Source organism: Arachis ipaensis, chromosome B6 (genome assembly GCF_059453495.1).
Source record: "Arachis ipaensis isolate K30076 ecotype BB chromosome B6, ASM5945349v1, whole genome shotgun sequence".
Lineage (NCBI taxonomy): Eukaryota > Viridiplantae > Streptophyta > Magnoliopsida > Fabales > Fabaceae > Arachis > Arachis ipaensis.
In genome coordinates this window covers 113,899,934-114,044,112 of record NC_142441.1, presented here as the reverse complement: position 1 = coordinate 114,044,112, position 144,179 = coordinate 113,899,934, and the positions used below count along the sequence as shown (strand labels likewise).

The following is a 144,179-nucleotide window of genomic DNA, read 5'->3' as shown; positions in this document are numbered from 1 at the left end:
ATAATTTAATTATTTATCAAGTAATATAAAATAATTTTTAATTATTTTTTATTTTTATATTATAGTTTAAAATATTATTTTAATATATTTTTTAATATTTAAAAAAAATTGTATAATAATTAATCCTAATAAATAAAAAATACTTATATTTTTCGCATTTATCTATTTTATATTTTTTAAAACAAAAAACTTCTATATTTATATAATAAAATATGTAGTAATTTTCTTAATATATATTTATATATAAATAATATCTATTAATTTTTTTAGGTTTAATTACTCTGTTAGTCCCTATAGTTTCACCAAATTTTTAATTAGGTCCCTATACTTTTTTTCTTTTCAATTGGGTCCATATACTGCTTTTAATTTTGTAATTACGTCCTTTTCATGTTAAAAATATTAAAATTAACATAATATTTTTACCAAAATACATGCGGTCAAAGATTTAATTAAGTTTTTAATTATAAATACCTTCAATTTGCAAAGAAATATTCAGTTAACGCTATTATTTTTTACACTAGGAAGGACTTAATTACAAAATTAAAGCAGTGTAGGGACCCAATCGAAAGGAAAAAAAGTATAAGGACCTAATTAAAAATTTGGTGAAACTATAGGGACCAACAGAATAATTAAACCATTTTTTTATATATATTAAATAATTATAATAATATAATAACATTGAAATTAAATAACATATTAAATTTGTTACATTAAAACTAAAATTATATATTTTATTCTTGGATTTAATAAAATATATTTTTAATAAATTATATATAATGAAAAATATTTTGTGAAAGATATTTGTGTACCAATTTTTTTTACACAAATACACACTAAGAAAATAAAAAAATATTTGAAAAAAAAAACTAAAAAATAATTTTATTATAAATATATAATTATAAATATTATATATATGAAATTATAATGTTAAATTTAAAAAATAATTTTAAATTATTATCTATTTAATATTACAACAAAATAAATATGAATAAAAAAGACTAGAGGAGAGAGTTATGATGTGACATATATATTAGAGTCTAAAAAAAAAGAATATATATCAATCTTATATTAGTCATTATTACACACACATATGATTCATATACATAGTTGATACATATTATTTATTTAATTTTTTTCTAAAATTATAAAATAAATTTTTATGTATTATATATAATATTTTAAATAAATTATATTTAAACAAATATTTGTTGAAAAATTATATTATATAATAATATTTTTAACAAAAATAGTTAGTTAAGTATTGAATATAATAATTTAATTATTTATTAAGTAATATAACATAAAATTTAATTATTTTATATTTTTATGTTGCGGTTTAAAATATCATTTTAATATAATTTTTTGATATTATAAAATTTTTTTTACATAATAATTAATTTTAATGAATAAAAAAGATTTATATTTTTTGTATTATATATAATATTTTAAATAAATTATATTTTTATAATATTTTAATGGAAATTTATATTATATAATATTATCTTTAACAAAAATAGTTAATTAATAAATTTTGAATATAATAATCTAATTATTTGTCAAGTAATATAAATAAAATTTTAATTATTTTATATTTTTATGGTATAGTTTAAAATATTATTTTAATATAACTTTTTAATATTATAAATTTTTTTATAATAATTAATCTTAATGAATAAAAAATACTCATATATTTTGTATTTATATATTTTATATTCAATTATTTAAAAATAAAAGATTCTGTTGCCATTTAAAATATTGTCATTTAAAGCATTTAGCTATGTACTAAGATATTCTATATTTATTAGAGTCCATCGATACTCTTCATTTATATTCACTTTTGATTTCGATCTAATATAATTTAATGGTCTATATAAATATAGCATATGTAATAAGCACATAATTATTGTGCTTATTTTAGACATATAGTATGTAAAATTGAGTTTTTTGAAAATTTTGTTGTAGAATAAATAAGAAAGATAATATAAATATAAATAGAAGACTCTAATATTGATATTTACCAATATAATTATCTCACTATAATAATAAAAGTAATTAATATATTTAGGGGTAAGTACGATTTTGGTCCCTTAAGTTTAGTGCCAGAATCGAATTCGTCCCTCTTGTTATTTTGCCATTAAAATCGTCCTTAATGTTTTTTTTCGTATTAAAATCGTCATTTTTAATAAAATTTTTTATTTTATTCCTAAACTACCCCTATTCCTATTTTAATAATAATAATTATAAAATTAAAAAAAAAACGAAAACACAGTGTTGGGGGGGAAGAAAACGCGTTGGGGGAGGGGAGGGAAGGGGAGGGGAAAGGAAGAGGGGGGAGGGGGAGGGGGAAGGGGGGGAGGGGGACGGCGCCGGGAAGCCTCCGTTGTCACCGCCATGACCTCGTCGTCGCCGTGACCTCTGTTTCTGTTTCTGTTTCTCTTGAATTTCTGTTTCTGTTTCTGTTTGGGGGTGGGGGAGAGGGGAGGCGGAAAGGGGAAAGGGGAGACGGGGAGGGGGAGGGGACGCGTGGGGGTGGGGGTGGGGGGGAGGGGACAGTGGGGGTGGGGGGAAGGGGACAATGGAGACGGGGAGGGGGAGGGTACGCGTAGGGGTGGGGGTGGGGGGGAGGGGGAAGGGGACAGTGGAGACGGGGAGGGGGAGGGGACGCGTGGGAGTGGGGGTGGGGGGAAGGGGACAGTGGAGACGGGGAGGGGGAGGGGACGCGTGGGGGTGGGGGGAAAGGGGAATGGGAGGCAGGGAGGGGGAAGGGACAGTGGGGGTGGGGAGAAGGGGGAAGGGGACAGTGGAGACGGGGAGGGGGAAGGGACAATGGGGGTGGGGGGAAGGGGAATGGGAGGCGGGGAAGGGACAGTGGGGGTGGGGGGAAGGGGGAATGGGAGGCGGGGAGGGGGAGGGGGAAGGGGAAAGGGGAGACGGGGAAGGGGAGGGGGAGGGGACAGTGGGGGTGGGGGGAAGGGGGAAGGGGAGGGGACGGTGGGGGGAAGGGAGAAGGGGACGGTGGGGGTGGGGAGAAGGGGGAAGGGTAGAATTGTCATTAAAAAAAATTTTAATTACAAAGGACGAAGTTAAATACAAATGCAACATTAAGGACGATTTTAATTGCAAAATAACAAGAGGGACGAATTCGATTCTGGCACTAAACTTAAGGGACCAAAATCGTACTTACCCCATATATTTACTAGTATTATATATGTAGTAACGTATACTCAAAAGAGAGAAGAAAGAGAGTTTGTACGAGAGAGAAGAGTGTTTCTGTTTCTATTGCTTGTGTATATTTCTTTTGCCTCGTACATGCTTTTATAGGCATACAAAACTTGTTTTTCAAATCTCATTAATTCTCTTCAACATAAAAACTTGTTCCTCTCAACATAGGAAAATTGAATGCTCATTAATGGACATCCATTCTTATCCATCCTCGTCATAACATAAATAAATTAATTATTTTTATTATTATAGTGAGATAATTATATTGATAAATATCAATATTAGAGTCTTCTAATTATATTTATATTATCTTCCTTATTTATTCTACAACACGTTATCAGCACGAGACTCTGATCAAATTTTTAGGAAGACTCAGGTAACAAATTTTCATTATGTCAAAACTTTCTCATCTTGAATTTAATGCTCTTAATATATCTGGAAACAATTATTTATCATGGATACTAGATACTAAAATCCGTCTTGATTCAATGGATCTTGAAGATACTATTAAGGCTGAAAATAATACATCCGCGAAGGATAAAGCCAAAGCCATAATTTTCCTTCGTCGTCATCTTGACATATGATTGAAAAATGAATATCTCACATTAAAAGATCCTGTAGATCTGTGGAAAGACCTTGAAGAAAGGTACAATCATGTGATACTTCCTCAAGCCCGATATGTTAGCGAAAACTTTCTCGACCTTCCATGCCTCGAATGTGCTCCTGCAGCAGCAGTATCGAGAAAAAAGATTTAAAAATATTCTGAGCTAATTTCTTGCCTTCTTATTGCTGAGCGCAACAATGAGTTACTCTTAAAAAATTATGAAGCGCACCCAGCTGGTGCCGCCCCATTTCCTGAAGCAAATGCGGCAAATCATAACCCCAGAAGAGGTAAATGGCAAGGCTTTGGTAACAAGAAAAATTTTGGAAGGAAAATGAATTATGTTCACGAGAAAGGATCTCACCAAAAGTGGGAAAAAGAAAGAAATAATGGGCAAAATAAATCAATTGAGGATAAATGTTTTCGTTGTGGTAGAAATTAAAGGGCCATTGGTTGCGTACCTATCGTACCCCAAGGCACCTAGCCGATCTTTATCAAGTATCTTTGAAAAAGGATGACAAAGGAAAGGAAACAAATCTTGTTTCAAATGATGCTGAAAATTTCACCACTCATTATGATGTATCTGATTTCTTTGAGGATCTTGAAGGAAATATTGGCCATTTGATCAACGATGGAATAGTTTAATATGTGTGTTTGTTAAGTATTCATGTGAATAATTTTATTGTGCATGTACTTTTACTCATTTTATTATTATTATTGTTTGTCTTTGAAGAAAAATGACAAGGACATATTGTGAAAATATTTGCCTTGTGGATAGTGTAATATATATTTTATTATTTTTACCTATCTTGTGCCAAAAAAGAATATGTTAATACTATTATTGTTTCGGACAATGTGATAGAAGGCTCCGAAAGAGCTATAATTTTGTTTTTTGGAGGAACAAAATTTATAATAAATAATACACTATTATCTACCAAGTCTCTAAGAAACTTGTTAAGCTTTAAAGATATTCGCCGAAATGAATATCATATTGAGACTATGAATGAGGAAAATCATGAGTCCTTATGTATCACAACTCATTATTCAAATAAAAAAGTTATATTAGAAAAGTTGCCCTCACTTTCATCTGGGTTATATTATACCAAAATTAGTGCAATTGAATCACATGCCATTATAAACCTGAAGTTTACTAGCCCACATAAATTCATAACTTGGCACGACCAATTGGATCATCCGGGAACAACCATGATGAGGAGAATTATTGAAAACTCCCAAGGATATTCAATAAAGAACCAGAAGATTCTTAAAACTAGTGAATTTTATTGTGCTGCATGTTTTCAGGAGAAAGTTAATTTTAAGACTGATGACAAGTCATCTTAGCCTAGTTTCACTAGTCTTTTTCTTTTGTTTTCAAATGAATTATGCACTTTCTTGAGCTACAAGCAAGCCAATTGGGTAGATTTTTATGTTTCCTTTGATTTAATCAACCATGTATGAATTAATGCAATTTCATGAGGTTTTATGCTATAATTGTCACATATTATGAAAGAATGAATATCTCATGATTTTGAGCATAGCTTTGATGTGTTTGGTTGATTAATGATAGGTGAAGAAAGCTTGGAGAAAGGTTGAAGCAAGAAGGAATGGCTAGGAGGAAGAGAGGACAAAAAGTTTGAGCAAAAGTTTGCCTCAAACTTTAGCTCAAACTTTTGGATTAATTGAAAACGAACCAGAGAGCAAAAAGTTGGAGCAAAAGTTTGCCTCAAACTTTTGGGCAAAAAGCTGGAGCAAAAGTTTGCCTCAAACTTTTTGGCAAACTTTTGGCATCACAAATCAACACCCTAGAGAGCAAAAGTTTGCGCCAACGTTTGCCTCAAACTTTTTGGCAAACGTTGGCGCATGAACAACACACCCTGGAGAGCAAAAGTTTGCGCCAACGTTTGCCTCTAACTTTTTGGCAAACGTTGGCGCCATGAGTGTGCAAGGGGAGGCCAACGTTTGAGCAAAAGTTTGACCCCAAACTTTTGCCCAAACGTTGGTATCAGCAAAAGAGGGTGGCTGATGTGAAAAGTTTGAGTAAAAGTTTGCCTCAAACTTTTACTCAAACTTTTACTCAAGCTTTCATGATTCCAAACCCGGTTCAATTCGGTTCTTCTCCAAACTCCAAGAGCAATCAACCAAGGCCTCTATCAACCCAATTCCATCAAGAGCAAAGGCCCAATTGAAGGCTTGAAGACCATTTGAAGAAAGTGTATAAATAGCATAGGATTTAAGTTTTTCAGAGTTTTTTTTTCTGGAAGTTTTTCAGAGAGCTTTCCTTTTAGTTTTCATAGAGAGTTTTCGGAGAGCTTTTGGTGTTGAGTGAATTTTAATTTCTAAGTCTCGGGGAAGGAGAATTGAATTCCCTTCCTCTTAGTTTTCTTGCTTTCAATTTCAATTACAATTGTCTTGGATCTTGGGTTGGAGAATTGAAGGAAATCTGTTTCAATCTCACCTTGGGATCTTGTTTAATTCTCTGCTTAATTGAATTTCAGTTTCGGTTAATTGCTTCTTCATCTACTTTCTTTGCAATTTACATTTCCTTTGCAATTGTTCTTGTTGGATCTAGGAAGGCATTGAGATCTAGACTTGGTTATCTAGTCTCTTGGGTCCTGAGATCTGAATTCCAATTTTACATCCCCTGTTTAATGCTTTTCAATCTCATTTACATTTCTGTTTTTAGATCCGATTCAATCCAAGTTATCTTCTACTTCTCTGTTCGTTGCAATTTACTTTTCCTTGTTTAAATTCTGCAAATCCAATTCCCAATTCCCTTTACAATTCAAGCCATTTACATTTCTTGCAATTTAAGATTCTGCAATTTACATTTCTTGCGTTCTAAGTTTCTGCCATTTAATTTCTTGTTCTTTAAGATTCAGCACTTTAAATTTCAGTTCTCTTTACTTTCATGCAATTTACCCACTCGCTTTACTTTCTCTGCAATTTAAATTCTGCAAATCACAAATCTCTCAACCAAATCTTGATTCGCTTGACTAAATCAACCACTAAGCTAAAATTGCTCAATCCTTCAATCCCTGTGGGATCGACCTCACTCCCGTGAGTTATTATTACTTGATGCGACCCGGTGCACTTGCCGGTTAGTTTTGTGTGTTTGGCATTCGTTTTCCAAAAATACACATCAAGTTTTTGGCGCCGTTTCCGGAGATTGATTAGATTGACAATGATTAAGTGAAGTGGAGATCTAGATCAAGCACTTTTTCTTTTCTATTTCTTTAACTTTTGACTAACACGCTAACTGTTTGAATTTTTGCCTAAGCTAACTAATATTTCACTTCAGCCATGGATTGAAGTGTTATTGCTTTTCTGGTATTGTGTGATTCTTGTGTTTTGCTTGTATGTCAGATACAAGAAGAGAGATCCCTACCTTTCATGAAACTGATGAAAGAATCCTCCGAAGGCTAAGAAGAGAAGCAAGAGAAAAAAATGTTGCTGGAGAGGAAGAATCAGATGAAGAATATCATGAATTGGAGGAACACTCAACAAATCCAACAAATCCACCAGTGAGAATGGCCAACAACAATGGTCAACCCCAGAGGAGAGTCTTGTCTTCATATACATTTGCTAATCCAAGGCATTATGGGAGTAGCATCCTTACCCCAAATGTCGATGCAAATAATTTTGAATTGAAACCCCAACTCATCACCTTGGTGCAGAACAACTGTTCTTATGGAGGAGGCCCTTTGGAAGATCCAAACCAGCACCTATCCACCTTCCTGAGGATATGTAACACAGTGAAGACCAATGGTGTACATCCTGATAGTTACAAATTGTTGTTGTTTCCATTTTCCCTGAGGGACAAAGCTACTCAATGGTTGGAGTCATTTCCAAGAGAAAGCATCAACAATTGGGAGGATCTAGTGAGCAAGTTCTTAGCAAAGTTTTATCCTCCTCAAAGGATCATCAGGCTCAAAACAGAGGTTCAAACATTTACTCAAATGGATGGAGAGTCATTGTATGAAGCATGGGAGAGATACAAAGCTTTGCTCAGGAAGTGTCCACCAGAGATGTTTAATGAATGGGATAAACTCCAAAATTTCTATGAAAGACTGACAATGAAAGCTCAAGAGGCACTTGACTATTCAGCAGGAGGCTCAATGCAACTCATGAAGACAGCTGAAGAAGCTCAGAACCTCATTGACATGGTGGCTAACAACCAATATTTCTTTGGTCATCAGAGACAACGCCAACCATCACTAAGGAAAGGAGTGTTAGAAATGGAAGGGGTGGACACCATCCTAGCTCAAAACAAGATAATGCAGCAGTAGATTCAAGAACAATTTGAGCAGATGGCTAAAAAGATTGATAGTTTACAAGTTGCAGCAGTGAATACAAGCTAACCATCAACCACATGGGGACAAAATGAAGAAAACCAAGAAAATCAGCAGTAGGAACAACCTCAATATGTGCACAACCAAGGCTCAGGCCAAAATGAGGTTTATGGTGACACCTACAATCCATCCTGGAAGAACCATCCAAATCTCAAATGGGGAGATAACCACACCCACAGCCAGCAACCGTGGCAGAAAAACTCAAACCAAAACAACTCAAGAAACACAACTTACTCAAACCACGACCAGCAAAACGTTAATAATAATCAATACAAGAAACCACAAAATACATATCAACAACCCCACCACAATCCACAAACTCATCAAAATAGCATTTCCGCACCAACATCTAACCCCCAAAACTACCACACTACCCCTACAAATAACTTCCAGCAACCACATTCCACCCCCATCATACCACCAATAGACCATCATGAAAGTAGAATTTCAAGTCTTGAGGCAGCCATACAAGCAATTGCTCAGTCCACTCAAAGCTTGGTCAAAGTGCAAGAGTGAAATGAAGCTACCATGAAGAGCCTTGAACGACAAGTGGGACAATTGGCCAAACAAGCTGAACGGCCAACCAATGTTCTCCCAAGTGATACAATTTCCAATCCAAAGGACAAAGGAAAAGCTACAAAGTGGGAGGAGTACAAAGCAATCATAGTAGGAAGTGAAAAGACTAGGGAGAAGGAAGCCATCAATCAAGAAGAACACAACAAAGAAGTTCCACAAGAAGAGACAGAAGAGAGAAGTGAAGAGGAGAGAAAGACCAAGAATGCAAAAAGCTCAAAGAAAGATGAGGACATCCTTGAAACACAGCTACAAGAGAAGAAGGAAGGGGTGAAGCCAGATGTCCCCAAACTTCCGTACCCTCAGAGGTTCAAAAAAGAAAACGAGGATAAGTAATACTCAAAATTCCTGGATATATTCAAGACTCTCAGCATCAATATTCCTTTCTTAGAAGCACTTGAACAGATGCCATTATATGCCAAATTTATGAAAGAAGTACTCACAAAGAAAAGATCCCTGAAGGAAGGACAGATTGTTGAGATGACAAAAGAATGTAGTGCTATCCTCCAAAGAGAGTTACCAGAGAAGAAAGATGATCCTGGGAGTTTTTATATACCTTGCACCATAGGAAACATAACAATTGAGAAGTCATTTTGTGACCTCAGTGCAGGTATAAACTTGATGCCTTTGTCTCTAATGAGGAAACTTCAAATTTCTGAGCTGAAGTCCACACGAATACTCCTTCAAATGGCTGACAAATCCATCCAGCAAGCAGTTGGAGTTGTAGAGAATGTACTGGTAAAAGTGGGGAAATTCCTTCTCCCAGCTGATTTTGTCATCCTGGATATGGAGGAGGACCCTAACACTCCCATCATTCTGGGGAGGCCTTTCCTAGCTACGGGCAGAGCATTGATAGATGTTGAAAAGGGGAATTGTTGCTGAGAGTGCATGATGAGCACCTAGCATTCCATGTTTTTAAAACCCCACATAAGCCCACTCAAGAAGAAGAGTGTACGGAGGATAAGGCCAGAGATCAAAGTTTGAAGGAGGTAGTCAATGAGTTAGCTCCAAAACTTCCAAATCCATGCTTGAAAGCAGTAGAGATGGTGCAACAAACCAAAGAAATCAAGGAGGAACTAGATCCAAAACCTCCAGATGAGAAATTCAACATCTCAGAAAAGGAATCACCAAGGCAGGGAGTATCTTTTGAGAAAGAAAAGAAGAAGAGGCCAAGAGGGTGGAGAAACAAGAAGATCCCTACTGAAGGCTTTTCACCAGGGGATAAAGTAGTGTTAAACACCCAACCAATGAAGGTGTCCCCACAATCATCTGAATACTACACTGTGAACCGGGTCCTTTCACTTGAACACCTAGAGATCATCAAAAAGAAGACCGGAAGGAAGTTCACAGTAAGAGGAGAAAAGCTGAGGCACTATGATTTTCAACCCCCATGATCTAAGAGGATCGATGTCAAGCTAATGACAATAAAAGAGCGCTTGTTGGGAGGCAACCCAACCTGAGGTAGTTTTCTTTTCATAGCTTTTTCAATAAAAATGTTGAATAATTGATATGTATTGCAAGGAGCTAAGTTTGGTGTTGCACACCAAAAACAACTTAAGGGAGAATGGAGGATTCTAAGTTTGGTGTTCCACCAAAACCTCATTCAAAAGCACATTCTAACTTCCTGCACATTGCTAGTCCAAGCAATCAAACAGATTATTCAACCACTTAACTGCTTTTGAGTCATAACTTCATAACCTTTAGCAAGGATACAAGATTCTGCCTAGAGTTAACCTGCTGTATCCAGAGAAGTGGCAAGAAATTAAATTTGGTGTTCCCACACCAAATTAAATCCACAAGCCACACTCAATTCATGCATACTAACTGGTCATCTAAGGGCTTGAGAAGCAAGCAACTTTTGAGAATTGTGCAGGGAATTCACCACCATTTGAAGACACTATGCATCATAACTCAAAAGGGCACAACAGAAGGAAGGACAAAGGAACTGCAAACCAATAGGTTGTATTTACACTTAACTCTTGCTGTTGAAAAAATGTTTTGACTTGTGTTTTGTTAAAGTGTTCATCTAATACAAGTAGAATCACTCTTAAAATAAGTAAGCTAGTCTATGTGTGTGCTTGTGTGTTTACTTTCACTGAACAAAAAGCATGCTTTGTCCCCTGCATTTTCAATTCAATAAAAGAAATGTTTGAATGTGAAGTGAGATAGTTCTCTGTTAGACAGAAGTACAATAAAAGTAAGTGGTGGTATGTATGTGTGATTGTATGATAGCTCACTTTTAGTGAATAAGAGAACTAGGATGTCTCCCTCTAAGTAGAAAGTGGCCTACTGTCTATGAATCTCAATCAAATAAAAATCCTTGGTTAGAAAGAAAAACAAAAAGAAAGAAAAAAGGGGAGAAAAAGAAATAGCCAAAGAGTGGCAGAACAAAAGAAAACAAAAAGAAACAAAGCTGGACACCAATAGCTTGAACCTTAGAATATATGCATGTGGTGTCTTTGTATTAGGATCTGCTTGGACCACTAAGCTCTTTGGAGTGCATCAACACTCGGTGACTTGGGTTAACTAACCCGCGATCATCAGCTGAAAGTCCACTATCAAGAGCAACCTAACTACAAGGCATTTAGTAGCCCAAAGAGGTGCTGAGCATCAATGTTTTAAGAAGGAATGTGAGCCAAGTGTCTATAGTGAATAATGTGTCAAGTATAAAGAAAAGAAAATGAACTTGCTACACATGACACTCAAATAAAGCTTATGAACAAAATAATAGCCAAGGATAAAGGAATAATGAGAGGTCATAGCAGTATGTTACTTGAAGCTTGAAGGAGACTTTCTAGGCTTAAGAGTCAATAAGAAGTGAGTGTTTACATATCCACATAAAACCCCATGAACTACCAATAACACTCTACTAGCATGAACATCCTCTTCCATTTCATTCTTTCTTCTCAATAAATCTTTTCTTGCTTGGGGACAAGCAAGCTTTAAGTTTGGTGTTGTGATGACAAGTCATCTTAGCCTAGTTTCACTAGTCTTTTTCTTTTGTTTTCAAATGAATTATGTACTTTCTTGAGCTACAAGCAAGCCAATTGGGTAGATTTTCATGTTTCCTTTGATTTAATCAACCATGTATGAATTAATGCAATTTCATGAGGTTTTATGCTATAATTGTCACATATTATGAAAGAATGAATATCTCATGATTTTGAGCATAGCTTTGATGTGTTTGGTTGATTAATGATAGGTGAAGAAAGCTTGGAGAAAGGTTGAAGCAAGAAGGAATGGCTAGGAGGAAGAGAGGACAAAAAGTTTGAGCAAAAGTTTGCCTCAAACTTTAGCTCAAACTTTTGGATTAGTTGAAAACGAACCAGGGAGCAAAAAGCTGGAGCAAAAGTTTGCCTCAAACTTTTGGGCAAACTTTTGGGCAAAAAGCTGGAGCAAAAGTTTGCCTCAAACTTTTTGGCAAACTTTTGGCATCACAAATCAACACCCTAGAGAGCAAAAGTTTGCGCCAACGTTTGCCTCAAACTTTTTGGCAAACGTTGGCGCATGAACAACACACCCTGGAGAGCAAAAGTTTGCGCCAACGTTTGCCTCTAACTTTTTGGCAAACGTTGGCGCCATGAGTGTGCAAGGGGAGGCCAACGTTTGAGCAAAAGTTTGACCCCAAACTTTTGCCCAAACGTTGGTATCAGCAAAAGAGGGTGGCTGATGTGAAAAGTTTGAGTAAAAGTTTGCCTCAAACTTTTACTCAAACTTTTACTCAAGCTTTCATGATTCCAAACCCGGTTCAATTCGGTTCTTGTCCAAACTCCATGAGCAATCAACCAAGGCCTCTATCAACCCAATTCCATCAAGAGCAAAGGCCCAATTGAAGGCTTGAAGACCATTTGAAGAAAGTGTATAAATAGCATAGGATTTAAGTTTTTCAGAGTTTTTTTTTCTGGAAGTTTTTCAGAGAGCTTTCCTTTTAGTTTTCATAGAGAGTTTTCGGAGAGCTTTTGGTGTTGAGTGAATTTTAATTTCTAAGTCTCGGGGAAGGAGAATTGAATTCCCTTCCTCTTAGTTTTCTTGCTTTCAATTTCAATTACAATTGTCTTGGATCTTGGGTTGGAGAATTGAAGGAAATCTGTTTCAATCTCACCTTGGGATCTTGTTTAATTCTCTGCTTAATTGAATTTCAGTTTCGGTTAATTGCTTCTTCATCTACTTTCTTTGCAATTTACATTTCCTTTGCAATTGTTCTTGTTGGATCTAGGAAGGCATTGAGATCTAGACTTGGTTATCTAGTCTCTTGGGTCCTGAGATCTGAATTCCAATTTTACATCCCCTGTTTAATGCTTTTCAATCTCATTTACATTTCTGTTTTTAGATCCGATTCAATCCAAGTTATCTTCTACTTCTCTGTTCGTTGCAATTTACTTTTCCTTGTTTAAATTCTGCAAATCCAATTCCCAATTCCCTTTACAATTCAAGCCATTTACATTTCTTGCAATTTAAGATTCTGCAATTTACATTTCTTGCGTTCTAAGTTTCTGCCATTTAATTTCTTGTTCTTTAAGATTCAGCACTTTAAATTTCAGTTCTCTTTACTTTCATGCAATTTACCCACTCGCTTTACTTTCTCTGCAATTTAAATTCTGCAAATCACAAATCTCTCAACCAAATCTTGATTCACTTGACTAAATCAACCACTAAGCTAAAATTGCTTAATCCTTCAATCCCTGTGGGATCGACCTCACTCCCGTGAGTTATTATTACTTGATGCGACCCGGTGCACTTGCCGGTTAGTTTTGTGTGTTTGGCATTCGTTTTCCAAAAATACACATCAAGTTTTTGGCGCCGTTTCCGGGGATTGATTAGATTGACAATGATTAAGTGAAGTGGAGATCTAGATCAAGCACTTTTTCTTTTCTATTTCTTTAACTTTTGACTAACACGCTAACTGTTTGAATTTTTGCCTAAGCTAACTAATATTTCACTTCAGCCATGGATTGAAGTGTTATTGCTTTTCTGGTATTGTGTGATTCTTGTGTTTTGCTTGTATGTCAGATACAAGAAGAGAGATCCCTACCTTTCATGAAACTGATGAAAGAATCCTCCGAAGGCTAAGAAGAGAAGCAAGAGAAAAAAATGTTGCTGGAGAGGAAGAATCAGATGAAGAATATCATGAATTGGAGGAACACTCAACAAATCCAACAAATCCACCAGTGAGAATGGCCAACAACAATGGTCAACCCCAGAGGAGAGTCTTGTCTTCATATACATTTGCTAATCCAAGGCATTATGGGAGTAGCATCCTTACCCCAAATGTCGATGCAAATAATTTTGAATTGAAACCCCAACTCATCACCTTGGTGCAGAACAACTGTTCTTATGGAGGAGGCCCCTTGGAAGATCCAAACCAGCACCTATCCACCTTCCTGAGGATATGTAACACAGTGAAGACCAATGGTGTACATCCTGATAGTTACAAATTGTTGTTGTTTCCATTTTCCCTGAGGGACAAAGCTACTCAATGGTTGGAGTCATTTCCAAGAGAAAGCATCAACAATTGGGAGGATCTAGTGAGCAAGTTCTTAGCAAAGTTTTATCCTCCTCAAAGGATCATCAGGCTCAAAACAGAGGTTCAAACATTTACTCAAATGGATGGAGAGTCATTGTATGAAGCATGGGAGAGATACAAAGCTTTACTCAGGAAGTGTCCACCAGAGATGTTTAATGAATGGGATAAACTCCAAAATTTCTATGAAAGACTGACAATGAAAGCTCAAGAGGCACTTGACTATTCAGCAGGAGGCTCAATGCAACTCATGAAGACAGCTGAAGAAGCTCAGAACCTCATTGACATGGTGGCTAACAACCAATATTTCTTTGGTCATCAGAGACAACGCCAACCATCACTAAGGAAAGGAGTGTTAGAAATGGAAGGGGTGGACACCATCCTAGCTCAAAACAAGATAATGCAGCAGCAGATTCAAGAACAATTTGAGCAGATGGCTAAAAAGATTGATAGTTTACAAGTTGCAGCAGTGAATACAAGCTAACCATCAACCACATGGGGACAAAATGAAGAAAACCAAGAAAATCAGCAGTAGGAACAACCTCAATATGTGCACAACCAAGGCTCAGGCCAAAATGAGGTTTATGGTGACACCTACAATCCATCCTGGAAGAACCATCCAAATCTCAGATAGGGAGATAACCACACCCACAGCCAGCAACCGTGGCAGAAAAACTCAAACCAAAACAACTCAAGAAACACAACTTACTCAAACCACGACCAGCAAAACGTTAATAATAATCAATACAAGAAACCACAAAATACATATCAACAACCCCACCACAATCCACAAACTCATCAAAATAGCATTTCCGCACCAACATCTAACCCCCAAAACTACCACACTACCCCTACAAATAACTTCCAGCAACCACATTCCACCCCCATCATACCACCAATAGACCATCATGAAAGTAGAATTTCAAGTCTTGAGGCAGCCATACAAGCAATTGCTCAGTCCACTCAAAGCTTGGTCAAAGTGCAAGAGTGAAATGAAGCTACCATGAAGAGCCTTGAACGACAAGTGGGACAATTGGCCAAACAAGCTGAACGGCCAACCAATGTTCTCCCAAGTGATACAATTTCCAATCCAAAGGACAAAGTAAAAGCTACAAAGTGGGAGGAGTACAAAGCAATCATAGTAGGAAGTGAAAAGACTAGGGAGAAGGAAGCCATCAATCAAGAAGAACACAACAAAGAAGTTCCACAAGAAGAGACAGAAGAGAGAAGTGAAGAGGAGAGAAAGACCAAGAATGCAAAAAGCTCAAAGAAAGATGAGGACATCCTTGAAACACAGCTACAAGAGAAGAAGGAAGGGGTGAAGCCAGATGTCCCCAAACTTCCGTACCCTCAGAGGTTCAAAAAAGAAAACGAGGATAAGTAATACTCAAAATTCCTGGATATATTCAAGACTCTCAGCATCAATATTCCTTTCTTAGAAGCACTTGAACAGATGCCATTATATGCCAAATTTATGAAAGAAGTACTCACAAAGAAAAGATCCCTGAAGGAAGGACAGATTGTTGAGATGACAAAAGAATGTAGTGCTATCCTCCAAAGAGAGTTACCAGAGAAGAAAGATGATCCTGGGAGTTTTTACATACCTTGCACCATAGGAAACATAACAATTGAGAAGTCATTTTGTGACCTCGGTGCAGGTATAAACTTGATGCCTTTGTCTCTAATGAGGAAACTTCAAATTTCTGAGCTGAAGTCCACACAAATACTCCTTCAAATGGCTGACAAATCCATCCAGTAAGCAGTTGGAGTTGTAGAGAATGTACTGGTAAAAGTGGGGAAATTCCTTCTCCCAGCTGATTTTGTCATCCTGGATATGGAGGAGGACCCTAACACTCCCATCATTCTGGGGAGGCCTTTCCTGGCTACGGGCAGAGCATTGATAGATGTTGAAAAGGGGAATTGTTGCTGAGAGTGCATGATGAGCACCTAGCATTCCATGTTTTTAAAACCCCACATAAGCCCACTCAAGAAGAAGAGTGTACGGAGGATAAGGCCAGAGATCAAAGTTTGAAGGAGGTAGTCAATGAGTTAGCTCCAAAACTTCCAAATCCATGCTTGAAAGCAGTAGAGATGGTGCAACAAACCAAAGAAATCAAGGAGGAACTAGATCCAAAACCTCCAGATGAGAAATTCAACATCTCAGAAAAGGAATCACCAAGGCAGGGAGTATCTTTTGAGAAAGAAAAGAAGAAGAGGCCAAGAGGGTGGAGAAACAAGAAGATCCCTACTGAAGGCTTTTCACCAGGGGATAAAGTAGTGTTAAACACCCAACCAATGAAGGTGTCCCCACAATCATCTGAATACTACACTGTGAACCGGGTCCTTTCACTTGAACACCTAGAGATCATCAAAAAGAAGACCGGAAGGAAGTTCACAGTAAGAGGAGAAAAGCTGAGGCACTATGATTTTCAACCCCCATGATCTAAGAGGATCGATGTCATGCTAATGACAATAAAAGAGCGCTTGTTGGGAGGCAACCCAACCTGAGGTAGTTTTCTTTTCATAGCTTTTTCAATAAAAATGTTGAATAATTGATATGTATTGCAAGGAGCTAAGTTTGGTGTTGCACACCAAAAACAACTTAAGGGAGAATGGAGGATTCTAAGTTTGGTGTTCCACCAAAACCTCATTCAAAAGCACATTCTAACTTCCTGCACATTGCTAGTCCAAGCAATCAAACAGATTATTCAACCACTTAACTGCTTTTGAGTCTTAACTTCATAACCTTTAGCAAGGATACAAGATTCTGCCTAGAGTTAACCTGCTGTATCCAGAGAAGTGGCAAGAAATTAAATTTGGTGTTCCCACACCAAATTAAATCCACAAGCCACACTCAATTCATGCATACTAACTGGTCATCTAAGGGCTTGAGAAGCAAGCAACTTTTGAGAATTGTGCAGGGAATTCACCACCATTTGAAGACACTATGCATCATAACTCAAAAGGGCACAACAGAAGGAAGGACAAAGGAACTGCAAACCAATAGGTTGTATTTACACTTAACTCTTGCTGTTGAAAAAATGTTTTGACTTGTGTTTTGTTAAAGTGTTCATCTAATACAAGTAGAATCACTCTTAAAATAAGTAAGCTAGTCTATGTGTGTGCTTGTGTGTTTACTTTCACTGAACAAAAAGCATGCTTTGTCCCCTGCATTTTCAATTCAATAAAAGAAATGTTTGAATGTGAAGTGAGATAGTTCTCTGTTAGACAGAAGTACAATAAAAGTAAGTGGTGGTATGTATGTGTGATTGTATGATAGCTCACTTTTAGTGAATAAGAGAACTAGGATGTCTCCCTCTGAGTAGAAAGTGGCCTACTGTCTATGAATCTCAATCAAATAAAAATCCTTGGTTAGAAAGAAAAACAAAAAGAAAGAAAAAAGGGAAGAAAAAGAAATAGCCAAAGAGTGGCAGAACAAAAGAAAACAAAAAGAAACAAAGCTGGACACCAATAGCTTGAACCTTAGAATATATGCATGTGGTGTCTTTGTATTAGGATCTGCTTGGACCACTAAGCTCTTTGGAGTGCATCAACACTCGGTGACTTGGGTTAACTAACCCGCGATCATCAGCTGAAAGTCCACTATCAAGAGCAACCTAACTACAAGGCATTTAGTAGCCCAAAGAGGTGCTGAGCATCAATGTTTTAAGAAGGAATGTGAGCCAAGTGTCTATAGTGAATAATGTGTCAAGTATAAAGAAAAGAAAATGAACTTGCTACACATGACACTCAAATAAAGCTTATGAACAAAATAATAGCCAAGGATAAAGGAATAATGAGAGGTCATAGCAGTATGTTACTTGAAGCTTGAAGGAGACTTTCTAGGCTTAAGAGTCAATAAGAAGTGAGTGTTTACATATCCACATAAAACCCCATGAACTACCAATAACACTCTACTAGCATGAACATCCTCTTCCATTTCATTCTTTCTTCTCAATAAATCTTTTCTTGCTTGGGGACAAGCAAGCTTTAAGTTTGGTGTTGTGATGACAAGTCATCTTAGCCTAGTTTCACTAGTCTTTTTCTTTTGTTTTCAAATGAATTATGTACTTTCTTGAGCTACAAGCAAGCCAATTGGGTAGATTTTCATGTTTCCTTTGATTTAATCAACCATGTATGAATTAATGCAATTTCATGAGGTTTTATGCTATAATTGTCACATATTATGAAAGAATGAATATCTCATGATTTTGAGCATAGCTTTGATGTGTTTGGTTGATTAATGATAGGTGAAGAAAGCTTGGAGAAAGGTTGAAGCAAGAAGGAATGGCTAGGAGGAAGAGAGGACAAAAAGTTTGAGCAAAAGTTTGCCTCAAACTTTAGCTCAAACTTTTGGATTAGTTGAAAACGAACCAGGGAGCAAAAAGCTGGAGCAAAAGTTTGCCTCAAACTTTTGGGCAAACTTTTGGGCAAAAAGCTGGAGCAAAAGTTTGCCTCAAACTTTTTGGCAAACTTTTGGCATCACAAATCAACACCCTAGAGAGCAAAAGTTTGCGCCAACGTTTGCCTCAAACTTTTTGGCAAACGTTGGCGCATGAACAACACACCCTGGAGAGCAAAAGTTTGCGCCAACGTTTGCCTCTAACTTTTTGGCAAACGTTGGCGCCATGAGTGTGCAAGGGGAGGCCAACGTTTGAGCAAAAGTTTGACCCCAAACTTTTGCCCAAACGTTGGTATCAGCAAAAGAGGGTGGCTGATGTGAAAAGTTTGAGTAAAAGTTTGCCTCAAACTTTTACTCAAACTTTTACTCAAGCTTTCATGATTCCAAACCCGGTTCAATTCGGTTCTTGTCCAAACTCCATGAGCAATCAACCAAGGCCTCTATCAACCCAATTCCATCAAGAGCAAAGGCCCAATTGAAGGCTTGAAGACCATTTGAAGAAAGTGTATAAATAGCATAGGATTTAAGTTTTTCAGAGTTTTTTTTTCTGGAAGTTTTTCAGAGAGCTTTCCTTTTAGTTTTCATAGAGAGTTTTCGGAGAGCTTTTGGTGTTGAGTGAATTTTAATTTCTAAGTCTCGGGGAAGGAGAATTGAATTCCCTTCCTCTTAGTTTTCTTGCTTTCAATTTCAATTACAATTGTCTTGGATCTTGGGTTGGAGAATTGAAGGAAATCTGTTTCAATCTCACCTTGGGATCTTGTTTAATTCTCTGCTTAATTGAATTTCAGTTTCGGTTAATTGCTTCTTCATCTACTTTCTTTGCAATTTACATTTCCTTTGCAATTGTTCTTGTTGGATCTAGGAAGGCATTGAGATCTAGACTTGGTTATCTAGTCTCTTGGGTCCTGAGATCTGAATTCCAATTTTACATCCCCTGTTTAATGCTTTTCAATCTCATTTACATTTCTGTTTTTAGATCCGATTCAATCCAAGTTATCTTCTACTTCTCTGTTCGTTGCAATTTACTTTTCCTTGTTTAAATTCTGCAAATCCAATTCCCAATTCCCTTTACAATTCAAGCCATTTACATTTCTTGCAATTTAAGATTCTGCAATTAACATTTCTTGCATTCTAAGTTTCTGCCATTTAATTTCTTGTTCTTTAAGATTCAGCACTTTAAATTTCAGTTCTCTTTACTTTCATGCAATTTACCCACTCCCTTTACTTTCTCTGCAATTTAAATTCTGCAAATCACAAATCTCTCAACCAAATCTTGATTCGCTTGACTAAATCAACCACTAAGCTAAAATTGCTCAATCCTTCAATCCCTGTGGGATCGACCTCACTCCCATGAGTTATTATTACTTGATGCGACCCGGTGCACTTGCCGGTTAGTTTTGTGTGTTTGGCATTCGTTTTCCAAAAATACACATCAAGTTTTTGGCGCCGTTTCTGGGGATTGATTAGATTGACAATGATTAAGTGAAGTGGAGATCTAGATCAAGCACTTTTTCTTTTCTATTTCTTTAACTTTTGACTGACACGCTAACTGTTTGAATTTTTGCCTAAGCTAACTAATATTTCACTTCAGCCATGGATTGAAGTGTTATTGCTTTTCTGGTATTGTGTGATTCTTGTGTTTTGCTTGTATGTCAGATACAAGAAGAGAGATCCCTACCTTTCATGAAACTGACGAAAGAATCCTCCGAAGGCTAAGAAGAGAAGCAAGAGAAAAAAATATTGCTGGAGAGGAAGAATCAGATGAAGAATATCATGAATTGGAGGAACACTCAACAAATCCAACAAATCCACCAGTGAGAATGGCCAACAACAATGGTCAACCCCAGAGGAGAGTCTTGGCTTCATATACATTTGCTAATCCAAGGCATTATGGGAGTAGCATCCTTACCCCAAATGTCGATGCAAATAATTTTGAATTGAAACCCCAACTCATCACCTTGGTGCAGAACAACTGTTCTTATGGAGGAGGCCCCTTGGAAGATCCAAACCAGCACCTATCCACCTTCCTGAGGATATGTAACACAGTGAAGACCAATGGTGTACATCCTGATAGTTACAAATTGTTGTTGTTTTCATTTTCCCTGAGGGACAAAGCTACTCAATGGTTGGAGTCATTTCCAAGAGAAAGCATCAACAATTGGGAGGATCTAGTGAGCAAGTTCTTAGCAAAGTTTTATCCTCGTCAAAGGATCATCAGGCTCAAAACAGAGGTTAAAACATTTACTCAAATGGATGGAGAGTCATTGTATGAAGCATGGGAGGGATACAAAGCTTTACTCAGGAAGTGTCCACCAGAGATGTTTAATGAATGGGATAAACTCCAAAATTTCTATGAAGGACTGACAATGAAAGCTCAAGAGGCACTTGACTATTCAGCAGGAGGCTCAATGTAACTCATGAAGACAGCTGAAGAAGCTCAGAACCTCATTGACATGGTGGCTAACAACCAATATTTCTTTGGTCATCAGAGACAACGCCAACCATCACTAAGGAAAGGAGTGTTAGAAATGGAAGGGGTGGACACCATCCTAGCTCAAAACAAGATAATGCAGCAGCAGATTCAAGAACAATTTGAGCAGATGGCTAAAAAGATTGATAGTTTACAAGTTGCAGCAGTGAATACAAGCCAACCATCAACCACATGGGGACAAAATGAAGAAAACCAAGAAAATCAGCAGTAGGAACAACCTCAATATGTGCACAACCAAGGCTCAGGCCAAAATGAGGTTTATGGTGACACCTACAATCCATCCTGGAAGAACCATCCAAATCTCAGATGGGGAGATAACCACACCCACAGCCAGCAACCGTGGCAGAAAAACTCAAACCAAAACAACTCAAGAAACACAACTTACTCAAACCACGACCAGCAAAACGCTAATAATAATCAATACAAGAAACCACAAAATACATATCAACAACCCCACCATAATCCACAAACTCATCAAAATAGCATTTCCGCACCAACATCTAACCCCCAAAACTACCACACTACCCCTACAAATAACTTCCAGCAACCACATTCCACCCCCATCATACCACTAATAGACCATCATGAAAGTAGAATTTCAAGTCTTGAGGCAGCCATACAAGCAATTGCTCAGTCCACTCAAAGCTTGGTCAAAGTGCAAGAGAGAAATGAAGCTACCATGAAGAGCCTTGAACGACAAGTGGGACAATTGGCCAAACAAGCTGAACGGCCAACCAATGTTCTCCCAAGTGATACAATTTCCAATCCAAAGGACAAAGGAAAAGCTACAAAGTGGGAGGAGTACAAAGCAATCATAGTAGGAAGTGAAAAGACTAGGGAGAAGGAAGCCATCAATCAAGAAGAACACAACAAAGAAGTTCCACAAGAAGAGACAGAAGAGAGAAGTGAAGAGGAGAGAAAGACCAAGAATGCAAAAAGTTCAAAGAAAGATGAGGACATCCTTGAAACACAGCTACAAGAGAAGAAGGAAGAGGTGAAGCCAGATGTCCCCAAACTTCCGTACCCTCAGAGGTTCAAAAAAGAAAACGAGGATAAGCAATACTCAAAATTCCTGGATATATTCAAGACTCTCAGCATCAATATTCCTTTCTTAGAAGCACTTGAACAGATGCCATTATATGCCAAATTTATGAAAGAAGTACTCACAAAGAAAAGATCCCTGAAGGAAGGACAGATTGTTGAGATGACAAAAGAATGTAGTGCTATCCTCCAAAGAGAGTTACCAGAGAAGAAAGATGATCCTGGGAGTTTTTACATACCTTGCACCATAGGAAACATAACAATTGAGAAGTCATTTTGTGACCTCGGTGCAGGTATAAACTTGATGCCTTTGTCTCTAATGAGGAAACTTCAAATTTCTGAGCTGAAGTCCACACGAATACTCCTTCAAATGGCTGACAAATCCATCCAGCAAGCAGTTGGAGTTGTAGAGAATGTACTGGTAAAAGTGGGGAAATTCCTTCTCCCAGCTGATTTTGTCATCCTGGATATGGAGGAGGACCCTAACACTCCCATCATTCTGGGGAGGCCTTTCCTGGCTACGGGCAGAGCATTGATAGATGTTGAAAAGGGGAATTGTTGCTGAGAGTGCATGATGAGCACCTAGCATTCCATGTTTTTAAAACCCCACATAAGCCCACTCAAGAAGAAGAGTGTACGGAGGATAAGGCCAGAGATCAAAGTTTGAAGGAGGTAGTCAATGAGTTAGCTCCAAAACTTCCAAATCCATGCTTGAAAGCAGTAGAGATGGTGCAACAAACCAAAGAAATCAAGGAGGAACTAGATCCAAAACCTCCAGATGAGAAATTCAACATCTCAGAAAAGGAATCACCAAGGCAGGGAGTATCTTTTGAGAAAGAAAAGAAGAAGAGGCCAAGAGGGTGGAGAAACAAGAAGATCCCTACTGAAGGCTTTTCACCAGGGGATAAAGTAGTGTTAAACACCCAACCAATGAAGGTGTCCCCACAATCATCTGAATACTACACTGTGAACCGGGTCCTTTCACTTGAACACCTAGAGATCATCAAAAAGGAGACCGGAAGGAAGTTCACAGTAAGAGGAGAAAAGCTGAGGCACTATGATTTTCAACCCCCATGATCTAAGAGGATCGATGTCAAGCTAATGACAATAAAAGAGCGCTTGTTGGGAGGCAACCCAACCTGAGGTAGTTTTCTTTTCATAGCTTTTTCAATAAAAATGTTGAATAATTGATATGTATTGCAAGGAGCTAAGTTTGGTGTTGCACACCAAAAATAACTTAAGGGAGAATGGAGGATTCTAAGTTTGGTGTTCCACCAAAACCTCATTCAAAAGCACATTCTAACTTCCTGCACATTGCTAGTCCAAGCAATCAAACAGATTATTCAACCACTTAACTGCTTTTGAGTCTTAACTTCATAACCTTTAGCAAGGATACAAGATTCTGCCTAGAGTTAACCTGCTGTATCCAGAGAAGTGGCAAGAAATTAAATTTGGTGTTCCCACACCAAATTAAATCCACAAGCCACACTCAATTCATGCATACTAACTGGTCATCTAAGGGCTTGAGAAGCAAGCAACTTTTGAGAATTGTGCAGGGAATTCACCACCATTTGAAGACACTATGCATCATAACTCAAAAGGGCACAACAGAAGGAAGGACAAAGGAACTGCAAACCAATAGGTTGTATTTACACTTAACTCTTGCTGTTGAAAAAATGTTTTGACTTGTGTTTTGTTAAAGTGTTCATCTAATACAAGTAGAATCACTCTTAAAATAAGTAAGCTAGTCTATGTGTGTGCTTGTGTGTTTACTTTCACTGAACAAAAAGCATGCTTTGTCCCCTGCATTTTCAATTCAATAAAAGAAATGTTTGAATGTGAAGTGAGATAGTTCTCTGTTAGACAGAAGTACAATAAAAGTAAGTGGTGGTATGTATGTGTGATTGTATGATAGCTCACTTTTAGTGAATAAGAGAACTAGGATGTCTCCCTCTAAGTAGAAAGTGGCCTACTGTCTATGAATCTCAATCAAATAAAAATCCTTGGTTAGAAAGAAAAACAAAAAGAAAGAAAAAAGGGGAGAAAAAGAAATAGCCAAAGAGTGGCAGAACAAAAGAAAACAAAAAGAAACAAAGCTGGACACCAATAGCTTGAACCTTAGAATATATGCATGTGGTGTCTTTGTATTAGGATCTGCTTGGACCACTAAGCTCTTTGGAGTGCATCAACACTCGGTGACTTGGGTTAACTAACCCGGGATCATCAGCTGAAAGTCCACTATCAAGAGCAACCTAACTACAAGGCATTTAGTAGCCCAAAGAGGTGCTGAGCATCAATGTTTTAAGAAGGAATGTGAGCCAAGTGTCTATAGTGAATAATGTGTCAAGTATAAAGAAAAGAAAATGAACTTGCTACACATGACACTCAAATAAATCTTATGAACAAAATAATAGCCAAGGATAAAGGAATAATGAGAGGTCATAGCAGTATGTTACTTGAAGCTTAAAGGAGACTTTCTAGGCTTAAGAGTCAATAAGAAGTGAGTGTTTACATATCCACATAAAACCCCATGAACTACCAATAATACTCTACTAGCATGAACATCCTCTTCCATTTCATTCTTTCTTCTCAATAAATCTTTTCTTGCTTGGGGACAAGCAAGCTTTAAGTTTGGTGTTGTGATGACAAGTCATCTTAGCCTAGTTTCACTAGTCTTTTTCTTTTGTTTTCAAATGAATTATGCACTTTCTTGAGCTACAAGCAAGCCAATTGGGTAGATTTTCATGTTTCCTTTGATTTAATCAACCATGTATGAATTAATGCAATTTCATGAGGTTTTATGCTATAATTGTCACATATTATGAAAGAATGAATATCTCATGATTTTGAGCATAGCTTTGATGTGTTTGGTTGATTAATGATAGGTGAAGAAAGCTTGGAGAAAGGTTGAAGCAAGAAGGAATGGCTAGGAGGAAGAGAGGACAAAAAGTTTGAGCAAAAGTTTGCCTCAAACTTTAGCTCAAACTTTTGGATTAATTGAAAACGAACCAGGGAGCAAAAAGCTGGAGCAAAAGTTTGCCTCAAACTTTTTGGCAAACTTTTGGCATCACAAATCAACACCCTGGAGAGCAAAAGTTTGCGCCAACGTTTGCCTCAAACTTTTTGGCAACTTTTTGGCAAATGTTGGCGCATGAACAACACACCCTGGAGAGCAAAAGTTTGCGCCAACGTTTGCCTCTAACTTTTTGGCAAACGTTGGCGCCATGAGTGTGCAAGGGGAGGCCAACGTTTGAGCAAAAGTTTGACCCCAAACTTTTGCCCAAACGTTGGTATCAGCAAAAGAGGGTGGCTGATGTGAAAAGTTTGAGTAAAAGTTTGTCTCAAACTTTTACTCAAACTTTTACTCAAGCTTTCATGATTCCAAACCCGGTTCAATTCGGTTCTTCTCCAAACTCCAAGAGCAATCAACCAAGGCCTCTATCAACCCAATTCCATCAAGAGCAAAGGCCCAATTGAAGGCTTGAAGACCATTTGAAGAAAGTGTATAAATAGCATAGGATTTAAGTTTTTCAGAGTTTTTTTTTTTGTGGAAGTTTTTCAGAGAGCTTTCCTTTTAGTTTTCATAAAGAGTTTTCGGAGAGCTTTTGGTGTTGAGTGAATTTTAATTTCTAAGTCTCGGGGAAGGAGAATTGAATTCCCTTCCTCTTAGTTTTCTTGCTTTCAATTTCAATTACAATTGTCTTGGATCTTGGGTTGGAGAATTGAAGGAAATCTGTTTCAATCTAACCTTGGGATCTTGTTTAATTCTCTGCTTAATTGAATTTCAGTTTCGGTTAATTGCTTCTTCATCTACTTTCTTTGCAATTTACATTTCCTTTGCAATTGTTCTTGTTGGATCTAGGAAGGCATTGAGATCTAGACTTGGTTATCTAGTCTCTTGGGTCCTGAGATCTGAATTCCAATTTTACATCCCCTGTTTAATGCTTTTCAATCTCATTTACATTTCTGTTTTTAGATCCGATTCAATCCAAGTTATCTTCTACTTCTCTGTTCGTTGCAATTTACTTTTCCTTGTTTAAATTCTGCAAATCCAATTCCCAATTCCCTTTACAATTCAAGCCATTTACATTTCTTGCAATTTAAGATTCTGCAATTTACATTTCTTGCATTCTAAGTTTCTGCCATTTAATTTCTTGTTCTTTAAGATTCAGCACTTTAAATTTCAGTTCTCTTTACTTTCATGCAATTTACCCACTCCCTTTACTTTCTCTGCAATTTAAATTCTGCAAATCACAAATCTCTCAACCAAATCTTGATTCGCTTGACTAAATCAACCACTAAGCTAAAATTGCTCAATCCTTCAATCCCTGTGGGATCGACCTCACTCCCGTGAGTTATTATTACTTGATGCGACCCGGTGCACTTGCCGGTTAGTTTTGTGTGTTTGGCATTCGTTTTCCAAAAATACACATCAAAGACCATCACCAGTAAAGATTAGATTTGAGTCTCTGAATTCCTAGAAAGGATTCAAGGTGATATATGTGGACCTATTCATCCACCATGTGGATCTTTTAGATATTTTATGGTCCTGATAGACGCATCTTCGAGATGGTCACATGTGTGCTTATTGTCTTCTCGCAACCTGGCGTTTGCGAGATTACTGGCTCAAATTATTTGGTTAAAAGCACAATAATACGCAAAGTCCACAATAATGGTAACACATGCAACTAATAATACGCACATGTCATGATCATGTTAATGAAATATCAAATAATTATCTGTCATCATCTGTCTCAATATGAAATTGGGATCATAACAAATAATAATAGTAAACTTCAATATTCTCGACTTTTACTAATATTAGCAAAGTCCATATTTTCTTTTAGTTTGAACCAAACGACTTTAATTTCATTTTGCCTTTACAACAACTTACAGCCCTGTCATGTGATTATCATAATGTAAAATCAAAACATAATCATTTAGAAATTGGAAGAATTATTTGGCCCATATGAAATCTTTATCCTAATACAACTAACTGTCTTTAATAATAAAATGTATGTATTGGAATACGAAAGATTTCTAGAGTGAAGACTAAAATGATGGAAAGAATAATGACCAAGCGACTAAATTGGTACGTATATGATGAAGAAAAGACTTTGAAATTAATTTAGCTGAGAAATGATACAATAAATCAAATAAAAAATTAAATAAATTTCTTTTACATATAAAAACTTGAGTCAAACAAAAAACTTCTTAATAATAATTTCTAAATTTAATTAATTAAAATTCAATATCAACATAATTTTTTCTTTTGCATATTTTTTATTTAAAAATAATTTTTATTTTATTTAAGTACTAGAATAAAATTCCTTTCTAAAGAAATATATAATTATCAACTAAAATAACTAAATTTGTATAAAATTTATAAAATTGACCTGAAAAATTCTGATAATTTTAATTTACTTATTATTAGTTTACTTACTATTAGTTTAATGAATAAGAGTTATTGAGTAGAGAAGCTTTCTGTAGTATTTATGAAAATAGTTTATTAAAAAGATTTAAAAATTGAATTATATTGAATAAGAGCTTAATTGAAAAAGACTGTTAGTATTATTTAAATATAAATATTAACACAATATCATGTATACTATGAAAAAATGGTTCAATAATAACAATAATAAAATAAATTAGAAGTTATTTGACAATAATACTAACGATCATGCCAGTAAAAGAGAATAAAAGATACATACTTATAAGAATAAATTACCATTTTTACCTACGAAAGTTGAAGACGCTGACATATCTATCCATAGAAAAAGAAAATTACCATTTGTACCCATGAAATATGGGTTTCGCACAACAAAATTATTCAAACACTAAAAAATTATCTATAATCCCTAAATTACCCTTATATTCACCACCACCCCCTTCACATAGCCAGCTTTCTAATCCTAACTCTTTTCACCCAACCACCACCCTCTTTTCCTCAAAAACTCACACACGGAGACATTACATACACACCCCCACCCGAGAAAGAAGAAGAGGAGGGGGAAGGAGACCGCACTGGCACATGGAAACTCGCCGCTGCTATCGCAGCATCATCGTCGCCATTGTTGAGGAAACCCGAAGAGGAGATACAAGACAGAACCAAGGAAAAGAGAGTTGTCGCCACCGTTGCACCTTGTTGCTATCGGCTCTGTCGCGTCTGTCGCGCCATTGATTGAGTCTATCACTGTCGTTGTCGCTGGTCTAAAAGGAACAGAGCGTGCAAGAGATCGGAGAAGGAGGAGAGGGCGACGACGCCGGTGGGTGTCACTGCCACCCTCGTCGTCGACGCTGTTCGGTGAGGGAGGAAAAACCATTTTTTCTCTTTGCTTTTTCTATTGTTGTTGTTGTTATTGTTGTTGTTATTGTTGTTGTTGTTGTTGTTGCTTTATGTGAAGAAGATGATGATGGAGATATAGTGGTGGTGGTGGTGATGGTAGTGATGAAGGAAATGAGGTGGTGGTACCATTAAACTCAGAGTTTGGCTCAGGTAAGGACGAGACAGGAAAGGAGAGAAGGAGGGGTGAATGATGCGGATGATGATAAGGGTAATTTGGGAATTTTATGTGATTTTTTAGTGTTTGGATAATTTTATTATATGGAACTCATATTTTATGGATACAAATGGTAATTTCTTTTTTATATGGGTAGATGTGTTAGCGTATTCAACTTTTGTGGATAGAAATGGTAGTTTACTCTACTTATAAAATAAAGAGAAAAGAGAAAAGGGCAAGCAATAATAATTTAATCAACCATTTAAAACGATATCAATATCACTTCATACTTGCACTAGTCATGATTTTCTTTTGAAAAATCATTTCTATGCATGGTATAACATGTCAAAATTATCATGCTAGCAAATAATTTGCTAAAAATCATCATTTTTTCTGGGCACGAGGATTTTAGATTGTATTAATTATTATCACAACATAAGGACTTATATAACTAAGGTGTTCAATTTGACTCAATGTAACTACATCTTTTGTTATTTAGAGAAAAAAAGAAAATTTTTTTTCACGAATCTGTTATCATAATTTATTTTTTGAAAAAGAAAAATTAGAAAATAAGTGAATACAAAATACCAACTTCTTGACATATTTAACACTGAAAAAAAAAAAAGAAACAACGGAATAGGTAGTCATATTTTTCTGAATACATATTTTTTTAAAAAAGTATTTTTACTAAAAAATTAATTTTTTTAAAAAGTCAATAATATTTTACTTTAAAAAAAAGAAACAAAAATTGTTTTAATGCATAAAAATTCCTTTTAAAAAGTGTATTTAAATAAAAATAATTTTTATTTATTAAAAAAATTCTTCTTAAAAAAATATTTTTTTCAAAAATCAATCTATACTAATCCTAAGTCCTCTTATGAATGAAGGAAAATAAATAATGAGGCATTGAGTGAAAAACTAGAAATTCCTTGACATTCCTTCTTTTCATAGTGATTTTATTCCTTCTTTTCATAGAAGTTCCTTGACGTTCCTTAACATTCTTTTTTTCAATAGTCATAACACTTTTTAAGATAAAAAAAAATTGACGAATTTGAAGGCATGTATACTATACCATAAGTTGTAAGAGGCTGATCATATACGCAATCGCTTAGGGGAATGAATGAATTAATATATGTAAATAAAGTTCTTATAATAAATTCTACTAAAAAAAAAATTTCTGACCATAAAACTAAAAGGATAGTCTTATATTTAATAAACCTTAAGTCCTTAACACAGGCATTCCAAGTCTCCACCATAACAATAATCATATGGTATGGTGACTGGTGAGCACACACATAACTAACTAATCATGCTTTTATCCGAAAGATAAGATTTATGAGGTGAAAAATGAAAGAATATATATATATATATATATATATATATATATATATATATATATATATATATATATATATATATATATATATATATATATATATATATATCCGAAAGATAAGATGTATGAGGTGGAAAATGGAAGAATATATATATATATATATATATAAAGGATAAGATTTTATGTATACTGACCACGAATGCTAAGATACTAGGTGGTGCATCATATTTTGTTACTTTTACTGATGATTATTTTTGAAAAATGTGGGCTTTTGTTCTGAAATCTAAAGACCAGGTGTTTGGTATCTTCAAACACTTTCATGCAAGTGTTGAAAGAGAAACAGGAAGAAAATTGAAATGTAATCGAGCAGATAATAGTGGTGAATACAAGGGTCCGTTTGAAGAGTATTGTAAAGGACATGGGATCAAACTTGAGAAGACGGTTCCTATGACTCCTCAATATAATGGAGTTGCAGAAAGAATGAATCGCACTATCAATGATAGAGTCAGATGTATGCTCTCTCATACAAAGTTGCCTAAATCCTTTTGGGGTTAAGCGATGAGGACTGCAGTAGATCTGATCAACCTTTCTCTTTCAGTTCCACTAAATGGTGATGTTCCAGAGAAAGTTTGGAGAGGGAAAGATGTCTTCTATAGTCACTTGCGAGTGTTCGATTGCAGGGCTTTTGTTCACATTCCAAGAGATGAAAGGTCCAAACTTGATGGAAAGTCAAAGCAGTGTATCTTCATGGGTTATGGTCATGAAGACTTTGGTTACAGACTATGGGATCCGGTGAGCAAGAAGATAATTAGAAGCCGAGATGTGATTTTTCTTGAAGACCAAACTATTGAAGATCTTAAAAAGACAGATAAGCCAACAATAACTGTTAGACGTTCTGCTGATGATGAACCTGGTCCTTCCATTAGACCTCCTATTGATAGGGGAGATGTACAAGTTGATAATGATGGTGATAATTTGCATGATGAACTTACACCTCAACCTGAGGTTCCAGATGCTGAAGTTCTACCTGAACCACCAATTGAGTCTGAATTGAGAAGATCTACTAGAGAGCGTCATCCTTCTCAGAAATACTCTCCTCATAAGTATGTGATGAACACTGAGACTGGGGAGCCAGAGAGCTACCAGGAAGCTATGTCTGATGAGCATAAAGAATATTGGTTGAAGGCCATGCAAGAGGAAATGAAATCCTTGTATGAGAATCATACATTTGAATTGGTGAAGTTGCTGAAGGGTAAGAGAGCATTCAAGAATAAATGGGTGATCAAACTGAAAGCGAATGAAAATGTCTCACGACCAAGGTACAAAGCTCGATTAGTTGTGAAGCATTTTGAGTAAAAGAAATGTATTGATTTTGAGGAGATTTTCTCTCCAGTTGTAAAGATGTCCTCTATTCGAGTTATGCTTGGATTGGCGGCTAGCTTGAATTTAGAGGTTGAGCAGCTAGATGTGAAGACTGCATTCTTTCACGGTGACATAGATAAAGAAATTTATATGGAGCAACCAGAGGATTTCGAGGTTAAAGGAAAGGAGCATCTTGTATGCAAGTTGAAGAAGAGCTTATATGCGCTGAAGCAAGTGCCAAGGTAGTGGTACACGAAGTTTGATTCCTTCATGGAAGGTCATGGGTATAATAAGACTTCTTCTGATCATTATGTGTATGTTAAGAAATTCTCTTATGGTGATTTTATAATTCTCTTACTTTATGTTGATGCTATGTTGATTGTTGGTCATGACACTAAGAAGATTGAAAGTCTCAAGAAAGACTTGAACAGATCCTTTGCTATGAAGGATTTGGGACCTGTAAAGAAAATCCTTGGTATGAGTATCACTCGTGACAGGAAGAATGGAAAACTGTGGTTGTCGTAGCAGAAGTACATTGAGAAGGTTTTAGAGAGGTTTAGCATGAGTAATTCTAAACCTGTTAGTACTCCACTTGCTAGTCATTTCAAGCTGAGTTCACAGCAATGTCCTACAAGTGAGAAAGAGAAAGCAGAAATGAAGAAGATTCCATATGCATCTGCAGTTGGCAGTTTGATGTATGCTATGTTTTGCACCAGACCGGATATTGCTTATGCCGTTGGAGTTGTTAGTCGGTTTCTCTCTAATCCTGGCAAGGAATACTGGCAAGCAGTGAAGTGGATTCTCAGATACCTTAATAGTACTTCCAGAGTTTGTTTATGCTTTGGAAGTGGCCAACCTGTATTGGATAGTTACACAGATACGGATATGGCTGAGGATCTTAATTCAAGAAAGTCTACTTCTAGTTATATAATGACTTTTGCAGGGGGAGCTGTGTCGTGGCAATCTCGACTTCAGAAATGTGTTGCTTTGTCTACTACAGAGGCAGAATATATTGTTGTTGTTGAAGCTTCTAAGAAACTCTTGTGGATGAAACAATTTCTACAAGAGTTAGGCATCAATCAAGAGAAGTTTATGTTATTTTGTGACAGTCAGAGTACTATCCATCTCAGCAAGAATCTGACATTTCATTCTAGATCGAAGCACATAGAGGTAAGGTATCATTGGATACGTCAAGCGCTTGAGATGAAGTCATATGCACTTGAGAAGATCTATACTGATGATAATGGTTCAGATATGATGACTAAGAGTTTACCTGCAGTGAAATTTGATTTCTGCAAAGAGAAAACGGACTTGGTGGAGCAACCTATCCCCACTTGAGTTGGTGAAGGGGAGATTTGTTGGTGAGTCCCCAACTAAGTGGAACCCACATATTAAAAACAAAAAATAAATAAAGAAACAAAGTGGCATATAGCCACGGAATGAAGAGAGAGATAATAAGGCTCTCTTCTTAGAAAAAAAAAAAAAGAAAAGAAACAGTAAGGGGAGAGAAGGGGTTCGGCGCAGAAGAAAAGAAGGAAATTGGGGGAAAAGAGCAATGCTATTTTGATCCGATTGAACTAGTAAACTTATTCCGTTTCTTATGAAATTTTAGTATGTTATTCTTGATGTAGAGATGAACATTAGGATATAACTTGCTAGTTGTATTGCCTTCTTTTTTGTCTGAGTTGAGATACCCACTTTGTGGAGGGTTTATGTTAACTCCATCAGTTTTGATGATGTATTTTGTTGATTGTTGAGATGCCCTAGTGTCACTAGGAAGACTGTTTGTGTACCCATTATTCTGATAGTGAAAAATTTTACTGGACTAGGTCCCGTGGATTTTTGTCCCTTTTTTTGGAGGTTTTCCCACGTTAAAATTCTGGCGTCTGATTATTTAGTTTCCGTTATTATATTTGCTGCTTGGAGTATCTTTAGTATTGTCTATTTAATCGCACAGGTTGTGAAAAAATTATTTTTGGTGCTTTCGCTGTTAGATAGGTTCTTGTTTGAACTTTTGTTGAGATTTTTCCAACATGTTTTAATTAGGAAACTATTATTTTCAAAATATTTGTTAACAGGTAAAAAAAATAAATGTAAAAAAGAAAATAAAAAGAAAATTGGGTCAGCTAGCTTTGAAATAGCATTGAACTTTGCAGTCCCGTAACTTGAGGTAGTATCTCAAACTTATTACTTGATATTCGGATCTAAAGTAATTGTTTGCCACAGTTATCTACTGGTAATAATGTTCCAATGAAGCAAACTTTGTCTTAATAAATTCAAAGCCAAAATTGAAAAAACAAAGAAACCAGTAGTTGAATTGGATATAGAATTGAATTTGAGAAGAAAGAACAATATAATGGCTTTTCCTAATAAGGGTTCTTATTACTATTGCAGTGTTCTCTGCCTCTACATTATTATCATAGTGGCTAATTCTCTTGCTTTTCAATGTTCTGCTGCTGCTGCTTCTTCTTCTAATAATAATGATCAGATTTCAACTTTAGTTGTGAATGCTTCTATTGCATCTAGAAGGAGAATGCCAGATACTTTATTTGGAATATTTTTTGAGGTGGGAAAAGGATTATACTGTCGCTGCTTATTCTTCAATTTTTCACATCTTTGAAAATTATAATTTGATTATTATTTTTATACTAACAATATGTACAATATTAATACAGGGGACATTATTTGTACTTTAAAAAGAAGACACATTCATATTCATATTCACATCTTAAAGGAAGATAGAAAAAAAATTCCATGCGATTATGAGAATTCAATGAGAGGGAAAAAAACTTGAACTCTATATTTCTCAAATAATGCTCATTTGCAGAGGAATTAGAAATTATTTAATTGATCTTAAGCAGTGATTCTAACTTTAATTAATTAGTGTTAATCAAATTTCAATTTCTTTTGCAGGAGATCAATCATGCTGGAGCTGGAGGATTGTGGGCTGAGCTTGTGAGTAATAGAGGTCACTAGTTTAATTTCCATGTTCTCTACCTGCATAGATTTCATAGATATGATTGTTATGGAAAATTAAACTAATAAATAGAGGTTTTGTTAGTGCATAGATTAGTTTCATTCTGATTGCTTAAACCAAAAATAAAAATTAACAACTTTATTGAATATTTTACACATTTCTTATTTACTAATTCCTTAGAATGTAGTATTTTAATTAATAAAACTCCTTAAAATAAAAAATATCCATGTTGAGTTAGTTTTGATGATTTAAAATTGTTATTGAAGAAAATTATCAGTGGGAGAGTTTATTTCATCACTCAAAAAGTGAGATAATTCAACACTGTTTAATTTTTCTTCTAATTGCAGTATTATTTTTTTTTTTTTTTCTATATATAACATAAGCATACTTGGGTTAATTAGATTGCATTTTATGATTTTTGTTGCAGGTTTTGAAGCTGGGGGCACCCAAGTTCCATCAAATATTAAACCTTGGACTATAGTTGGAGAAGAATCATCTATTTTAGTGCAAACAGAACTCAATTCTTGCTTTGAACGCAATAAGGTTGCATTGAGAATGGATGTGTTATGTGATGATATTAATTGCCCTTCCGGCGGTGTTGGTATCTCTAATCCCGGTTACTGGGGCATGGTGAGATTATTTAATTAATAAGTAGTATTTGGTTTAATAATAATAATAATAATAATAATAATAATAATAATAATAATAATAAAATATGAATAATGATAATACATTAAAGGTTATATTAAAATTAACAAGTCATGGATTCAATTTTTGGATTAACAAAATATTTTTTGTAAATTATATATATTTAAGATATTTTGGAAAAATCATATTGCCTTACATATATTATCATCATCAATTATTCTTCATCATCAAATTTGTGACTTTTGACTTTTGAGACAGCAATTGAACAGTTTTTTTTCTTTCAACATAATTCAATAATATATGAGTAAAAGGTAGCATGTCTGGTCGATGAAATTAAATTATTCAATCAGAATTTATTAAATGTTTGTGTTTGTATATATGCAGTTGAGTTTTCCTCCTTCCACTATTAATGAGTTAAGATTTTGCTTCAGTCGACAATATAACAAAATATTAATAATTATTTCAGAACATCGAGCAAGGGAAGAAGTACAAAGTTGTGTTCTATGTCCGTTCAGCAGGACCAATAGATATGACAGTATCATTCAAAAATGCACAAGGTGGAGGAATATTGGCTTCTACTAATATCCAGTGAGCACTTTTTGATTAATTTTTTTTAGAAAAAAAGACAAATAGATAGTTAACTTTATGATTCGTGGACATTTAAATAATTAAGGATTTAAAAATATATTTAAATTTTTTATCTTTTCAAAATCTAGACATATTGATCTTTCATGTTCATTTGAGTCTGTCAAACCCAACAAAAAAAATCAAACGTGACTACGTTGTACTGATGGATGCTAGAATTTTTAAAATTTGACAAATTAGACTTAGGGATGATGTATGTATCCAAATTTTAAAGAGGTTAGATACTTAAATGTATTTTTAAAATTTTTAAAACTTAAATGTCAACGGACCAAAAAGTGAGAGATAAATTTATCCTTTTTTTTATTATTCTACAACCAAAAAGTCATAGATATATTGAAATGTTAGGGACAACTTTGAGACTTACTCCAAACGTTGGGGACAAAATCGATATTTTACTCAATAAACAATTATATGATATTATTGGTGGATATATTTATTTATTGAATATTATTATAATTTTTTAATGTTTTATTTTTGCTGTGTTTAATCAAGAACTATAATAGTTTTTTAATATTTTTATTTAAAATATTTTAATAATCAAATAATATTGATAATAACGATGATAATAATAATGATTTGATTTTAATTTACTTTTAATATCAATAATTAGATTAATATGCCTACATACTTCATAATAATAGTAAACAAAAATAAAAAAAAAAATTATTTGTGAAGTTGTGTAATTAAATAAAAGGATATTTAAAAAAATAATTAAATGAAATAAGTGTAACAATAAGTTTGCGGGGCGTGACAATAGGCTCTGTATAGTGTATACTATTATTTTCATCATCATCCCTATAATTAATCATCTGTGATATTGGTGCAGAGAAACTGCATCAGAAGTCTCAAACTGGAAAAGGATAGGGACTACATTGGAGGCGAATGGATCAAGTGCTAATTCAACCATTCAATTAACAACCACCAAGAAAGGCGTCATATGGTTGGACCAAGTTTCTGCCATGCCCCTTGACACGTTTAATGTATGTCATCATCATCATCATCATAATAATAACCACCAAACAAACTAACTAATTACTTAATTATTGTCCATGCTCAAGAAAAATTATGATTTTCTATTCTATTAATTATCTCATTGGTAATATTAGCGAAATTATTTTGAACATATTTACTAACGAAATAAATAACAAAACTTATTACATGTATCTCATTGTTCATGAGATACGTTTATAATATTTTAAAATGTTTCTCGTTAGTAATGTAAAAAGATATGTTTAAAATGATGCTCTTGCTAAGAGTATAGTCTACTGAAGATAGAATAACATACTGTATAAATCAGACTACTCAACGAATCAGTAACTAGTACCCACCTCGAGCGAAGATGTGTAGATCGTAGGAGAGCTCCCTTAATATGTCTGACCAAATTAGATCTCTCTCGTGAAGTTGAAACACAACCTCAAGAGTCCTAAACATGTCTCATGCCTCCTCAAAAGAAGCTCTGATCATTGCATCAATAATCAACTCATGGACTGTGTATTGCCCAATAGCTGGGTGGATTGTTGTGTCCTGAGTACTCCAGTCGAGGGCCCTGGCATGGATATCCCTACATAGGGAATCGAACTTCGCCTCCTCCTCGGCTGCACCTCTAGCTTGATTCTCCTCTTCCTCATCCTCTCTCGTCTCCCACCCCCTCTACTTTATGTCTCCTCCTCATCCCCTCCTCTCCCGCTCCTACCATCATGTCATGAAGCGAGGTGGTGCATCCGACGGCAACTACAAGTCATCTCTAGGCTGAGTAGTTGTGTGTCGCACGTTGTCTAGTAGACGCGCGCAAGTCGAGGATCGTCCAATACATCATCATGTGAAGAATTGGACCCTACAGGCTCTAACTCACTAGCTGAAGTGATCTTGGATGGGCTTGGGATCTGGCTTGTGATGTGTTATGACCATGCACTGCTCTATTCTGCAGACTCTTCACCTATTATATCACACCGTCAATCTATTGGGACACCACATGTCGTCACCCCTCGTAGCTAGTGGTAATAAAAAAATCTTTACACATTGATGGGATCATGTGGAATCGGTTGGTATGATCCCAACTGCCTCTTTACCCTGTCTCGACATAGTTGAAGCAAACTATATGACAACATAGACCTCTATGTGTGGACCAATTGGGGTACAACGCTTGTATCTTAGGTTGAGCATATGGTGTCCACCACTAGAACTGAAATTAATATCTCAAAATAGTCAACAAAAAAAATTAACTATATAAACCAAAAATATATTAACTTAAATATTTGCACATTGTCAATTTTTACTTGGTCAAGCCCATGGTATCCAACTTGTGGTGCCACCTCAATAGTCGTCCCTCCCTGTGATCTCGGCTATATTGTGCTAGACTTGACAACTGGTTACCAATTAACATCATTTGTAAGTTTCTATCATCAAATAATCAATGATATTTAAATTTTAACTTTTAAATTATAAAATTATATCTCACATCCAAGGAAAAAACAGAGACATCTCTATGGTTAGGTCCACAATAATCAAAGAACCTATGGTATATCCGACTAATCAGCAGTGGGATGCAGTCGATAATGTCCGTAGTGTCCCGGTGGAGTGTACTACATAGCAACCTATAGGTCCACACTAGGACCACCAACCCCATGACAACTACCTCCAATTGTCGAAATCTTCTAGCATTGACAACCACCGAATATGGTCAAGATTATTCGACCATCACCATGTAGCACCGTGCATATTGACGCAGTATTGGGGATCAACATTCAGCATCAACAATAATATGTTGTATCCTCTCCCTAAACCATGTAAGCTTGATGGAAAATACCTCCTTCTTAGCGTGTGGTTCCATGGGCGGTCTATCTTCAATTCCAAGTAGGACGATGGTGCCAGGTCTGGAAATCTCTCATGCACCCACCTACTGAATTATCATTTGTATGCGATCTGAGATGAAAAACCATGTCCTGGAGTGTGATAATATACTCACCCCATGGTACTATGATAGGTGGAATGTGTGAATCTCTGAGCATCGCCTCTCAACAAAAATTGATAGCATATTATCGAAAGAGTCCCTAATGAGCTAGTACTACGTGACCAAACCATGCCTCAAGACAAAACCTTAGGAGGAGCCATAGTGTGGTTCATTCATTTGAGAAGTAGCACCTACCTTAGGTCTATGTACGAAACTACGGATATATAACTTCAAATGAGTAATTTGTACCTATATCAAAATTTTCACAAATCAAATTAAAAACAAAACATTATTTAATTCTTAAATATGATTCCATTAAGAAAAAGTACGAGGAGTCAATAGAATATTTGTACAATATGTACAATGGAGAATTAGTCATTATTAGAGATATAACCATTAGTGTTATCTTTTGTCATTAGCTAAAGCTTTTAGGATGAGTTGTATCATAACATGATATTAGAGTTCTGGATCCAAAAGGTGTACGTACACATTGTACAAATAGTCCATTAACTTTCTAGCAGGACTCTTCCATTAAACATAGAACTACTCCTAACAATAATTGATACCTAGGAATAAATATAATTCTATTAGATGTGCTTAACTAACCCTAACAATAATAAATTATACAAATAAAATTTTCTAACTAACGCTAACTCAAAAAAAAAATTGCCTAAATTGTTCGTCGCTAACCCTAACAAGCATGCTATACTAAGGAGCTTTAACATTAAAATAAAACAAAAACAAAAAAATAAAATTACCTCTACGAACTTCAACGTTTAGTGCCCTTCAATGTGCTAGACTGCTAGGTGTTATTTAGCCTATTAATATCTGAAGAGCAAGCCATTAAACTCCTAAGAAAGCTTCAAAACTCAGAGAACTCTATTAAATTAAAAAAACTCCAAAAAGCACAACTGGGCAAAATCATCCCTTTCATCTAACGTTTAGGCAAAATCATTAGCACTGCTAAGTGCTAACAAGATAAGTAATAAAATAAAAAAAAAAAATATAACTTTAAATACGTAAAAAGTCGCAACAAGTGGTGAGCCCGAAAATTTTATTAGTGAGCAGGGCAAAAATGAATATACGTACATATAATATAACATTTAGCATAATTACATTATAATAAATGCTTACAGTCGTTACAGAAAATAATAATAAAAGTTAAACTTCATAAAAATGTTTATAATAGTCATAAAAAAATTTTATTGTAACCAAATTTGATTTACATGTGAAATTAATTTTTTTATAACTATGATAAATATTTTTATAAAGTTTAAAAATTGTTAATATAAATATTTTGTATAATTATTGTAACCATTTTTATAAAGTTTAAAATTTTTATTAGGGTAAAACACAAAAATAAACTAAACACAAACCAATATTACATGATAGTCCTAAAAACAATAACGTTCCATGCATGTCTAAATTGATCGATGAATCTATATAAATCGAATTAAGTCAAGTCGATTTATCCTTACTCTATGTAAATCGAATTTAATCAATTTGATATACTCCTCCCCAATGTAAATCGAATTTAATCACTTCGATTTAGGCTTTCACTATATAATTTGTACTTAATCAATTCAATTTAGCTTAGAACAATGTAAATCGAACTTAATTAATTCGATTTACTAATGTAGGGCGTTGCATGGTGTAAATCGAGTCAACTACGTTCGATTTACTGCATGTGATAGAACATAATAAATCGAAACCCCTTGAATCGATATATATATATATATATATATATATATATATATATATATATATATATATATATATTTTGACAAATGACATAAATCAAGTTAAATTAATTTGATTTAATATGATATTCACGTATATAAATAGGAGCTAAACGTAAAATTCTCATCATAATGGGACTCACAATGGCTAGTGATGATAGATTTTTAGTTCTTGTACTCTATAGAGGGTCGATTAAGAAAAAAAAAATGCGAGAGGAGATAAAATTTACTGATAAATATCCGTTGAGTGTTTTTATCAAACCTATTACGAGTTTCGTTGAGTTTCAGAATATTATAATCCAAAAATTAGGACTGCATGGTATCAAACAGGTGGAGAAGTTATTCTATAGAATTTCGATTTCGATTGTACGTGATGGTGTGAAGTACGATTCCTTTATCATAGGCAGTGACAAAGATTTGCAAGTTCTGTTCCACTATCGTCATCGGTTTCCCGAGGTGAGGCTCCCTGAGCTATTGACCAAACTTAGAGACGTGGTCTGTAGTTCTGGAGGATCGAACTGGAATCCTCAATCTTTCGCAATGCTAGCCGCCTCTAGTACAATGCCTCTTAGTGCCTCATCATTTGTGCTTATGATTGCACCTAAGGCAGTTTTGGTTGCATCTCTGTCCTTCGCAGCTGATCTGAACCGGGATTGTGACGGACAAATAGGTGATAATCGACCCTTCGGTGAGCTTGCTATTGCGATGGCTGGTACTCCGATCCTGTTATGATCCTAGTTTTTAGGGAGGGTGTGTGGAGCACCAGATGGTGTGGAGGATGTACTGCAAGATGAAGATGATGTGGAGCCCGCCACGATCGTTGATGATAGTGATAATGACTTAGTGAGGAGTATTCTAGTTGGGAGTGGTGGAGCATCTAGTTCAGGAACTCAGCATTACCCCGCACTTTTTAGCTTTGGACTTGAGGGCCATGATACAGCAGAGTTACTGGGAGTAGCTTTTGGATTTAAGGCCAAAGATACACAAGATACAGGAAGTCTAGGTGAATTCCAAGTTGGTCAGCAGTTTTAGGATAAGGAAAAGGTCGTCTTAAGCATCAAGACTTATAGCATCCGCCGTGGGGTTGAGTACAAGGTGTTGGAATCCGATCATTGCAAGTACCATGGAAAGTGTAAGAATTTTGACAAGTACAGCAAAATACACCAGAGAAAAAAAAGGTAGAGAGAGAAGTATAGAGAGTGAGACAAACACAGAACGAAAGAGAATAGTGGCATGCACAGAAATAAAATAGAAGTAAGAAGAGAGAGAGAGAGAGAGAGAGAGAGAGAAAGGTGGCAACCACAGTGGTGTTAGAACGAAAGAGAATAGTGGCATGCACAGAAATAAAATAGAAGTAAGAAAGAGAGAGAGAGAGAGGTGGCAACCTCAGTGGTGTTAAGAGGTAGAGGTGGAGGCTGGAGGTGATGTATTTTGGTGGAAAGAGAGAGAATGGAATAAGATACCAAGTGAGGGAGAAAGATTGTGCCTAGAGAATTTAGGACCTACTTTTATTGTCAATTTTTTTGTTAGAAAATTCTGACTTTAATTCAAATATCACTAATTAAAATGTATCGTTTAGGTTATTGTAAAAAAAATCTAACAGTGATTGATATACTAAATTTTTCTTCGTAAAATCAACATTTGATTCTTTGACAACCACACTCATGCCAAATTAAATACTAATTAGCATCATATTTTGCAACAAATATATAGTTGGAATATTAAATCCGACGATAATATTTTAAAATTTTATATTTAGTTTATTTTTATCGATAAAACCTTCATGACTTTTTATAAATTCCTGTTAGTGTATTGAAATTTATTTTTCTTGTAGTTGAGCTTAAGCTTAGTGGTACAGTTAGGTCTCTTGTCAAAAATAAATAGTTAAATAACAAGAAAAAATTACTTAAATTTAGCTAGGTAATTACATTTTAAAATTTAAAATGAAAGTAAATTCAAAATACTTTTAATAATGGGTCAAATATTTAAAATTAATGAGACACCTATTATTATTATTATTATTATTATTATTATTATTATTATTATTATTATTATTATTATTATTATTATTATTATTATTATTATACCCATATATTAATAAATAGATTACAAAATCTAGCCCCTAACCTCCTATAATTAAGTGCATGCATAAACATTGGTTATGTAGTATGATTTTTTATTCTTTCCATGAATGTTAATAAGTCTTCAAACTTGGATATTGTCAAAGGGACATGGTTTTCGAAAAGACTTGGTCAACATGCTGATAGAGTTGAAACCAGCTTTTATTAGATTTCCAGGTATATAAGTTATTGTAATATTTTTTTACAGAATCTATGATTTAGTTTAATTCAAATAAATAATGATGGTGTTGATTGTTGTTGTTGTTGCAAGAGGTGGTTGCTTCGTAGAAGGACAAAGACTAAGTAATGCATTTAGGTGGAAAGAGAGTGTTGGGCCATGGGAGCAGAGACCAGGCCACTTTGGCGATGTTTGGAATTATTGGACTGATGATGCTTTTGGTTATTTTGAGGCTCTTCAAGTAAGTTTATTTGGTTTAGTTTAGTTAATTTTATAGAGCTGTTTGGTGTTGAAATTAGAGAAACACTATATGTAATTATGTACTCTTTTTTATATATAATTTTAGTATTAAAAGTGATTGATAGAAAGTAAAAGAAGATAAAAAATATATACAACAAAAATATACAGAAAATTGTATAAATATATATATTTTTTTAATTGACTATGACAACTATTTTTTCTTTTGTAGCTAGCAGAGGACATTGGTGCAAAACCAATATGGGTCTTTAACAATGGTAATTTTTCAAATCCAAGTTTCATCTTTCTTTAAGTGAGTAGCAATTATGGTTGAATTAATTATTGAGAAATTCTTAGATATTTTCAGTGTACAATAGTACTTTACAGAATAAAATAAATCATAAATAATACAGAACAAAAGTGTTAGTGCACACAAAAAATTATCTTAATTATTATTGCTTGTGTGTATTCTTTTGGAAGGTATTAGCCATACTGATGAAGTTGATACAAGCGCTATCAAGCCTTTTGTGCAAGTACGTTAGTTTTTTTGTCTTTATTCCACTTTGTCTTCGAATCTAATCAAATGATAATAACGTTGGTGATACTTATTATCGCCTAAGCACACAAAAAGAGTTCTAGAAGAAAAGTTTACTAGGGGAATGTTTCATGATAAGTAACATTAATTGCCAACACCCCCCCTCCCCCTTTTAATTTTGTTGACTTCATTTGGTTCTCAGTACGATATTCTTAAATTTGATGACCTTAAATTTTGAATTTTTATTTTAGAGAATAAAGTATAATTTTTTATTTTTAAATAAATTTTTTTATATTTTTTTAATTTTATTTATAAAATAAATAGTAAAAGATCATACTTTATACTTTAAAATAATATTTAAAATTTAGAAGATCTAAATCTAATATTTTTAGAGATGATAAATAGACTGAAATTCACTAATTTGGTCTGCATAACTCGCAAAAAAAAAAAAATAGAGCAGGTTAAAAATTTGAGACCGCCGTGATAAAATCGGCTTAACTTTTACCGTCTAACCTATGGATTTTGGCGGGAGCAAGACGAACTTACCTAGTAGACCCACCATTTTATAATTTTATTTCAAAAAATTTGATTAATTATTATGTTTATTAGATATTTAGAATTATAAAAAATTTTGTGTTTGTAAATTTAAAAATTATAATTTTTTGTCTTTAAAAATTATAAATTTATTAAAATATTTATGAAATTTATATTTTTTTAAATATTTAATGTTTAAAAAAAATAAAAACAAAAATTAGCATACTTAGTCCACCAATCCACCATTAAGCGGAACGGAATAGAAATTTGAGACCGCCTCACTAAGCGGGCAAGTTAGCCCGCTAAATAACAAATTTTTGGTGAAGCGAAATGGACTAACCCGTTTGTCATCCTTAAATATTTTCCAAATTAAAGTATCTATTGTTGTTAGTTATAATTTTAAGATCATGAAATAAACTCAACCCAATAAATTAGTACATTACTAGGAGAATTTTGTGGCTTAAGTACCACATAAAAGTAACAACAAACACCTTTTTATTTGTGCAAAAACTAACTTCGTTCTTCTATAAAACGTTGTTATAGACTTAAAAGAAAATTAAATTTTCATATATTAGTGACATTTTTTCCCTATTATAGGATACCGTAGATGGTATTGAGTTTGCGAGAGGAGCAGCCACTTCGCAATGGGGTTCCGTTAGAGTTGCTATGGGGCACCCTAAGCCTTTTGACCTAAAATATGTCGCTATTGGAAATGAAAATTGTGGAAAGCAACACTACCAAGGCATGCATTATTTCTTTCTCCCTAATTTTTCGTGTCCTTTTTTAAATTTATCATCTGTACCACGAGTTATTATTATTTTATATATGGTTGTGTGACTTGTGCATTGCTTTAATTTTAATTGGATGAATGGTCATTATCATGTATACTTATTTTTTAGTTAGAAATAACATTTTAATTTGGAGTTTTTTTTTTAATCATAACAATTGCCTACTGAAACCCTTAACCAACATCAAAATAGTAAAAAGAATTAACTAAATGAAAAAAAATTAAAAGAATAACAAATTTCTACAGATATTTTTATCTTTTATCATTTGAAAATAGTTTTAAGTTTATGATCTCTTTAAAGATAGGATATATATATCCCTCCATTTACATAAGTCCCTCAAATTTAGGATTGGCAATTTATACCCTATCCACGGATATTCAATTCGATCCAACCCGTTCGGATAGGGAAGGCTACCCGACCCAGTGTGGATAAGGTAAGGTAAGATCCGGATATTTCTGCGGGTAGGGTAGGGTAGGGTAGGGTTTAGAATTTTAGGGTGCGGGTAGGGTTAGGGTTAAGAAATTCTTAACCCGCGGGTAGGGTAGGGTAGAGTTTTAATAAAATTTTTAACCCGCGGGTAGGATTACCCTACCCTACCCATTGCCAGCCCTACTCAAACCCAATGAAAAAATCTGACGTAACTTCTATTGTGATGACCAGATCGTTACAGATGTACATGTCGAAAATTTTTAAAATAGGACAAATTAGTTCATCTTCTTCAAAATAATAAGACACATAAATCTTTCTTTTCCTTTTTCTATCTCCACTCACACCACTATTTTCATTTTTCTTCTACCTTTTTCACCCTTCTTGTTCTTCTTCAAATAATAATAATAAACATTCTTACTAAATCAAAACAAATCAAAACAATGATTATAATTCATTTATCATGAATAATCTCTTGAATCCTGAACGATTCATGACACAACAATATCAAATTCAACTAACACAAAACACATTCATTAATTTCAAGAACTAATTAATTAGCTGAAAATTTGTTCAAAGTTCTCTAACAACAATGCTCTCCACAAAATTTGTTTCTAATTTAAAACAAGCTACAACAACATATCACAAAATTAGCAAATCAAACCAGAATCTTCCGACTATCAAACAACACCAAATTCAACTAACACAAAATACATTCATTAATTCCAAGAACTAATTAATTAGAAAAAAAGAAGAGTTTCTTGAAAAAGACGAAGAGCGAGAAGAGACATTATGCCATCCTAATTTCTAAATCAAAGATTCAAAATTTTTTATAAAGGAAGAAAAGGAGAAGATGAGCATATCAATGCTGAAAGAAGAGAAGCAACGGAGCATATCAACGCAGAAGTCGCTATTGGGACTCGCCATTGCTAGAGATGCCGCTGCTGCTGAGAGATAAAAAAAGTGATGCAACAGACAGCGAGCTTGAGAGGCTGAGAGAATGGATCTAAGAGACTGAGTGAGTGAGTGAGTGAGTGAGTGAGTGAGTGAGTGAGTGAGTGAGTGAGTGAGAGAGAGAGAGAGAGAGAGAGAGAGAGAGAGAGAGAGAAAGGAGGCGACAGTGCGAGCTTGAGAGCCTGAAAGAAGGGAGGCGACAAACGCGAGCTTGAGAGGCTGATCTCAGCAGCGATGGTCACGGGCGTCGTTGCTGGCTTGCAACCTTGAAAGTGAGAGAGAAAGATAGCGGCGAAAGTGCCGAGCGGGAGAGAAAGGGAGACACTTGAGGAAGTGATGATGATAGGTAGTGAGACTCTGAGAGAAAGGGAAGGCAGCTGAGAGAGAGAGAGAGAGAGAGAGAGAGAGAGAGAGAGAGAGAGAGAGAGAGAGAGAGAGAGAGAGAGAGGAAGATCTAGGCATAAAAAGACAGGGAGAAGTTTTGAACCTCTGCATCAAAACAACGTCATTTTGAAGAAGAGGAACTAATTTTTCATGTTTTAAAAACTCTCCCTCCACGTGTGCCTCCGTGAACCTTTGCATCAAAGCGACGTCATTTTGAAGAAGAGGGACTAATTTGTCTTGTTTTGAAAACTCTCTCTCCACATATGCATTAGTACAATGCATAGTTATCAAATCCGGACCAGACCGGTCGGTCCGATCGAAAAACAAGTGAATCAGATTATAAGATAGTCCGAATTACTCTTATAATCATTCCTGCAATTGACACGTAGAAAATTGGTTTGACTCGTCTTAAACCAGTCAACTCGGTTCGAACCGGACATATTTGACACGGCGGGTCAATGTTTCGCCCGCGCACCTCCATGATGCACAAGTGGTGGCATGGATCATGGTAATAGACACCCCCTTTTAAATTAAATAGTTAATTCAAAAAGTAGCACAAGTCTAGCTCGAGTTTGAGACCTGTGAGACAAAGGGTGTCAATCTTCGACTAGGCCAACATGTCTATTAATACTGTTTGGGTTAATAATTATATATATTATAAAAGCAACCCCTATACACTTATTAAGTTATATTAAAGACTAATATATATATATATATATATATATTACCGGGTCAAATGGTTTGAGCAGTGATTCACCGGTTGAACCATTAACCCAATAATCTAGTAACTTAACCGAGTCGATTGCCGGTTCGGTTCTGATAACTATGATACAATGGAAGCCACATCAGACTTCTTTGTTGGGTTTGACAGACCCATATGTACGGAGGAATATATATGTCCAACTTTAAAGAAGTCATGGACTTAAAAGTATTTTCAAATGGTGAGGGACAAAAATGTTTGTGGGACAAAAGGTCAGGAATCTATTTGTTCTTTTCTAAAATAAACACATACACAGAAAGAAAGAGAAAAAGATTTGTACTCAATGTAAATTTTGTTGACTTAAGACTTCATAGTTAAAAACTTTGTATGCGTAATAAATTTCAACAATCCATCTTTTTCCACAAACAGCTGTTGTAGTTTCTTATAATTAGATCTCACTATTATCACAACAAGTAAGTATTGTGTTTCTTTTAGAACTGTATTGATGCACTCTGATAAGTTGGTTGTCATATGACTACATACCTACTACCACTATCACAATGTTGCAATCAAATCTCCTTGTTGAATCAGTTTGCCTACTCCACTATTTAAGATGATAAATCTCTCAAGGCAATCATGTATTAATCATACTCATCCTTTCTTAGATTATAAATTACATTTATAAGTATCGCTTTACCTCTGTAATTTTGAATCATGGCATGAAATTGGATGTCATGTGGCAGATGCAATAAGCATGGTGAGTATTGGAAGAAACACTATTATCAATGATAAGAATATCTCATAGTGCTTGGGATCTGTTGGAGATAATTAGGATGTCCTCCTGTGGTGTGACGTGTTGCTTTAAATTTGTCAAGTTAAAGGTCACATTTCTATTAATTCGAACCCAATAACTGCTCTTATCTTAGGCTACAATGATTAGGAAAATACTACCATATGTTCTGTACAAATGTATGTTGTCAACTAAAACAAAGGACTTGTAGTGTTTGAAAGCTTCAAAACATAGTGAAAAGGCCCAAAACATTTGATCTTATAAATCTGACAAGAATCGCAATCCACTAAATCTCTATTGCAACACAGGATGACTGTGAAATCATGTACAGTCTTAAGGAGATAATGCTGCCATGCTTTCAAGAGTTTAGGCATCTTGTTATACGATTCTTCCCAATCATTATATATTTGGGTGATTGTCTTTTGGTTTTTGATCCAATTTTTTCTGTACAAAATTTGAAACGATACTTCTATTGCACTGCACTTTACAAAACTATATCAAAATAGATGGATTAGCTTATATAATGGGCATAATAACATCAATAGACACGTAACAGCCTAGTCTACTAGCTTGTGGATATTGTCCCATTGATACTTCGGGCTTTGAAATTTAGTTCTTGATGGAAGAACAAAAACTACTCAACCCATCAAGACGCGTCCACAAGGAAGAAGTCTCCATGTCCTTATGAGGCATGTTTTATTCCCCTTTCAAATCAATGTGGACTTCACATTCCAACCTCTAATATGGCCCAATGTCCTCATTGCCGTATTGATCTGGGTACCAGCTTTAATATCATCCGTAATAGTCTAGTCCACTTACTTGTAGATATTGTTTAATGTAGTGTCCTGAGCCTCACAACTTTTTTTCTTGTGTTTTTTATGGAGGAACAAAAATCACTCAACCCATTAAAATGCATTCATAAGAGATAGGTCTCCACATTTTTATAAGGCATGTTTTGTTCTTGTGAAGTCCCACATCAGTTGAAGAGGAGAACAAAATATACCTTATAAGGATGCGCAAACATCTCCATTGTGGATGCATTTTGATGTCTTGAGTGATTTTCGTCTCTCCATCAAGAACAAAATCGTAACACATAGAGTGCCAAAGTGGACAATATCGGCAAATTGGTGATCTAGGCTGTTATAGATGGTATTAGAAGCAATGCTCGACTCAATGTACCAATGAGAATATTGGGTCCCATTAAGGGATGAAATGTGAAGTCCCACATTGGTTAGAGAGAGGATTAAGACATGTGTGTCTAGACTCGATCGAACCTGACCCTAAATAATGACCAAGTCAATTTTTGATACCCTTACCTGATCTTAAACCTAATGAAATCACACCAAATTAGCTCCAAAGTATACGGGTCTGAGCTCGATCTTCGGACCGGTCTAGGTCATGTACATCCCTATATGCCTTATAAAGATGGGGAGATTTTTCTTTCGTGGACGCATTTATATGTGTTAAATAATTTTCGTTCCTCCATCAAAAATAAAACTATGAGGCATGGAGTGTCAAAGTAAATAATAACCACAAGCAGCTAAACTAAATTGGTACAAAACAAAATAAATTAAGACATATCTAATTTATACCGTAAATAATATACGGTTCAATATTTTAACACGTATGCCACTTGCAAACGAAATACGTGTTAAAACAACATTATTTATCTAGTTTACAATATAAATGAAATATGTGTATACCTATTTTGTTTTCACTAAAAAAAGACATGTCACTCATGGAGCAAAAATATAAATTCTTCCATGCTTAAATATATTAGTAATTATTATATTTATTTTATTTATTTAAAAAATATATCATTAAATAATAATAATAATTAAATTGTTATATTTTTTATATTCTTAAAAATTATAATATATGTATAAATTGTTGTATGACATATTTAATTAATTTTAAATTTTATAAAATATTCTTAGATCGATCCACATAGTGAAATGTTAGAATCTAACGGTTGAATTGATAAAATTTATATGGCATAAAACATTATTTTAAAAGTGTTATATTTTTTAAAAATGTTGGGGTTAACATTTTCAATGGAAGAAAAAAGCTGAGTTAGCTAATATTAATTCAAATGTAGATAAATATAAGAAGAAAAAAAAATCACCTAATATTTATATTTTTTAATCCACTTCTTCAATTTTATACACAATTAACACGGAGTCACCAAAAAAAATACACAATTAACACGGGACAATATAAATTAAGAGTTATGTTACGTGAATATTAAAATTAGTTACTAAAATTAATTATCAGTATAAAATATATATTAAAATATAAAAATATATTAAAAATAAATTAAATTATACATATATTTATATATAAATACATTGGTGGTTAATTTTAGTGGTTAATTTTAGTATACAAATAGTGTTTTTGATAAATTAATATTTTCCTTATTACTTATATAGTTATATTATTTTAACATTGTATGCCTGAACAAAACAACAATTTTGTTTATCATCAGGGAATTACCTTGCGTTCTACAATGCAATAAAACATGCTTATCCAGATATTAAGATTGTTTCAAATTGTGATGCTTCCTCCAAGCCGTTAGATCACCCCGCTGATTTGTACGAGTATCATGTAATTAATAATTTCCCTTCTCCCGATTCACATTCAATTAATTTCCTTTGAAAAATAATATTTTGTTTTGAACTTTTTAATTTTCTTACCAGACTTATCCTCATGACGCTCGAAGTATGTTTAATAACGCTCAGGTGTTTGATAAGACACCACGTAATGGTCCAAAGGTTTGCTTATCTTCACTGAATTATATCCACAATAATTAATGCTCATTTATACTAATAATTATGTAGACATAATGCATTTACACTCCGTTTATTTATAAAGACAGAATATTAAAATAGAAATATAAAAACATAAAATTATTTTTGACAGAAAAAATATAAATAAAAATAATATATTTAAAAATATTAAATTAGTATATTTTGTATTCATTTTGATAGAAAGAATACAAAAATACTAATAAGAGACATAATTTATTTTTTATTTTTTTATTTTTATTTTTATTAATTTTTTATAATTATATTTTTTGTCTCAAATTTTTTGAATGAAAAAAAATGAGAATAAATTAAATTTTTATAATTTGTTATAGTTTTATATAATTATTTAATTATATTAATTTTTTAGATTATTATTCACATAAAAAATATAAAAATTAATTATTTTTATTAAAAAAAGTATAAAGATAAAGAAATTAATTTTTAATTAGTTAATATTAGTCAATTTTTTATTTAAAAATTGTTTATTTTTTTAAAATTTAAAATTTATGATTTAAAATTTAATAATTTATAATTTAGTGTCTAGAATTTAAGATAAACGAAATAATTTAAAAATAAATAAATAATGTTGATTGAAAAATATTGATTTCTTAGTATTATTCTTTTTACTAATATGACAATATCAAGTATCTAATTAGATATACATTTTTTTTTACTTTATCAGAATATTAAAATTAATTTTTTATGTATACTTGAATTAATTTTAATCCCTTGGATCTATGGATAATATGTTAAAGGCTTTTGTGAGTGAGTATGCTCTAATTGGAGAGGAACAAGCCAAGCTTGGGACCCTTTTAGGAGCTGTATCTGAAGCTGGATTTCTTATTGGATTAGAAAGAAACAGGTAAACTGTAGCTTTCTATGAACCATTTCAAGATACATCAACATTATTGCTCGAATTTTTAAAATGGAATATATGATACAATTGAGAAAGCTATGCACTACTTTTGGTTAATAAGCTCCACATGATGGTTCAATTTATATGTATTTATCTAAACTAGTAATTATAATTAATTTTTTATCACTGACTATCTGATGTTAGTCACTACTCTTTTTTGTTAGTGACGTTCATGCAACTTTTGGGGGGTGTTAAGAAATGGAAATGTTCCAATATTATACACTATTTAACATTGAATATTGGTTACAAAAATAATAACCAATACAAAATATCCGTGTCACTTTTTAAATAAATTCTTGGATTTGAGCTTTCATAATAGATAACAAAAATTCTAACTAGCTAGCTTTAAAAAGTTAGTCACATCAAAATATGAATGTCTTTAATTTAAGCAAAATTGTGTCCCATAAAAAAGTAATAGTGAATTTTTTTAGAAAAATAAAATAGTTTATTACAAAAGTAGGTTCAATAAAAATACACAGCAAAATGGTGAAATATAATTAGTCACATCAAAAAGAGCTTTGAGCTTTCATAAAACATAGTAGATAACAAAAATTCTAACTAGCTTTAAAAAGTTAGTCACATCAAAATACGAATGGCTTTAATTTAAGCAAAATTGTGTCCCATAAAAAAGTAATTGTGAATTTTTTTAGAAAAATAGTCTATTACAAAAATAGGTTCGAGAAAAATACACAGCAAAATGGTGAAATATAAAACACTATTATCAAGTCATATAAAAAAGTTCACAAATAAATAAAATATATTATCCTAAAAAAATACTATAGGATAAAAAAGAAGATCATAACATTTTCCCATTTTTGATGCAGTGATCACGTGGCGATGGCTTCGTATGCTCCTCTTTTTGTAAATGCAAATGACAGGAAGTAATGTCCTTCAACTTTTTTCATTTCCCATAACGGCATACATATATATAAACTTACAAAGCCATGTTCTTTTCTTTAAGATATTGAGAATCATATGATAGAATATATATATATAATTTTGAATTAATATGGCCACACAATGTTGTGAGTAGGTGGAACCCAGATGCAATTGTTTTTAATGCGAATAAGGTTTATGGAACACCAAGCTATTGGGTGCAGTACATGTTTAGAGAGTCAAGTAACGGTGCAACATTTCTTGAATCACAGCTTCAAACAACAGATCCTACTTCACTTGCTGCATCTGCAATTCTCTGCCAAAATCCTCAAAATAACAAAACTTCCCTAAAGATAAAGGTATTTGTAGTTGACTTTGTATAATTCCTTGCAGCCTTTTGGTGCATGACCTAGTAAAAAAAGAAAAAGGAAAATTGGATGCCAACATTTTTCAATTAAAATTTTTCTCGCATCTCAAAATAAAATAATGCATGCTTAGAATTTTTTATTTAAATAAAATAAAAAAATCAATATTATCAGATTTTTCTAAACAAAATTTTAAAACATAAATTTTTTAAATCTATTAATATATAAATTATTACAATGTGTATTAAATAATATATTAAATATCATATTTTAGAACGATTTATGCATAGAATTCTTTTAAAAAATACATGTAAATCGTTTCAGGGCACTGAGATTCTCAAGTTGTATGTAACTTGTCTTAAAGTAGGATGGATTACACCTTTTTCACCTAAACGGCTAAACCACTAAAATAACACACAGCACCCTAACACTATTTATGTACAAAAATATAAGATACATATATAGGCTGTGACTGAAAAAGATATATTATGCATATAATAACGTAAATATTATAACAACAATTAATTCTTGAATAAAAATGTAATATGATCTATATTAGTAAATTAATGATAGTACAATAAAATTTGTCCAGGTTGCAAACATGAGAAGTGACCAAGTGAATCTCAAGATTTCTGTTGAGGGATATGCTACATCAAATCTTACTGAGTCAACAATTACTGTACTATCATCTATCAATGCATTGGATGAGAATACTTTCTCAGACCCAAAAAAGGTTCATGTGATGATCTTTCATTTTTCCCATCAAATTCTTACATGTACTTACTTAATTAGCCATATAAATCTTCAGAAAAAATGTAGATATTTTAGTCCTCAATGAATTTTAATCACTAAATTATTAGTCTTTCACTTTCTATTTTATTAAATTTATTAATCTTCACGTCAAATTTTTATAAAAAGTTAGACAAATTAATTTTTATCATTTTAACAAAGTCATATCAATTTTTAAAAAATTATAAATTTCTAAGAATAGTTTTTTTTATATATATAAACAAATAATCTAATGTAAGAATTAGTTTGTCTAACGAAATAAAAATTTAAAAATTAATTTAATAATTAAAATTTATTAAAAAATAAAATATCCAATTAAAAGTTTTTTAGATATTGACTTAAAATATTATTCAATATATAATTACTTAAGTTTGTTTATTTTACAGGTAGTACCAAAACGAAGTCCATTTCAGAGAGCTGGTAAGGAGATGAATTTCATAATCCCTCCAATTTCATTGACCGTATTTGACTTGTTATGACAATCAATTATTTGAGGATTACAAAATAATGCATCATCGTCAAGGCAGCATCATACTTTAATTTTATTAGATGGTTAGATGGTAGAGAAATAAATTAGAGCACCTAAGATTAAAAAAATATAGAAGAAAACAATGAAGAGGGGATCTACCGTTCAGAATTAGTGAACAGATCTTAATTAGTATGATTTTATAATACAAATTCATTTGTAGCCAATTATTGTAGATTTAGATGAGGCTCATATAAGAACTCCTTAATGTAGATTTAGATTGAATATATATTACATATCATTCTTCTTGTTCCCCCTTTTTATTTTGTTTTATTTTATTTTTATACGTAGTTGGATAACCTTGTTCCATATTTAAAATATTGTGAAACAACTAAAATTATTCCATTGAAATACTATAAAAATGAAAAAAGGAAATTGAACATGAACTTACTCCCTTTAGTGATTCATCGAGGAAAAAAAAAAGTCTTACCGTCGTCCATTAAGTAAAATAATTGTACTGTGTATAAATGTAAAATAATGATAGTGAACTAATTTTTTAAATTATTTTATTTATTTTAAATTTTAAATGTTAAATTATAAATTTTTAATTTTAAATTTTAAATTATCATAAATTTTTAAAAGATTAATTAATATTAATTAATTAAAAGCTTATATATATATATAGTAAACTAGAGTTTTATGTTACGTTTTTTATTTAAATAAATAAAATAAATATAATATTATATATCGACATGCTAATTCAAACTTCTCTCGTGAACAAATTAAACGACACTAAAATAATATAGGTTATTTTTAAGGATTATTATGTGTCAAAAAAATTAAAATTTGTTAAAAAAAATAAATTTTGACACTATTTTAACTATGAAAATATGTTAATAAAAGTTTTATTAAAAATAATATTTTTAACATATAAGTAATTGTAAAAAAAAGTTTAAATTTTATTTTGATAAATATTGGCCATAAAAAATAATTTGTTAGAAAAATTTGAGAATATATTTTTTGTGATACTTATTAACCGTCAAAATACTATTTATTTTTACACTTATTGACAATAAAAAAATTCTCAACAAAAAATTTTTAACAAAGAATGAGATGAGATCTTGAAACTGAAGAATAAACTGAAATTTTAAAGATGAAGAATGAGTAGTATGATCCTAAACTGAGAACAGTGTGATGCCAAAATTGACGGAGCTCAACGAAAAAAATGAATAATAGAGTATGTTCGTTGTAAACAAATAAGTGTCAAAATTGAGGAATAATTTTCTACAATCAAATTATAAATAAAAAATTAAAACATAAAAAATTTGACATTTGTAATATTTATCAAAAATATATATTAATTTTTACATTAACTATGGTTGTTAAAAAAATCATGTTAAAATAGCTCTCTTTTCTTGTAATGTAAGATGCATATTTAAATTTTTATACGTATCTTATTAATAGTATAAACGAAATATATATATTATCTAAATGTGTTTATATGAATTTTTTTTATATTGTATTATTAGATATAAAATCTTTTATGATGAATCAAACTATATGTTAAATACTTCTATGATTATTTACAAAACGACATCCGTAACGTTTTATATTTTTACAACTAAAATAATAATTTTTAATACAACGTTTTGTCTTTTAATAATTAAAATAATATTTTTTATTATAAAACATCAATAACATTTGTTCTTTTATAATTAAAAATATTTTTTTATATTACAAAATATTAACACCACAACTATATAAAACATTAAAATAATTAAATATTTTTGTATTTTATATTAAAATTATTCATATATAAAACTTTTAGTCTGTCCACATCCATATATAACTATTATATTTATTTATAAAAAAAATCCGACTTTTATTGAAGTGAGTCTTACCCACCAGGCCACCACGCACTCACCTACTCTCTCTCAAAGTCTAATACTTGGTCTGATATGTTCATCTCCTATTTGGATTCTTGAATTAGTTAAGAATTTGATAATGTTATGTTGTTATGTTTTAGCTTGAGCACCAAAGCCTCCTTAGCTAGTTAGCTAGCGGTAGTGATGGCAATACCACTCGAATTTGTGGATATTTATCCTACTCTTATTCGTTCGGAGCAGATAATTTTTTGTCTCGCATCGGGGTGGGATTTTAGTGGATTAGGTTCTTGAGAGGGGCGGGACGGAGTCGGATTTAGGTAATATCCGTCTTTACTCGCCCCGCTATAGATAATATATATAATTTTAATATATAATATGTTAATATATGTAAAATAATTAGTAAATGATTAATAATATTGTATCATATTTAAATTTTTACATTAATTTATATTATGTATGTGATGATAGTTATATAAATTTAAAAATTTAATTTTATTGATTTTAATAATTATAGGGACGGATAGGAGCGGGGCGAGTACCTGCAGGGACGAGTTAGAGTTCAACTTTTTACTACTCACAGATAGAAGTGGAGCGGATTCTATACAGGTTATTGTACAGCGAAGCAAAGTCGAATAGACCAAAAACCCGCCCCGTTGCCACCCTAGCTAGTGATATCACATATGTGGGTTATATTATTAACTACTATAAGGTGATAAGGTGACAGATGTTCGAATCATATTTCGATATCAGTATTTTGTAAATAAATGTAATTATATTATGAAAATAAAAAATGTTTTATAAACGCAAAAAAATTAATTACTATATATTTATATATAGTATTTCATAATTTTAATAAAGTAATTAATTATCTATTTAATCTGTCATAACATAATAATTAAATATTTTACAATAATAAAATCAATTGTTTTTATAAATATCTATAATTATATGATAATTTATTAGTAGGTGATTAATTTTTGTGTATATATAAAAGTATAAAACTATAAAAAATAAGTATGCTGGTTATTATATACTTTTATGTTGTTAGTATTTTTTGCAACCGATTATTATTATTATTATTATTATTATTATTATTATTATTATTATTATTATTATTATTATTATTATTATTATTATTATTTCAAATAATAATCGAGTTAATGCTAAAGAAAAATAATGATTTTGTGAAAAACAACTACATCAACAAAGTAAGTGTACCCAAAAGAAACTCCAATAACAATATAATATTTTACCAGATTCTTTTAATAACATAATTAGACTAGCTAGTAGTTTTAGCTAGATACTAATAATAGTAATAAAAAAACTGCATAGTATTAAGATAAGGACATAAAGTAACAAAATTGAAGGCCGGAATTGAAAGCCTGAATTAATGAATGAATGGTGTTACAAAGGTCAAAGGAACGAGTTGAGAGGAGTCCGTGAATACTAGAATATAATTGTGAATTTGTGACAGCAAAAATGTCAACAAGAGTAGCTACTTGGTGTAACAACAACAACAGCACCGGTACCACGGTTTTGATCCATTTCAAGTTTCAACCAATCACAAATTCCAGACCCTATCATATATGCGCACACAAGACCAACCATCAACAACCCCCCATGCCCCATCATTCAACTTGAATGTTTTCTTTCTAACCACCTATTTTGTATTATTAATAAATTACTTAATAATTATGCAATAATATTATATATGCTATATTTAGTTTTAATAAATTGGTAGTATATGTACTTTTTATAGAATAATCTAATCAATAGTTTTTTTTATATAATTACGGAAATTTATACCTATATATGATAATAGGTAATTCCACATATTAAATATACCAATAATGTATGAAAATTGACTTGTTATGGATAGATTTTGAGGTCATTGTACAGACAGTATAATCATGTAAGCATTTTTTTTAAACATTTTTTTTTTTTTGTAATGTAGACCCAAGAGTTTGTTTTCCGGCAATAGTTACAGTAATACTAATATTATACATAAATTGTTTAATTAATCGATTGGTAATATACCCATAAATCTATTTATAAAGTTTTTAACTATTAAATATGGTTTAAATATTTTTATATATTAACATAATAATAACACACAATGAGAGACTTGTATAAAATAAAACATTGAGAATGTATATATAGTTGTATACATGTTAAACTTAAGGGAACACTCAAATAAATATGCTTATTTTATTTTTTATTAAAGATATTTTTGTGTTCTATTTTAATTAGTTTATGTATAATTTATTTGATATTCTTCGTTATATATTATTAAATTTTTTAAAAGATTTTCTTTTCAAAAACAATAAAAAATATTTAGATTAGACTAAAACTAAACAGATATTAGATTAATTATTAGATTTTTTCTGAAATTATTTATATAAAAAATATGTCACACTCATTAATCAATATATATATATATATATATATATATATAAAACAATTACTATATTATTATTATATTATAGATTAAAATTCACTAATTTAAATTTGTTTTTATTTTTAATATAAGCATTAGAAATAAATAAAATTTTTATAATGAGATGTAGTATAACAAAATATTAATTAATTTTTAAAAAAATTCAAAAAAATAGTTTTTTTTTTCTAATAACGTGTTATCAAAAAATTAACATTATAAAAAAATTAACATTATAAAAGCTAATTTCAATCAATACGATATAATAGGTTATTAAATATACTTAATACAAAACACATTGAATATAAATTTTTGTTGATACAATCCACACCAATCAGATTGAATTTGATATCCGTACTTTTTATGTTTGGATCGTATATCAAATATATTTGTAAAATAAAAAATATTAAAAATTTTATTTTTAAATATATTTACTTCTAAGAACACTTTTATGTTTATTTTTTTCAAAAAGTTTTAACTTTTAGAATTTTTTTTGAAATTTTTTAAATTTTTTTAAAATTAATTAATATTATATATATTTTGTTACACAACATCACATCTAGTTATAAAAATTTTATTTATTTTTAATACTTATATTAAAAATGAAAACAAATTTAAATTAGTGAATTTTAATCTATAATGTAATAATAATATAGTAATTGTTTTATATATCGCACGAATAAATTTTTTTTTTATTTGTTGCTTTTTGATGGGTGTGACAATTTTAGAAAAAAAAATTAATAGTTAATCTATTATCTTTTTAGTTTTAGTCCAATTTAAATATTTTTTTATTATTTTTGAAAAGAAAATTTTTTAAAAAATTTAATAATATGTGATAAAAAATACCAAATAAATTATACAATAATCAATTAAAATATAACACAAAAATATCTTTAATAAAAGATAAAATAAACATCTTTATTTGAGTGATTTTCTAAAATAAGTCATGGGGAGATACATATATAATTTTCTTTTTTTTTTTTTTTACTTTTCAGAAGACACAAATCTAAAAAATTTTATAAATTAATTTAAAAGAAAATATTATTGACGTTTTATAAAATTTTTTAGATTTGTGTCTTCTGAAAAGTAAAAAAAAAATTATAGTAGAGTAAAACTTACCTGAAACCAAATAACATAATGTAACACACATCTTTGATCAATATTAAAAAAATTAGCCTAATTATGTACATAAAATCCTAAAAAATATAGTTCTATCTTTTTTAATTAAGTTAGCTTTAAAATACCAATAATACTTTTTCATATGCTGCTTTTAATCTAAAATCCTAGAAAAAAATTGATTTAAAATATTATAATATTATTATATTGGCACTAGGGGTGGAAACAGGTCAGGCCAGATCAGGCTTTACTCTTAACAGTCCAGGCCTGTAATAGAGTATATTGGCCTTAGCCTGGCCTGTAGCCTGGTATAGGTTTTTTAATGAGTATTGAGCCTGGCCTGTTGTTAAATCTGGCCTGGCCTGAAGCCTGTCAATAGACCTGTTTTTTTTAATAATAATTAAATTTAAGATATAATTTAATTTTTAAAATTATAAAATATAAAATAATAAATTTATGAATAATATTAATACAAAATACACATATATTATTAAAGAGACAAATAGCTGAGTGGATAAAGGTATTTTTTATAAGATAGAAGACCCAAGTTCAAATCCTTCCAGGCTCAGGCCGGCATTGGCACAACACTTTATTTAAATATTCTTTTTATAAAGTATTTTAAAGTATATAAAAATATACTCCTATTATAAAAAGAATATTTAAAAAGTCATTAAATTTTTATATGTTATTAAAATTTAATAAATACAAGTACATTTTTATATGTTATTTTTAATTCAATGTACTAATAGGAGTTAAAATTAATTTATATTTAATAATTTTATACTAAAATTAATTTGTTATAATCTTGTTTTATACTTTTTTTTTTAGTATATTTTTTTATATTATATAATATTTTTTTAATATCTTATTGTACAGTGTGTAATTCGAATCAACATCATTCGAATTATATAGAACTTGACACTTGGGAGTAATTCGAACCAGTTCAATTCGAATTATGTTAAATTCACGTGTGATAGTAATTCGAATTGCATCAATTTAAATTATGTATGTTTCACGTTTGCATGTAATTCGAAGTTGCATGATTCGAATTACATTCAAGTCAAGTTCGAAACTTAATTTAGTTTTTTACCATATATATATATATATATAATATGTTTATCCAAGTAATAAAAACTAAAATAGTTTAGAGTATGTAATCAAGCAACTTCTCGTAATATGATAGAGACAGATATACATAATGTTTATCCAAGTAAAAACTAAAATAGTTGAGAGTATATAATTAAGCAACTTCTCGTAAATATATATATATATATATGTTCGGTAGGTCGTTTGCTGAACGGTTCGGGTTGTGATCCGGGATGATGGTAGGGGTTCGTCAAGTCGTGGACTGCCAGTCAGCGGTACGCGAGGTCCCGAGTACTTCGCGTGAGAGGGGGGTGCCACCTGCAAAGACACTCCGACGCTCTTGTCAGTAAGGTGTGCAGGCGGAAAGGGTGATAGAGTATATGACGTACCTCTGGGGAAGAGTAAATCTTCCCCTTATATATTGTCAGAGGTGGGCCCTGTGAAGGCAGGCCCACTATTCCCGAGACGTTTCCTTCACAGCTAAGGGTAGCTGTTACGGACGCGTGTCCGGGTCGGTGACGGAGCGCCCTGCCCCCCGACCGTTCGGGTCGGGTGGAGCTCGGGTCGGCCCAAGCCAGCAGAAGGTTTGGACCGGGCCGTAACAGTGCCCCCACGCGCCAGTGGTAGCCGTGAGGACTATTGGTGGCTCGTTTGTCTTCTTTCTCCACACGTCGTCAGATCGGCCGCTCGTGGGGGGAACGTGCCCCCTGCGCGCGTGTCTTTTGGTTACTAAGGTAACCGCTCATCGCTTCGTTCTCCGTGTTGAGCATTGAATGCTCATAATGGGTTGGGAAACCCCGCATGCAAAGACCATTTTGCCCCCAGTCTTTCGCGCTTCCTGGGAGGCAGTTTTAAATAGTTTATCTCCCACTTTTCTTCTTTTTTACGCTCTTGCCTCTCCCATTTCCTTGCTATCTCCTTCTTCTTCTCTCAGAAGTTCCAGAGTGTCGCTGCAATTTCTACGAACATCTTCCTCTTGTCCTTCTAGTTTTTAACAAAATCCAGGTAATCCTCGGACCTTCCTTTTCTTCGTTCTGGCATTGTATGCTTGTTGTTTGTGTATGTTTGTTTTTGCTGCCTTATTTGGGTTTTGTTGCTACATGGCTTTCTGATGATAGGTAGAGTATTAGGGGAGGGGTACCATTCCAGGATAGATTTTTAGGTGGCTTGCTTGGTTCATACTTGATTTTAACTGTTCAGTAGGACGAATCATAGCTTCTGGGTATTTTCTGGGCTCCCGATCTCGTAGACTAACGGAATGGTACCCCGCTGTAGGTATGCCTCGTGTCGTCTCCCGGGCTTCCCCTTCCGCGGCGAGCTATGATCCGTACGCTTGGGTAACCTCGGATGTAAAGGATTCGCCAAACCAGATGGATCTGGCGGAGTTGACGGAGTTCCGGCAGGCCGGGTACTTGTGCGGGGGAACAGACGAAGAGGCCAATTATGAGACCTTCGTGCCTGCCCCCCATGAGCGATTGCACGAGGTCAATCTTCATTCTCCCCGAATTGCCAACTGGATTTGGTTTTACAAATCCATGTTCACCCAGGTTGGGGTTCGCATTCCATTTTCCGAATTCCAGATGTCGCTCTTGAATCGGATATCCGTGTCTCCATCACAGCTCCATCCGAACAGTTGGGCTTCCATCCGCTGTTTTGAGATGGTTTGCGAGTATCTCAAGCTGTCGGTGTCGGTGGATGTCTTCCTTTTCTTCTTCAACCTTACCAACCCTTCCAAACAAGGGAAGGCGAGGAAAGGGTTCCTTTCTTTCTGGTCTGCCCAGGGTAGGAGAATATTTGGTCTGTTCGAGGACTCCTACCATGGGTTTAAAGATAAGTTTTTCAAAGTCCGTCCCGTTAGAGGTCGCCATCCCTTTTGGTTATCCTTGGAGGGGGAGCGCCTCATCCCCACTTACTGGAGCTTTGGGGCAAGGTAACATATAAGAGAATGTCCTCGGTAGATAAGCAAATAGCCGATGTGCTATTCGCTATTTTTGAAAAGAACCCTGTAAATCCTCATCTCCTTATGGGTGAACGGGAGGCCGCCAGGAGCTATATCCGTGAGTCGTCTTGTTTTCTATTTTTGTGTTGTTTATTATTGTTTGCTTTACACGATCTAACGGCTGATGTGTTTGTTTGTTGCAGTGGAAATGTCTGCTACAGTGACGGGTCTCGAGAACCTGATGAAGGCCTTCTTCGAAGAAAGCGATGATGAGAAAGCTGAGGAAAAGGATGCCGGGAAATCGGTTGGACCTTCTGGGGAGAAGGAGGACCAGACTGAGCCCCCTCCCCAGGATACCGATATGTCCGGTGTGAACCCAGAGGGGGCGCAAGCTTCTTCTCCTCCCGAGATCATCGTTGGCGGGCATTCGCCCTCTGCTCCTCAGGTAGATGACGATGTGGAACTCATCCACACCCCTAAGAGGCGGAGGGCGTCTTCGAGCCCGGAGGGGGCTCTTACCATCATGGAGAGGAATTTCGATGCAACAACTTTTATTGACTCGCAGCTGATCCCTGGGACAGAGGAGCATTTCCATGGGACCGACCTAGCCGGGCAGGCGAGATGGATGTATCGGACTTTGCTCTGGGGGGCCGTGATAGCTCGAAAGACTGAGTTCGAGTTGTCGGGAATGCAAGCCCTCCGGAGGAAGCTCGAGTCTTCTGTCAAAGCAAACAATGACTTCAAGGCGCAGGTTGAGCTGCTCCAGAGTCAGTTGTCTGAGATGGGGGAGAAGCTCAAGGCATCCGAGGAAAAGACGACATCTGCTGAGGAGAAATTGAAGGCTTCCGACGAGACGGTGGCCTGTTTAGCTGAGCGAGAGATGACCTTGGAGAGCCAGCTGAACGCTGCCCAGGGGCGTGTGGCAGCCTTGGAAAAGGAGCGGGACCAAGCTGTGTCGTCAGCTAAAGCCGCTAGGGTCGAGGTCGAGGAGCTCAGGAAGAAGCTGAAAGCGACCAAAGAGCAAGGGAAGAATGCGATTTCTATGACTGAGGACGCCCTGAAGGCTCAAGTGAAGATCGTGGCACCAGACTTTGACACCTCGGCTATTGGGGTCTTCAAAATGATCCAAGACGGCAAGATTGTCGACATGCCTAGGAAGTGACTTCTTATAACTTAAACATTTTGATGTAGATTTGTTGAACGTTTGTTGCGTGTTTTGTAATTTGATACTCCGTAACATTTATGTTAGGTTAGTCGTTTGGCCGAGTGGCCGTTACTATCTTTCGCCTTGCTCGTCGTATTATTTTTGTTACCGCCTTTTCGTGGTGGGCTTATTGCTTGTGCCCGTTTTGTCGTTTTTACGTTGGTAACGATTCGGACCGATTTGGTCATGTTGTCGCCGTGTTAATTATGGCTATGGTCCATTTGGCTCTCGGGGTGATCACTCCCGGGCTGCCGTTTTAGGACGCAATCGTGTGAAACGCGTATTGGGAAGCAACAGGTAAGTAGGAGAATGTTTTGACAAGTGAGAATTAATCATCAGCTAGGCAAGCTTGTTAATATGGCAAGTATTCAATAAGAGTAAATAGCTAAAAAGTGACTAAAAATTAACATGTGAACAGAGTAAGCATACATAAGTCCGTTAGGCCTCCTAGTCGGTTTACCCGAGTCAGGAGTAGAACCTTCTCAGGTTACCTACATTCCATGTTCTAGGAATTTCTTTGCTGTCAAGTCTCTCGAGCTTGTAGGCACCCTTGCCAAGCACCTCTCTAATTCTGTAGGGACCTTCCCAATTTGCCGCCAGCTTTCCTTCCCCAGGAGTCGGCAGACCGACGTCGTTGCGTCGCAGGACGAGGTCTCTTTCCCCAAAATCCCTCCTGAGGACTCTAGCGTTGTAGCCCAGGGTTATTCTTTGTTTCAATGCTGTTTCTGACAAATGGGCCATCTCCCTCGTCTCCTCAACCAGGTCCTTTTCTACCGCTTCGTCCACACCTGCGAGCAGAAGCCGCGGTTTCGGTTCGCCGATTTCGATGGGTATCACGGCGTCGACCCCGTACGTTAGGCGAAAAGGGGTTTCCCCCGTAACGCTTTGCTCGGTTGTTCGGTAGGATCACAGGACCGAAGCGAGCTCGTCGGCCCATGCGCCTTTCTTGTTGTCTAGGCGTTTCTTGAGGCCAAGTAAGATGACCTTGTTTGCGGACTCTACCTGTCCGTTCGTCTGGGGGTGTTCAACTGAGGAAAATTTTTGCTTTACCCCTAGGCCGGTGAGGAACTCCGTGAATTTCTTGTCAGTGAATTGTGTTCCATTATCCGAGATGACGACCTCCGGGATGCCGAACCGGGTTATCACCTGTCTCCACATGAACTTCCTGCAGTTAGAGGAAGATATGCTGGCCAGCGGCTCAGCCTCTATCCATTTGGTGTTGTAATCGATGGCCACTATAAGATATTTGACCTGTCCTGGGCCAACCGGGAAGGGTCCTAGAAGGTCGACTCCCCATTGAGCGAAAGGTCGTGTAGTCGTCAGAAGGCTCAGCTCGGAGGCCGGCGCCTTGTGGAAATTGGCGTTTTGTTGACACTTTACGCACTTTCTAACGAATTCCCTGGAGTCCTTCATCATTGATGGCCAGTAGTATCCAGCTCGGATGAGCTTCCTCGCTAGGGCTTTGCCCCCGATATGGTGGCCGCAACATCCCTCGTGGACTTCTCTAAGTACGTAGTCCGTCTGGTCGGGGTGCAAGCACTTCAATAGGGGCTGGCTGAGCCCCTTTCTGAACAGTTGCCCTTGTATGATTGCATATCTGGCCGCCTCCCTTCTCAATGTTTTGGCCGCCTTCTCATCGTCAGGCAACTTGCCGAATTCCAGGAAGTTTATGATGGGGTCCAACCACGAGGGGCTTGACTCCGTCAGATGGAGGGCGATCGTTGGCTCCTTCACCATGCCCTGGATGAGAGACCGGTTACCCGCTCCTGGCTTCGTGCTCGCTAGTTTGGACAGGTGGTCCGCCCGTGTGTTCCTTTCTCTTGGGACGTGTTGGATCGTGACCTCTTGGAACTGACTTGTCATTTCTTTAACCTTTTCCAAGTATTTTTGCAGGAGAGGGTCCCGGGCTTGATAGCTTCCGTTTACTTGGGAGGTGACGACCTGTGAGTCACTGCATACTTCGATCTTCGTTGCTCCGACTTCCCGAGCTAGTATTAGTCCGCTTAGGAGAGCTTCATATTCCGCCTGATTGTTCGACACAGGGAACTCGAACTTGGTCGATTACTCGTAGATGACTCCTGTCGGGCTTTCTAAGATGACCCCGGCTCCCCCGAACGTTTGGTTGGAGGCCCCGTCCACGTGGAGCCTCCACCGTGTGCCCGTTTCCTCGGGGGGATCACCCGTGACCTCAACCAAGAAGTCTGCCATTGCTTGGGCCTTGATTGCGTGCCGGGGCTCATACTGCAAGTCATATTGGGAGAGCTCGATGGCCCAGGTCATCATCCTACCAGCTAAATCAGGTTTTTGGAGTACTTGGCGAATTGCCTGGTCCGTCCTCATGACTATACGGTGACCCTGGAAGTATTGCCTTAACCTTCGGGAGGAAGTTAGGAGTGTCAACGCCAGTTTTTTCAGTTTGTTGTACCTCAGCTCGGCTCCTTGTAGAGCCCTACTCACGAAGTAGATCGGCTGCTGAGCTTTCCCTTCTTCTCTTACAAGCACCGCTGCAAGTGCTTCCTCTGTTACTGCCAGGTAGAGGTAGAGTGATTCTCCGGCCTTGGGCTTCCCGAGCACCGGAGGCGCTGCTAGGATCTCCTTGAAGTGGTTGAATGCCTCCTCGCACGCCGGGATCCATTCGAATGCTATTCTCTTTTTCATCAGATTGAAGAAGGGCAGGGCTTTTGCTGCCGATGCACCGAGGAAACGGGATAATGCCGTCAGTCTCCCCGCCAATCGTTGGACATCTTTGATACAACCCGGGCTCTTCATCTGGAGAATCGCTTGGCACTTCTCGGGGTTGGCTTCTACTCCTCTTTGGGTGATCATGAATCCCAGGAACTTTTCGGCCTCCATGGCAAAGGCGCATTTGAGCGGGTTAAGCCTCATGCTGTGTTGCCGGAGGGACGCAAATACGCCCCCCAGGTCGCTCAGGAGATCGTCTGGTCGTGTGGTTTTTGCGAGGATGTCGTCCACGTAGACTTCCACTGTCTTGCCTATAAGCTCACTGAATATCTTGTTCATCAATCTCTGGTATGTGGCGCCAGCATTTTTCAGACCAAGTGGCATTACTTTGTAGCAATAGGTCCCTCCTGGCGTTATGAACGCCGTTTTTTCCTCGTCGGGTCGGTGCATCGGTATCTGGTTGTACCCAGAATAGGCGTCCATGAAGCTCAGATACCGGTACCCCGCCGCTGCGTCGACGAGTGCGTCAATGTTGGGCAGGGGGTAGCAGTCCTTAGGACATGCCTTATTGAGGTCAGAGTAGTCTACACACATTCTCCACCTCCCATTGTGTTTCTTCACCAAAACTACGTTCGACAGCCAGGTCGAGTAGTCCAATTCCCGGATGAACCCTGCTTCAAGGAGGCTGGCCGCCTGCCTGGCCACCTCCTCTGCCCTTTCCTGTGACATCTTTCTCTTCCTCTGGGCCACTGGCTTGGCTTCTGGTTTGACGGCCAGATGGTGTGACAGGAGCTGGGGATCTATCCCTAGCATGTCGGCTGGCGTCCAAGCGAAGAGGTCGGCATTGGCTCTGATCATCTCCATCAGAGGCTCCTTTAATTCATGGGGAAGGTTTCTGTTTATGAACATGAACTTCTCGTCCCCATCACCAACCCTAAATTTTTCCAAATCCCCTTCTGGCTCAGGTCTGGGCTTATCTTCTATTCTGGCGTCCAGGTCGGCGAGGAAAACTCCTGAAGCTTCTTTGGACTTTTTCCTGAGAGAGAGGGTGGCGTGGTCGCAGGCGACCGCCGTTTCCAAGTCTCCTCTGATGGATCCTACGGATCCGTCATCAGCAACAAACTTCATCACGAGCAGCTTCGTACTAATGGCAGCCCCCAGGTCGTTGATGGTTTTCCTCCCCGAGATAATGTTGTAAGCTGTGGAATCTCGTAAGATTACAAAATCGGCCATCACAGTCCTTCGCCTTTGCCCTTGCCCCACGGAGGTCGGGAGCGAGATGATTCCATCCGGCTTGATGAAGTGGTCTCCCAATCCTACCACACCGTGCTGGTGGGTCGCCAGATCAGCATCTCGTAGTCCCAGGACATCAAAAACGTTTTGAAACATGATGTTCGAGTCTGCCCCCGTATCCACCAGGATCCGCTTGACGAGGCCGGTTCCGACCCTGGCCGTGATGACCATGGGGGGACTTTCCGGCATCTCGTCGAACCATTGGTCTTCGGGACCGAAGGGGATGGATGGGAGTCCCCGGGAGCTTCTGGCAGACGAGGAGGAGACCGCGAGGACCTTGGCATCTTTTTTCTGTGCCGATTTCGACCTTGGGGCAGAGTTTCTCGCTGTTACTACGTTCACCACCGTGAGACCGTGGTCGTCCCCCTCTGGTTCTCGGCGTTGTCTTGCCGCCCGGGAGCTGTCCTCGCCTTCGTGATCCCGATTGCGTCTCCTCGGCTCCCTTATAAGATGGGAGAAGTCGGCAAGTTTTCCATCCCTGATTGCCTGCTCCAGGGCGTCTTTTAGGTCGAAGCAGTCTTGGGTTTTGTGTCCGTATCCCTTATGATATTCGTAGTAGAGGCTCTTGTCTCCCCCCGTCCTGCCCTTCAGAGGTCGGAGTTTCTTCAGTATCCCCTTTTCTGCTATCTGTTGGTAGACTTCCGTGATCGGTGCCGTGAGGGGGGTGTAATTGGTGAATTTCCCGACTCGGGAGAATGGCTTCGAGGCTTTGCTTGGGCCGCCGTCCCTGGCGTGTTCCCTGGCGTGTTCCCTTGGTTTTTCTCTGCCTTCGTAGTGCCGGGCTTGGTTGTAGGCGGGCTGCCGTTTATTGGCAGCCACGACCCGGCTTACTTCCTCGTCGTTGATATATTCCTTAGCCACGCACTGGATCTCCTGCATTGTCCAGACTGGCTTTGTAGTAAGGTGCTTCCTGAAGTCCTCATTCAGGAGCCCATTCGTCAAGCATAAACTCGCCACTGAGTCCGTCAAACCGTCAATTTTCAAGCACTCGTCGTTGAAACGGTCCAAGTATTTCCTGGTCGGCTCCCTGGCTTTTTGGGTCACCCCTAGCAAATTGATCGGGTGCTTGGCTTTGGCGATTCTGGTTGTGAATTGAGCCAGGAGGGCATGGCTGATATCGGAGAATTGGGTCACCGAGTCCTGCGGGAGGTTATTGAACCACCGTATTGCAGATCCCGCCAGAGTGACCGGGAAAGTGCGGCACCTTACCTCATCTCCTACTCCTTTTAAGTTCATCCTGGCCTCGAAGGCCGTTAGATGCTCCAAGGGGTCCTGCGTTCCATCATACCTCATGTCCGTCGGCTTGTCAAAATGTTTTGGCAGCCGGACCTCGAGTATGGAACGGTGGAATGGGGTGGCCCCAATTATCACGTGTCCTCGGGTGTTCGTTCTCCCATCGTCGTTCTCCCGACGAGCGTCTTCGTCCTCTCGGTTTGTGGTACGCCGCCCTTCGCGCCTGGCGTAAATGACGGGGTCATGGCGCCTTCTCGCGCGCCCTCTTTCCTCGGTGCTTTCTGATTCGCCTTGAGGGCTAGGTGTGCGCCGGGAGCGGCTCCTGGAGAGATAGCGTGAGTGACTCTGTTCCGGGGTGCGCTGGTCGCGTTCTCTGTCCGCCAATCGGCGCTCTAAGTCTTGCATTCTATGGCGTAGCTCTTGCACTATTCTGGCGTGGTTGTCGCCAGTCCCCCGAAAGGGCGTCTCTCATGCGCCTGGGTTGCGTCCCTCAGGGGGATCTTGGATGTTGTCGGGTTCCCGTCCCGGCGGCATCGCCTCCGGGTACGGCCTCGCGGCTTGCCTCCGTTTCGACTAGCACGAAGTCCATGGACGAGTCCCCACAGACGGCGCCAATGTTCGGTAGGTCGTTTGCTGAATGGTTCGGGTTGTGATTCGGGATGATGGTAGGGGCTCGTCAAGTCGTGGACTGCCGGTCAGCGGTACGCAAGGTCCCGAGTACTTCGCGTGAGAGGGGGTGCCACCTGCAAAGACATTCCGACGCTCTTGTCAGTAAGGTGTGCAGGCGAAAAGGGTGATAGAGTATATGACGTACCTCTGGAGAAGAGTAAATCTTCCCCTTATATATTGTCAGAGGTGGGCCCTGTGAAGGCAGGCCCACTATTCCCGAGACGTTTCCTTCACAGCTAAGAGTGAGCTGTTACGGACGCGTGTCCGGGTCGGTGACGGAGCGTCCTGCCCCCGACCGTTCGGGTCGGATGGAGCTCGGGTCGGCCCAAGCTAGCGGAAGGTTTGGACCGGACCGTAACAATATGTATATATATCATAATAATATGGTATAATAAAAGAAATTAAGAATTGCATGTAGAATCTCAAATTTTAATGAGATATACCTGAGATCTCCAGTAAAACATGAATAATTTAACTCCAAAATAGAGACTTATATGACTAAAATAAAGATAGAAATTAAAATTTTAGTAACATTTATTTTTAAAAAATATTTTCATTCGACTTTTAATTTCTAAATCTATTCCTCAGTGTAAGGTAGAGGTAAACACTTGGAGCAAATTTGAAAAGCTTTGACACTATTGACTTTAGCTCCGCTTTTATTTGTTCAGTGATGAGAGAGAGAGAAATCAGCCCATGTAAAATTTTCTATTTTTAAGTAAAATATAAGAATATACAAAAAAAAATATCAATAATAAAATATGAAAAGAATAAAAATAATATATTTAAAAAAAAAAAGGTAAATTATGAAAAAAAATATATTAAAAAAATTACAGTGTTATGATTGAAAAATTTTAATATTATTTTTGTTTTTGATAACTTTTAATTAGTCGAAATTTTTTCATATTATCTTTAAAAAATTTCGTGTTATTTTTTTAATAAATTCTATACCATTCAACCTCTATCTTTTTTTTTTCTTTATCATTGTTATTATATTCTTCTTTTTCATCTTTTGTCTTTTTGTATTTTTTTTTTGTTTTCACCCTCTTAAAAAAATCAAATAAAAAAGATAAAAAAACATAAAAAAATACTACAATAATACAAAAAAAAAGAAGAGAAATAAAAGAAAAGATAGCAACAACAATAGCAAAAAATGACAAAAAAAAATGAAAAATAAATATGAAAGAAGAAAAAAAGTGTGTAATTTATATACATTTTATGAGAATAATTTTTGTTAAGTTTATGTCAATTTGATTGACAAAACTATTTGAATATATAGCACAACTCAATTAATACATAATTCATAATTTATTATGTGTAAGAGATGATAAAAAAAGAGCCAATAAGTTATAGTTCAAATGGCATAATTTTTTCATATTAAATTAAGAGGTTATGAGTTCGAGTCTCCTATCTTTGGTTAAAAAAAAATAATAAAAGAGTATGGTCTCAGACCGACTTGGCTTGTCCAGACTTAAATTATTAAGTCAGACTCAATTTATGAAATAACTTATTCGACTTGTTAGGTTGATTTAAGTCTGTCATGATATATAAATACATTATTTTATTATAATTTTATATTAAAAATATAATAGTGATAATTTAAACTTATATAATCTATTTTATTTAAAATTTTTATTCATTTGACTATTTATTTTTTTAATTATATATATATATATATATATATATATATATATATATATTAAAATATATTTATTATCTTTAATTTTACTTGATTATTTATTTATTTTATATTATTTTTTTTTTAAATCATCAAGATTTTTAACAAGTTTTAAATTACTAAAATTAGGCCAAATTTATCAACAATTTAGACTTAATATTGAGGCCAAGTTGAGGACAACAAATCTTATTATAAGCGTAGTCCTGTTTTCCTTCCTAATTCCGTGGTAGTGTAGTGAAATTAATTAGAATAAGAAAACCGTCGTAGTCAGGATGCGACATCGTTTAACCCGCTTCGTGTAAAGTGCTACCACCAACAACACCACCACACAACGCACGCCCTCGCTGAAATTCTGTTTGTGCCTTCACCAGAATCATCACCCCCCTTTACTACTCTTTTAACTCATTACTCTCTAGTTTCCACCATCACCACCCACTCCTTTCTAGTACTAACGCTTTTCCTTCTTTTTCTATTCAAACTCTCTCCACAAACACAAACGCACCCTCACCCTTTCTCTCTCTAACATGGACCACCAGTACCGCCACGTCATCAGTGCCGGAGCCAGCGATCCCATGCTCCGGACCTCCACTCTACGCACCACCACCTTCTCCTTCCCCCTAGCTCGCTACACCACCCGCCTCATCGCAGCCGACCGCCGCCGCATGCTCCTCGCCGACTGCGCTGACCGCCGATCCGACGACGGCCTCGACGCTTCCGACGATGACGATGGCGGAGGATGCGCGTACTCCAGGCCCGTCCTCGTGTTGGACTTGGTGTGGAACCTGGCTTTCGTCGTCGTGGCTGCCGGCGTGCTCCTCTCCACGCTCCGGGAGCGGCCAGCGACGCCGCTGAGGCTGTGGCTCTGTGGCTACGCGTTCGAGTGCGTGCTCCATATTTGCTTCGTGTTCTTCGAGTATCGCAGGAGAATCGGGGATCCTTCGCTGTCTCAGAGTCCGTACAGGTAACTCTATTGAATTGATAGATACTAAGATTAGGTTTTTATTTTTCTGGCTATGGTGAAATTTTTAGTTAATTGATATTTAATTATTTACTCAGTTATTTTTCAATGGATTTTTTAAATTTAAAAAAAAAAGAGAGAGAGAAAAATCCTGGTTAGATATTAAAGTTTGAATCTTTGGCTGCATGTTAGAGGAAGCTGATATTTCTTAAACGAGAGGGGATAGGGTGGATGATTAAGGAGAATATTTTAACCTTTAATTTGTGTGTGATGATTATCATTTTAGTGATCACTGAGAGTTATGTCTTGGTTTTATTTAGAAATTCTAGGTATTCAATCTCCTCTACTACGCAGTTTATACTTTATTGGCCTTGAATTCAAATGTGCTATCAGGTCGTGCAATTTTGTTATTTAAACTATTAATTGGTCTAAAAATGACACAGTAACCATTTTTTTAAGCTGATGATGAATTTGAAAGTACACAGTTAGTTATTCCGTTTTGCATGGATTAACATATTTGTAACTGGCTTAAACAGTATAATAGGTTAGCTTATTTTGTTAAAGTTCGTTTTTTCTAGTCACACTTTATACCAAAGCTTACTACTTGAATGCATAGTCTGTTAATCTTCAATTCAGTAATCGATTATGTATAATGTATGTACTATGATGAGGAGGTGCTCTGTGGTGTTGTTAGCCATTAGACATTTGATGACATACGATAGTTATGATGAGGATTTAGATCAAAGTATCAGTTGAATTGCAATCATGTATCTAAGTCAGAGCAATGCCACCAGGGTATCGTTATATTAGCGAGGTTTAATGTTTAGTCATATCTACGATGGTAGTTACCTACTAGAATTGCATAATTATTGTGTATTTAAAGGGCTGACTGTCCATGAAGCTTACTTCTGTTTTAACTGTCATTGCAAAATTCTGGAAAAAGAATGAGATGTTGAGTGCTTATTTTAATGTGGATTGTTTGTAAGAATGAAAATGTGGATAGCTCTTGCAAGGTTTCTTTTCTGTAGAATACCCTCATCACCTTCACCAGTTTACATTGTCTTATTTATGTGTTGGGGACTGATGTTCAAAGTGTTATATGGGAAGAAGAATGGTTTTCTATATCCATGTGTGCAGTATGCTTGCCTTTCTATTCCTTTACACTGGCAGATAATTGAATTTGCATTCTACTGTTATTTATTGCTTTCAGCATCCTGAAGAGGTTAGAGCCGGTGAACACTCTGGCATCATCTGTCTGGTGGGTGTTTGGATTTTATTGGATTGTTGTGGGCGGCCAAGCACTACTGGAAGATTCTCCGCAACTTTACTGGTAAGAATAGTTTGAATGTAGACATGATTTATAACAAAACAATATAGCGGATCCTAATTCATATAGTCAACTTCGTTTAATTGGACAAGGTTTAGTTGTATATTTATCACTACTCTAAAAAGTCTGTTCTTTGTTGCTTCATCTTCTAACATAGGTTGATTAGTGTCATCCTTACATAATTTATTGGAAGCTTGGAATACTCAATGGTGTATTTATCACATTGTTGCAGGTTAACAGTGGTGTTTCTAGCCTTTGATGTATTTTTTATTATCTTTTGCATTGGGATGGCATGTATAATTTTCTTTGCCCTCTTTTGCCTTATCCCAATAATAGCATTAGCTTATGCTATAAGAATCAGGGAAGGTGCATCAGAAGAGGATATTAGGTCACTTCCTAAGTATAGGTTTGGCCAATCAAATTTGTTAGTGTTGGTTGATGACAAGAAGAAGCAAATTGTAAAAGCAGAATCGGATTCATACAATGAAAATCATATCAGTGAACTTTTTCTCGAACCAGATGATTCTGTGAGTACATCTTTTCAGATCTCTCATTCAGTCATTCTCTAGTGTTAATATCATTTTATAATCTTATTAGTTGTAACTATGTCCCTTCATGTCAAATTTCTTCCCTTTGGGCAACCTTATTTACTTTGTTATGTCATTTTGGTATCTTTTCTGATATATCCTTTGTTACCCATTTCCATTCCATGATTCTTTGTCTGGTGGATTTGGCTTGTCCATGCTTTAGTTATTCAAAAGAAACTGAGCTTTAGTTGTATCAATTTTTACTTGACAAACTGTTGAAATCTATACTTGGATTGGTCTGGTTTTAAACATGGCTTGTCAAAATTATATAATGCGATGATGTTCTTTTGCTACCCTAACTGTTCATTGATCGTTATTTTGGCCCTAGATAGGTGTTATTTTATCCTTGATTTGTACCTAATATGATTGTGATTATCACTGATTTATTATTCAATCTCACAGTGTTATACTGTTTCTTCTGGGTTTATTTTAAACCCCCTGAAAATTGCTTATTATGTTTTGTTACTTCACATAGTTACAAATCACATGATGACCAGAGAACTAAACTTCTACTGATAATATTGTAGGAATGCTGCATCTGCCTATCCCCCTATGTTGATGGAGCAGAACTGTATCGCCTCCCCTGTACCCATCATTTCCACTGTGGATGCATCAGCCGCTGGCTCCGGACAAAAGCAACTTGCCCGCTCTGCAAATTCAATATCCTTAGAGGCGATACGTTAGTCTAACTCCTTGAAAATAAAAGATTGGAGGAGAAACATAGGTTGCATTATCAGCCGAAAAAGAGCATGATCCGAGGAGAACCAAAGCATTTGCTAATCCACTGACAAGTAGGTGACAAAAAAAAAAAAAAAAAAACAAATAATAAAGAAAAAGAAAGGAAGAGGACGCGTACTTCCTCTCCCATAAAGCTGCCTTCATCTTCTGAGCATAATTTCCTTAGTTCATAGTGGGGTTTGTATATATTGTAAGCCATGTAGAGTGTTCCCCATTACCATGACCACCCCATCATATGATTTGTGCCTTTAAGTTCCTATAATAACATTTTCTGTATAGCAATGCTTCTTGTGTTGAGTAATTTGGCAACAGTAATTTGTCATTTAGGGTTTTGGAGGGGGGAAAGGGAAACATGAACTTTTAGAGTAAATGAAAACTTGGGATTTTGGAGTACACTATTGGATGTACTAAACACATCTATTTGATTGTGAACAAAGCAAAGGATCTTTTAGGATTAACGCGATCATTACATGATTTTCTGCTGCAGATAAGTTTTGCCGGATGATTGAAGGATGGTTATTTTCTCATCCCTTGATATACTGGTAACATTTAGAAAGGAGCATCTAAAAGCCATGTCTTAGGTGTCTCAGCAGTGCATTTCCGTTATCAGTGAAAACTCTCGAAGAGCAGTCATTGAACTTAACAATAGGAGATAACGAGTTAAGCCTCATTTTGATTCTTGAGATTGGCGAGTTGCACTACTGATTTGGTTCCTAACTTTTCAATTGCTACAATTTGGTTCTAGGCGAGTTGCATTCAATTGCTACAATTTGGTTCTCCAGATACAAAAAAGTGCACCATTTTAGTCCCTCCTCAATGTCGTTAGTGAGATAGCTCAAGTCTTATTATGTTGGACATGTTGAAACGACGTTGTACACGTTTTGGCGCTAAAAGAGCACTAAATGATGTCATTTCAGGGTTTGAACAATACTAAAAGGGATGAATATAACGTTTTAGTATTGTTCAAATGCTCAAACGACATTTAGTGCCTTCTTTAATGCCAAAAGGCATACAACGTCGTTTTAATATGTCTAACGTGACAAGACTTGAGCTACGTCACTAACGGTGTTGAATTCCAACAACGGAAGATACACGAGGGACTAAATTAATGCATTTTTTTTAATTTAAGGGACCAAATTGTAACAATTGGAAAGTCAGAGACTAAATCAGTACAACTTGCCAATTTCAGAGACTAAATCAGTACAACTTGCTAATTTGAGAGACCAAAGCGGAGTTTAACTCGAGATAACATACCGAGTGATTGTTGAACAACTCGCTAGAGGCGGCTCCTAAAGCAACAAGCAGTCTTCAGGGGGGAATGGATCCTCTCCAGTGAGAAAAAAACTGGATGGTATCCAGTATTCAATCTAACCATTCATCGTTCTCTCTCTCTTATTTATTTCTGGTCCCACTCATAGAATCAAAGGTGATAGATCACACTGTATTCTATCAATTGTTAAAAAAACTGGAGAGAATTCTTTTCCTCTTCAGGGCATACAAACAATGCCAAATTATGAAATTTTCTGATGTTTTATATTCATAATATTAGCGCATTTCTCGAATGCCATTCATTCTTCCTCACTTCTAATATCAAAGCATAAAAATCTTTCTCATTTCACACCAGTGATACCCAAACTATTCTCCGATAAATGATAGAATTTGATCCTTATTTCTTTCAATGACTTGTTTTCTTTGCTACAAATGCAAACAGCCTATATAAAAAACACTGCAAAATGGGATGAATTTAACACAAATACACCACCATTTATCACATAAACACACATGATAGCACCACACCACCCCATTCCGAATGAAACACCCTATTTCCTACAACCAACAGGCAACAGGTGAGTGCTCTGCAACGTTAAGCTATAAAAAGCAATCTCGGTTAACAAAAACTCTTTTAAATAACACATAACAACAAATGCCAGAACTACAAAATACAATTATAATGAGAATCAGGTTCAGATTCAGATTCAGGACTAAAAAACCTGCAAAAAAGCACAATTGTATGCATTACATAGTGCTTCTTCTTCTTCTTCTTCAGACATTCTTCAACTTCTTCATCTTGGAAGGTGGCCATCTACCCTTCTTCCTCAGCCTCCGCTTCCTGACGAGCCGCTTCCTCCTCAACCTTATCTTCTTCGCCATCTTCATCCTCAGCCTCTGCTCTTCCTTCTCCTTCAGCTTCGATTCCAGGGGAAGCTTATCCACAGCGGCGCTCTCTTTCTTCTCTCCCTCCGGTGGAGGAGGGGACCCCCCTTCGGCAGGAGAAGCACCATCGGCGGCTGCCGCAGCCACCACCATGCTCCTCCTCTTAGAGGGTGTTGTTCGAATTGGAACAAAGTTCAAACACTTGGTGGGCACACCAACAGGGGGCTTAAGTTGCACTCTGAAAACTGAGCACAGAAAAATATCACAGGCATTATTAACAAATGTTTTCGGAGAAATTAATAATAGAAAGAAAAAATTGGAACATTTGGAGAAATTAAGGAAAAGTGGGGGAAGAGGGTGACTTACCAGGAGTGACGAGGGAAGAAGAGGGAATGGGTGAATGGAGAGAGGGGAGGGTGAGGGAATTGAAGCACAGAAGTGCCATTATTTTTATGGTTTTCCTTTTGGAGTGTGGAATTTGTTTCAGAAATTTGTATAGTGTTGTTGGTGCGGGGCAAAGAAGGATTGGAGTTGGGTTGCGGATAAGGCCACATAGACATGGTCCTCCTCTCGCTCACCAAGTCACCCTTTCTCCCTTGCTTTGGTAACTAACTATTTGTCTACCAATCTTGTCCCTGACCATTTCCATGAATGACGACGGGCTTCTCACGAAAAAATACTTTCTCTCATTTTTTGTCTTCTATTTTTGGAGGTAAGCATCAAAGTAGTCTCTGAAATTACCCTCGAGGCTCAAAGTAATCCCTGAACTTAAAAATTTGTCGAGATCGTCCCTGAAGTTGATCTCCGGTACTCATGGTGGTCCTTCCGGTGAATTTCGTCCAGCTGGCAACCGGAAAGCTGACCTGGTGTCGTTGGTGACACGTTAGCAGCGCAACGGCTAGCTGACGTGGCGCAGTAAACATTTTGGACTCAATTTGGTCCCTAATTTTAGGTTAAAAACCTAACCCCCAATTGACTCTCCTCTCCTTTCTTCTCCATCGCACTCTCTTCAATATTTGAGTCTTGGCAACAACCGTCTGCAGGGAACCATCATTAGCAAAATCTGCAAAATCAAGCAGCTGAGTGAGTTGTACATAACTGAGAACAAGCTAATTTTCGGAGAGGTTCCAACTTGCTTTGGTAATCTTACTTCTCTAAGAAAATTTTACTTGAACTCCAACAAACTCAGTAAGGTGCCTTCTTCTCTTTGGAGCCTCAGAGACATTCTTGAGGTGAACTTGTCTGACAATGCTTTAATTCTGTCTCTTCCAATTGAAATTGGGAACTTAAAGGTTGTGACTTTCTTGGATCTATCAAAGAATATGATCTCAGGAAGCATTCCTGGGGCCATTTCTAGATTGCAAAATTTGCAAATTTTCAACTTATCACAAAATAAATTGGTAGGGGTATTCCTGATTCACTTGGCAGTTTGATAAGTTTGACAGATTTGGACTTATCTCAAAACAACTTGTTTGGCTTGATTCCAAGATCACTGGAGTCACTTCATTATCTTAAATTCATCAATCTTTCTCATAATAGTTTGAAAGGAGAGATTCCGAGTGGTAGACCTTTCAAAAATTTCACTGCTCAATCTTTCATGTTTAATAAAGCACTTTGTGAAAATGCCAGATTACAAGTCCCAGCATGCAGTAAAGTAAAGAAGAAAGGTCAAATGCAAACATATTCTTCATCAAATGCATATTGCCTATAATGGTTTCAATCATTCTGGTTGTTTTCTGTGTGTTTTTTCTTGTCAGGCGTTGAAGAAAGAATGGTGGTGATACTAATGAAGGAACATTATCAGCATTACCAGCAGCCAGAATGATTTCGTACTATGAACTATCACAGGCAACTAATGGATTTGATGAGAGTAATTTGCTTGGTAGGGGCAGTTTTGGCTCTATGTTCAAAGGTTTACTTTCAAATGGGATGCTGGTTGCTGTCAAAGTGTTTAACTTGGACTTAGAATTAGGATCAAAGAACTTCAGTGTAGAATGCGAAGCAATGCTCAATCTGCGCCATCGAAATCTCATGAAGATCATAGGTTGTTGTTCAAGTATAGATTACAAGCTTTTAGTGATGGAGTTCATGCCTAATGGGAGCCTTGAGAGATGGTTGTATTCTCATAATCATTGTTTGGACTTCTTGCAAAGGCTAAATATAATGATAAATGTGGCATCTGCATTGGAGTATCTGCATCATGGATCTTCACCTATAGTGGTTTATTGTGATGTCAAACCTTGTAATGTCTTATTGGATGAAGACATGGTTGGCCATGTCAGTGACTTTGGCATTGCCAAATTGCTTGGCGAGGGACAATCCAAAGAATATACCAAGACCATGGCTACAGTTGGCTACATTGCACCGGGTAAGTTATGCTACACCAGATTATAATTTCCCTTTTAACTTTGGTCATTTGATTATAACCATATGCTTGATTAGTAATAATTTGTAATCAAAGTTGAACTACAATGCTTCTTTAACTTTTTCTGTAGTAATTTTCATTAGTTCAGAAATTCACTTTCTGTTGCGGTGGTGGTATCTAAACATTTTGTTTCCAATTTTAGTGGCTTGTTGTCACATATACTTGTTCTATAAACAAATATTTTATTTAAAATAACGAGGGTAATTTGAGTTGCAGAGTTTGGATCCAAAGGGATTATCTCTACAAAGGGAGATGTATACAGTTTGGGGATAATGCTGATGGAAACATTCACAAGAAAGAAGCCAACAGATGACTTGTTTGTTGCAGGATTAAGCATGAAAGGTTGGATTAGTGAATCATTGTCACGAGCAATTGATCAAGTTGTGGATTCTAACTTTTTACAAGATGAAGGTCACCACCATGTTGATGACATAATAGCATCTACATCATCTATCTTGAAACCGGCCTTAAATTGTTGTGAGGATTTACCTGAAGAACGAATGAACATGACAGATATTGCTGCATCACTAAACAAAGTTAAGGCCAAGTTTTTTGAAGCTAGTGATAAGAATGTGGTTCGGTTTTGTAGAAAATGAACCACTTTGTAATATGTTTAAATGTTTAGTACATTCCCTTTCTTTGCATTTGAATTTTGGCCTCAGTAGAGTCTATATTTTTCTACATTAGGAACATAAGATGTTGCAATAAACATTATCAAAAGAGATTCAGCAAATATAACTACAGAACATTTACAGTTATTAAGCTATGGGTGATTCAGGATTGATATATAAAGATTAAAGAATATAAAGGATGATCATGGCCATTTGCTAATTTATAATATATCAGTTGTAAGAAACATTCATTGTGTCACTTCAATACCAATTTTTGTAAACTAAGAAAAGCAAATCTGCGATGTTGAGCACTGTTGACATTTGACAAACTCAAGTAATAAAAAAAACCAAAAAAAGTGGTGCCAAAGTATAAAAATTAAAAATAAACAATCAGCATCATGCATATCTACAAAATTTAAAGTAATAGTAGTTCAATATTGATCAATAGTAGTATCATAATATCTTAACTTGCCTTACTCCATAATGCACATCTCGATGATTACAATGACCTGAGACACCATAGTTATCAAAAGTAATAATCTGGAGAGGCACAAAAACCAAAACAGTAAAAACAGGGGGCTCTAAAAGAGATAACTAGAACAGAAGGTATTAGTCACCCCAAAAGATTGCATATGGTGGCACAAATAAAAGCTTAACTTACATGCCTAAAAATGGCAACAATAATACAGAAGCACAAGCTTACCATATTAATGCAGTGGCTGGTTATTTGTGCGATAGAGAAGAAAGGAGAAGAGAGTCAATTGGGGTTAGGGTTTTTAACCTAAAATTAGGGACCAAATTGAGTCCAAAATGTTTACTAAGCCACGTCAGCTAGCCGTTGCGCTGCTAACGTGTCACCAACGACGCCAGGTCAGCTTTCCAGTTGCGCCAGCTGGACGAAATTCACCGGAAGGACCACTATGAGTACCGGAGATCAACTTCAGGGACGATTTCGACAAATTTTTAAGTTCAGGGATTACTTTGAGCCTCGAGGATAACTTTAGGGACTACTTTGATGCTTACCTCTCTATTTTTGTGATACAATAGAGCGCTTTTTTTTTTGTTTTTGTGTTGGTCAAATCTAAAAAGAAAATACTAAACTATCATCCAACATCATAATTATCAGAACCGATGATCGAACCGATTAAGTTATTGAGTCATTAGTTCAACCGAAAAATCATCAGTTAAATTGATTGATCCAATTCTATGTAAATAAAAAACAAAATATAGTCAAAAATTTAAAATACATATTTTTACTAACATTTTAAAAATATTTAGCTATTCTAAAACAATATAAAACAGGAACAATAAGTATTTTGTTAATTTTACTCTATCATAAATATTTTTATTTTATTTTTATATTAAAATAATTATTATTTTCGAATTTAATAATTTATTAATTAGTTTATGTCTATTATACTATTATATACTACAATTATTCATTAAAAAAATATTAATAGATATTATATAATTATAAAAATAAAAAATAAGTGAGTTTATAATTAAAATAAAAATAAATTAAATAGAAATAAATTATTTGCTAAAAGATATCTATATGTATTTTAATTTGCACATATATTAATAACAAACAAGATAGCCTGGTGATTATGACCAAGGTTCTGAAAATCGGTTCGAACCACCGGTCGAATCAATTGAACCGTGAACCGGTATAAGAAACGAATTGCATATATCAAAACCGAAAAATTTAGAAACCGTCGTTGGACCATCGAACCAGTAAAGAATCGGTCGGTCGAACTGAACCGGGACTCGACCGGTCTTCTGGAATTTGCTCAAAATGGCGTCGTTGGTTAGAGGAACCCTAACCATTAACCAAAATGCGCAGCACCCTCTTGGCCTCTCCTCTCTCACAGCCTCACTCAGCCACTATCCTCCTTCCTCTCATTGAGCTCCCTCACTCCCTCACTTTCCTTTTTCTGGCCTCTGAACGAACACACTGAAGAACGCAGAGAAGAGAACTCGAAGGCAGCTTGGAGGAAGCCCCGAAGCAGCCCTCTCTCGTCGCCGTTCCTCAAAGTCCAGCCACCGCCACCATCCGCATTGCTACAGCTTCGGCGCAACATCACCCTTGTTCGCCGCGCATCCGCCTCTTTTTTGGCCAAGCTTCTGCCTCTGTTTTTTGGCCAACCCTTGTTCTGCCCTTTTTGGCCAACCCTTGTTCGAGCTGCTTAGCCCTCTGTTCAGTCCTCTACGCCGCGTGTTCGAGCCTCTGTTCCGCCGCCTTTCAGCCACCGTTCAGCCATTGTTCAGTCTCCGTTCAACCATTTCCGTCGTATTTTAAAGCTCCTCCCTCTCCTGTACTGTTTGAATTTCAGAACTTCTCCATCCTAGGGTGATTTTTTTTACCTTCTTCTTGTTCTTTCTTGTATTAATTATTCAGTTATTGTTTTATTTGATTGTTGTTTTCATGATTAGTATGTTTTCTAGTTCTTATTTTGTTGTTGGTTTGCTGTAGTTTAAAATTTTAATTGTTCTTGTTATTTTGATTTTCAGTTTTAATTGATCTTATTAACTTGTTAATTTGATAAATTATTATTTTGGTGTTGTTCTTTACCTTTTAATTGTTATATTGTGTTTTGCTGTTGTTGATTTAATAAATTGTTCATTAAGTGGAAGATGAAAACATGCCATGTTAAAAATGCTCCTGCCATGTTAAACCTGCCATGTTAAAACTGTTCCTATTGGTTTAGTATGGCTCAATCCCTGCTTCCAAAGAGATTCTACCACCATGCTTAGACATTCTCTCTAAGGTTGGCCCTGTGATGATTAAGGATATAAATCTTGTGACCCACTTTAGGAATTAACTTTTTAGTTTCTTTTTTAAATTTGATATTGAAATTTTATTTGTTGATGCTAGTCGTAGTAATCTGTATGCCTTTGATCCCATGACCTTTGTATTGTTGCATATTGGTAGATAGAACTTTTTAGTTTCTTTTTTAAATTGGATATCAAAATTTTGTTTATTGATGTGTGGATATATTCTTTCATATTCCTCACTAAGTCGTAGTGATCTGTATGCTTTTGATCCCATAGCCTTTGTATTGTTGCATATTGGTAGATAGAAGGTATCAAATTTTGTGACATATGGTAGTAACTAATAAGTAGAGTAGTTTATTCTTTTCTTTTCTATTATAGATATGTTGAATAGAACAATGTATATACTTTTGAAAACTACATTGTTTCTTTTGAACCAAAATTTGGGTGATTACTCTTTTCTAAATATGCAAGCAATTCTATCTAGTTGGCCATGAATGCTTTCATTTTCTTTCTAGTATTAGTTCGTGAATGACTTTGTTTTGCAAATAAAACAGTTGTGAAGTTACTGTGAAACAGTGGCATGGAATAGTCTCTCGCTCTTTCTCTAATTTATTTTCTATTTTTTCCTTTGGAAAATAACATATTACCAGGTATTTTCTTTGATTGGAATGTAGAAGATAGCACATCTTTTTATGGTTTTATTTTTTATTGTAACAAATTTTGAATAATTTTTTGTTAGTTAATCTATTTGGGACATGGAACATAGACACTCTAACAGAAAAGTCCATGGAGGTGGTGGACACCATGACAAGGAGGAAGATTAACATTATGTGCCTACAAGAAACAAAATGGGTTGGTGCGAAGGCTAGGGAGTTGGATACTTCTTACTTCAAACTTTGGTATACAGGAAATGTGAAGAATAGGAATGGGGTTGGAATAATTGTGGATAAGCAGTGGAAGAATGACGTAGTGGATGTCAAGAGGGTGGGAGATCGGATCATCTCTATCAAACTTGTGGTGGAGAGAGGTGCTTTCCATGGGATTAGCGCCTATGCACCGCAAGTGGGTTCGGACGAACAACACAAGATAAGGTTTTGGGAGGATCTAGAGAGTTTAGTTCAAGACATACCTTTGGGAGATAAGATTTTCTTAGGAGGAGATTTAAATGGCCATGTTGGTAGAGAAGTGACTGGATATGGGAGTATTCACGGAGGCCATGGTTTCGGGGTGATCAATGCCGAGGGTAAAACTATTTTGGACTTTTCCTTAACCTTTGATCTTCTCATTGCAAATACATGTTTTAAAAAGAGAGACGAACATCTTATAACCTATAAGAGTGGCATGACAAGCTCTCAAATCGACTTCTTCCTGTTGAGGAGAGTCGACCAGAAATTTTACATTAATTGTAAAATTATCCTGGGAGAGAGTTTGACAACACAACATAGGGTGCTCGTCATGGATTTCCGCGTTGGGCAAAAGTTGAGGAAAAGACATTATACGAAGAACCCAAGGACGAGGTGGTGGCGGATGAAAGGTGAGGAACAAAGAAGCTTCCTAAGACGGGTAGGAGAAGAGGCAAAGTGGGATGGAAATGGAAGTGCGAAAGAGATGTGGAGGAAAATGGCAGAAGTTATTAGAAGAACAGCAAAAAAAAGCTTTGGTGAATCTAAAGGAATAGGAACAAGAGACAAGGAGTCCTGGTGGTGGAATGCCAGTGTACAAGAAAAGATAAAGATAAAAAGGGAGTGCTTTAAAGAGTGGTCTTTATGCCTCAACGCAGATAACTAGAAAAAATATAAGGCAGCTAAGAAAGAGACAAAAGTGGCTGTAAGTGAAGCAAGAACAAGAGCATATGAGGGTCTCTACCAGTCTTTGGATACAAAAGAAGGAGAAAAAAGTATATATAGAATCGCAAAGAGCCGTGAAAGAAGAACGAGAGATTTGGATCAGGTTAAGTGCATAAAAGATAAGGATGGAGAGGTGTTGGCTCAAGAGGAGGAGATTAAGGAAAGGTGGAAGAGCTACTTCTACGAGTTATTTAATGAGGGACAGAAGACTCTTCCGAGCCTTGGTCGATTATGCACAAGGGAAGAAGATCAAAACTTTGGCTACTATCGAAGAATTCGAGACTTCGAGGTAAAAGAGGCTCTAAAGCAGATGAAAAATGGTAGGGCAGTAGGACCTGATAATATCCCGATTGAGGTTTGGAAGGGTCTTGGAGAAAAAAGGCATCAATTAGTTAACCAAGCTTTTTAATGAGATTTTAAGGTCAAAGAAGATGTCTGATGAATGAAGAAAGAGCACCTTGGTACCTATCTACAAGAATAAGGGGGATATACAAAGTTACGAAAACTATAGAGGGATCAAGCTTATGAGTCATACCATGAAGTTATGGGAAAGGGTGATAGAACGGAGGTTGAGAAAAGAGACACAAGTAACAGAGAACCAATTTGGATTCATGCTAGGCAGATCTACCACTGAAGCGGTATACCTTTTAAGAAGGATGATGGAGAGGTATCGTAGTAATAAAAGGGATCTACATATGGTGTTTATTGATTTGGAAAAAGCGTATGATAGGGTACCAAGGGAGGTCTTATGGAAGGTTTTAGAAAAGAGGAGGGTAAGGATCGCATATATTCGTGCAATTAAAGACATGTATGATGGGGCCACAACTAGTGCGAAGACTCAAGGTGGTGTGACAGAGGAATTTTTTATTGGTATAGGATTACACCAGGGATCATCCTTAAGTCCATACCTTTTTCATATTAGTCTTGGAAGTACTCACAAAGCACATCCAAGAGCCTGTGCCATGGTGCATGCTTTTTGCCGATGATATCGTCCTTATGGGAGAGTCAAGGGAAGACCTAAATAAGAAGTTGGAATTATGGAGAGAAGCTTTAGAAGTGTATGGTCTGCGTATAAGTCGTAGCAAGACGGAATATATGGAATGTAAGTTCAGTCCGAGAAGGGAAAACCCTAATATAGAGGTGAAGATTGGAGAAAATACCCTACAAAAAGTTAAAAGTTTTAGGTATCTTGGGTGCATCATACAGGATAATGGAGAGATTGAACAGGATGTAAATCATAGGATCCAAGCAGGGTGGTCAAAATGGCGGAGTGCGTCTGGTTTTATATGCGACAAAAAAGTGCCTTTAAAACTTAAAGGTAAATTCTATTGCACCGCTATAAGACCGGCTATGCTTTATGGTACGGAGTGTTGGGCGGCTAAAGGGGAGCACGAACATAAGCTGAGTGTGGCAGAGATGAAGATGTTGAGATGGATGAGTGGTCATACGTGATTGGATAAAATAAGGAATGAAGATATAAGGGAGAGAGTTGGAGTAGCACCCATTGTGGAAAAGATGGTGGAATCGCGTCTTAGGTGGTTTGGACATGTGATAAGAAGACCAATAGAACATCCAGTCAGGAGGGTGGATGAGATGGAAGATGGACAAGGGGCGAAAGGCAGAGGAAGACCTAAGAAGACCATCCATGAGGTGGTCAAACGAGATCTACATGTAAATGGTCTCTCTGTAGACATGACACATGACAGAGCACAATGGCGTCGTTTGATTCATGTAGCCGACCCCATTTAGTGGGACAAGGCTTTGTTGTTGTTGTTGTTGTTGTTGTTGTTTTGTTAGTTAATCTGGGAACCTTGCTATTAGTTATTTTATTTATTATTTTATTATAAAACGGGTATTTCAGTTGAACCACTATTGAATCGGTTGGACCAATAAACTAGTAAATTAGTAATTAGAGCGGTTTAATGACCGGTTCGATTTTCAGAACCTTGGTTATTACAATTTCTCTCGTTGAGTAGGGGGTTTGAACTCCATCTCTTTCATTGTGAGGAAATTTTGAAATTCAAGCGGTTCAGTCGGACTGGTTTTTATTGGTTCTTTGTCTTATACGGTCTAATTATCGGACCGGACCAATATAGGATCCGGTTCATTGGTTTTTTGGTCGAACTGGCCGGTCCGGTCCATTTTTAATAACTATGTGTTACACATGTTACATACCTGAACTACTATCTTTACTTGCTGAGAAAAATGCACCACATTAGTTTCTGATCCATTTTTCAATAACAGCGTGATGACATGGATTGATGACGTGGGCTGTTAGTGACACGTGTCACTCCTGATTTGGCCACGTGTAATGGTATGATAATGTGTTGACCAGTGATACATGGCATGCTAATGTGGATGATTGTGCTACGTGTCACAATGCTATTTAGCCACGTGTCGCAACAATATTCGTCCATGTGTCATCTATTATGTCATCATTATAGATGTACCAAATTAGTCCCCTCACTTTACATTAAGTGACTCATTTTAGTCCCTGAAATTGAATGTCGTGTACCAAACTAGTCCCTTCACCAGTTTTTTCTCATTTTTTTAAAAATTTAAAATTTTCAATATCTTGGATGCACTAATTTCAATTTTATTTTTTCACGGATTTTGGATTATCTAAAGTTTGAATTTCACTTTAGAGAGTAAAGTGTGATCTCTCACCATTTATTTTATAGGTGGGACCAAGAATAAATATGAGAGAGAAACCATTCAAGGATAGAAGATTATATTTTACCTTCTAAAGTACAAATTTAAAATTTAGAGGATCCAAATTCTTTTTTTACATATCGTTTAAATACAAGTGTTTTTATAAAATTTTTTAAGATTTTAGTAATTTTTTTCTATAATAATTTAACATTAGTAAATTTTGTAATATATAAGTATGTTATTATAAAAAAAAGAATTATATGATTGATTAGACACATTTTTCATAAAAAAAATGTGTTTTTAACAAGAAATTAAGAATTAAAATATATATTTTTTTCGGTTCTTATAAAATACACGTTTCCATTGTGTGTAAAATGGCTAGACTGAAGGCACTTCAAGCGCCCTCACTACCATCTCCGACCTCTTCAATCTAGACAAAAGAGGTCGGAGATGGTAGTGGGGTGCTTGAAATATCTTTATGTCAACTCTAAGACGGCGGTTACGAGTACCCACAAGAGAAAAAATATTTTATAAAAAACACTTGTATTTAAAAAATATGTGAAAAATAGAATTGAAATTAATGGATTCAAAGATATTGAGAACTTTGAATTAATAGAAAAAAAAAGGAGAAAAAAAAAGTGAAGGGACTAATTTGGTGCACGACATTCAATTTCAAGGACTAAATGAGTCATTTAACGCAAAGTGAGGGACTAATGTGGTACATCTACAATGATGACATAATGGATGACACATAGACGAATACTGTTGCGACACGTGGCCAAATAGCACTGTGACACGTGACACAATTATCCACATTAGTATGCAATGTTTTACTGGTCAACACATCATCATACCATTACACGTGGCTAACGTGGCTAAATCATGGAGTGACACGTGTCACTAACATCCTAGGTCATCAAGCCATGTTATCACATTGTTAATGAAAAATAGGTCAGGGACTAACGTGGCGCATTTTTGTCAATCTCAGAGACGGACAATTTTAGTGCACGACGCCAATCTTAGGGACCATTTTGGGGTTTAACTCTATGTTAATGTTTATATTAGATTATAATTATGTTTTATAATTTTTATTTATAATTTATTTATTATTTTATTATAAAATGATTTTTTCAGTTAAACCACAGTTAAATCGATTGAACTAATAAACTAATAAATCAGTAAATAGAGTAGTTTGATGACAAGTCCGATTTTTAGAACTTTGATTTTAATACTTGATTATTGTTATTTGAACGGAAGCTCAATAATTGATTGATCTATTTTAATGTAGATTTAATATTTAATTGTTGCTTTTATTTAATTGTTTTAATGTAAGTTTAATGTAAATTGAAATTTTTTTATTAGTTATTTTTAAAAATTGATAATTGATTACTGTTACTATGTGCTAGTAAAGATATATATTTTTTATTATTATAAATTTAATATTTGTAAATTAACTATTTTATATTTGTATTTAAATAAAATTAAGTTAATCGGTTCAACTTGTCGAATCAATAATCTAGTAATTTGACTCGTCAAGGGTTTGGTTCTGAGAACTATGCAAAGGCACAGGCAGAAGCAGGCGGCATCTCTGCTCGCTCATTCACGTCGTCGTCAGCTCCTCGTCGCTTCTGGTTCACAGCGCCGGTGTCTGTCCTTCATCTTCTCATCCTTTCACCGTCCTCTGCTCGCCAGTCCCGTCGTCATCCCGCCTCTAATTGCTACTCGCTGTGAGTGGTGAGTTCCTACTTCCCTGTCTTCACTCCAGTGAGTTTAATCTTCAGCTCTTCTTTACATAATTAATTAATTTATTAATAGTAATTAGTTGATTTAGGTTTTTAAATTCTAGATAAGTAGAATTGGTTTAAGTGGCTGATTTATTAGTTTTAAAATTTAGGTTTTTAATCAGGTAGTTTATTAGACGATTTAGTAGTTAGTTTTAAAATTTATTATTTTAATTAGGTAGTTTATTGGCTGATTTTGTAGTTAGTTTTGAAATTTAGGTTTTTCATTTGTTTGTTAATTGGTAGATTTAGTAGTTAGTTTTGATTTAGGTCTAACATTGCGTTTCTAGTAATACTCTAGAATCCATTTCTTTATGCCTCATATTCAACTCTCGCCTTACAGTCCTTTTGGATAAGGATTTTGATTTTAATTACGCCTCAAATTCATTATACCTGTGTTGCTAATGATATTCACCATCATGTTTTAAGTTTTGGCTCTGTTCCAAATTCAGGTGTTTTGCTGTTGATAAAATTTTCATTGGCACCCCAACCTAATGTCTTTTGTGACTTTTTTTTATCAATCATTAACTATATCCTCAGTTTGGTATTTTAATTCTGAGTCTGGTGAAATATGATTGCAATTCTTATTTTCTCCCACATTCATTGGGATTTTCTTAGCTATGTTGGCGACACTCGAGGGAAGGCCATCACAAGCTAAGTTCCAAAAGTAAGAAGCATCATTGCAAGCCATTGTGCTATTTCAAATTCCATCGCTTAAATAAAGGACATGAACCTGTTGTCAAGCTTCTTTAGACACCAAAACTCTCACCCTTTCACCCATTTCCTCTTTCTCCAAAGAAGATGGAAGAAACCAACAATCTCTGCACAAACCCGTTTAGAAGACAAGGCTCGAGACACTCACCTCGATAACCTTGTATCCTGCATGTCCAAGCTCAGACTCATCCTTGGAATCCACACCTTCATGTCTTCCCGGAAGCGTGGAACCTTCGTTTCCCTGCAGCTCATGTCCCGCTGGAGGAACATCCTTGGACTCAACATCCCTATTGGCTCCTTCCTCCGCAAGTACCCACACATTTTCGAGGTGTTCCTTCACCCCGTAAGGAAGAACCCGTGTTGCAGGGTCACAAGGAAGATGAAGGAGCTGGTCCTAATGGAACGTGTTGTTGTGAGGAAAAATGAGTTGGAGGTTGTGAAGAGGGTGAAGCAGCTTCTTATGATGTCAGTGAATGGCACACTTCGTGTTCATGCTTTGAGGATGATTAAAAGGGAACTTGGTTTGCCTGATGATTTCCGAGACTCAATTTTGGGAAAGCATAGTGATGACTTCAGGTTGGTTGGCTTGGAGGTTGTGGAATTGGTTTGTGAAAATGGTGAATTTGGGGTTGTTGCTGAAGTTGAGAAATGGAGAGAAAAAGAATACACTGAAAAATGGTTGAGTGAGTTTGAGACCAAGTTTGCATTCCCAATTAACCTCCCAACAGGTTTCAAGATTGAGAAAGGATTTAGAGAGAGATTGAAGAATTGGCAGAGGCTTCCTTATGCTAAGCCTTATGAGAGCAAAGAGGCCATAAGGGTTAGAAACTCGGGCGGTATTGATCGGTATGAGAAGAGAGCTGTTGCTGTTCTTCACGAGCTTTTGAGCATGACTGTCGAGAAGATGGTTCATGTTGATCATTTGGTGCATTTTCGTAGGGATTTCGCAATCGAGGTTAATCTGCGCGAGTTGTTGCTGAAGCACCCTGGGATATTCTACATATCCACAAAGGGGAAAACTCAGACTGTTATTCTTAGGGAGGTATATAGGAAGGGGAGTTTGATTGAGCCTAATCCTGTTTACACTGCTCGGAGGAACATGTTGGAGCTTGTGTTGTTGCAGCATAGGAAGACAAAACAAATGGTAGATTTTGATGAACCGAGTAAAGGGGGTAACAGTGTGGTATGTAAAGCGGATGAAGGAGTTAAAAGAGAAGGAGATTGGGTGATTCCATTCTTGGAGAGTTGTGAGAAGAGGTCATTTTAATATTATGGACTATGGAGAAAGTTGCAGAGGCCATGTGAAAGAATTTTTTTGCATGATTAGTGATTTCATGATTAATGGACCAAAATCATTCAGGCGTGGATAAGGAGGTAGTTTCTTGCTGCAAAATGGTTAGTTTTTAGTTGTATCCTAATATAAACTTTTTATTCTGCTTTTGTTATTCTGTTTGTGTGCCTATGCACTTTAAATATCCTAATGCATCTAAAAGAGATTTTAAATATAAATGGTGTAAACTCATATGATTTATAAAAGGGCACTGTGGTGTTATATTTTCGTGTAGTTGACTGCCCCTAGTGGAAAAAGGTGGTTGCTGCTGCTGCTGAGCAATGTCCTTATGGGACACTGGGAAGAAACAACTTATTATCATGAATGCTTGGTCCAGGAGCCGACCCTTCTTGCCTGAAGGTATGAGCTTATTATTCAATGTCATGTTGTCTTTAGGTCAAACTAGATTCTTATGATTGATTCAATTTTTAAAAGAGATGTTTTTACTACCTATGCTGACCCAACTGATGACTCCAATACCGCAAGGCATGCTGCCACTTACAGTTGCGGTTGCTGTTGCAGTTGTTTTGGAAATGCTGAGAATTGCAGTAAAAGGCACATGAAACGACTGCAATTGCCGCCGTGATGCGACTACATAAAGCACTGCAATGCCATACAGTTAAAGTTCAGTTCAGTTCAGTACTTCAGTTACAAGACAGGTGAATTCTCACATTAAGTAGAGTAATATTGCTTCATGATAAAAAGTTTTATGATTTGACCAATGAGAGTGGCAACTTGGTGTAAATTTGACCAATTCAAAAATAATACCCCGCGTCACTTTTTCATTTTCTTCTGATGAAATATCAAAATACCACTTCATGATAGCAATGGCCATCAAAGGATTGTATAATATTGCTGCCAGTGCCTTGTGATGAGATTAATATTTCTGTATTTTTCAGCAGCCATAATTCTACTAGTCACGCGAGCTAACATCGCTTGATCTGTTTCTAACTTTCTCTTCTCGTGGAAATTTGATTAGCTTTCGGATTCTAGTTCATAAAATGAATTTACTTTGGTGAGTTAAATCTCAAATTCGTCCCTGAAAGATATCCCGATCTTCATATTAGTCCCCGAAAGATAAAGTTAATCAAAAGAGCCCCCGAAAAATACCCAAGTTAATCACGTTTATCCTTCCGTCAATTCTCTTAGTGACTTGGCTAACGTCTGCTGACGTGTTTCGTTAGCTTCCAACGTGGAAGAGGCCAAAGTGTCATAACCGATTGCTGACAAGGTAAGTTTGGCAAAACAGTTCAAATCAGTCCCTAATTGTTTGAAACCTAATCCTAATTTCGACGATAAATATGTCGTCTTCAGCAATCAGTGGGCCATATGCCTGGGTTAGTGTTGAAATTGCTGGTTTGGGGCGACGATGGAGGCAACAAATGGAGGCCGTTGTGGTGGTGTGTTGTTCTACTACACTATGCCTCTGCCAACCTACATGTCTTCTTCTTCTTCTTCTTGGATATCATCTGAACTTTGGAGATGGCTCAACTTAACTTTTGCCCTTTTTGATTGTGATGAGTCTTCTCTTGCATCCTCTTCGTTAGCCTTCCTCTTCTCTCTATCACTATTTTCGTCATCCTCATTAGTCTCTGTCTTCTCTCCGTCACCATTTTCTTCATCGACAGCCACTGCAGGCTGTTTGGCACTTGAATTATCTTCTGATTCCAACGTGGATGCTTTTGGATCAGATTGTTCAGCTTTATTTTTGTTGCTAGATGCTCTGTTCTTGGCTGATCTTTCGAATTCCTCCAGAAATGAGCGGACTTCTTCATTGTTAGCAAGATCCAAAGGAGTCTTTCCTGCCCTTGTCTTGGCAGTAAGACTCGCCCCTTTCTTGGCCAAGTACCTAACAAGCTCTAGATGGGAACCTTGAGCTGCGTAGTGTAATGAATTCATGCCTTTGCGAGTACAAGCCTTGATGGATGCACCAGCTGCAACTAGAGCCTTAACAACTTCCAAATGCCCCTTCTGAGTGGCAAAGTGTATTGCGGCCATGTCATCCATAGCAGAAGCACCAACATTAGCCTTATTCTTGCACAGATAACTTACTATCTCTGCATGTCCAGCAAATGCTGCTAAATGAAGTCTATGGTCCAAAGCTAATTGTCAAAGGAACAAAGTGGAAATGTTATAATTTCCAAGACAAACCAAATTCATTTTACCCTATATAAAACATCCTTACTTATTTCCAATTCTTCCTAGGGTATCTTTAATTAGAGGGAAAAAATTGGGTGAAAGTTTTCTTTGATGAGCTTCATGAGTCCATGTGTAATTTTAGTCATCAAACACTTCCATGAAAAGTTTCACCCCATTTTTACTCGCCAATAAAACAACCCTACCCCATAATAACAAGTTCATAGGGCATTACACATTAAGCACATAACAAAGTACCAAATCATTTTCAGATAAAACATGCAGCACAACTCTGTTCATACAACAAAAAGATAAAAAGCATAAACAATAAGTCAACAGAGATTCCAATACAATGGTATTAGGGAAGCTAATCCACGATTCGATGCAGATAGGTCAAAAAGGAAAAGGAAGAAAATCACGGTGCAATGGATTCAATTATCATCAGGGAAGAACAAGATAAACTTCAAAGCAAACGAATTGAATGGAGAATTTACTGTGGGAACCGAACAGAGTGTTAGGGTTCCTTTAGCAATTAGTAGTGATAATAAATGAGAGGAGGATATGGTGTTCTCGAATGCTTGTCTCTGGAATTAACAGCCAAAGGGTTTGAAGTCAAAATCATCTGAACAGCGACGAGATCACCGAACCTTGCCGCCGTATGGAGCTCGTCGCTGGTGCTTCTTCTCTGTGGGTTGCCTTTACCCATCTCCACACGTTCCTCTCTTGCTGCTTCACTTCACACATTTTAAAACCAACCAACCACAAAATCTCCGTTCTGCCCACAAAACGACGCCGACATGACTATCAGGGCATTCACTTAAAACGGCGTCGTTTTTCTTCTCTGCCAGCGTGGTAGTTAACGTCACATATCAGCAGACGTTAGCCAAGTCATTAAGCGATTTGACGGAAGGACGAACTTGATTTAGTCGTGTATCTTTCAAGGACTTTTTTGATTAACTTTATCTTTCGGGGACTAATATGGAGATCGAGGTATCTTTTAGGGACGAATTTGAGTATTAACTCTTGTATAATTGTATATGTTTGTGATGTTGCTGGTACTTACAGAAATGCAGCGAAATGGATTAGACCTTGTCAAGAAGGCTCAAAACAAACGAGGAAAAGGAAATTGTGACTATGTAGTTGCAAACCCTTTCTCTCCCTCCCTTTTTTTTAAATTATTTTTTAGCATTTGAAATTGATTTGCAAGTGTAGTGCTTATGTTTGGTTTGGCAAACTTTTTATTTTTTAAAAGTTGTAATATTTATGTTTGGTAAAATTAAATTAAGGGTTTAGTACTGAAATCGTCCCTAAGGTCTGGGGTGAAAATCAAAATCGTCCCCGACCTTTTTTTGTTATTAAAATCATCCTCAACGTTACAAAACGTTATAAAATTGTCCTTTTTCATTTCAATTTTATTTTTTTTACCATATCCTTTATTATTAATAAAAATAATTAAAAATAATATTAAAAAATTAAAACAACCCCCTCCCCTCCCCTCTCCTCCCACCTCCCCCCTCCCTCACTCCCTCCCGCCTCCCCCCTCCCCCCTCCCTCACCCTCCCGTACTCCCTCAGCCCACTCCCCCCCCCCCCACCACCCCCCTCCCTCACTCCCTCACCCTCCCCCCTCCCTCAGCCCACTCCTTCACCTCCCACCCCTCAAACCTCACCCCTCCTGCCTCCCGTAACCCGTAACCCCTTCAGCCCACTGCCCACACCACCCCCCTCCCCTCCCCTCCCACCCTTCTCCCCTCCCTCAACTCCCTCCCGCCTCCCCCCTCCATCACCCTCCCGTACTCCCCTCCCACCCCTCCCCCCTCCCCCCTCCCCCCTCACTCCCTCCCGCCTCCCCCCTCCCTCACCCTCCCGTACTCCCTCACCACCCACCCCTCAAACCTCACCCCTCCCGCCTCCTGTAACCCGCAACCCCTTTAGCCCACCCCCTCAGCCCTCACCCCTTATCTCTCACCCATCCACCCAATCACCCCACAAAACAAATTAACAGCAAATCAGAAGCAGAAGAACAATAATTATCAATTATGTATATGTTCTTCAAAAATTAAAAAAAGAAAAAACAAAAATAGGAAGAACGAAGGGTGGCGGCGGGTTGGGACGCAGGGGCGGCGGCGGCGGCGGGTTGGGACGCAGGGGCGGTGGCAGTGGGGTGAGGGAGTGAGGGAGTGGGATTTGATGAAGAGAGTGAGGGAGTGAGGGAGGGGGTTTGGGGTGGAGGGAGAGACGAAGAAATCTGGGTGTAGGTGGGGGTTGGATTTTTTTTTTTAATATTATTTTTATTAATAGTTAAGGGTAATTTGGTCCAAAAAAAATAGAAAGGGACGATTTTATAACGTTTTGTAACGTTGAGGATGATTTTAATAACAAAAAAAGGTCGGGGACGATTTTGATTTTCACGCCAGACCTTAAGGACGATTTCAGTACTTAACCCTTAAATTAAAAATGACTTTCAATAAGTATAAGTTACAATAAGTATGTTTGGTAAAATAATTTTTAAAATTTAAAAATATTATAATAGACATTAATGTAAGAATTAAATTTGGATATTAATTAATGTATGAGGTTATATTAGATTTTTGAAATTTAGATAAATACAAACGAGTTTTGAAAAGTTCTATCTTAGATGTTTTTAAAAATACTTCTATTTTTAAAATTGTAAGTACAAACAGATGATCTTTTTTATTTACTATATGCAATATAAGGAATTTAGCAATTTTTTTAAAATTTTAACTAAACTAAGTCTTAATGTTATAATGTATTCACATTTATCACCCCTGTCAGCTTCTCAAAGCAATCCAAATTTCATAAATGTGGAGGGAAAAAAGAGTATACATCAAATCACAAACTAAATTTTACTATTGCCCCATAAAAATTGATTATTTTGTCACACAATCAAAAGAAAATGGTATAATAATTAGAAAATTTAATTAATAATTTACTTAAATTATAAATGGGATTTATTATTTTAATATTTGTATGTGCAGATGTTTTCAATTAAGGTTTTTTTTATAGCTTGGAGTTTTCAATTAAGTTTCTACAATTTACAGAAAATTTTAATGATTTTCTCATAATTTGAAATATTTATAATCAAATTCCTATATTGTATCAAAATATCAAAACAGACAAAAAAAAGATTTGTCATTTGATGTAGGAATTCTATTTCAAAATTTTTAAACTATAGAACCTAAATGAAAAATATTTATGTAGCATACCATGTGATTAAGAATGTGTAAATTATAGAAACTTGATTAAAAATTTTTTACCATACAAAATTATGATTAGAAACTTTTAAAAAGAAAAATAAAATTTTATTAGATTAATTTTGTAAAATGTTAAAATTTTATTTTAATGACAATTTTCTTATACCATAAATTCTAAATTTTAAATAAGTAATAACTCAAATAATTTATGACTTGTTTGAGTAAGTTTTTACAAAAAGATTTTTTTTAAGAGATTTTTTAAAAAAGTAAAATTAATTTTATGTTTGGATATTTTATATTAAAATATCTTTTTATTTAGCAATTATGATTGGGTACAACAATATAAAATTCTTTTTTGTTTATTTATTATGTCAAAAATATTTTTTTAGATAAAAACACTTGTATTTAAACGACATATGAAAAAATATAATTGAAATTAGTGCAACTAAAGATATTGAAAATTTTGAATTTACAAAAAAAAAAAAATAGAAAAAACTAGTTAAGAGACTAATTTAGTGCACGACATTCAATTTCAAGAACTAATTAGTCACTTAATGTAAAGTCACAGACCTATTTGGTTCATTTAGAATAATGATATTGCAGATGACACATGGACGAATAATGTTGTGACACGTGGCATAAGTTGATACGTGGCCAAATAGTATTGTAACACGTAGCACAATTATCCATGCCAACATGTCACGTGTTATTAATTGATCTGTCATCATACCATTACACGTGTCCAAACCATAAAATGACATATGTCACTAGCAATCCATATCATCAAGTTCCGTCATCACACCGTTAACAGAAAATGGATCAGGAATTATTATAGTGCATTTTGTCAATCTCAGATTAATTGATGCAATTAAAATTTTAGGACGAGTACACCACGTCAATCTTAAGAACTACTTTTGAGCTTAATTCAACAATATAAAAATATTTTTTATTTATTTATTATGTTAAAAATATTTTTTTAGATATAAGATTTTTTTAAAAATTAAAAATTTTAGTTTTTTTAATATTTTTTATTTTTTTAGTACTTTTATTTTTTTATTAAAATTTACTAAATACACTAAAAAATTAAAAATATTAAAAATATTCTTTTTCTAATAACTTACGCAGTTAATCTTATTATATAAAAAAAATGCTACCTATCCTTTAAAAGGTAGCCTTTAGTCATCTTTTTGAATTAATAATATTATTTAGTTATTTTTTAATTGAGTCAATCTCTAAGTTTTTAGGTAAGCACATAATTAATCAGATTTAATTTAAATTTTATCATCTAAAATCCCTCTAACTTATTCTATAAAAATAAAGAAGTTACTTTTTTTTTTCCTCTCTCATCCAATCTACACACCATTATCACACCTACAACACTCTTTTAGTCTTTCCTCTTTCAACTTTTCTACGTCACTATTCCTTCCAATTTTTGTCTTCTTATAGTAAAGTCTCTAAACCTCTTGTCCATGGAAGCCTTGTTAGTTACTACTTTTCCTTTCTTTGGTTGACATTGGGATTCTAAATTGCATATTAGATACAAAAAAAAAAAAATTTAAATTCAAAATATACATCCAAAATTATAAGAATGTATGTTAAGTATTTTATCAACACATCCAAAATTCATATCAAAATGAATTATTTACACATCCAAATTTATAAGATTGCATAATAAATAATTGATTGACACATATGTTTACATTTTCATAAGAGAAAGACAAAGGACAAACTTTAGACAATAACATTTTGATCTTTGCACTTAAAATTCAATGTTCACATTATAAGATTAAAAATAAAATTTTGACCATAAACACATCCAAAATTAAATGAATAACATAAAGTCTTCTAAATTACATTAATACAAACTCCAAATCAAACAGAGGCGTGCAAATAGAAGAAAACTATCAACACAAACACACAAAAAAAAATCATAGACACATCCAATATTATGCATAAATTGAAAAGATAAAATTTTTGTTTAAACAGAAAAAAAAGAAGAAAGGAGAGACCAAACATTATAATAACCTAGAGAATGTGAAGAGGTAATAAATCTCATATCAGACAAAATAATGTACTAAAAAATTTTAACAACACAAATACATCCAAATACTTGAGATGCATTTTCAGCTCGGAGGAAGTGGCAACGAGGAGGAGTGTGACGTTGAGGATGAGCGCAGCGCAAAGGAGGAAGCAGCGACGAGGAAGAAGGTAGCGCAGAGGAGGATGCGGTGACGAGAATGATGAACGTGATGCGAAGGAGGATGCAGCGACAAGGATGAGGAGCTCGCGACGAAGATTCCTCTTATATGTTTTGCTGATTTAGGATTGAGGTGTGTTTTCGGATTTTAGGAGTTTTTTCAGATGTGTTAGCGTTTAAGGGTTTAAATAAGATTTGGATATCTAAAATTGAATTTTTAATTTTTTTTCCAAATACCAAAGGTATTCATTTCATAACTAAAGGAATACAATGGGTCCATTAAGGACAAAAAAAAGAGAGTGGGGAGTTCCCATACAACTTTCGTATTGAGTTATAAAGAGAATTATAAAAAAGGCATAATGAAAAGACAGAGAATCTAAAAAGAGGACTTTAACCCCTAATGTTTCACTAGAAGGCATTCACCACTTCCATCAATAATCTTTGAGAAGCTCGTTCTATGTCTTCCGGTGGAGTTTCTTCATTCTCAAAGACCAAGCGGTTTCAAGCTCTCCAAATATTTCAGTACATAATTTCATTCAAGAACAAGTTTTGTTGGTTACTTCCACTTCTCGATAGGTAAGCTTTTTTCCTCTTCCAGCACCGATAGAGTTCCTCTTCCTCTTCTCATATCGTCACACCTGCAAATGGGCTTCTGAGCCATACTTCTTTTGTCTTATTACAGGTGAATAATAGTGCATAATAAATTCCTCCTCTACCTGACATTGGAGGTAAATCGTAGAAGTTGAAGGAATTTGCTGCTAAAGATTCAACAAGACAAGAAATCTTCCATGGAGGACACACTAGAGGAAGAATTTGATATTCGGGGGTAATTTTATTTTTCAGAAGTCTTTTCAAATATTACTACATTGAGCTATAGGTGGACAAAACTCAATTGGTGAATGGTGAAAATGGTAAGACACTTGATATGCTGATGCTACTTCGTAATTACCAGACTTGTGAAAAGCCTAGGATATTTGGTCCTCTCGTTCTTCAATATTAATTGATAGAATACTTTGAGCAATTTCTGGAGAAAACAAAGACCGTATTAATTGAATATTCCACTCCTTATTCTGAGTTAGGAGTTCTTTTACCCAAGTCACATTTTGCCTTGTTATTGCAGATTGCATAGGAGCATAGTGGAGATGAGGGGATGGCATCCATGGATCTACAAAAACATGGATATTCTCTCCTCAACCTACCTCCAGAGCAAGCCTTTCTCAAGGACTTTACGCCCCTTCAAGGCACTTCTCCAACCCCACGAAAGTACTGCTCCCATTTCTACCTCCATAGTAGATTGGTATTTGTAGTACTTTTTTTTCAGCATCTTAGTATGTACAGAGTTTGGTCTGGTAGCTATTCTCCAACACTGCTTTTCCAAAAGTGCTAAATTATGAGATCGCAGGTCCTTAAAACCCAAGCCCCCTCCTTCTTGGGTCACGTCATACGCTCCCAGCTTATTCAAGACATTCTTCTCTCCCCTCTCTTCTATCTCCACTAAAACTGAGATAAAATTTCATGGATCTCAATTATAAGACTATCTGATAGTTTAAACAAGAAAGGTTGTAGATTGGGATAGCCTCCCTAACTACTTTGATAAGGACGTGTCTACCCTAGCTGAGAGCAGTTTTCGCTTCCAACCTTTCATTCTCTTTCTAACTTTATCTTTAATCATCACAAAAGTGGCCATTTTAGATCTCTAGACTACAGAAGGTAATCCTAAATATTTATCATGTGTCCCTATATTACGAATGTGAAGTGTGGTTGTCAAAGTTTGTCGCAATGGAGAAGAAGTATTATTATCTAAAAAACACTGCCGATTTAGTCAGATTAACTTTCTGCCCACTAAACCCCTCATAGCCATCTAACAAGTCAATAATGTGCTGGAAGTTGTCAATAGTAGCTTTACTAAAGAGAATTGAGTCATCTACAAATAGTAGGTGATTCACCCTAAGAGATCTTCTGTTAATCTGAATTTCACGGATAACACTGTTTTGCTCAGTCTTGTGTAGCAAGAAGGAAAGTCCTTCTGTAAAGAAAAAAAAAAGATATGGGGATAGGGGATCACCCTACCAAATGTCCCTATTTGGTTTAAAAAAACTAAAAGGTCATCCTTCCACAATAACCAAGTAAGAAACAGTTGTGACGACTTCCCGAATCCATCCAATTCATCGAGAATCAAAATCGAGTTTCTCCAGAATAAACCACAAAATTATCATTCAACTCTATCATAGGCTTTGCTCATATCCAGCTTAACTGCCATTTCATTTTCTAAACCTCTCTTTTTATTCTTTAGGTAGTACATATATTTATGAGCAACCAAAATGTTGTCAGAAATGAGCCTACCTTCAAGAAAGCACTTTGGTTAGGACTAATGAGAGAATTCATAATTTCTTGCAATCTATGAACTAATACTTTTGAAATAATTTTATAGAACACTGAGGACAAGCTAATAGGCCTCACTTGTGTTATATCCCTAGTATCTGGGATTTTTGGAATAAAACAAATCTGGGAATGGTTAAAACTCCTCAGTATTCGACCACCCGTAAAGAAACTCTTTACTACACGAAAAACATCCCCACCAACTATATTCCAATAAAAATAAAAAAATTTTACAATAAAACCATCCTCACCTAGAACGTTTTGGGGGTGTACACTAAAAGTAGCTCGTTTAACTTCTTCCATTGAAACTGGCCGGATTAGTTTACGGTTCATAGTTGGTGTGACTTTAGCCTCAAACTCTTCGAAAACATGACTAGGATCAGTAGGGTTATCTAATGTGAAAATCTTCTGAAAATACCTTTCTGTCACTGTTGCAATGTCTCTATGAGAGGTGGCAATTACATTGTCATTCCAAAGTAGTTTTCAAAGTTTATTTCTTCGGTTCCTTGCTTGAAAATTTCAATAAAAGAATTTTGTGTTCCTATCACTAAGCTGTAACCATTTAATTCGTGACTTATCCTTCCAAAAACTTTTCTCCCAGATGTGGGCAGCCTCTAGCATTCGTTCAAGTTCATCTAGTTGATCCCCTCCTTGTACTCCTAAATTCTCCAACTCCTCAATACTAGCATTCAGCTCCTGAATGTGCTTTGCAGAGTTAGTGCGATTTTTCTGCTGCCATTGAACCAAACGGTGCCAACAAAGCTTTAATTTTTCAACCAGTCTAAACATTGGTGAACCCGTAATTGCAACTGTAACACTTTACCATACAGAGCTTTACGCTTAAGTCATAAAACCGAGGTGGTGTGGTATTACGACCTCTAAAATAAAACATATATACCTATAATAGTCGAAAGAAGATAGTATAATAGGAGCCTTGAAGAATAGGTAAGACAAATTGTAAAATTAAAAGCGCAACACTCAAGATTAAGGATTACTTGCGTACGAAAAAAGTTAGAGTTCATAAATATATATAAATAGAAAGCAAGAACAGAGGGTCAAGAGTACAAAATAACCAACTCTTAACCCAACCTGCGAAGTTAAGGTTGTCCGGAGAATATTTACACACACACACACACCCCTGCGAAGTTAAGGTTGTTCGGAGAATATTCACACACACCCCATTATGATTAAATTTCACTCATCAACTTCAATTATGTAGAAACAAATGACAAGATTCAAACAAATTTGTTACAATAACTCTTAAAAAAAAGGAGTGAAATAATTATAAATTTCTTATTCTATAATTGTAACTAATAAATAAATTTAAAATTTGAAAAAATCCGTTTATATACTTAAATTTGAAAAAATTTAATATCACTATTATTGTACCATGTATATATATATATATATATATATATATATATATATATATATATATTTGATTATTTATTTAAAATAGAGGTAACTTTAATATCCAAAAGATTCAAGCGCAGACAAATAACTCTTGAATGATTTGAAAATTGCAATAAAAATAACTAATAAATATTATATTTATTAAAAGTGACAAATTTTTTTTTGTATTTAATAGATAACATATTCATTTAGTCTAAATTATTTTGTCAACGTTTGAATAAATATTTAGAAAATGCACAAAAATATTTAGAGCAAAACTTGATCTCTAAATTTTCCTTTTTTATTTTTCAAAAAAAAAATTTAGTCATTCACAATTAAAAATTTTTTAAAAAATTCACTTGACATAAAATCTTAAATTTTTAAGAATGAAAAAATCTTATTTTTTTAATATTACTTACAAAAAATTACATCAAAATATGACATTTAAAATCCTTTTTTAGAATATATATATATATATATATAGTTCTTTGGGACTTTTTTTTAGTGTATATCTAATTTTTCAGGACTTTTTTTTATATTGACTATTAGCTTTTTTTGGGACAACATCAGTTGAATTTTTTTTTAAAATATGAATATTATAAATAATCGATTTCGTAATCATATGAGAAATGAATTGTTAAATAATTATTTAACGACATATTATTCGTAACGGCCACGTATATAGGATGTGTTTGGATTCGTGTTTAACTATAAAAAGTACGTTTAAATTTTTTGAATGCTTGAATATTTTGTTTGGCTTTTTTTTTTAATTTCAAAACGCAGATGTGATTCTTAGTCTCAACTCATGTTTATGAGAAGCTAGCAGTTGTAATTTACTAGCTTATGTGTTGTGTTAATCTTTTTACCTATTTTATCAATTCTACCTTTCATTCTTTTTTCCACAAAGAAACACAAATAAAAATTTATTTTAGGAATTATTAATCCCACTATGGAGGATAAATTAAATAAAAAACTAACTATAAAATGATAATAAAATTATAAGTAATAAAAAATTATAATTTAAAATAGTATTAAATAAAAGAATATTGAAAATACTATAAAAAAATATAGATTCTATTTTTTTTAGTTTTGTAAAATTTGTCATTGTAATTCTTATGTACTATTTATTATTGTAATTCTTTTAAAATATGAATGATTGATCTTATTAGAAAGAACAAATTAAATAAAAATTTAACTATAAATAATAATAAAATCATAATTAGTAAAACATTATATTTTAAAACAATACTAAAAACAAGAATACTGAAAGTAATAAAAAAATACGATGCAAAAAAGAGTATTTTAAAAAAAAAAGCAAAACTAATATTCTTATGTATATATCTAAAAAATAATAGAATAATAAAATTTTTTTTTAATCATAATATAAATTATTGATCATATTAAGTAGAGCAAAATAAAAAATAATCATAAATAATAGTGAAAAATTATAGTTATTAAAAAAGAATATAAAAATACTATATAAAAAAATTAAACATGTTTAAAAGGATAATATTATAATTTAATATCATATCTATTTTAATAATTATCTATCTAAATGTAATTTTAACCACCATTATTCAAATAATATTCATTCTATCAAAATTAATTTTGTATAAGGTTGTCAAACATAAAACATATTATCACAAACTTACTTTTATTTAAAATTAATTCTATAAAATCAAATTTATTCAAATTCTAATTTGAGCAAACACCAATTTGAACACACATAATTCATTTCACACCACTAAATTTTGTAGTATTTTATAAACCTAGATGCACGAAAGAAGCTAAGTACTCTACGTTTAAAGAAATTAGAGACTATAATGTATTTTCTATTTGTCGAAGACTTAAATATCCGCATTCTGCAGGACAAAAAGTTAGTAACCTATTTTGTCCATTTCTCTAATATCTATTAGTAATATATTAAAACAGAACTAAAAGTAATCTCTAGATACATTGTTAATCTTCTAGCTTTCTACCATGATGCCATGTCAGCTTAAGTGGCTATTTTACACAATTTGAACACAATCTTCTATCTTTACATTATGCCATAGAATTCTCATTTTATTCTTATCTCCTCGTAATAACTTATCTTTATATAATGTTAATAAAAAAAAATAAGATTGTCTTTTAACCTTAACTTTTTATATTCTCTTATACTTTGTTTTTATGTAGGTTACACTATTACTTTCAATGTTAATGTTAATTCTTTTTAATAGATATAAATTTGATTAAAATCTAATTTTTTCTCTTCTCCTTTCATACTCATATCTCATTCTTATATTTACTATATAAATCAATATTCACTTCACACATTTTCTTTATCTCTTCTCACATAATCTCATATCTCTTTCTCTTTTTCTTTCTCTCTACTCTTCATTCTTATTAATTTTTTTGCACAGCTAGAATTTAGTTAATAACCATAGTTTTAATTATTGGAATTTGTGTTTAATGGCCATAATTTTATTTTTATTTTTTAATTTACTAAACGTATATATTAGGTCATTGTGTGATTGTATTCATTAATTTTATGAGTTATATGTTGTCTTTATCATCTATATATCACTTTTTTTTAACTTAAATTCTTTTAATATCATTTACTTGTAATAATATCTTTAAAAATATATATTGTAATGATTCATAAAAATAAAATTAAAAAATTAAATATTATTTTTAATTATTAAAATATTAATAATATTCATATTTGTATTTTATCTAATAGTTTTATTATTGTACTATAGTATTTAAATATAACTTTAAAAAGATAAAAAAATAAATAAAACTAATTATTTAAAAAATAAAAATAAAAAAAATTATATAAAATCAGGTGAATAAACTTTTATTGCATTTTTTATTACTTATTATAATATATTAAAAGAGAGCTCGAGATAGTTTTATAATCATTTTTAAACATTTGATTTTATTCTATGTTGTCACATAAGAATTTTTTCTTTATGTGGCATAATTTTCTATCTTTACATTATGCCATAAAATTCTCATTGTATTTTTATTTTCTCGCAATAACCTATCTTTCTATAATATTATAGGATTCTTTTTAAACCTTAACTTTTTATATTCTTTTACTCTTTATTTTTATGTAGGTTACATTATTGCTTTGTTAATTTTTTTTAATAGGTATAAATTTAATTAAAATCTAATTCTTTCTCTACTTCTTTCATACTCATCATTCATTCTTATATTTACTATATAAATCAACATTCACTTCACATATTTTTTTTATCTCCTCTCATATAATTTCATACTTCTTTCTCTTTCTTCCTTTCTATTCTTCCTAATTTTTTACACAACTAGAATTTAGTTGATAGCAAAATTTTTTTTAATTTGCTAAACATATATATTAGGTGATTGTGTGATTGTATTCATTAATTTTTTTATTTTTTTGTGTAATTTATACTCATAAGTTATATAATGTCTTTGTCGCCTATATATATATATCACTTTTTTTCTTTTAATAATTTATATTTTTTTAATATTATTTAATTGTAGCAATATTGTTAAAAATACATGTTCTCATGATTCATGAAAAATAAAATTAAAAAATTGAATGTCATTTTTAATTATTAAAATATTAATAATATTCATATTTATATTTTATCTAATAATTTTATTACTGTACCATAGTATTTAAATATAATCTAAAAAAATAAAAAATAAACAAAAGTAACTAGTTAAAAAATAAAAATAAAAATAAAAAATAATAATATAAAATCAGAAGCGTAAGAAAGAAGAAAATAACCCTTGGCTTAATGTCCGGGAAAAAGCTAGCATGATTGTAGCAATCCCCGAAGCAAGGAAATCCGTCTTAGTGCCTTCCTTCTTTAAACCAAAAGGCATCACTGTGTAATAGATGTTACCTTTCGGAGTCTCGTCGTTAAGGTGAAATTTCATGTTCTCCTAATAATAATAAGATTACTCAAAAATAAAACAATTTCTTTTTTATATTCAAAATTGGAATAAATACTAAAGAAATGTTTCAATTGAATATTTTTATTACTTATAGTCTAATTTATGTATAATTTTATTTTTTATAATTATTAAATTTTAAATTAATTTTTTTATTTTAAATTGTCATTTATTATCAACAGTTATAAAATTTAAATTAATTTTGATATGTTATTAGACAAAATTTTAAATTTTTAATCAATTAAATTTAATTTATATTATTATTTAATTAAATTATAAAATAATGATTAAACATAATTATTATCTAGATTAAAACGATATATTTTTTATATCTTTTTTATTGAATAATAATATTATTAGATCATATATAAATGGTCAAATTAAATAAATATATTATACAATATTTTTTGTAATAAATTTTAAATTTAATATTAATTTATATATTATCTAATATATATTCCTAAGCAATATTTATAGCATTTTAAATTTATTCTATATAATATAATTAATTTAACTTGTATAAAAGAGTTTTGGAACCCGCAGCGGCAAGCCGCCAAGTGGGCACTGGATAGTGCCATCGCTGGCGGCAAAAACGGAAGTGGTGGAGTCGACTGTAAGTGTAACTCTGTAAGCACTCAGCATTCAGCAAAGACCTCTAAAACCCTTTCTTCTGCGAAACAATGGCGTCAGTGACTCACCACTCCCTACTCTTCACTAACCTTTCTTCTCAACCACTCATTTCCTGTGTTCCTTCTTCTCCAATATTCCGTCTTCCTTCTACCCAATCCTGCGCTCACCCTTCTCTCACCTCCACCTGCTCTCTCCCTTCCTTCGTCACCAATCTCCGCTTCCGCAATTCCCGCCTCTCTGCCCTACCCGACGACGCTTCTGTCGGATCTCGTGGCCCTGGAGGCTCCGATTCCGGCGGAGGTAGTGGCGGCGGCGACGGCAGCCACGCTGGTGGAGGAGATAATTCGTCATTCTTGTCATGGTAATAATCAATTAATCATACTTAGGGATTAAGGGATTAGTGTTATTCTTGTTAGTGAGAAATGTTTCTTTTTTATATTAATCATTATTTTTTTTTTACCTCTTGCAACAATGTTTTGTTTGGATCCAAAACAAGTTAACTGAATGAACTCTAGTACAGAAAATTGAAGTCACTATGTTATCATCGGTCGGTAGTGGGTTTTATGTATAGATATTCGTGATTAGTGACTGCAGCTTTTTTTTTTGTCAAAGATTATATATAGAGGCTACTACATTTTCTATTATTTCATCATTTTGGATGGTTAGAGTGTATATAGAAATTAAATGGATGTTTCATGTGCACTGGGAGATCTAGAAAACAGAACCCTGGGGTGACTCTATGAAAGAAACAATGGTTGAAATTTTTTCAAAAAAAAAAAAAAAGGATAATGACTGAGCATTAGAGAATACAGATCACTGAAGCAAAATGATTAAAGATTCAAGGGGTTCTTCTTTCAGTCAATTCAGGGGGATTTTTTTTTTCATTTTTTTGGAAATCTAACATAACTTCACCTGTTCACCACAGGTATTTGGCTGTTCTTGGAAAAAACCCTGTTGCAGTAAAAGCTATAACATCTGCAATTTTGACACTAATTGGAGATTTGATATGCCAGGTATGCTGTCCCTGTTTCTATTCTTTGTTGAAGCATATGCATTTCCAGATCTTTATGACATGAAATGCATGAGATACATACAGGTAAATTCCTATAGAAACTTTATTCTATGCCATGGAGGCATGATTCAAGTGCATTGCTACCTTATGGTATGTGGACAAAGGACTGAATAATGTAAGGTTTCTAGGAATTCAAAGCTTATTTATTCTGAATAGATGATGGCTAACAACTTTATTATTAAAAAAAAAGAAAAAGAAAGAAGGTGAAGAAATCTGTACTTTTCTTTTGTGCATGGTTTATATCAACTTATGGTGTTGCCAATATTTTTTACTGCTCTGCACGGGGATCAGATGTTATCATGGAGGAATCTGAAGTTTAATTAGTGGAATGCTGCGGACTACCTAATTAATATCTATGTCTTATGTGTTGTGATATCTTCTTTTATTCTGTCATTCATATTGTTGCTTTCTGAATTTTATTTATTTTATCAATTTAAGCAAATCCTCATTATCAAGGTCAACATGGCATCCATCTGAATTTGATTTTTTTATGTGTATCTTCTAAAACTCAATGCTTAATTTTCTATTTGAAAAATTGTGATTGTATGCACTCTCTAAGTATATTCAATTTATTTTCGTAGCTTGTAATAGACCAAGTGCGGTATTTGGACTTGAAGAGGACGTTTATTTTCACTCTGCTTGGTTTTGTCTTAGTAGGTCCAACATTGCATTTCTGGTAGTGCTCTTGAACCCATTTTATAGTCATGCCTAAAATTCAACTAATTCGTTATGTTCTTTCGAATTTGATCAATTTTTAACTAATGTTCAGAAATATCAATGCAACTATCATGCTTTCAGAAATACTAATGCAATTATCGTGCTTTAAGTTATGGTTCTGTTCTGAAATGCAGTGCTTTTGTGTTGATAAATTTTCAAATTTTTAATTTCCCCAATTAATTTTTTTTACTAGGATAATTTCCTGATTCTTGCTTTGAATCTTCAGGTACTTGTATCTAAGTAAATTGGTTACACTACCTGGAGCATTGGGTGCACTTTTGCGTCTTGTAATTGATCAGGTAGGAAAATTCCATCGGCCCCAACCCTACAGTGTACTGTTACTAATCAATCATTAACTGTGTGCTGAGTTTGGTATTTTAATTCTGAGCATGGTGAAATATGATTGCAGTTCTTATTTTCCCCCATATTCATTGCGGTTTTCTTAGCTACATTGGTCACACTTGAGGGAGGGCCATCACAAGCTATCCCCAAACTTAAACAGGTGTGGTTAATGGTTTTAGGCTTTTAGCTTGTACATTCATGTAAAATGTGTATACAAAGAGGGATATTTCCATTGTAGCATTGGAAAGTGCGTATTCATCCTCAAATTTCATTTTGCAGGAGTGGTTTTCTTCTGTTGTGGCAAACTGGCAATTATGGATACCTTTTCAATTTCTCAACTTCAGATTTGTTCCGCAGCAATTCCAGGTTAGGCTGACTAACCAAACCATATATATATATATCACTTTGAAACTTGCTCGAGTTAAAATTGTTGCTTACAAATGCTAGTTTTATACTGTTCTTTATTCAAATTCATTTGAGTGCGCCACCTTTCTGTATTTAGTCAATTGCATCTAATGAGATTTCAAAATGCATCAACTTTCTAGTTTTGGTGAATTGCATCACATAACCGCACAGATCACATTTTTCACCAGTCTATTAGTTGAACAATAAAGAACATCATACACGAGGACGACATTTTTGTTTTAACATTTCTATTTTTCATCTTGCAATTTGTTTGGATGGCTGGTGCCTGGTAGGAGTTTGAGAGTCCTATATCAGTTCTCTTCACATAATGCATTCGCACCATGCTAACTGAATTTCTATCCTCAACCGCCCACTTTTATTCCGACTCTTTTTATCATTTCACTATGAACGACAATGGTTATGAATGAAAGCAGGGATGTTATATGTGGGGGCTTAGAAGATCTTCAAGCCGCGGGAACATAATCATATTTTGCCGTACATCCATGGGGACTGAAACCATTCCTGAATTTGTTCTTATTGCGAGTAATCCCTGTCCATACACGTCTATATGAGCTTTGTGCTATCCCATCGCACTCCATTAACAAAATAACTAACCATCACTCCCCTACTAATTTAAACTTTAAACCCTAAATTCACCTACTGACATACGCTTGTTTCAACTTGGGGCTTAAGCTGCCTCAGTACCCCTGGCATAACGAACAGTCGAACACAAATCAGCATGATATCACTATGCCATTATTCTTGAATTAGTTTCATTGAGGAGTTATCATGCGTCTGAAATTGGAGTTATCAAATTTTTGACACTTACGTAGTGATATTTTTCCCAAACAGTTTTCATTGGCTGTAGCACATAAAGTTTTCTTCAATTTTCTTAGATCTACTACCTTTTCTACTGCTGAGATTAAAAAAAGCATGTGGAAATGATTTCAGGTCCTTGCTGCTAATGTTATTGCTTTGGTATGGAATGTTATTCTCTCATTTAAGGCGCACAAAGTTGTTCAAAAATAGGTAAGCTTCATGTTCAGTGAATGCAGAGGACCTAAATTTAACTAGCCTCATTATTTAAGGAATTCTAATGTATATGAGATGAAGCACCAAGCAAAAGATTTTGACCTGCAGTTCCAATTTGTATCTGGGCTTTTTTTTGGATGCAGATTGTGGTAATATAATTTTTTTTTGTCATAAATTACACACACACGCAAACATTACACGAGAAAAATAAAGGCAAACAGGAACCAAGGGACAATTGAACAAGTCTACATATGAAAACTTGGTTGAAGTAGAATGTCAGAAAGCACAAGAAGCAAAGCAGGGTTGGGCTCTCATGTTTATTTCATATGTACAATTGTTGAATAAAACAATCAGACCAAAAAAAACTCAAGACTTTTTGTTTATTTATTATATTAAGAGTATTGAGATTCTTTTTTAAGGGTAACTGTTGATATTTTAGTTATAGTCATCACCTTTTTAAGTTTAAAAATAGGCGAAATCGAAGTATTCTCAATGATGCACTTTTATCAATTAAGTATTTAAGAACAAAAAGAAAAAAGGAAATAATAGTGCACCTTTATTGCGGTTTTTACAATTTAATTTTAACATGTCAAATATGAGTTAATACAATTTGGTCCCTGAAATTTGAAGTCGGAATCAAATGGATCTCTAGAATTCCAGTTAACCCAAATTGGACGCAAAATTTACAATCAAAACTCGCGTTAATCCTTGGGTTGAATTTTGTTAATAACATGTTGATTTAGTATGTTAACTTGTTGCAATTTGAATTTCTCACCTAAGTTCTATGTGATCAAGACTTATTAGAGATTTTAAAAATTTGACTGCAGCCTTGAGAGTTTTAAAATTTTCAAATTGAACTTATTGTTGTTTCTGTGAGGATGTTGGGAAATGGAGAGCCAGTGAAGCTTTTAGAATCTCTAGTAGACTTCAATCATAGAAACCAGGTGAAGAGTCCAAATTGTGGCAAGCTAATGTGCAAAATCAGCACACTGTTAGCGAACATCAGTTCAAGAGATAACTGTCTAAACTTAACACTTGTCATGAATTCAGCTAAGGAAAAGTCTAGGGACCAGTAATTTTTGTGTTGTTTGGCCAGCACTTAACCATCAAAACAAAAGTGAGTGATCTCCTACTATTAGATGTAATCTAGACCTGAGACGACTTTTCATCCTTATACATGTGCAAAAGAGATTTATATCCATCATGCGGCTCTTGTAAAAGAACTGAGATAGGAAATTGCTGCGCTGAAATGCAAGAAGAACAAAAGGAAAATGTGAGGCCGACCTGCGTCAACACTGGAGGAGAAGAGGGAGGTGAATTATAACCGCACATTTCAATCAGAGAAGCTAACCGCACATGCAACAGAGACAGCATCCCCAATCTACCAATCTCATAGTCTGAAAACCCTAGATCAAAGTCAATGGCCACCTATGCAGACTCGTCCATCAATACAGCAACCCACTTGACCCCATCTGGTATCCGCACAGTATCGTGGAACGTCGAGTTGGAATCTCGAAATGGATAGTTGGAGCTAAGGATGCTGTTGCAATGATCGGGCCTCGGACCAAAAAGGTTGCAATAAAGCCTTGGTTGATGTAAGTGGTATTATAGATAGAAAAAACCATGATGTAGGATAACATAGTAGTTAGAATCTTGATTTAACTTTTAAAATCTTTTGATATTACGATTTTAAATAAGTTTATCGATTTTATAAAATTTGTACTAAGTCCGACAATTTTACCATTTAAATCTTATTAAGATTTTCTCTGCCTCTAGAAAAAATATATCATTAAAGAGTATATGACCCAAATGAATAATCACCCAAATGAACGATATATCTATATATACGTGTATTAGTATATATATATATATGAGACCGAAAAAAATATTTCTAAGTTAATATAGTTCGTGTGATTTAAGCGATCTTAAATATGTGATTAGACACAATAGAATTAATAATAGATGTACTCTAAACCCCTTTCTGGGTATTATCAAAAAATTTTAAGTCATTTTTGAAAATTACGTTATAAATAATTAAGATAAATTAAATGACTTTGTAATCTTTCAAAGATTATATTTCAATTTTTTTTTTCATTTTTTTTATAGATTATTGAAGTTATAAAGCTATCAAATAGAGTTGACACTATTAAAGTTATATTCTCTTCATTTAAAATATTAGTCTTTTTGTTAAAAAATACACTAATTTATTAAGTTTTCATCATTACATTTTGTAGAAAATAAATAAATGAGTAAAATTATAAATATATATATATAATTAAAAAGTAAATAATTTATTGAATACGAGTACCTAAACATCATAATGAATACAAGATTTATAATGAATACGAGTACCTAAAATAGTTTATTTTGTGTATACTCACATCCATATTTATAATCTTCATTGAGTTTTAGATTTATTGTCTATAAGTAACAGAAGTTCGTAGTTAGAATGCTTGATTGATCATATTCCCAATTAAACCAAATAACTTAATTATATATATATATATATATATATAGATATAGATAGAGATAGAGATAGAGAGAGACTTGATGAAATATGGAAAAATGATTATTTATGTAATAAGTAATAACTCATCAAGAAATTTTTTTTGTATCTACTGCATTGAACATATCCATAATTTAAGTATTTTTTAATTTGGATTTCCTGTGAATGCAAAGGAGGACAACCCAACCAAGCAGAACACAACTCAAAATACTTTTTCACACAACTCATATGATTCACATTACGCATCAAAGTCTCAAAAGAAGTTAAATTGCTCCCACATAATGAAAAAGAAATGACATAAAACCTAGTGTCATTCTGGGACATGGGCGCGTGCGCAGATTGGAACCAACATTTTTTTAAAAAATGCATTGCAACATAAAATCAATACCACAGCCATCAGCTTCGTACACTAACCCAATACTGTTCTTCACTGCCTCGACGTGTATCCATGTCCTCTGCTGGATGATGACCTACCAACCACATTCTGTTTAATACTGTGGTCACATGTTACTTGAAAAAAAGGACTCATTCACAAGCTTCATTATAATTTACCTATATGGCATGTCCCTTATGAAACAAAATTTTGAAATTACCATGTCTATGTGTCTATTATCTTTAAAGGTATCCATGCTTAGTAGAGTGTTACAACTCTTCAACTCTACAACAGCTATAATATTTAGAGGCACACAAGCATAGAACATTCCATTCTGAATGAGCCAAGCAATTGACAATACAATACATGGGACTAATGGGTTAACTCAATGTCCATGGAGAACATATGAACCATCAAAGTGCATAGCAAAAGCCCACAAAAACCTACATGGGCAGTCAGGGTCAGTGCAGTCTCAACAACTATATATACATTATAATGTCTAACTTGTTAGCAGTACTCATACCAATAAAAACTTTCAAAACCCAGCATCTACATACACATGTTAAAATTTTAATTCTTTATAGTTGTTCGTGCTGTAATTGTAGTTCTTATTCCTTCAATTCTTTGCCTTTTCAATCGAGCTAAGCCTCAGAGTGGTCCCTGAAATTACACTCGTGCTTCATAGTAGTCCCTAAAATTATTAATTACCCAAATTGGTACCTGAAGTTAAACGCCGGGACTCAGTGTTGTCCTTCCGGCACATTTCCTCCAGGTGGCGTCATCGGAAAGCTGATGTGGCTAATTTGGTGACACGCGGGCAAGCATAACGGCTAGCTGAGGTGGAAGAACGAATTTTATTGACTCAATTTGGTCCCTAATTCGAAGTTTAAAATCCCTAATTCCCAAATCTGAAGATCAACCTCCAGTGCCCTTCTCTTCTCTTCTGGTCTCTTCCGTTGGTTCCTCTGCAGCATCTTGATACCTAGACGACAATGGCTAGCGCGAGCAATGCTGCTGGAAGCTCGAACAACCCACGATCGTTTGGAAGAATCATGAGAAGAATGAACAGGAACAGGGATTCGCGTTTGCCAGAATGGTGCAGATGCGGTTTGAGACCAGTGCTGCGATGGTCAATGACGGATTCTAATCCAGGGAGACCCTTTGTGGGTTGCCCAAACTACAATGTAAGTGGTTGTTGTTGTTGTTGTTTGCTGTAATTTTGGATATAAATTTGGTTGATTCTTTAAACTTGGTGCAGACTGTAGGCAAGAAGTGGTGTGGTTTGTTTATGTGGATTGATAAAATTCTTGAAGAAGATGTGATGACATGTGATGGTAGAGCAAGCCCTTCAATTGACAATGAAGAATGGAAGATGAAGTTTGCTTGGAAACTTGGAAGATTAGAGTCTGAAGTTAGGGTTCTAAAAGTGGGTGGAGTTTTGGTGTTTTTATTTATGCTGCTGGTTACAGTAGCTATTCTTGTCTTAAAGTTAGATAGGCAGTTTGGCCAATTGTATCTGGGAAGAAACACATGAATTATGCATGTTGTTGCTGTGGTTGTACCTGTTAGTTTGTTTGAAAGAAATGAAAATTAAAGTGATTGAGACAAGTGTGCTTGCATATGTTGTTAATAAAATATGAGTTTATAGTGTTTGGAAAGCATCTTAATTGCATATGAGAGTGCAAAATAAAACCAAAAATATGTCACAGATCTCTTCAAGAAAGTCATAATTCATATTTCATATTGTAGTGATTACATCCAAAATAAGGCATTATAAAGCCAGAACAATAGTCACCAACTATATCAGAGTTTTCAAAACATAAGTATCATAAGTTTTTAATCTCCAACACTGGAATTGTAAGTAAGAAAGCATACACAGTACATTACTTCAGCAAAATAGAGAAATAAATACACCATACTATCCCCAAATATAAAAAACTAAGTCACTAATTCTTGGTTCTGGGTGGCTTGAATCCCGGATTAGGCACAAATCGCATCGCTGGTAGATTCGTTGCTGTTTCAGTGCTTGCAGGTTGACTGCTTGTTGGGAGAGTGCTTGCAGATGGAGTGGTTGCAGATGGAGTACTTGCAGATGGAGTGGATGCAGTGCTTGCAGATGGGGTGCTGGATGGCTGGGTGGTAGCACTGGGTGTGGACAACTTTCTCTTAGGAGGCAGTTTGGGTGGCCGAACAGGAGGTTGTTGCACCTATGTATGCAACACCAAAAAATTAATGTGACTAAGAAAAATTAATGTATGACCACAATACATGTATATATATGGGTAAATAATATTACCCACCTGTTGCGAGTCATCAGTTTCTGACAGAATAGGCTGACTAAGATCAAGCTGAATCTCAACCTGATCCTGTGACACAGCTGGGGCATCACCACCATTTACAGCAGCAGTTGGAGCAGAATTGTTGACCTCACCTCCATTAGCTTCAGAATTAGCAGCAGCAGCAGCCGCCGCCACAGCAGCTGATTCTTCATCAACGGCCCTCTTATGACAGTTCCTCTTTGTGTGACCAGATTCACCACAATAGCGACAATGTCCTTTTTTATGAACTCTTTTCATTGAGGTCTTCTGCTTCTTGCCTTTACTTGGCTCCTCATCAGCATCCTTTCTTCTTTTCTTCTTGATTGGCCCTGGCTTCTTCTTGAACTTTGGTGCTTGAGGTCTATTATTAGGTGATTTCTCCCACAGTGCCTGCCCAGGAATTGGATTTATATGGAAGCCGTAGGTGTTGTTGTATGCTTCCATGGTCAACCAGCTATGACAGAATTCATCTGGCCTTCTACCAGCCCTGGCCAAAGCGGCACATGCATGCACACATGGCATCCCTACATAGAACATCACAGCCATACATAAATATAATTCGAACTGCAAATCAAAAAAAAAAAAAAATTAAAAAACATGCATAAAAAATTCATACCACTTAGTTGCCAAAAACCACAGGTGCATGATCTCTTGCCTAAGTCAACAGCCATATTTGTAGGCCACCCATGAACTTCAAATATTTCGTAATCTGCATCACCAGACCACATGGGAACCCATTTTTTTGATTCCTTTCTTATCTTTTCCAACCTACTTCTCTGTATTGGAGGTAGAATCCCGTCATTGTTCCTCAACTTCACCTTGTTCCTGGCTATAGATCTCATGATGTACATCCTGACCTCCTCCAACAGTGTGATAATAGGCTTGGCTCTAGGGTCCTTGATCCGTGAGTTAAAAACCTCACATGCATTATTGCAGATATTGTCCATTTTTGGTGCAATGCTGAAGAATGCCCTGCTCCATGAATTCTTCGGCCATTTGCATAGATAACTCCAAGCATCCTTGTTTAGCTTTTTCAATTTTTTCATCCCTTCCACAAATCCCTCTTGAGTCGTAGACCTTGCACACTCCCAAAGCAAACCTCTAAGCTGATTATCCTTCCACTGTTTGTTGAAGTTCCTCCATAAATGCCATACACAGAATCTGTGATGGACATTTGGGAACACATCCTGAACTGCATGAATTAGACCCTGCAAATCCAACAAGCCAGTCACAAAGTTTCAAATCGAGCCTCAAACAGGTCCCTAATGTTGTTTTAATGAACTCATAGTGGTCCCTAAAGTTGTGTAAGTGACATCAACGTGGTCCTTGGGACAGCTGAGTACACAGATACTACCCCCTATAATGCAACCATCAACTATGCATCATACAACAATTACCCAATCTAAGTAAACAGATTTGTGTTTATAAACCAGTAGATATCCAAGTCAACAATTATTTAATTTACACAACTTGGTCCTTGGGTTAGCTAAGTACACAGATACTACCCACTATAATGCAACCATCAACTATGCAACCATCAACCATCAATTATTTAATTTACACAATAATTATTCAATTTATACTACTATTATTCACTACTCAGCAGCAGCTATATCTAAGAATTACAACTGTTACTTAGGATAACTAGCAATAGATATGCATACCTTTTGCATGTCTGAAATAAAACACCAACTATGTTGCTTGTAGTCACCTAAGTCTTGGTGCAGCAATTCCAGAAACCATCGCCAATTCTCCGTGTTTTCAATGGACACTATTGCATAAGCAATCACATAAATGTGATTGTTTGCATCTTGACCAATTGCAGAGAGGATTTGACCACCATGTTTTGTTTTTAGAAATGCTCCATCCAACCCTATAAGTGGTCTGCAGCCAGCCTTGAACCCTCTTTTACACCCATCAAGGCAAATGTACATCCTATCAAAGGTTGGATCTTCATCAGGATTGGGATGAGGTGTAACACTAATACTCACAGTGGAGCCAGGATTAGTTTTCAGTAATGTCAACCCGTAATCCCTAACCATACCATACTGGGCAGCAGCATCTCCATAAACTATGGCCCTAGCATCCCCTAGAGCCCTTGTCAGTGAAGATTTGTTGAGGTCCAAGTCGCACTTGCTCTTAAAGTACTGGGCAGCTTCACAATGTCTAAGGTTGGGATATTTCCTTAATTTCCTAACCAGTTTGCAACCCAGCCACTTCCTGTTAGCTAGCCTGTTCTTAGTCTCTCTAGGACAAGTGTGATCGTCCATAAAGGTCTTGATCTGCCAGCAGTTACCCTCACTATCCATGGAAGCATATACTACCCACCCACACTCCTCTCCCTTACAAACAGCCCTCATCCTTAAATTGTCATTCTTCTTCCACCAGATCCGCCTTCCCTCCTGGATACAGTACTCACGAACAGCTTCCTTGAATTCCATCTTAGAATTAAATTTCATCCCAACCTTTAGTTTAAGCTCACCAAACCTTCCTCCTTCCCTAAATACCGGAAACACCTCATCTGACTCAACCTCGTCTAACTCATCCTCAGAGTTCGGTGGAGTCTTCATTTCCTCAGAGTGCCAAGACTCTCCACTATCAGATTCATCATAAGCTCCATCTTCAGCATCATAATATGCTCTCGTTTCACCAACCTTCGGAATCGGGCCAAAGAAGAATTCATCATCTTCAGACCCTGACTCTGCACACACAATCCCATCATCCTCAAGCATAACTGAACTCTTTTCATTAACTTCTCTATTATCTGTCCTCTTTTTAGCATCACTCTTCTTTCCAGTTGATCTCTTCCCAACCACTTCTTCCTCCTCACTAGAGACATCATCAGCAGCAGGCTTATACGGTTCGTCCTCTACACTGTCATAACTGTCATGGGAGTCTGAAGATTCTTCCTCACTAGACAAGCTAACAAACACAGTCTCAGGATCCTTTCCCTTAACAGATGCTCTTCCAAAAGTTCCAGTTGCAGCTGATCTTGTTAAAGGCCTCCTAGCATGTAATGCTGCATTCTTTACTTTCTGAGGGCCTCTCTTTGGTATATCAGACCTCCTTGATTTTTGTGATGTTGATCTTGTTACAGGTTTTGAAGTGGGCTGGGCCATTGACTTTGGTGGTGGGTTGGGCTTCGTAGTAGGAGCAGCAGTGGACTGGCCCATTCTTTTTGGTCGTGGGTTGGGCTTAGAAGTAGTGGCAACTGTGGGTTTGGCCATTGTTTTTGGTGGTGGGGTGGGCTTAACACTGGGAGCAGCAGCTGTGGGTGCTGCCATTTCTTTGGGTGGTGATTTGGAATAACTAACAGAAGTTGCAGTATGGTAACTCTTATGCTTTGGTTGTGAAATACCAGTAGGCATAGTTGGGGGGATTGTTGTTGGAGTATGAATTGTGGTGTTCATTGGTTCTGAGGTTGGAATCGGTGGTGATGTGGTGGAAATTCTATTGGCTGTCACATTGATGCTGGAGTATGTATGTGGAATAGGGTCTGGTAGCACTATCAACTCCTTGCCTTTGGATGATGCTAGTCCTGTTTTCTCATCAAACACAGGTTCAGAGACCCCATGTTCATAATACACATGGACAACTCCCTTGTTGGTCTGAGCAGCATAACACATCTCCATGAGCTCTTTGTCATGTGTCAAAGCTCTAAGCCCTCTTTGCAATGGCCTATTAGGCACCAGCCACCAACAGTGAGTCACATTGTCATACCCAAGTGTCTTATAGTAGTCTCGGATAAAAAATACATCCACAGTGTCTACGTCAACTCTCGACAACTGAAAAATCTGTCCACCACTGTAATTCACAGTTCCATCACGCTCTATCACAAATAAGCCTCCATGGTGAAACATGATGGTGATCCAAGGATCTCCCATCTGCAATTTAGAAACAAAATTTCTAAATCAACCTCATCATCTTCAACCATATTAACAAGTTGGAAACCACATTAACTGTAAATGCAGCAAAGCATAATAGATAAGAAATAGCATTTTCCCATGACAAACAGCCCTCATACAGTCAACACTTTCATTAGCCTAACCACTCTGAAAACTAGTTGCGATCAAACCCTAGCTAAATATTGCGAAACACAAACATGCATACCCACAGATAACACTCCAAAAAATCGTTTCTAACTACTGAAGAGATTAAACTAACAACCTTCACAAAAAACAGAGCATTCCTTATATCACATTATATTTTTCCTTTTTTCCTTACCTTTTTCAGAGAGACAGGCCTTCGATACAGTCTTCGTTTGAGGCAGATGATGATAACCGATCCTATATAGCAGTCGTGCTCCACAGAAATCGCAACAGTTACCACAATCCAGCCACCGCCATTGACGAGTACAGGGGAGGAGGGGCTTGTGTTGTATTTTGAGGGAGGGAAGACAATGCGTTACGTTAACGTTTGATGGGGGAGTCTTCAAAACCAACTTTTGGAGTGAAACGACGTCGTTTTCAGCCATTTACGCGCCACCAACAAAACTACGTCGTTTTATGCTTGCCCGCGTGTCACCAAATTAGCCACATCAGCTTTCCGATGACGCCACCTGGAGGAAATGTGCCGGAAGGACAACACTGAGTCCCGGCGTTTAACTTCAGGTACCAATTTGGGTAATTAATAATTTTAGGGACTACTATGAAGCACGAGTGTAACTTCAGGGACCACTCTGAGGCTTAGCTCCTTTTCAATCATATTTTTTCGCACAAAAAAAAAAATGCTTCGACAGTTTGATCCCAGAATTAATGACTTCAACATCAAAACATTGGTTATCTTTAAGTTCTTAACTAATTTTACATCGATTATTTATTCACACATCAACAATGACAACCAAGAACAAGAAATCACTTACGTTCTAAAAAATTACTATCCTTGTTATGTATTTCTACTCTAACAAAGCTAGAATGACATAAGCGAATCTATTTGTTTTGAACTCATGAAATTGCGATTGCTACTAATCTACCAATTATAACTGAACATAAATGATGACGACCGCGGCAAGAGCGCCACTGACCTGAAATAGGGCCCGAGGCACAACCACTCCCCCGCTACGACGACGCAACTGGCGATTTGCAAAGTGCGACGCGAGCTTGGCCACCACGGTCCGCGACGAGCACACACAGCTCCCGAGCGCCACCAGCAGCGACAACGAGTAGATCAGCGGCGGCGATCCACGTACAGAGGCTCTTTTCTAAAGAGCTAAAGATATTCTCGATCCTTCAACGCCATATTGACACGTGCAACTATGCTCTTTGATAGAGAGCAGCTTGGCAGAGATTACTGCACTATTGTCAGGGCTGGGTTTTTTTTGATCGGTGGATTGGACAACCCAATCCTAGATACACAATTCTCACATACTTACCAATTTTTTTCTTTTCGATTGCAGTTGATAAAACTCGAATTCGAAATCTTTGAGATGGAGAGAGTGCAGAATGCCGTGTGTGATGGAGCTGCGGTTTAGTTTACGTGACCAGCTGCTAACCCTGTAATTTTCCATGTTGGGCTCTGTTCTATTTGGGCAATGGACTATAGGGATTGGGCTTAATGGGGTTGTGAATGGATTTAAAAATCACAATCCTGGGCATGTTAATGGTTGTGAGAAGAATAGTGAATAGATGTTAGTTAAATATGGATTGAATAACAAGGTTGGGTTGATCTAGTGATTAGTTCACTAATTTATTTAAATAAGTGTTGGGAGTTTGAATTCAGCACAAGCTTAGTACCGCGGAGGATTAGTCCATTCCAAACCCAATGTTAATTAATTAGGCTTGCCATACAAATGCAATAAACAGGCCCAAACACTTCTATCCAAACCCAACATAAATAAATCCCGTTATGTGAAATACCAAAAATAAAAAAAATCACGTTATGTGATACAGCAAGCGGCTCCACCACCCATCTCATTCCAGACAACCTCTACACATGTCATCCAACCTTGCAAGAAATAAACATCTCTTTATATTTTTATGGAATTGCATCTATACACTAGAACCACCTATAATAAAAATATTTATTTGAGCTTTTACTCAAGTAGGCTTGTTACTTGTTAGACATGTTATTATTAGGTCTTCCAATTATTAAACTTAGATATAAGACCACAATTTGCTAATTCATTAAAATTTGACAACTTTTAAGTATAAATTAGTCAAACTATTCTTTTTAAGTTAATAATATTTTCAATCTGTATTTTTGTCAAAAATAACATTATATTTGTGGATGGAAGACGTAACACATCAAATAACCTCCCTCGCTCAGTATATGGCTTGTCTTAGAAAATTGTGTGGCTCAGTATATGGTTTGTCTTAGAAAATTAAAAAATAAGAGTGCGTTTGGTTTGTATTTTTTTTCAGTATTTTTTATTTTTATCTCATATTAAAAATAAAATACAAACCATACCCAACCTAAGTTTTCTTTAGCTTAGAAGTTACAAGTAGAAAAAAGAGGCACGGAATAATACGCCCCAATATACATAAAGATGTGGGGTCTGAGACCAGATATTAATAGCACGACTTTGTAAGAATACACCTTTCCTTTCCTTTGATTTTTCGTCGATCATATCCATGTCAAGTTTATAAAGATGATGATTATATTAAAGTGATCACCATAATCATTTTGTTATTGATGGAAGAAAAAATGTACCTTGACTTTTTATTCAGAAAAGGTGTCCTGATTAATTCTAAAAAAAGTAAAAAAATGAGATACTAATTAAATTAGTTATCTAGTTTTTATTTGATGATCAAATTGGTTTTTTGATTTTTAAATTTGATTAAATTAGTCCTACAATTTTAAACCGTGAATTTAAGTTATTTAAAATTCGTTATTTCCTAAAAAAAAAATTTCGACTGCGATTCTAAATATTTGTTTAGTTTAATCAGTCCTCCAGAATTTTCTGTTATTATTTCCTTTCCCCTTTTTTGAATTTAGCCAAGTGAAAGAATAGCAACTTCATCTGAAAATGATAAAATAATACATAGTGGAATAGTCGTTGTTATTTTTTCTATTAATAAATTGAAATGAGGGAACCTACAATCAAAACAGGTTATACAAATATTCAAAACTAGTAAAAGAATTACACGGAACAAAATAAATAGACAAACAAGTTTCAATTCATGTTACTTAGTTTTACTTTGAGCATTGATTGCAGCAGAGAGAGAGAAGATGCATGCACCTATGGTGTAGGGAAATATTCGACAAACATGTGAATCAGGGTTCGGGAAATTTGAGGTTGTTCCTTGTTATTCAACTTATGTCAGAACTTAGTAAGACCCAAACGTCTTTCCTTCTCAGTGTTGTAGCTGCAAGTGGCTTGAATAATTTGACATCAGAACAAAAAATAGACAACGCCTATTCTATAATGCTTATTTTTAAAATTAAAATTTAATTTTAATGTATTGTAAAATAATTGCGTATTCAATTATATTTTATATTAATAGTGTAAATAATCATTTAAAACAACAGATATGATTGAATGATTATGTAAATTATTTTATATTGTTAGTGTATTAAAAGTATATTTTTAAAATGAGAAATGCTAGGGGGCTAGCAACTTTTGTAATTTGTAGCCATCAAATAGCCATCAATGATGGTTTTAATAGTGTGAGATTGGTGTGAGATTTTATCTAATGACTCACTTTTTTTTGCTGGTTACATACTGGCTAGAATTTAACAAAGTTGCTGGCCCCCTAGACTTTTCCTTTTAAAATTATACAAACTAGTAAATGTTTTAAAAAATAGGTTCAATTACTCTATTGGTCCCTATAGTTTCACAAAATTTTTAATTAGGTCCCTGTACTTTTTTCTTTTCAATTGGGTCCCTATATATTAATTTTTTTTCAATTAAATCTCTACCGTGACAAAAACGTCTAAAATAACAGAATATTTTCTTAAAAAAACGAATATTCTCTTTTTTAGGATAGCAGGACACTCTTATATTTTAAAATTTCCAAAAAAACCCTTCTCACTTGACCCCCACACTCCCATATTCTTAGCCCTATCCTCTTCATCGAGCTCTCTCCGGATCTGCCGCACAGTGCCCTCTCGCCGCGCCTCCTCCTCTCGACGTCCCTGTCATGCCTCGTCCCTTGTATTCTGCTCATCCCTTGTATTTCGCCGTGCCTCTGTCCCTCTCTTCCTCGCCGCGTCTCGCCTACGTGCCTCTGTGCTTCCATGCTTCCCTCGCCTCGCTGCGCCGTGCCTCCGTCCCTCCCTCACCGCGCCGCCCCTTCATCCCTCGCACCTGGTTTTGCTGCCTCGCGCCTACTCCCGTGGCTTCCATTTCAGACAGAGCCCAGGACTAGGTTGGATACAGGGACTCAGGGGGTTGGCCTTGGTTATTGCATTTTGGCTACAGTGGCTTGTCCGGATCGACTTGTTGTTGCAGTTAAAAGGGATTCTGGATTCTGATTTAATGCCATTGAAGTTGAGGTATATACTGCTGAACTCATGCTTATGTGGATTGATCCCTTATTTTTAGTTATATTTTCATCATCATATAATGAAATGGTTCTTATTTTAGTCTATACATTGTTATTAAGTAACAACTAGCATGAAAAGTGTATAAAATTGAGAATATAATGACTCATTCTGTGGATCTTCCATGTTTATTGAGAATATAATGACTGATTCTCAAATACATGCTTATTGCCATTATCTTGAACTTGGATCTTCCATGAGTAATTCCTATGGGGAAACCCAAAATCCCAAGTAATGGGAGATTTTTTTACTAGTTACTAGTGAGGACTGAGTACTGAGTAGTGGTAAAGGTAAATTATAAATGAATTTTGTTGTCCTGAATTTGTTGGGATTGTTTGCAAGAGTCCCTTATTCTGAAAACTAAATTTTAAACGAGTCTGTCGTTATAACACCCTAATTAGCCTAAGTTTTACGTCGCGTCGTAAAGCAAAGGTTAATCAGAGATTACAATAGTTCTAGGCTCATATATATATATATATATATAGAAAGAATAGTATAATCTAGAAGCCCGATGAATGATATAGCTCGAAAACAGAATTTGAAAAGCGCAAAACGTTCTAGCGAAGCTACTGACTTAAAGCACAAGAAATAAGTACATATAACAAAATATCATTGTATAATATCATAAGAATCTAGCCACGGCTCGCGGAGTTTAAGCCGGCTAGCCATATACAGTCCAAACTTGAAACCAGGCAGTAAAAACAGCTTATACAAGTTTTTGTTCTCTCAGATACAAGCCTCTAGGCAAAATAAAATACAAAAGTGAGAGACATATACAAAATAAATCAAAAAGACTCAAAAAGAAGTATCAGGATCCTCCGCTTCTGTCACCATCCAAACAACTCACCGAGGTGGGTTACGGCCTGCATCTGAAAACACAACAGAAATATGGTGTGAGAACCGGAGGTTCTCAGTATGGTAACAGTACTCAGTGATGTAGGATATAAGACCCCGGGACGCCAAAGGCAATCCTAGACTTCATATCCATCACAAGATTAAATCTTAAGGTATACTAAAACAGATAAGCATGATATATAATTCTTAACAAAATTAAACAGGATATTCTATCTTAAGGGATTTTCTACTCTAACCAAACACCGCTGTCCCACAGCCTTCACCAACCTATCCTCCATGCGATCCCATCGCTACCGCGTTCCGAACCTCCTCAATCCCAGTAGAAATCACAATTAATTACAATGCAAGTAAATCACAAGTGGAAGCATATACAAAAAATAGTTCAAGTAAGCAAATAGACACGTTATTCAATTTGGCATACAATTACAAGTCGACAAAGCAGACAAACAGATAGAAAATACACATGATGAATGCCTGTCCTACTAGCTGTGATATCACATTGTCGGTTCAACTGCCAACTCGACACATCTCCATGGAGATGTCGCCCTTCGAAATCATCAATGGGAACCCCCGACATATAGTGCTCGGATCACTGTCCAGGGTTTTGCGCCTGTACGCTCTATTGATCCGAAGGGATGCGAGCGGGATACTCTTGCTACCGACCTCGCATCTCAACGCAAGCGGGACGAACCACCGCCCTTACGCTGCCGCCGCTACCTCGACAGGCGGGATCCAACCGCCGTCCCTGCCGGGCGCATAGCATCTCATGATCTCAATAAAATGATACATCAGTGGTTTTCAGAAAAACATTTTCAATATAGCATAGATCCATCATCTCATTCAGAGTCCTCAACTCATCTCAATCGCTGTCAATTCACTCTTTTATTTCGAACTCAACAGTTCTTTAATTCTCATCTCATACACCAGCCATTCATCACATACCGTCGAACCGTCCTCAGAACGCCAGAAACCTAGGCCTCCATTTACTAATTTCTCCAAATCATATCATCTAAAACCCTTAAATTCCTTCCTATGTTTTAAACATCCAAAACTAGGCCAAAGAGTCCTAAAATAGTGTTATAGAAGTTTACAACCTTGTTGGGAAGGCAGAATAGTTGAAAACAAAGTAAAATTTGAGAAACAAGACGTGTGTGTGCGCATGCCCAGGAAGATTTTTAAAAGTGTGCGTACGCATAGAGGTGTGCGTATGCACATGTGTCAAAATTTTCAATGTCCATTCGCTCGCACAACCTGTGCCAGCGCCTCCAACAGACTGACCATCCCAACGTGTGCGTACGCACAAGTTGAAATTTCTCATTGGTGTGTGTGCGCGCATGACTGTGCTAGCGCTGCAAACAGCACGCCCTTCCCTGTCTATGCGTGCGCACATACCAGAAAACACAAAATTCTGCAACTTTGCAGAATTTCAGATTTTCAACACCAACTTTGAATACTCATAACTTCCTCTACAAAAGTCCAAATTTTACAAACTTTATATCGATGTAAAGGGTTTTCAAAGATATTTAATTCTAAATATATTTCGTCAAATTTTGAAAACCGAGGCAAAAGTTATGATCAAACAAATTTCACCAAAAACCCACTTTTACCAAATTCTACAATTTTCCCAATTTCTTACCATACACATTCCAAACCATACCAAACCACTCCAAACTCCATTTTTTTTTATCAAACATAACCCTTTGTGTCATAATACACCAACCTTACCATATTTTCCTTCACATTTCACTATACTCAACCTCAACACCAACTATATAACACTTATGATCAAACCACATTCAATTTACCATTTCATCAAGCTCAACATCACATCTATCATAATAAACTAACTTTCCAATCCATACCATCATTCAACATCATCATATCATTATCAATCATCATAATTGAACCCAACATTCATCAATTCATCATAAACCATCATACATCAACATTCAACACATTAACAATCATTTTATTTCAAACCTATCCTATGGGTCACTAGTCTAAGTGTCCATGAATATTATATACTACATAGAGGAAACCGAAACCATACCTTGGCCGATTCTCTATATGCACCAAAACCCCAAAATGGCACAAGTTGAGTTCTCCACCATAAGCAAGCCACCAAGGTAACTCCAACAAGCACCAACAAGCTCCAAACTCACAATAATCAAACTATATATGCATAAACCATCACAAATCAACCTAGGGTTCCATTTAAACATAATATCACAAGGGTTTAATATTTCTTACCTTTTCAATAGTTTTGATAGCCAAAATCTAATGCTAAGCAAGTATTAGAGTGAACCTAAACATCCAAAATCACAAAAACTCACTTAACCCAAAGCCCTAAAAACCCAAAATTTTGAAGAGAAGAACTGAGAGAAATTCGAGCTTTCCTTACCAGTTTATTATATGGGTTTTGTAGAGCTCTCCACAAGGAACGCATAGCTGCAAACGGTGTAGCGATCGGAACTCTGTAGCTCAAGATATGAGCTAGAGAAGAAGATGATGAATAGTATTTTCTTCTTCCTCTTCTCCCCTTTCTCTTTCAGCATGAGTGTGTATGTTTGAGTGTGTTATGGGTGTTTGGGTTCATTAATGAGCCCTTATATATGTTGGGCTTGGGCTCAACTTGGGCCCGGTCCAACCCGTTAGCGTTTTTAGCCCGTTTGGCCCAACTTCGGGCCAAACCTTTAAAATTAACGCCCGGTTTTCCATTTCTAATATTTTTCTAAGGTTTTTGACTGTTTTAACTTTTTCTCGTGCAGTAACAGGCAGGTTTGAACTGGTTCAACCGGTTCGACTGCCGGTTTGTAGTTTTTTACGGTTTTTCGCAGAAATTATATTTTCTGACTCAGAAAAACCTACTGAGTCCAAAAATCATATTTAAATTCTCAAATTCTCACTCTAATATATCGGAACCTACTTTGGGCAATATTAATGACTTGACTAACCAGTTGATTAGTTACGGTTCTTACAGTCACTCTGTGATTAATTGAAGTATAGTTTCAATTTCGATATATGCATATTAGCAAGCTCTCAAGGAGCAAAAAATGAGAGAAAGTAAAAGAGCATTTTGGAGAATTCATATAGAGAAAAATAGCACTGAATCTTGGTGCTTGCGCTATAATTCATCTTTAGGTCTCTGATTCTCGTATGACAGCTGAAACTATTGCAAGTTTGTAACTAAATCTAATTAGCTGATCTGAGTCATTGTACTACACCTACAAAATTAGGAGAACTATAGTAGTGTGTGTTTTATAATATGAGGTAGTAACTTAATGTTTATCTTGTTACTTTTGAGAATTGGCTTTTAATTAAGGTTTGGTGCCATTCATTTGATATTATTTGTTGTTGATTTGTGTTTTTATTAAAAATCTTAGTGTGTTTTTTTATGTTAAAATTTATCATATATTCTAGGAAAATATTTCATTGTGGCAAAGACGGTGTGAGGATGCATTGTATTCCTTGCTCATTTTTGGTGATCGACGGCCTGTGTGTCACTTGGCATCAGTTGCAATGACAAAAATCATATTCAAGGGAGATGAAATATCAGTTTATGCTAGAGCAAGCAAGGGATTTTTTTCTGATGGAAAGAGAAGCGAACCTCAGAAAATTGCTGATCGATAACGGTTGATACTGTTTGACATGGTTTAATACAAGAATGTGCAGAAAAAATTTTGGACTGTTGCCTTATATGTCTTGTCTTTTATTGATACTTGAAAAAATATGTATTTCTTGTTCTAGCTTGAACATAGGAAAAATTCATGCTTTTAATATACTTGCTTTTATGTTTTTGTCATTTAAATTGGTTCTCTTGTTTGAAGAACTATATAAAAATCAGTTTTTGTAAATAATTTTAGTTATTACTCTATCAATGGTTCTTATTACTATATGCCATATGCAAATTCTTTCATTATGTTGATCATAATCAATAGTTGAGTGATGAAAACTGAATTTTATATATATTTATTACTATTATTTCTGTTTTATTTTATTCATTATTTTTTTTTTGTATATTCTTAAGATAAGGTATTTTGAAAGTCAAAAATAAAGAGAAGGTATTTTTGGTACAATTTGTATATAAATAAGAAAAAGAATGATAGCGACAAAATAAAAAGGAGTATAAAAGTATATTTCATGTCATAGAGTCATTATAGGGATTATAGGAATATCTTTCATTGAATATTTATAATTTCATCAAATTTTCAATTAGGTCCTTATACTTTTTTTTTAATTAGGTCTCTAGGGGTATACAAGTAATTTCAGAATTCACTAATATTTTTTTTTACGTTTAACGTTAACAAGGACTAAATTAAAAAAAAAATGTATAGAAATCCAATTGAAAAAAAAAAGTATATGAATCTAATTAAAAATTTAGTAAAACTATAGAAATTTGCAGAATAATTAAACCTAAAAAATAATTCTATATAACCAACAAAAATTATTATTTTTAATTATTACTTTGACTAACTCTTAACACTCATATACTAAATTTGGGGAGAGAGAGAGAGTTGTAAAAACTTTTGATTTGGAAATAATATTCAATTTAAAAATAGTGGGATGAATGCATAATAATTAATTACATCACACTCATTAATATATACTAAAATGACATGATGGTTGCTTTCATCATGCACAGTCATTTATAGATTTGATTTAAATTTCGTATTGCCTTGCGCCACTCAATTTCGAAAGTGAGTTCTTCGACGTTTCTTAGTGTCATGAAATTCGTTATTCGCTTTGAAACGGAGAGAGTGAAAGAAGGGTGGGGTGGATGAAGTGTAGGGGAGTAGACTCCAACTTATGGCCTACAAGTTTTTTTTTTTATTTTTTAGAAAAAAGAAACCATCTTGACGAATATAAGTATTAAGATTGGCCCAACATAAGCCTAAGAAAGTGGCTAATGTATTGAGGCATTGGTCAAATTATTGAAAAGAATTTATAGACCCCAAAAACTATATTGAAAAGAATATGGACATAAAAATTTATTGAAAATGATATTTTTATTATATGCCAATGAAATGTCAGAACTAAAGTTATGTAGTTAGTTAGTAATCAAGAAGTTGAAATGTTTAAACTTTCATTTTTAAAATATTTTAAACAAAATGGCTATTGTCATTTTTTTTGTCTTTTTTTTTTTGGTTTAAAACCTCTCCTTTATATCTATTGCTACTCCTATTTAACTAGCTATCATTTATTTAATTTTAAATTTTCCAAAACTTTGAGTAGTTGCGTATTACTCTTATAATAATAAGTTGTTGAAAATACATGGTGAATTTGCATTCTACAATATGTATATATGGATCAAATATATTAATAAATGTTAATAACATATGCTAGTACTATTTAGTTAGTAATCATCAAAGAATTATATTAACAGGTAAATTAGGATTTTTTAATAAAGAAACATATTTATTAATTTATTTAAAATTTAAATTTATTATAATTTTAAGTATTATTTTATTACTACGTAGGCAGATGCAATTTTCTAGTAAAAGAATTGCGCAATAGAGGAAGAGCGCTATAGCGTAGTCTTTGCCAACACAATAATAATAAAATAGATATCCCACAAAAGCGTAGGTATTGTCTGTGAAATCGCTGGAACCATTATAAAATAACACAAACAGTCCCTACACGTACACTTTCATCAATTGCTAAATTTTGACATTTGAAAGAATAGAGAAAGAAAAAAAGGAGGAGAAAAAGAAAAAGAAATTGTTGGTGCAATGACTCAGAGTATCGACATCAACCATTTGAATGAAGGTAAACATATCGTGGGCTACATTAATGATCAAGTTAGAATAATTTAATTTTTTTCTTATATTATAATTGTTAGTTGGTTAGGCAATAGTTATAAGTTTAGGATAACTTTAATATATTAGGGAATATATCTTTATAAATATATAGATTAAGAAAATTTTTAAATTTAATGTAAAAATCTTTGAATTTAGACTATATGTTCTAGATTAGTATGACATGAGATAAATGTTAATTTAGTATATTTTTAGAGTTGTTTTATATAATAGGTCTTATTGGTAGCATTGGTTAAAATTTAATATAGAAATCATTGTATTTAGGCTAATTGTTGTAGTTTATTATGATTGAGATGGATGGTAATTTATGGTTGATAGAGTTTTAGGGATGTTTTACATAACATGTATTATTGTTAGTCGTGGTTTAAATTGAGCTTAATGTCTAAATTACACAAAGTCGGTGGGTTCTATTTTCGAGGATGAATAGGGACTCATGAGAAGAGTGACCTCCTGATGCATTGTTGCCTTATTTAGAGGAGGCTTGTTTCGCCCATGTAGCTTGAAATAGAGATTTTTACTTTGACAACTCACTCCTATCAGCCTTTGTCGAGAGATGGCGTCCATCCATTTGTTCCAGATACCATGGGGTGAATGTACCATCACTCTCAGGATATTTCTTATCACCTTAGCTTACAGACGTATGTGGAGCTGGTAGGAGATTATAGTCATGATTTTCAGATTTATTGCGATCGTGACACATGGGAAATGGTTGAGGAGGCACTTAGAGCGTTAGGGCCATGCCAGAAGCCGTGGGAGGGTGTGTGACTGGCCAACTCTTTCACCATTAGATGACGTGGTTGAAAGCTTGATAAACCACTATTTTATGGTTTATCTTGTGCTTAATTGAGTGGATTTTATCAACTCTTTACTCACTTATTCATACTATTTGCATGGTTTTATATTTGCCTTCCTAATTATGTGCTTTGATTGAAAACATGCTTCTTTGGCCTTAAGTTCCCTATCTTTAAAGCTCTCTAATTACCATTAGATGCCTTGATATGTGTGTTAAGTGATTTCAGAGATTACAGGGCAGGAATGACTTAGAGAATGGAAAGAAAGCATGCAAAAGTGGAAGGAATACAAGAAGTTGGAGAAATTGCTAAGCTATCCAGCCTGACCTCTTCGCACTCAAACGGCTATAACTTTAGCTACAAAGGTCCAAACGATGCGGTTCCAGTTGCGTTGGAAAGCTAACATCCAGAGCTTCGACTTAATATATAATATTCCATAGTTGCCCTAACGCTAGGCGACGCGAACGCGTACTCCACACGGACGCGTCGCAGTGACGAAAAATCAGCGTGTTTGAATTCGCAACCAGCGAATTCTGGGCTGTTTCTGACCCAGTTCTCGACCTAGAAAACACAGATTAGAGGCTATAAAGTGGGGGAATGCATCCATTCATAAACAAACTTTCACATTTACAATTTTAGGAGTAGATGTAGTTTTTAGAGAGAGAGGTTCTCTCCTCTCTTTTCGGATTAGGATTTAGGATTTCTCTTAGTTTTAGGAGTGCCTCTCAATCCCAGGTTCAATGTTCTTTTACTTTATATTTATCTCTTACTTTCAGATACTTTAATGCTTATATTAGTTATGTTGTCTATTTGGCTTATGCTACATTCATGTTGTGATTTTCTTAATTAATATTATTTGAGGTATTTCAGATTTAAGATTGCTTTGCTTTATTTATATTGAATCTTTTTAATTTAATTTAGAATTTTCCCTCTTGGCTTTGGTTGAGTCATTGGAGATATTTGAGTTATCAAACTCATTGTTGATTGAAAATTGGAATTCTTCAAGAATTAATTCGAGTTCCAATAACTCTAACTTTTCTCAAGGAAAGACTAGGATTTGAGGAATAAAAATTAATTCATCCACTTAACTTACCTTCATAGTTAGAGGTTAACAAAGTGGGAGAAAAATCCAATTCTCATCACAATTGATAAGGATAACCAGGATAGGACTTCCAGTTCTTATACCTTGCCAAGAGCTTTGTTATTTATTATTTTAACGACTTGTTATCTTACATTGCTTGCTTCTTCTTTCCAAAACCCCCAATTTACAAGACTCATAACCAATAATAAGAACATACTTCCCTGAAATTCCTTGAGAAGACGACCCGAGGTTTAAATACTCGGTTATCAATTTTAAAGGAGTTTGTTACTTGTGACAACCAAAACGTTTGTACGAAGGGATTTCTGTTGGTTTAGAGACTATATCTACAACGCGACTATTTTTTTTCTTTACTGGCAAAAATTCTAACGTCAAAATGGTGCCGTTGCCGGGAAATTGCAAACGTGTGTCTTATTATTGGTTATTGTAAATATTTGCTTTTTACTTGTTTATTTGCTTTTATTTTTGTTTTTATTTTTGCTTTTTTCATAAATTAAGAGGTTATTGGTTTTTATTTAATTATAAAAAATTTTTCAAAAATTTTTTTTCTTGGTGTTCATCTTGATCTTCAAGTTGTTCTTCGTGTTCATCTTGACCTTCAAGTTGTTCTTATTTGTTTTCTTCATTTTGATCTAAAAATTTTTAAGTTTGTTGTCATTTTATTGTTTTTCTCTTTCCTTATTAAATTCAAAAATTCAAAATTCAAAAATCAAATTTCAAAATTCAAATTTAAAAATTTTCAAAATTCAAATTAAAATTTTTTTTTCAAATTTCAAATCTCAAATTTCAAAATTCAAATTTCAAAAATTCAAAATTCAAATGTCAAAAATTCAAATTTCAAAATTTCAAATTTCAAAATTTAATTTTCAAATTCAAAATTTAAATAACCTTTTAATTTAAATTTGTTTTTAATTTTTATTTGCTACTATGAACTCTCACCCCTTTGGCTATGAGTCTGGTTACAATTATATTGCAGGAAGAAGAAATTACAAGGAAAACATGCATCAAGGTTGGAACAATCAAAGATGGGAGGAGCCACAAAGATTTGATCAACCCTCATGGCAGCAACCACCTTCAATGGACTATCAACAACCACCACCATATGCCTATAAAACCTCTCCTCAACATGACTTTGGACCACCATACTCACAAGCCCCTTTCCACCAATCACCTCCATATGACCCTAACCCGTATCCACCATACCAACCACCTTATGAGCCAAATGAACCATACACAGAACCACCACCTTTCCAACACAACTACTCTCATGAACCACCACCTCAATATTCACCATCTCCATATCATTATCAAGATGAACCACCTTCCTATTATTAACCCTTTCTCCCAACCAATGAATCCTCATATCCACCCCAACCTCCAATGGATGACAGACTTCATGTTATTCTTCAAAGGCAAGAAAGGATGAATAAGAGTGTGCTAAATTTTCATGGCCGCCTTAGGCGAGTTAGTAAATATAATAGCTTCCCAATATCTGAGCACTCAAAGAACTCCCATGGCTACATGTGAAAAATCAAAAGAAGAGCAAAGCATGAAGGAGACACTAGAAACGTCGGTGGACAATGAGGAACATGGCTTTGTATTGGGACAAGTGGAGGAAGCCATAATAGTTGCAGAGAAAGAAGTGGTTGAAGACTTAGGAGATGCTGAACCTCCATTGGAAAATCAAGACATAGAGCCTCCTTCCAAGACGGTTGCATTTGATGTTGAGGAGGGTGTACAACCTCCAAGGCATACCCTGGTTGAAGACTTGGAAGAGGTCGATCAAGAGATGGAGATTCAAGAAGAAGAAGCACAACCTCCCATGCCCTTGGAAAGCAATGAAGAGGAGATTGAATTGGAAGAAAGCTACCAAGAGGAAGAGGTTGAAATTAAAGAAGCTTGCAAAGAGGTGGAAATTTTCAGAGAAGAGCACAAGGGAGTGGAGCTTGCAAATTCGTTAACAATACCTCCCCCTAAGTTTCCATCATCCTTCACAACATTCAAGTGGGTAAAATTCATATCCCTTAGCTTTCTAATTCCACTTGAATATGGGCTACTGGAGACGGATGGTCAACTTAGAGCTCTTTGTGGCATTAAGAGTAAGAGGAAGATGGTCAGTGGTAAGAATTGTCCTGCAAGGTTCATTATGGTTGGAAGCCTTAAGTTTAAACGCAAAGGTTGGTGTAGAGCTCAATTGAATGGGTCTAGGAAGCTGTTTGGTAGCTGCAGTGAGAATTCAAATTACTTATCACCCGACTGGAAAAATACAAATCCCAACAAAAATGGGTGTAAAAGCAAGATTTGGGATCTTGGAATCTGCTCTGACATTTGTCACCCCGGGAGCCTAAGAATCTGTTTGAAGCTTCTTAAGGGCTTTACATGCCTAGTTTGGGACCCCGGAGGTCACTGGACGTACAAACACTGGTGGGGATTCCTGGATGAATACAAGCATAAGCCACCATAACAGGGAGCTCACCAAATGTCCAACTTAAGGACTCTAACTAAAAGTGCTAGGTGGGAGACAACCCACCATGGTATGATCGTTCCTTTTTCATTTTTATTTAGTTTTATTTGTTTTCAAGTTTTATTTTATTTTATTATATTGAACCTGGAGTTTTGCATTACATTCATATTAACACTGCATTCTGCATTTTTTTTCAGATCTAAAAAAAAAAGCACGCACGCGACGCGGCAGCGTCGCTGACGCATCCGCATCACCAGTGCAATGGGAAGAAAAGAAAACGAACAAAAAGTCACGCGAGAGCGTGGCTGGAGGCGCGCCTTTAGAATAATTTGACCTCACGCGACCGGGTCGCTGACGCGTCCGTGTCAGGTGGGAACATTGGCCTCCCACGCGACCGCGTCACCCACGCGACCACGTGACCTGAAAATCGACGTCAAAAGGGTGTATGGCCAAAAGTTGAGCTGGAATTGGGCTGGACTCATGCTGGAAGCCCAAGCCCTCCCACGCGAACGCGTGCCCCACGCGTCCACATCATATTGGAAATAAGGCCATCCACGCGATCGCGTCACCCCAAATTTTGGCAATAAGAAAACTGAACAGAGAGTTGCGCGAACGCGAGGCTGCACTCGCGCCAATCGCACAAATCAGGCCACGCGATTGCGTGACCCACGCGTCCGCGTCATCTGACCTAATCGCGCACTACGCGACCGCGTCACTCACGCGTCCGCGTCACATGCGGCGCACAGATTATCCCCATTAGCCAAAATATCTTATCTTTTCTTCCCCAAATCCTCATTTTTGTTTTCCCTTATTATTATTTCTTTCTTTTCTCTTCTTTCCCTTCTCATTCTTCCTATCTTTTCTTTTATTTTACTTAATTTATTTGCATATTTCATTCACTGCATCTTACTTTTATGCATATTTTTATTTTATTTTCTAAATTAATTAATTTTTCTTTCTTTGGTGTTAAAATTTTCTTATTTAACTGTTGCATCTTCTCTTGAATTATTTTGGGTGCTTAGTAACTTGTTTTATTCTAGATAGGTAATATTATTTATATCAATGCCAATCTTTTATACCTGTATTACTTTTACATTGACATAAATTTTTATTATCTCTCCTTACCCACACTCTCTTTCCTATTTTTGCAAATTTTTGCACTCTTGATTTACCATGTACTTCTACTATTTTCTCATTTGCATGTTGTAGCTACCATGTAATTGAGACCTTTATTATTTGGCATTAACACCCATATTTTATTTATGTTATTATCTTTATTTCTGGGTTACTATTCTTCTTTTTCTCTTCTTTCAGGCTGGCCACCGAAGACGGAAAAAGGGAGAAACTTCTAAAAGGGAAGACAAACAAGTCCATCTGCATTATCCTTGAAGAAAAGCATAAGTTGGAACAACCCATCCACCTGCACATCTCAGCATGCACCGAGGACGGTGCAATCTTTAAGTGTGGGGAGGTTGATAAACCACTATTTTATGGTTTATCTTGTGCTTAATTGAGTGGATTTTATCAACTCTTTACCCACTTATTCATACTATTTGCATGGTTTTACATTTGCCTTCCTAATTATATGCTTTGATTGAAAACATGCTTCTTTGGCCTTAAGTTTCCTATGTTTAAACCTCTCTAATTATCATTAGATGCCTTGATATGTGTGTTAAGTGATTTCAGAGATTACAGGGCAGGAATGGCTTAGAGGATCCGCATGCAAAAGTGGATGGAATACAAGAAGTTGGAGAAATTGCTAAGCTGTCCAGCCTGACCTCTTCGCACTCAAACGGCTATAACTTTAGCTACAAAAATCCAAACGATGCGGTTCCAGTTGCGTTGGAAAGCTAACGTCCGGGGCTTCGATTTGATATATAATATGCCATAGTTTCCCTGATGCTAGGCGACGCGAATACGTGCTCCACGCAGTCGCATCGCAGTGACAAAAAATCAGCGTGTTTGAATTCGCAACCAGCGAATTATGGGCTGTTTCTGACCCAGTTCTCGTCCCAGAAAACACAAATTAGAGGCTATAAAGTGGGGGAATGCATCCATTCATAAACAAGCTTTCACATTTACAATTTTAGGAGTAGATGTAGTTTTTAGAGAGAGAGAGGAGAGATTAGGATTTAGGATTTCTCTTAGTTTTAGGAGTGCCTCTCAATCCCAGGTTCAATGTTCTTTTACTTTATATTTATCTCTTACTTTTAGATACTTTAATGCTTATATCAGTTATGTTGCCTATTTGGCTTATGCTACATTCATGTTGTGATTTTCTTAATTAATATTATTTGAGGTATTTCAGATTTAAGATTGCTTTGCTTTATTTATATTGATGCTTTTAATTTAATTTAGAATTTTCCCTCTTGGCTTTGGTTGAGTCATTGGAGACACTTGAGTTATCAAACTCATTGTTGATTGAAAATTGGAATTCTTCAAGAATTAATTCGAGTTCCAATAACTCTAACTTTTCTCAAGGAAAGACTAGGATCTGAGGAATAAAAATTAATTCATCCACTTAACTTACCTTCATAGTTAGAGGTTAACAAAGTGGGAGAAAAATCCAATTCTCATCACAATTGATAAGGGTAACTAGGATAGGACTTCCAGTTCTTATACCTTGCCAATAGCTTCGTTATTTATTATTTTAACGACTTGTTATCTTACATTACTTGCTCCTTCTTTCCAAAACCCCCAATTTACAAGACTCATAACCAATAATAAGAACATACTTCCCTGCAATTCCTTGAGAAGACGACCCGAGGTTTAAATACTCGGTTATCATTTTTAAAGGGGTTTGTTACTTGTGACAACCAAAACATTTGTACGAAGGGATTTCTGTTGGTTTAGAGACTATATCTACAATGCGACTGTTTTTTTCTTTACTGGCAAAAATTCTAACGTCAAAACTCACCTGAGATAGTTGCCTGCAGATGCTGCACTAGATGTACTCCAACAGTATGCACGTTACATTCTCAGATTGATCAGTAGACTACTGTTGTCAGATAAATCTAGCGCCACTGTACATGTTAGATGGATCCCATTGATTGTCAATTTCGAGAGATACAGGCAGTACTCATGGGATTCTGTTGTGCTTGCTTAGACCTACCACTTGATGCGTGAGCATCTTATATCCATTTTATACTTATTTTCTAGTTAAATCTAGTTAGAATTTAGTAAGTTTAATTATATTTTGGTGTTAAAACCCTCTTTAGATGCTACTTTGAGTTGTTTTTGTGTTTTTTATTATTTTAGGTGAAATTCATATCAATTTGGCAGAGTTTCATGCAAGAAAGAGAAGAAATGAAGCTGCCCCTTTAGGCCTAAACGCCAACCTGGCGTTTAGCACCAGCAACCCAGCAAAATTAGAGGCATTCTGCCCCCTTCGGGCGTTAAACGCCAAAGGTGGCGTTTAGCGCCAGAAAATCCGGATCTCACCTCACTCTTGAAGCATCTTTAGTTGGATTTAGCTATTAATTATTATTTTATCTTTTGTTTTTGTAATTTTTATTTACAAACAAAATATTTTAGTCTTAGAATTTATTATTTTATTTTAATTTTGAATCAAATTAGGTTAGATATAAAAGAGAAAAGATTCACCCTTCAGGAAAATTTTTCAGATGTTCGCACTTTCACAATTTCAGAACTCTTGTTTTCTCTGTAAGTCATGAGCCACTAAACCTCCTTGGTTAAGGTTAGGAGCTCTGTTTATTTCTATGGATTAAGACTATTGCTTTTCTATTTTAATTAATTTATTGATTCAGTTTCAAGAATTGCTTTCGTTCTTCATCTTATGAATCTGGGTAGAATGACAGTATAACTCCTATTCTATATGTGTTCTTGTGATTCTTAATAGAGTTATCTCGCTTGAGCAACAACTTGAAAGCAAATTCCTCCTAAATTACTAATTACTTGAACTAATCGGGATATGTAACATATAATCCTCTTAGCTTTGGGTAATTAGGGTTTTTGTGGCCATAAACTAGAATTGAACTTAACCCTCTAATCTACAATAAGTGACCAAGACATTGGCAGTTGATTTAGGTTAGAGGAGACTAAATTACTAAGATATTAGGGTTTAATCAATTACAGTTTGCCATGAAATGAATCTTACATGATTAAAATAGTTGGTAAGAAAACTGGATCCAGATGAATAAACAACTCTGAAGTCTTAACTATTTGCCCTCATATATTTCACACCACTTTTATTGTTTGCTTTCTTACTTTCTGAATCTACTGTTTAATACATTTTATAACTCTCAAAACACAACTTTCTACTGGCCTGACTAAATGAGTCATTTGACCATAGTTGCCCAGTCCATCAATTCTCGTGGGATCGACCCTCACTCACCTGAAGTATTACTTGGTATGACCCGGTCACTTGCCGGTTAGTTTGTGGATATAGAAAATTTGCACCAAGTTTTTGGCACTATTGTCGAGGATTGACTGTGATTGACAACTAACCGTTGTCTGATTACTTAGATTAGGCGTTCTTAGCTTTTTAATTTTTATTTATTTATTTTGTTCTTGAATTTTCAAAAATGTAGTTTAAACCTATTTTAAAATTTTTCATTAATTTCAGAAATTAAGTTTGGTGTCCCTTTAGTAATTTTAATTTATTTTTCCTGATTAATTTTTTTTTATTTTTGAAATTAGTTGCTTATTTTTTTTATTTTTGAATTTCTAGTATTAATTATTTAGTCTATTTTGATTTATTTTTTTACACAGGATACCTCACTGGAAATTCTCTACACTTTGACGTAGAGAATCTCACTTTTACGTATCTTTTGTTTGTTTATAAGCAGGAACAGGGACAAGAAACTTCTCCTAATATGGCCGAACAATCAAGGAGAACTCTTGGCTCTTATATTGCTCCTAGCCCAGACTTCTATGGGAATAATATTGTTGTACCTCCTGTTGCTGCAAATAATTTTGAGTTGACGCCCCAGTTGATCACTCTAGTGTAGCAAAACTGTCAGTTTTACGGTCTTCCGCGGGAAGATCCCAACTTGTTCATATCTAATTTCCTGCAGATCTGTGATACTTTAAAGACTAACGGAGTGAACACTGATGTCTACAAGCTGCTTCTCTTCCGCTTTGCTGTAAGGGACCGAGCCAAATATTAGTTAGACACTCAACCCAAGGAGATCTTGGACACTTGGGACAAGGTGGTCAACAAGTTTTTAGCCAAATTCTTTTCACCTCAGAGGTTGACTAAGCTGAGGACTAATGTTCAAACCTTCAGGCAGAGAGATGGTAAATCCCTTTATGAAGCCTGGGAGAGGTACAAGTTAATGATAAGAAAATACCCTCCAAATATGTTCTCGGAGTGGATGCAGTTGCAGAAATTTTATGATGGCATCTCTGAGATGGCCAAAATGTCTTTTGATAATTCTGCAGGTGGATCACTTCACATGAAGAAGACCCCAGAGGAAGCTACTGAGTTAATTGAAATGGTTGCTAATAACCAATACTTATATTCTTCTGAGAGGACTACTGTGAAGGAAAGAGTCAAGGAATCGGATGCCTTGGATGAACTTCTTGCTCAGAACAAGAAAATGTCTCAGCAAATTAGTGCTCTTACACAACGTTTAAGTGGAATGCAAGTCTCAACCATTAATGCTCAAGATATTTCTTATGATATGAGTGGCGGTTGACCTCAAGGCGAGAATTATGAGTATGGCAACTTCATTCATGAGCAGGTAAATTTCATGGGGAGTCCCTTCAGAAACCCTAACAATGGTCCCTATTCTAATAATTTTAATCAACAGTGAAGGAATCAACCAAACTATGGATGGAGAGAGCAACTTCAAAGGCAGCAATCGAATTCTCAGGAGGGTTTCAATCAGAATTATTTCAACAACTACCTGCCTCAACTTTCTCAACCTCAGACTGGCATCTATTGTTGCAAAACTCTTAAAGAACCAACAAAGTTTTTTGCACGAAACCAAAGCTTCACTTCGGAATTTGGAGATACAAATAGGACAGTTCAACAAAAAATCACCTGAGAGACCTCCTCATACTCTTTCTAGTAACACGGTTTTCACTCCAAGAGAGGAGTGTCAGGCGATTAAGTTAAGAAGTGGTAAGATTGCAGGCCCAGAAACTAATGGTGGTGAAGAACAGGTTGAAAAAGAGACCACAGAGAGGACAAATGAAGAGGCAGAACATGCCCCCTCAAGGCATCCAGAAAACCCCTTATTGGTCACTCTTGATACACATCCTGCTCTATTCAAGGCTCTTGAATACAAGCCTAAAATGCCATACCCTCAGAGACTTCAAAAGGCATCTAAGGACAACCAAATTTTCAAATTTTTGGAGGTTTTCAAGAAGCTTCAGATCAACATCCTTTTTGTAGAGGCCCTTGAGCAAATGCCTCTTTATGCCAAATTTATGAAGGAGTTATTGAGTAAGAAGAGGGATTAAAAAGAAAGTGAGACAGTGGTACTAACTAAGGAATTCAGTGTAGTCATCCAGAAAAATCTCCTAGAGAAGCTATAGTATCCCGGGAGTTTTCTAATTTCCTGTACCATTGGAGAGACCACTATTCAGAAGGCCTTATGTGATCTTGGAGCTAGCATCAATCTCATGCCTCTTTCACTAATGGAAAAGCTTTAAATCGATGAGGTATAACCCACTCGCATATCTCTTCAACTTGCAAACCATTCTATTAAGTATCCCCTTGGAGTTGTTGAGGATTTGCTTGTGAAAGTAGGAACTTTTATCTTTCATGTTGATTTTGTGGTATTGGATATGGAAGAACACAAAAATACCTTCTATGATCCTTAGAAGACCCTTTTTAGCCATGGCAAGAGCTCTAATTGATGTGGAAAAGGGAGAATTGGTTTTGAGAGTGAATGAAGAGGAAATTGTCCTCAATATTCTAGAAGCCTTGCAATATCCTAATGACTCCGAAGGGTGCATGAGAGTTGATATGATTGAACCTCTGATTAAAGAGGTGTTTGAAGCTGAGAAACTTGATGACATTCTGAAGTCCCCTTCTGAGGGTGCATTGCTTAAACTTGATGATTCACCACCTCTGAAAGAGAAGTCTCACATGCCTAGCACAGGAGAAGGAGCCTCGAAACTTGAGTTGAAGCCTCTACTTCCATCTTTGAAGTATGCCTTCCTAGAAGACAAAAACACTTATCCAGTAATCATTAGCTCCTCTCTGAAACATGAGGAAGAAGAGCGCTGATTCAAGTACTCTAGAGTCATAAAATTGCTATTGGATGGACCATTAGTGATTTAAAGGGGATTAGTCTGATCAAATGTATGTACAAGATCTTACTAGAGGATGATGCTAAACCAGTTGTGCAACCACAGAGGCAACTAAATCCAACCATGAAAGAAGTGGTCCAGAAAGAAGTGATGAAGCCTTTGGGAAGATGAGATCATCTACCCTATTTCTGATAGCCCATGGGTGAGTCCCGTACAAGTGGTTCTCAAAAAAGGAGGGATGACAGTGATTTAGAATGATAAAAACGAGCTCATTCTCATAAGAATCATTATTGGGTGGTGCATGTGTATTGACTACAGATGGCTCAACAATGCTACACACAAGGATCACTTTCTCCTACCTTTCGTTGATCAAATGCTTGAGATGTTAGCTGGACATGCTTTTTACTATTTTCTAGATGAATACTCTAGATATAATCAGATTGCTGTAGACTCCCAAAATCAGGAGAAGATGGCATTCACTTGTCCTTTTGGAGTATTTGCTTACTGGAGGATGCCGTTTGGACTCTGTAATGCCCCAGCGACTTTTTAGAGGTGTATGCTCTCTATTTTCTCTGACATGGTTGAAAATTTCATTGAGGTATTTATGGACAATTTCTCTATTTTTGGTGATTCTTTTAATTCTTACCTTAAGCATCTATCCTTAGTCTTGAAACGGTGTCAAGAAACAAACCTTGTTTTAAATTGGAAAGAATGTCATTTTATGATAACTGAAGGTATTGTTCTTGGTCACCGAATTTCTAGCAAAGGAATAGAGGTTGATAAAGCTAAGGTGGAGGTAATTGAAAAATTACCACCCCTACTAATGTTAAGGCAATAAGGAGCTTCTTAGGACATGCAGGATTCTACAGGAGGTTCATAAAGAATTTTTCTAAAATTGCTAAACCATTGAGCAATCTCTTGATTACTGAAACTCCTTTTGTTTTTGATAATGACTGCTTGCATGCCTTTGAAACTTTGAAAGCGAAGCTTGTCTCTGCACCCATCATAGCCCCTCCTAACTGGGATTTACCATTTGAGCTAATGTGTGATGCTAGTGATTATGCTATAGAGGCTGTCTTTGGGGCAGAGGCAAGACAAGTTTATGCACGTCATTTACTACACCAGTCGTGTGTTATGTGATGCGCAAACAAATTACACCACTACAAAGAAAGAATTACTAGCTGTAGTTTATGCTTTTGATAAGTTTATATCCTATTTAATTGGTTAAAAAGTTATTGTTTATATTGACCATGCTGCTCTTAAGTACCTTCTAATCAAGTAGGATTCCAAACCAAAATTGATCAAGTGGGTACTGCTTCTTCAGGAGTTTGACATAGGAAAGGGTCAAAAAATCAAGTGGCTGATCATCTGTCCAGGATCGAACCTGAAGAAGGGACGCCACTCCCCACTGTTGTAATTGAGACCTTCCCGGATGAGCAACTCTTCATAATTCAGAGAGCTCCATCGTTTGCAGGTA

The 144,179-nt window shown here is 35.3% G+C and overlaps 8 protein-coding genes and 1 pseudogene across 11 annotated transcripts; 5 read left to right on the top strand and 4 right to left on the bottom strand.

The window, feature by feature from the left end:
* Positions 1–33,754: 33,754 nt before the first annotated feature.
* Positions 33,755–54,310, top strand: LOC107647132 (alpha-L-arabinofuranosidase 2-like). Its single transcript, XM_088490871.1, is given in 17 exon segments — positions 33,755–33,964; positions 34,312–34,366; positions 34,803–35,005; positions 35,490–35,611; positions 36,495–36,648; positions 42,585–42,654; positions 42,751–42,896; positions 43,125–43,170; positions 43,373–43,425; positions 44,559–44,703; positions 50,489–50,607; positions 50,700–50,774; positions 51,563–51,669; positions 52,548–52,604; positions 52,757–52,958; positions 53,557–53,697; positions 54,140–54,310. Coding segments are annotated over 17 exon segments (2,076 nt in total).
* A 10,480-nt stretch (positions 54,311–64,790) lies between these two features.
* On the bottom strand, positions 64,791–69,497 carry LOC148562370 (uncharacterized). The gene is made up of 4 exons (XM_088490870.1): positions 67,892–69,497; positions 67,197–67,765; positions 66,037–66,911; positions 64,791–65,388 (listed from the first exon to the last, which is right to left on the bottom strand). Exons 1-4 carry the CDS (start codon positions 69,495–69,497, stop codon positions 64,791–64,793), a joined length of 3,648 nt encoding a protein of 1,215 aa, XP_088346996.1.
* A 2,106-nt stretch (positions 69,498–71,603) lies between these two features.
* LOC107604710 (E3 ubiquitin-protein ligase At1g12760) lies at positions 71,604–75,439 on the top strand. The gene is made up of 4 exons (XM_016306361.3): positions 71,604–72,397; positions 73,605–73,724; positions 73,954–74,248; positions 74,836–75,439. The coding sequence occupies exons 1-4, from the start codon at positions 71,961–71,963 to the stop codon at positions 74,995–74,997; spliced, it is 1,014 nt and encodes a 337-aa protein (XP_016161847.1). The 5' UTR covers positions 71,604–71,960; the 3' UTR covers positions 74,998–75,439.
* Positions 75,440–76,696: 1,257 nt separating this feature from the next.
* On the bottom strand, positions 76,697–77,785 carry PSRP5 (plastid-specific 50S ribosomal protein 5). The gene is made up of 2 exons (XM_088491416.1): positions 77,567–77,785; positions 76,697–77,445 (listed from the first exon to the last, which is right to left on the bottom strand). Exons 1-2 carry the CDS (start codon positions 77,643–77,645, stop codon positions 77,090–77,092), a joined length of 435 nt encoding a protein of 144 aa, XP_088347542.1. The 5' UTR covers positions 77,646–77,785; the 3' UTR covers positions 76,697–77,089.
* A 1,404-nt stretch (positions 77,786–79,189) lies between these two features.
* Positions 79,190–80,221, top strand: LOC107647131 (putative LRR receptor-like serine/threonine-protein kinase At3g47570 pseudogene; annotated as a pseudogene).
* Positions 80,222–89,009: 8,788 nt separating this feature from the next.
* Positions 89,010–92,283, top strand: LOC107604709 (protein ROOT PRIMORDIUM DEFECTIVE 1). Of its 4 annotated transcripts, none has more exons than XM_016306356.3 (4): positions 89,010–89,244; positions 89,910–91,400; positions 91,571–91,695; positions 91,822–92,283. In XM_016306356.3, the coding sequence occupies exon 2, from the start codon at positions 90,019–90,021 to the stop codon at positions 91,270–91,272; it is 1,254 nt and encodes a 417-aa protein (XP_016161842.1). In that variant the 5' UTR covers positions 89,010–89,244; positions 89,910–90,018; the 3' UTR covers positions 91,273–91,400; positions 91,571–91,695; positions 91,822–92,283. The 4 variants fall into 4 exon arrangements, with proteins under 4 accessions (XP_016161842.1, XP_016161845.1, XP_016161843.1 ...); XM_016306359.3 differs by having other exon boundaries at positions 89,013–89,244; positions 89,910–91,379; XM_016306357.3 differs by having other exon boundaries at positions 89,013–89,244; positions 91,858–92,185.
* A 413-nt stretch (positions 92,284–92,696) lies between these two features.
* LOC107648318 (uncharacterized) lies at positions 92,697–94,177 on the bottom strand. Its single transcript, XM_016352233.3, has 2 exons — positions 94,033–94,177; positions 92,697–93,422 (listed from the first exon to the last, which is right to left on the bottom strand). The coding sequence occupies exons 1-2, from the start codon at positions 94,175–94,177 to the stop codon at positions 92,770–92,772; spliced, it is 798 nt and encodes a 265-aa protein (XP_016207719.2). The 3' UTR covers positions 92,697–92,769.
* Positions 94,178–107,096: 12,919 nt separating this feature from the next.
* LOC107604707 (protein sym-1) lies at positions 107,097–111,193 on the top strand. The gene is made up of 8 exons (XM_021104677.2): positions 107,097–107,568; positions 108,133–108,220; positions 108,861–108,955; positions 109,223–109,295; positions 109,406–109,498; positions 109,618–109,704; positions 110,695–110,772; positions 110,919–111,193. Exons 1-7 carry the CDS (start codon positions 107,258–107,260, stop codon positions 110,770–110,772), a joined length of 825 nt encoding a protein of 274 aa, XP_020960336.1. The 5' UTR covers positions 107,097–107,257; the 3' UTR covers positions 110,919–111,193.
* Positions 111,194–115,600: 4,407 nt separating this feature from the next.
* Positions 115,601–118,542, bottom strand: LOC148562368 (uncharacterized). The gene is made up of 4 exons (XM_088490869.1): positions 117,637–118,542; positions 116,589–117,180; positions 115,955–116,496; positions 115,601–115,861 (listed from the first exon to the last, which is right to left on the bottom strand). Exons 1-4 carry the CDS (start codon positions 118,540–118,542, stop codon positions 115,601–115,603), a joined length of 2,301 nt encoding a protein of 766 aa, XP_088346995.1.
* Between the last annotated feature and the right edge of the window lie 25,637 nt (positions 118,543–144,179).

Bases quoted from the DNA above. Each gene is read 5' to 3' on its own strand.
- LOC107604710 (XM_016306361.3), top strand. From the start codon at position 71,961: ATGGACCACCAGTACCGCCACGTCATCAGTGCCGGAGCCAGCGATCCC. The intron at 72,398-73,604 runs GTAACTCTATTG...TATTGCTTTCAG, and splicing joins CTGTCTCAGAGTCCGTACAG to CATCCTGAAGAGGTTAGAGC. The intron at 74,249-74,835 runs GTGAGTACATCT...ATAATATTGTAG, and splicing joins TTCTCGAACCAGATGATTCT to GAATGCTGCATCTGCCTATC.
- PSRP5 (XM_088491416.1), bottom strand. From the start codon at position 77,645: ATGGCACTTCTGTGCTTCAATTCCCTCACCCTCCCCTCTCTCCATTCA. The intron at 77,446-77,566 runs GTAAGTCACCCT...TTCTGTGCTCAG, and splicing joins TTCTTCCCTCGTCACTCCTG to TTTTCAGAGTGCAACTTAAG.
- LOC148562368 (XM_088490869.1), bottom strand. From the start codon at position 118,542: ATGAAGACTCCACCGAACTCTGAGGATGAGTTAGACGAGGTTGAGTCA. The intron at 116,497-116,588 runs GTATGAATTTTT...TGTTCTATGTAG, and splicing joins TGGTTTTTGGCAACTAAGTG to GGATGCCATGTGTGCATGCA. The intron at 115,862-115,954 runs GTGGGTAATATT...TTGCATACATAG, and splicing joins AAACTGATGACTCGCAACAG to GTGCAACAACCTCCTGTTCG.
- LOC107604707 (XM_021104677.2), top strand. From the start codon at position 107,258: ATGGCGTCAGTGACTCACCACTCCCTACTCTTCACTAACCTTTCTTCT. The intron at 109,499-109,617 runs GTGTGGTTAATG...TTCATTTTGCAG, and splicing joins CTATCCCCAAACTTAAACAG to GAGTGGTTTTCTTCTGTTGT. The intron at 109,705-110,694 runs GTTAGGCTGACT...AAATGATTTCAG, and splicing joins TTGTTCCGCAGCAATTCCAG to GTCCTTGCTGCTAATGTTAT.
- LOC107648318 (XM_016352233.3), bottom strand. From the start codon at position 94,177: ATGGGTAAAGGCAACCCACAGAGAAGAAGCACCAGCGACGAGCTCCAT. The intron at 93,423-94,032 runs ATCCTCCTCTCA...TGGACCATAGAC, and splicing joins CAAGCATTCGAGAACACCAT to TTCATTTAGCAGCATTTGCT.
- LOC107604709 (XM_016306356.3), top strand. From the start codon at position 90,019: ATGAACCTGTTGTCAAGCTTCTTTAGACACCAAAACTCTCACCCTTTC.
- LOC148562370 (XM_088490870.1), bottom strand. From the start codon at position 69,497: ATGCAAGACTTAGAGCGCCGATTGGCGGACAGAGAACGCGACCAGCGC. The intron at 66,912-67,196 runs GTAGTTTTGGTG...GCCACATACCAG, and splicing joins ACTCGACCTGGCTGTCGAAC to AGATTGATGAACAAGATATT. The intron at 65,389-66,036 runs GTGGAGGCTCCA...CTACGTACTTAG, and splicing joins CCCGAGGAAACGGGCACACG to AGAAGTCCACGAGGGATGTT.